At 43.6% G+C, this 144,179-nt stretch overlaps 1 protein-coding gene across 1 annotated transcript; it reads left to right on the top strand.

Moving 5' to 3' along the window:
- Window positions 1–45,355: 45,355 nt before the first annotated feature.
- On the top strand, window positions 45,356–120,624 carry ERCC6L2 (ERCC excision repair 6 like 2; the record flags this gene model as incomplete). The annotated part of the gene is made up of 20 exons (XM_080709021.1): window positions 45,356–45,377; window positions 45,708–46,002; window positions 49,175–49,595; window positions 55,372–55,494; window positions 58,813–59,006; window positions 63,972–64,133; window positions 64,734–64,941; window positions 66,930–67,070; window positions 68,430–68,543; window positions 69,976–70,095; window positions 75,309–75,380; window positions 76,308–76,453; window positions 78,669–78,764; window positions 80,366–80,465; window positions 89,564–89,716; window positions 92,353–92,433; window positions 94,692–95,823; window positions 97,738–97,892; window positions 114,673–114,845; window positions 119,688–120,624. 20 exons carry the CDS (start codon window positions 45,356–45,358, stop codon window positions 120,622–120,624), a joined length of 4,845 nt encoding a protein of 1,614 aa, XP_080565147.1.
- Between the last annotated feature and the right edge of the window lie 23,555 nt (window positions 120,625–144,179).

The raw sequence follows: 144,179 nt of genomic DNA, 5'->3' as shown, positions 1-144,179 counted from the left end.
CACACACACACACACCAGCGGCGGCAGCAGTAGTAATACACAATCCCAGTGCTTGGTCACTCCATTCTGGCTGCTGAGAATTTCTAAATGATATATGGAAGCAGATGGTTCAGCCTTGGGCTCCGATGGGCTGCAGAGCCATTTCTATGTGGAACGGTCTTTGAAATTTGACTTTTGTGTGTGTGACCATCACTGCGTTTCTGACCCACTTCCTTCCCCAGGACCCGCAGCAGGTGCTGGCTGCCTCATACACAAATAACTAGCGACCAAGTGAGGTGAGATCGGAGAAGAGCCAGGAGGAAGGGGTGGGAGGGCAGGGAGGCGACCTTGCCCGGCCCCTAGGCGAGGGAGAGTGTAGGCCAGGGCAAAGAGGAGCCGGGCCTCGCACCAGCCTGGCACCCACAGAGAGGACGAGCGAGCCGGGGGCCGGCCTGGCATTGGGCCGTGTGGGTCAGGCTGAAATGCCAACTTGGAGGAGTTGGCCATCTTGAAGGCTCAGGGAGGCGGGAGAATGTCTCTGCTGTTGTTTGGGGTGTGGGCTTGGTGAGACAGGGAAGGAAATGTGCAAGACGGAGACGATGGGTCTGGATCCTCCACCCGCTTGGGATGTGTGAGGTGAGGGTCCAGAGAGAGGGCGGGGAGCACAGGGAAGGAGGCTAGTCCAAGTCGATCGATTATTAAGCACCCGGGCTGCACGCTCTACGGAGCAGGAAGGACGTTATCCCACACTTTCCCAGGTTGTCTTCACTGCGCCCTGCAAAGTCAGTACCTGGCTTTGTCTTACAAAAGAAAGAAAGAACTTGTGTGGTCCAGAGCAGAAGGTGGAGGTGCACACTTGTAATCCCAGGACTTGGGAGGCCAAGACAGGAGGATCCCGGGTACAGGCCAGCCTCAGCAACTTAGTGAGACCTTGTTTCCAAATAAAAAAATAAAATAGAGGTAGAGTGCCCTGGGGTTCTATTCTCAGCATAAATTAATCAATGAATGCATGAACTGGAGGTGTTGTTCAAAGGTAAAATGTGCCTGGGTCCAATTCCCAGTACCAAAACAAAGCAAGCAAACAAACAAAAAACCCCCAAACACCTCGTGAGGTCCAAAGTCAAGCATTCACTCTTTTCCCCTGGCTTCAAATATCCACCTATTTCAGACCCCTGAGTCTCTTGATTCTACATATGGTTCATAACAGCAGAGGACAGAGAAGCCCCAACCTCGCCGGGGTTTATCCCTGCAGCCTCAGGATCCTCCCGCTGCATCACGGTGGGTGGGGGTGGGGGGCTCCATCTCCCATTATTTCCCACTTGGTTTGGGGGGAGGATCCATTGCCTGCTGCGAGTGTCCCCGGGTGGGTCTGGGGATGGCGGGGAGATGGGAAGCGAGGAGCAAAACCCACTTCAGGTTTGTGGGAAATTGCAAAGGACAAGACAGAAATCATAAAGGCGCAATTGAATTACGCCCTGCCGTGGGCCCTGGGATAACAGCTGTTTTCCAGGTCCACAATCATTAGGAAATTAAAAACCCCAAGCTCCCCCTCCGGTGGCCCCGGCTGCTCAGCCGCGTGGTGACAGGAAGCCCTGTGTTTGTGCAGGTGGGGGGCGAGCAGCTTTGCAAAGTGGGTGGCTGGAAGCTCTGCTCAGAACACAGGTGGGAGCCCAGGAAAAGCAAAGCCAGGAAGAGGCGTGTGCTCTGTGCCGCTGGCGCCCCGTGCAGAGGGCAGCGCAGACGGCAGCCTCCCATGCTGGGTCACTGCGGGGCCAGATTCGCAAATGGTTTGAGGCCCTCCCTGCAAGCAGAGAGGTTTGGTCCTCACAGGAGGTCAGTTCCTCCTCCTGAGCGAATCCGCAAGATCACCTAAAATATGATTTCCATCCTTAAGGCCAGAGACAGCTCCAACTAAGCGGCACTGCAATCTGTGTTTCTTTTCTTTTTTGTAACCCAGGGACATTCTACTTCTGAGCTACATCCCTAGCCCTATTTTACTTTTTATATTTTTTTAAATTTATGTATGTATGTATGTGGTACTGAGGATGGAACCGAGGGGCCTTTTACCTCTTGGCTATACCCCCAGACCTATTCTATTTTTTATTTGGAAACAGAGTCTCACTAAGTTGTTGAGAGCCTCACTAAGTAGCTGAGGCTGGCCTTGAACCTGTGATCCTCCTGTCTCAGCCTCCCAAGTACTGGGATTAAATGCATGTGCCACCATGCCTGGCTATTTATTTATTTATTTATTTACTTATTTATTTATTTATTTATTTAGGTGGCACTGGGGTTCCCAGACCTATTTTATACTTTTTTTTGGTTTGGAAACAGGGTCTCTTAAGCCAGCATGGCTGGCTTTGAACCAGCGCAATCCTCCTGTCTCCGCCTCCCAAGCACGGGTATTACAAGCGTGGGCCACCATGCCCGGCTTACTTTTTATTTTTAAAACAGGGTCTTAGGCCGGGCGTGGTGGTGTATGCTTGCAATCCCAGCATTCAGGAGGTAGGTACTGGAGGATTGCAGATAGCCTTAGCTACTTAGTGAAGCTTTTCGCAACTCAGTGAGACCCTATTTTAAAAAATAAAAAAGACTAAAAAATAGGACTAGGGGTGTAGCTCGGAGGTAGAATTCCCCTGGATTCCATCCCCAGGACCGAAAACAAAAACAAAAACAAAAACAAATAAACTGGGTCTGGCTAAGTTGCTCAGGGTCTCAATAAGTTGCTGAGGCTGTCCTCAAACCCGTGATCCTCCTGTCTCAGGCTCCCAAGTACTGAGATTCCCCAAGTGTGCCACCACACCAGCTAACATTTGTTTATTTTGAGAACACATAAAAGAATGTCATATATTTCACAAGAGGGCTTTTGTTTAAAATCACGAGAAACAGTCAATGTGAGAGTCAGTATGTGGGACCCTAATTTAGGAGGCTGGGGGCCAGGATGCACGACCACATGGTGGGGATATTGTGTGTCAGTGTTCATTTCTGGTTTGGGGAGGTGAGTTCATAAAATTATTAAAAACAAACAAATTTGAGACAGGAGGATCACAGGTTGAGGTCAGCCTCAGCAACTTAGGGAGACCTTGTTTCAAAAATAAATAAAGAGATAGATATAGACAGATGATATAGATAGGTAGATGATAGATAGATAGATAGATAGATAGATAGATGGATAGATAGATAGATAGATGGATGGATAGATGGTCTGGGAGTGTAGTTTGGAGGTATAAATCCCCTGAGTCCATTCCCCAGCACCTAAACAAACAAATCTGGATATAAACCATGGAGGGGCGTGCATGGACCAATGACCAGAGTGTCGAAAAGTAGAGATAACGAATGTGTTTCTGCTCAGCTGAGGGGCAGAAAGAAAGAGGAACCAAGGGGGATGTGAGGGCATCGGGCTGCCAGAGTCGCTGGACCAGGACACGGCCCTGCCTCCCCCGGCTCTTCTGAACAGCCTGGGCATGCAGGTAAGAGGACCTGGCACCTGCCATCTGTGGCCTCCTGGGCGTGTGGGGTCCCTGCAACACCTGAAATGAGTGATGGTAGAAAAGGTCAGTAAAAGTGAAGGCTGAGAGCAGTAGTGGTACCAGACCAGAAAGAAGACGTGGGTACTGATCGCTTCTTTAACTAAACGATGTTTCATACCAAAGAGAAAGTCAGAAAACGTGCTTTGGGGGGTCTGGCTGTTGTAGGAGGCTAGGGCCACGGAGGGCAAGAAACTGAGGCCAGCGGAGGAGAACAGGTCTCTTCATCAGCGGTGAGGCTCAGTGAGCAGGGTTCTGGGTCTGAGCTCTGGATGGCGTCATCATACAGGCTATATACCCCCAGTAGGACAGGTTTGGATTGGATCAATAACAGGCAGGGAACCCAGCATGGCGGCGCACGCTTGTAATCCCAGCATTTGGGAGGCTGAGACAGGAGGATTGCAGCTGACGGACAGCCTCAGCTACTTAGTGAGGCCCTTGGCAACTCATGAGACCCTGTTTCAAAATAAAGAATAAAAAATAGGGCTAAGGGTGTAGCTCGGAGGTAGAATGCCCCTGGGTTTCATCCCCAGTACTGCAAAAACAAAACAAAACAAAAGGCAGGGGCACCAATATGGCGCTCAAGCTAGGTCTCATCTCTGATTCTTGGGCTAGATTTCCCGCATTAGCCTCCATGCGGCCGGGACTGTGGGCGCCATCTTGCTGGGCTTAGCTGCCTGAGAGGCCCCCTCAGAGGGGCCTGGAAAGAAAGCTTTATTCTTCTATCTTGTCCCTAGGCTTTGAGCCAAGAGTCGTCCTCAAGGACACAGCCGGGCTCCTGCCTCATGACCTACCACTGAACAGTTTTGAAATCTTAAGAACTAACTTCCTTCCCAGGAGCCAGAGGGATTCAAGCACGCGCTCTGGCTTTCCTTCCCTCCCTGCTTCTTCCTAATTCATTTCATTTCTTGTCTTTTGCTCAAACCCAAAACCTCCTTTCCACCCCAAAAGAACGTGACGTGACATGTTTTGGTCTGCAGCATGGTCGGGAAGGCCCCTGGCTCCAACATGCCTGCTACTGGACGCCAGCGGCTGCTGCCTCCAGTAGAGACGCCAGCGCAGGGGACGGGGGGAAGTTGATACTTCCTACGCCTTACCTTGCTTTTCCATTTGAATGGTGAAAAATTAATCTCCACTTTTTAATACCTTAAGTGTTCAAAACACAGAACTAGGGCCACTGGAAAATCAGAGAAAGGGTGGGTAGCAAACAATATCAAGGACAGGATGATATATCTGAGTTTATGGGAGTCTGACAAAAGCCAGGTAACCACGATTAAACGTGTCTTCAAACGTATCCTCCAAACGTTTCTCATAGCCAAATCCATGGGGTTTAAACGTGCTCCTAGTGAGATGGGTAATATTCATGGCATTCCTGAGAGGAAAAAATTAACAGAAATGTGTTGAGAAATATCTATGTGCCCAGAAATGTATTAGGCCTCAGAGACATAGAGAGGAACAAGCCAGACAATGTGCTTACTCAGGGGCCTTACGTGGACAAACTTGTCATCCACTGCCTCAGAGACTGAGGAGGAGGACCGCAGGTTCAAGGCCAGCGTCAGTGACTTAACAAAACCCCCAGCAACTTAGTGGAAACTTGTTCCAAAATCAAAAAGGCTGGAGGTATACATTAGAGGTAGAATCTCCCTGGCTTCAATCCGCAGCGCCACAAAAATACTTATTTTTTTAAGAAAGAATAACTGCATATTAATACATATACAACTGGACTTGGACCTACAAGGGTTCCACCTGGATTTTTGTTCTTTTCAATAACGTACCTGTATACTCATTCTGTTTTCACTTTGGGGATAGTATTCAATAAATTCCATGAGGTAGTTAATGCTCTATTATAGACCAGGCTTTGCATTAGATAATGTTGCCCAACTATATGTTAAATGTAAGTGTCCACACACGATTAAGTGGGTGAGGCTAAGCTGGGCTGTTTAGGTTAGGCGCATTACATGCATTTTTGACTTAAGATATTTTTTCCACTTACTTTATTGGACATAACATAGTTTTTTGTTGTTGTTGTTTTTGTACCGGTGTGGAACCTAGGGGTATTCTACCTCTGAGCTATACCCTCAGCCCTTTTATTAATTAATTAATTAATTTTTATTTTGAAATAGAATCTTGTTAAGTTGCTGGGTGTCTAAATTGCTGAGGCTGCCCTCAACCCTATGATCTCTGCCTCCAAGTACTGGGATAACAGCTGTGCACCATGGTACCCTGTGAGATAGAACTTAATCGTAAACCAAGGAGCCGCTGTATAACATAAGCCAGAGACAGGTGCTCTCAGAGGTAGAATGACCCTGGGCTCCATCCCCAGTAACACTAAAACCAAAAAAGAAAGAAAGAAAGAAAGAAAGAAAGAAAGAAAGAAAGAAAGAAAGAAAGAAAGAAAGAAAATAATAATACTCAATGAATGGGGAAAGGAGATCGCAGTGGGGGAAGTGTTGAAACCTACACAATGGACAGAGACTTCTCTGCCACCCCAGCTCCGAGCAAAGGAAAGAACCAGCCAGGCAGACATCTCACCCATGAGCCTTTGCGGCAGAGGAGGGAGCAGGACTGACTCCCAAGGCGGTGCCTGGCCACTCGAGCCTGGCTGGAGGCTCAGGGGCTGGAGTCAGAATCCACAACAGGATTTTCAGAGCACAGTGCAAACTGGAGATGAAGTGGTCATGTAAGGTGCACGTTTAGGGCCCTGTTCAAGCTGTACTCGGACCTTCAAACCACACTGGGAGAGCGCCCTCCACGCCTGGGCCACAGGCTCTGAGAAGACAGGACTGATGGACGGCCTTGACAGGCCTGGTGGGGCCACAGCTACTCCAGGCACAAGAGGAAGCCACTGGCAGGTTCTGAGTACGAAGGGAGGAGCCGGGCAGGCTTCTAGAAGGATCTCTGAGCCCTGTGTGGGGATGATCCTGGCAGAGGGGGAAGAACAGCAAGGAATTCAAGAAAGCAAACTCTGTGGCACCTACCTCCTCGGATGCCTCCCTCCGCTGGCTGGGGGCAGGACACTCACCGCAGAAAATCCACTCCTGCAGATCTGGCCGGGAACTCCCTGCGCTCTGTAAAAGAAAAAAGGAAATTCCTGAGGGTTTAAAGAATGTCCCTGTCTCCTGCAGGTGTCCTGAGAGGGAGGTTTGGAATTCTAGCTGAGCTGGCAGGCGGGCAGCTTTGAGGCCTGGCGTCCAGGTGGCCTGCAAAGTCCTCCAGGGGCCTTGAGCTGCGGGGGACCCAGAGGATGCTGTCCTGGGGCGATGGCTTTGAGAGTGGAGCTCCCTCAGTCCTGGGAGGGGTGAGGGCGCTCCTTTCTGGAGAGGGAGGGTGGTTACATGTCCTGCATGGCAGAGAGCTTTCCTGAGGTGAGTGAAGCACCGCTTCATCCCCTGCACCCTCCCCACAAAAGGAAGGAAGGAAGGGAGGGAACAATAACAGTAAAAATACTCAGTACATCCACCCAATGGAATAATGTTCAGCAATAAAAAAAGAAATTAATTGAGCCAGTTGTGATGGCGCCTGCCCACAATCCCAGTACTTTGGAGGCCAGAGCATAGCAACTTTTGTTTCAAAATAAAAAATAAAAAGGTTTGAGGGTATAGCTCAGTGGCAGAGTACCTCTGGATTCTACCTTCAGTATAGGAAGGAAGGAAGGAAAGAAGGAAGGAAGGAAGGAAGGAAGGAAGGAAGGAAGGAAATAATTATGCTAAATGAAAGAAGTCAGACAAAGAGTACATAATTTACGATTCCATATAACATTTTAGAAGATGCAAACTAGTCTTTAAAAGTCCTTAATAAATAGCGAGCAGATTAGCCAGCCGTCTGGGGGTGGGGGAGGCCAGGGGCCTGCAGGGGGGAGTGTGGAACATTTGGGGGAACTGCTAGATATTCACATCATCTTTGTGCTGACAGCTTCATTTTGGCCTATGTCAAAATCGATCAAATGGTACCATTTAAGTGTGTACATACTTTGTGATGTCAATTTTATTTGGATAAAGCTGTAAATGTGTCTTCAGAAGACGCAAGGGGCAGGTTCGCATTGGCCACCGCCTGTGGAGCCCATGCACTTTACCACGGACCGGAGTCTATCTCCCCGTGGCTGTGATGGCGTCCTGCCTCTGCACAGCGACGGGAGGTCCGGCATGCTGCCCGAGGCCACCCGCTTGGAAATGGAGGAATCATATTCTTTCCGCCTTGCAGAGCACCTTAATAATGGGAGTTTTAAAACATAGCCACATGTCCTGTGACCCTCCTCTCCCAGGCTCCTCCCGCCAACCTGTGTGGCGGTGACAGCCTGAACCAGTGTGTACCTGGGAGCTGCCCTATGGATCTCCCAAGGCTGCGCCAGAAAAGGCCGCACAGCTTCCCTGGGAAGGCTTGCTCTGGGGATGCTTGCTTTTAGCAGGTGTGCTCGCACACTTCCTCTTGGACCCTCGGCCATGCCGTGAAGAACCCAGGTCGCATGGAAAGACCGTACACTTGAGGGGGCCTTGGTCACCAGTTTCTCGTCCAGCTTGGTTGACCAGCCCAGCCCAGGAGCCATGTGCGTGAGGAAAGAGGTTCTTTTCTTTTTTTTTAGGTTGTGTGTGTGTGTGTGTGTGTGTGTGTGTGTGTGTGTGTGGTACTGGGGATGGAACCCAGGGGGCTTTTCTACCTCCGGGTTATCCTCCCAGACCTTTTTTATACTTTATTTGGAAACAGGGTCTCACTAAGTTGCTGAGAGCCTCACTAAGTAGCTGAGGCTGGCTTCGAACCTGTGTGATCCTCCTGCGGGGATTACAAGCGTGCGCCACCGCGCCTGACCTGAAAAAGTTCATTTTAAAGTGGATCCTCCAAGCTGGGTGTGATGGCACACACCCATGATCTCAGCATTTGGGAGTCTGAGCCAGCAAGATTGCAAGTTCAAGGCCAGGCTCTGCAATTTAGAGAGATCCTCTTTCAAACTCAAACATTTTTTTAAAAGGGCTGGATGTGCAGCTCAGTAGAGCACCCCTGAATTCAACCTGGAGTAACATAACAGGGTGGTTTTATGCCTCTGAGCCTGGGATAGTTGATTGGGCTGACTTGATATTAAAAATAGATCTCAGATCACACATCTAAGAGGAATAAGCAATATTTGCTAGAAATATTGTGACTACAAATTGATCTTTCATTTGTTGTCGACTTGGATCTAGTTTTAAAGAACTGTCATGTGGTCTTTTAGATATTATCACTTAAATACGAGACTTTTGGGCCAAACAACCCACACATCCATCCTCTCCTATAAGTGTGAGTCAAGCCCTTCTGGCTTCTGTAAGATCATTCAGGGCTCTTTTTGATACAATTTCATGCTCTCTAGTCTATAAAGTAATTTGGTTTTAGATAGCAAATGACATTTTAAATAAAAAACTGGTAGAAGTCATTTTAAATCAGAGCACTGAATAAGTTCAAGTTTTTTCAAAAATAACGTGTTTGGAGCGATATTTTTTATGCAAGAAACTCCGGTCAAATTGATATTTGTTCCGAAACCTAAACCACGTCTAGATTACACTTGAAAATTTCTTTGAGGGCTGTGTGTACTATTTAGTTGCTCCTGACAAGCATGATACCCTATAAACCTAAATAAAGATATGTCTTTCCTTTGAAAACCCCCCTCGGCCATAAATACAATGTACTGGAAATAAAATGTTTGCACTGTTTGAATTCAGTTCTCTGCAGCAGTCTGTAAACGTTTATGTTCAGAGCGAGTGTGCTCTTGTGTCTGCTTTGAGTGTGTCTGCAACAGCCTCACGCTGGGCTTCAGGCCGCTCCTAAAGGACTCTCTCCAGGCTTCAGGCTTTCTCTCTCCCTTCCTTCCTTCCCTCCCTCCTTCCTTCCTTCCTTCCTTTTTTTTGGGGAGGGCACTGGGAATTGAACTCAGGGGCATTCTACCTTCGACCTACACCCCAGCCCTATTTTAGTTTTATTTTGAAACGGGGTCTCACTAGGTTGATGAGAGTCTTATTACTTACTGAGGACATCCTTGAACCTGCGACCCTCCTCCTGGCTCAGCCTCACATGGGATTACAGGCATGTGCCACCATGGGAATTTTTTTTCTTTTTTTTTTTTTTTGCACTGGGTATTGAACTCAGGGGTGTTCTACCTCTGGGCTTCACCCCAGCCCATTTTCTTCCTTTCTCTTCCTTCTTCCTTTCCTTCCTTCCCTTCTTTTTATTTGTGGTACTGGGGATTAAACCCAGGGGCATACAACCTTCAAGCTCTACCTCCAGGCCTGTTTTTATTTTTTAATTTGAAACAGACACCAAATTACTTTTTAATTTGAAACAGAGTCATCGAACCGCTCACTGAGTTGCAGAGGCTGGCTTCAAACCTGAGATCCTCGGTCCCAGCCTCGCAAGTACTGGGATTACAGGCAAGGGCCACCATACCCAGCCAGGAAATTATTCTTGAGGGACCTTTTTTGAAGGGGAAACCGAGGCTTTTTGGACATAGCATGGGTGAATATCTGGGGCAGAACTGGGAGAAAGGAGAATATGTACTAGCTAAAAAAAGAGACGTTAACAGGAGCTGAGAACGACAATAGAGAAAAAGCGTGAGCACAGAGCGCGTGACTGTGAAGTCTTCCCGGACACCGTGTAATCCTTGTGCCCATCTGTGACCGTCTTCACATTCTCCCCCAACCCCTCTGCCTCGGTGTCCCTCGTGTGGCGCGAAGCCACGTGCGTGTGCTACGTGATGCCGTGAACTCTGAAATCCTCTTGTAAGCATAGACTAAGGCCTGTGGCAGAAGCCCGCACGAAGCTCGGGCTGGCCTAGTGATGACTCTTCTGGAAGATGAAATGGCCCCGATGACTTCCACATTGCATCTGGCCCGTGGCCATTTTGAGCATTAACTCTTCACTGGTTTTAATTGGTGTGGCTAGCATTGTGAAGTTAAAAATAGAACAGAGGAACCCACCCCACGGCCACAAAGCTCGGCCTGCATATGGCTCGAGGTCGGCTCCCGAGCCTGTCGGGATGAATCACCCAGCTGTTCCCAGCCAGAGGCCCAGGGACTCCCGACCTCTGATGGGGCTTGCTTCTGTTTAATCCAGCGGTGCCAAGCCACCGAGCCCCAGTGCCCTTGTGCGCGAGGCGGGCGGCTCTTCATTAAAACGGAAGAACTGCCCTCAAGGTTTTAAGGACCCCTGTGCAATCACACTGCTTCTAGACCCGTTGGAGTTCTGCCTACTAATTAGAGGCATGGATGCAATTAAAGTCAGGGTCCGTGTTATGTTTTGAAAGCAAAATATGCCTCGTACCTCCTGCTCGGAAGGCAGCCATGCTCCGCGGCGGGGCCCTGGGGCACGGTCTCCGCAGGCCACATGGCTGGGGTGGCTCCAGGGGCTGGGCCCGGGCACTGTACATGTCTCTCAGCCCTCCCTGCGCTGCGTCAGCCTCATCACCTGAGGCCCTGGCTCCTGCTTGACAGCTCACATCCACGGACTCTCTATATATGAACACACACACACACACACACACACACACGGATTGGTTGCTTCATGCTCCATGCAGCCTCTGTGTTTGTCACTTTCCATGGCTGTGACATTTTGTCCCAGGGTCTCAAGGCTTTCCGTCCATGGTCTTGGCCCTGTTGCCCTCGGCCTGTGGTAAGACAGAACGTCATGGCAGAGAGCATGCGGCCAAGGAAACTGTGCCCTCATGGTGGCCAGCAAGCCAAGAGAAAGATAGGAGTGGTCAGGCTCCCACTACCCTTTGCAGGACACGCCCCAAACCACCTAACTCCCTCCCGCGAAGCCCCACCTGCTAAAGGTGCCACCATCTCCCAGCAGTGCCACAGACAGGGAGCAAGTCTTTTTATATGAGCCTTTTGGGGGACACTTAAGATCCAAATCATAATGTCCTCCCAAGTTCAAGTTCAGGTAAAAAGAAAGGGTGTAACTGGGCATGGTGATACATGCTTATAATCCCAGTACTTGGGAAGCTGAGACAGGAGGATTATAGGTTTGAGGCTAGCCTCAGCAACTTAGTGAGACCCTGTTTTATAATTTAAAAAGGGCTGGAGGTGAAGGTAGGAAGCAGAATACACCTGGTTTCAATCCCCAGTACCAAGGGTGGTGGGGATAAAAAAAAAAAAAAAAAAAAAAAAAAAAAAGAGAAAGAAAAGTATGTTTGCTGTAGCTCCCAGCTCAAGCTCAAGACAGGTGCTCATGTCTGACCTGATCACATGGCCTGAGCTGGCTCACAGGCCACATCCCTGGAGACGGAGGCCTTCTGCAGCCACACCTAGCAGGCAGAAGAGAAGTTCCTGGACACCGCTGGTGGCATTGCTAGTGGTCAGGACAGTAGCCGGGTCCTCCTCCTGCACCTGCCGGGTTCCTTTCTCTGCTCTCCTCGTAGCACACGACTTCAACAGCTGCTCTGCGTCTTAACCTGGTCAGGTGGCTGTGCCGCCTGTGGCCGCTGGTGCCACCTGCTGACCTGCAGCCTGCCCCCAGCCTCCACCAGGCTCCGCTGGCAGCCGCTCCCCTCGCTCCCCTGTCCCTCCTCTTTCTTCTTCTTTTCCTGATAGTGAGGGTTCACCTCTGGGCTCCACCCTCAGCCCTATTTTGTGTTTTATTTTGAAACTGGGTCTCCCTAAATCTGCGATACCCATCTCAGCTCCTGCACCTGGGATTCCAGGGAGCCCCAAGCACCTGGCCCGCTACATCCCTCTCACATGCGGGCCTTCTCCACCCTGCTGGGCCAGTCACTCTTGTTCTTGCCTCCTTCCCCCCATATGCCAAGCCCGCCGCCATTCCCCAGCTGCACCCACCCGACGCCTCGCCTTAACTCCCACTTCCTTCCGTGCTGACACTCCTAAATGAACACTTCCCCCGCCACGCCTCCTTCCTGTGGATTTTACCTCCAGCTTGTATCCGACCCTGCACAGGCCGCCGGTCCCACGTGAGCGTCTGCCTGGCCCCAGCCACCCTGGCAGCTCCCCTGGACCCCCACGCGCTCTCCCTGGAGCCTCCCGACCCACCTCCTGCCAGAAGGATTTTATTAGGAAATTCAGTTCAGGTTATGTTATTCCCCAGGTTTCTACCCTCTACAGACTTTCCATTGCACTTAAAATTAAAAGAAAATAAAAGCCCACGTTGTTAGCAGAGCTTTCAAAATTGCACCTGTCCTGTCCCCTGCCTGCCCTCTGACCTCATCTCCTGCCCTGCTGACCTGTCCAGGGCAGAGTGAGGAGAGTGGTCAGCCCCGGGGCAGGCAACAAAGGGACACATTGGTCACAGAAAATTAAGGTTTCAAAATAAAGAATAAAAAATAGGCAGGGGGTGTAGCCCGGAGGTCAAATGCCCCTGGGTTCCATCTCCAGACCCTCACCAAAAAAAAAAAAAAAAAAAAAAAGAAGAAGAAGAAGAAGCATTTGCTGGCATGAGCAACTAAGACAATTGCTAGATGTGTGCAAAGGCTTAATAAGGTATAGGTAAGCTTTAAATGCACACATTCTCATTACTTACCTTTAATAAACAGTATACACACATATGGGTATGGATTATATATATTTGGTCCTGGGGATCAGAATATCTATCTACCTATCTGTATATATACACATAAATATACCTATGTATTTGGTATTGGAGGATTATATATATATATATATATATATATTGCACTGGAGATTGAACCCAGGATTGTTCTAACTCTGAACTGTACCCCAGCCTTATCTTATTTTTCATTTTGAAACAGGGTCTCAATAAGATGCTGAGGCTGGCCTCAAACCTGAGACCCTCCTATCTCCGCTTCCCAAGTGCTGGGATTACAAGCATGCGCCACTGATGCACAGTGGCGCATGCTTGTAATGATGGCTTAAACACTGTATTTTATGTGAGCTAATTTGGAGATCTCTCCTTCCCAGGCACTGCGATAAGGGTGGATGCAGTCACAGTCTGGTTTGAAGTGTGAACAGGTAAGAGTCTGGGCCGCTCAACGTCTCTGCGGCACACGATACATCCAACCCCACCGCATGAAGCCTGGGAGCCAAAACACCAGGGTCAACTCACTTCAGCTGTGCTCCACCTGTACGATCAAACTCCTTTGTAATAGTTATTTTATAACTCAAGATGAAGAAAAAGAAGGATGCAATGGATTGCTACGGATGGCTACATGATTACTACAGAAGACAGCTGCGTCACACACGGAGGAGGAGGCGAGTGCTGAGAGACCTGGGCCCCCGAGCTTGACTTCAGTGGTTCTCAGCAATGTGGCCCCCAAGACAGCTGGCAGTGGCTGGAGACGCCGGCTCACAGTGGGCGGTGGGAGGGAGAGCCTGTGCTTGCCAGGGGCAGTACCAAGGAGCTGTTAGGCACCTACAATGCACAGTCACCGGAAGGAAGTCTAAAAGGTCAGCAAGGTAGGGTCAAGAAGCCCTGCTGTCCTCTCTGCCTAGCACACTCCTCCACCAGAGCTGTTCATGGCCCAGGCTCTTCATCCAAGGCTCAGAATAAACATCACCTCCTTCCACAGGTCCCCTGCTCACCTATCTAACATATACCCCACCTTGGTCTCTCACCATCTTAAATCTGATTCTATTTTCTTTTCTTTCTTTCTTTTTTTCTCTCTTGGTATTGGACATTGAACCCAAGAATATTCTACTTCCAAACTATACCCCAGGCCTTTTTAGTTTTATTTTGAAACAGAGTCTCACCAAATCACCATGTGCTAATCTTGAACCTGTGATCCTCCTGTCTCGGCCTCCCAAGCACTGGGATTCCAGGCATGCACCACCACATTCAGATTGGATATTTTCTTTGGATAGTATTCAAGCCCACCATCTTGGTTTGTGGAATCTTGGTTAAAGAAACTAATCGTTCTGCTTGTGATAAGGCCCCCCCAAAACTCAAACAACATTGCCTGTTAATTCCATTTAGGGTAAAACACAGTTCAAACACTGGATTTTATCCCAATTTTTCTCTCTATACAATAGAATTGGGATCATCCAGCATTTTGGTGGTTACCAATCAGAGAGGAGGCACACAGTAAAGTCAGTCTGTAAAACTTTAAAAAACACAACTGCACAGGTAATTTGACACATTCCCGGAAAGATTGTTATTTGCAATGATTGGTAAACCAATCATGGACCGGAATCTCCAAAGCTGTGAGCCACAGTAAACCTTCTCCCTTTACAAGTTGGCTTACGCAGGTGTTTGCTACAATGACGGGAAGCTGACTGACATGAGTGATACGTGGGTGTATGTTGGTATTACTTTGAATCTCACTACGCTGTGTAAAGACAATGCACCAATAAAAGTGTAATCTATATGAGAAAAACACCAAACGCCATTCAGCCTCTCTAGAATTTAAAAGATGAGAAAATAGTTTTGTCAATGGAAAATCATATTACTTATTATCATGTTTTGATAGGGACCTTTTTTTTTATAAGAGTCTGATAAGTGAGATACCCTGAAATACAGGGAGAGGGGATGTAACCAAATGCAACTTTTCTAGGAACAGTTTTGTCAGTATTAAGATCTCAAAAGATAGAATCCATTTTTCTAGTTCTATGAACCTGGGGAAGCAATCAGAAACGTGCAAAATTTTGGATCTGAGGATGTTTGTTGTAGCACTACTAATAATCATGAGACAATGTCTACTGAACATTCAAGAACAGAAAGGAGAATTAAAATGGAGCGTGGTAGCGCATGCTTGTAATCCAGGAAAGGGGAGACCAGAGGATCGCGGTTCACAGACAGCCTCAGCTACTTAGTGAGGCCCTTCATAAATCAGTGAGACCCTGTTTCAAAAATAAAAAGACTAAAAAATAGGACCGGGAGTGCCCCTAGGTCCCATCCCCAGCACAAAAAAAAAAAAAAAAAAAAAGGAGAGCGGGGCGTAGTGGCGCACGCTTGTAATCCCAACGCTTGGGAGGCTGAGACAGGAGGATAACACAGGTTCGAAGCCAGCCTCAGCTACTTAGTGAGGCTCTCAGCAACTTAGTGAGACCCTGTTTCCAAATAAAGTATAAAATAGGGCTGGGGTGTAGTCCAAAGGTAGAAAGCCCCCGAATTCTGCCCCTCAGTACCACACACACACAAAAAGGAGAATTAAAATGGATCATTTTCCCATAGAAAACTACACCATCACTCAAATTACTGCAATTTTAAAACGATTTCTTGACCTTGGAAAATGTTCATTCCAATGTTAGGAGAAAATCAGGAAATGAGAATTGCAAATAACAATCTTTCCAGGAATGTGTCAAATTACCTGTGCAGTTGTGTTTTTTAAAGTTTTACAGACTGACTTTACTGTGTGCCTCCTCTCTAATTGGTAACCACCAAAATGCTGGATGATCCCAATTCTATTGTATAGAGAGAAAAATTGGGATAAAATCCAGTGTTTGAACTGTGTTTTACCCTAAATGGAATTAACAGGCAATGTTGTTTGAGTTTTAAAAAAACATTACTTTTCCTAATTCTCAATAATATTGTTTTTTTCTTTTTTGGTACTGGGGATTGAGCCCAGAGGTATTCTACCTTTGAGCTATACCCCAAGCCCGATTTTATTTCTAATTTGGAAACAGGGTCTCACTAGGTTGCTGAGAGCCTCACTAAGTTGCCAAGGCTGGCTTTGAACCTGCAGTCCTCCTATCTCAGCCTCCTAAGCACTGGGATTACAAGAGTGTGCCACCATGCCCGGATAATAATAAATATGTACTACGTTAAAAATTATTTTTTCCATTGCCAAGAAGTTCCAAGCAGCTCAGCTTCTTTTGATTTTCTTTGCAACATGAGCTCCATTAACAAGCAGGATTGGCCCTCCCGGATGCAAAATGAAAGGATTTCGGTTGTCACGAGCTTTCCATCTTGAACTCCAGCAAAGTCGGTTGTGCCAAATATGAGGTGTCCTATGAAGTAGACAATAAGGTGACACTTGGTTCACTAAGGTGGACTAAGGTTCATGCGCACTGCTTCTCACCCATGGTCCTCCTCCCGCTCCTCTGGTAGACGCAAACATGAGTTTCAGAGGGCCTGAATCACCCTAACCATTTTGTCTTTTTTTTTTTTTAATTCACATTTACAGCTCTCTCAATAGTCTCTTCTGTTTGAACCCCTCTTTAAGAGTTTTTTATTTAGTTCTACGAAACTTGCCTTTCCCCTCTCTGAGAAGCCCAGGTCTGAAACCATTCCCTGATATCAATGTGCTAATCCACATTTGATTGTGTGGCACAGAAGTATTGGTTGGGTGTAATTATGCAAATTAAGAGCGAATCCATGATAGAGTAGATCCCTGGAGGGCTGCTCAGGCCTGGTAACTCAGTTCCTTCATAAACCATTTACCAAACGCCTCCTCGGCACGGGCAACTGGCCAGCTGAGTACTCCAGGCATGTGGAGAAATGAGCACCTTACTCTCTGGTCCTTTTGAACTCGGTTTCAAAGTCAGGGTTTTGCTATATTGTTCCCGTCGCTCTTTCATACCTCCTTCTCTTAACTCTTCCGTCAGATCCCAAGCATTCCTCAAACAAGGATGCAGGCTGATTGGCATACCGTCCGTAGATCTGTGGGCAGTATTGTTAAACGGGACTGGGCTGAGAGACGAATGCTTCTTTTAAGGCCTGTGCTTGAGTTAGCAACAGAACTTATGACTCCTGGTTTATTCCCAGCTGCTTCAGCCTCTATTTATAACTTGCAACATAACTTGTGACAAAAATGTCTTTTGTGCCTGAAGCGCTTATTATTAGTGGGACCGCTTGCCTGCTTAATATGGCAACACGGACACATGCCTCTTTGGATAACATTTCTTCAGAGTGTTGAATTTTATTCTGACTCAGCAGATTGGTTCTTGCACTGAATGCATGGCCCAAAGTCGTGGGTGGCAAAAAACGCAGCCTGTGGGCCACATGTCTCTTGGAGGTTGTCCTCAAAGCCATGAAGGGGCCTCAAATTCCAGATGCACCCAGGCTTCCAGGACAGTTGGCCTAAGCAAAGCCGTGCCAGGAGATTCCGAGGGCAATCCTGCCCCGGCCGCCTCTCCCTTTCACTCCGTCCTCAAGAGCTGGTCTGCTTTTAGTTAAGCACTAAGAAATTCACAGGACACCTTTGCACATACTCCTCCAGCTCTCTCCCTGTGTCTTCCTTTCTTATTACAACCCTCTTCTCCTCCACGCATCCCCTGCCCCCACCAAGAAAGACCACAAAACAAAAACTCAACAACGCCCGGCTCAGCTGCATCTGCTAAACTTAAGCTGAAGCCTTGCAGCAAAGCTTCATCATCCTCTGGGCATCAACGTCAGGTGTAAGAACGGAATTGTACAGTAACGCAGGTGTGGTGACGCGGGACACGGCGCGCGCCTGTGACCCCAGGACTTGGAAGGTTGAGGCAGGAGGACTGCAGGTTCAAGGCCAGTCCGGGCAATCTCAGGTTCCTTGGAGCGCACGCTGAGAAGCAGAAGTGCGGGGACACGTGGCGGTGCCGAGCCCACTCCTGGCGGGCGTGCCGACCTGTTTGCCACGGGCGGAATCATTCACATTTCTACCACCGAGCCACAGGTGTCCCCACGTCTTTTCAGCATTTGATGTTTTGCACATTGTATAGTTGGCCTTCTGTGGTGTGAGGTGATATTCCATCACCATGGCTCCAGCTTGCGTTTCCTAAGTGGCGAGTGATGCTGAGCCTCTGTTCACGTGCCTGTTGACGTTTCACATAGGTTCTTTGGAGTCTTTCGGTCCTCTGACCGTTTTTGAATTGGATTGTCTTCTTATTGCTGAGTCGTTCTTAATTCTGGATACTAATCTTTCATCAAATACATGACTTGCAAATATGTTCTCCCATCTCATGTTTTCTTTTCACTTTTTTAATGGTGACCTTTGATATATAAAAGTTTTTAATTTTGATAATATAATTTACTACTTTCGTTATTTTGGTGGTACTGGGGATCGGACATAGGGAATTGCACCTCTGAGCTACATCCCTAGCCCTATTTTATTCTTTATTCTGAAGCAGGGTCTTGTTAACTTATTGAGGACTTTGCTAAATTGCTGGGGCTCACCTCTAACTGTGATCCTCCTATCTCAACCTTCCAAGTCCTGTGATTTCAGATGTGTACCACAATGCCTAGATACCTACTTTTTCTTTTGCTGCTGTGATTTGGCTGGTGTCTTTAAGAAATCATTGCCAAACCCAATGTCGTTAAGATTTTCCTTAAGTTTTCTTCTAAGAGTTTTAAAATTTTAGTTCTTATCTTTAGTTCCTTGATCCATTTTAAGGTAATTTTGGGAGGCTGGGTAGGAGGATCACAGATCCAAGGACGATATCAGCAATTAGTGAGACTTTCATCAATCTAGCAAGACCCTTTTTCAAAATAGAAATTAAAAAATATGAATGGCCATGTAGCCTGGAGGTAGAATGCCCCTGGATTCAATCCCCAGTAACACACACACACACACACACACACACACACACACACACACAATTTTTGTATAAATAGAAGGTAAATATCCAATTTCCTTCCTTCACATGTGGTTTTCCCACCATTTATTGAGCAGGCTGTTTTTTCCCACGAATCAATCTCTCTCTCTGTCTGTCTGTCTGTCTGTCTGCCTCTCTCTCTCTCTCTCTCTCTCTCTCTCTCTCTCTCTCTTTCTCTCTCTCTCTCTCTCCTCACTCTCTTTCACTCACACACATACACACGAAAAATGACAGAAACATTCCATTCTTTCCATAACTGATAAAGAATTAGCCACAAATAGACCCATGAAATTTGATTAACTGGGCTTTAGAAACAAAGTTTTCTAGTAGACACACTTAGAATGCTTTCTGTACAACACACTGTTTTAAAAACATTTGCCAAACTGGAGTTAAACTTGTTTATAGTAAGCTATGTTCATCTCAAGTTTAGTGAGCTAACAAAAATAAAATAAAATCTCAGCTCAAATTTGTATTAAAGCTGATTTGAACCATTCTCAGTTGGTAGTTAATCTTCATGTATTCATGAAAAAAAAGAGCCTAATACACATGAATAAATCTACTTACACAGTTAAAAGCTGGCCTGTGTGCAGCCAAGCTCAACCAGACACATCTAAGCATGTTAACTATATGCATACCCAAACTTGATAGCAGTTCCCAGAAAGCTATCTTCAACATAACCCTGGAAGAGAAAGAGTCACATTAAATCTGCCAAATATTTCAAAATTCAGTGACAGAGACTGATTTCTACTTATTGTTTAGATATCTGGGTTTATTTAACTCACAAATTTGACTCTATTTTTTAGTTAACTGTATCTTTCAATGGTCGGTCATCATCCAACCCTGAAATAAATGTTAGTTGATTGAAGTTGTAAAGGTTAAAATGTTTTAAACCACATGCTATAGATTTAAAAAATCAAGTCAACATGTCTAAAGGGAAGAATTATTAGAGGATTTATGAAATCTGGCCTGAACAAATTAATTCATCAGTTTAGCCAAAGGTCTGTCAATGAATTCAAGAACCTTTTCAAAAAGGGAAACATCTGTTGCAATTTAAGTTTCTGTTTATAAGTGAATGTTGTGGATTATTCTTTCTGAAAAAGGATACACCGTTTACACAAATGTACTTGAGAGTTAATTTGAAATTGCCCCACGTGTTTGAGGAAGGTGGGGCAATTCTTGAGGGAGTTGGACAATTACTGCACTGTCCACCGCTTTGGGGAAAGAAGGTGTTTTAGCTTTTTCCTTGCTGTGACCAAAAGACTGACAAGAACAACTTAGAGGAAGAAAGGTTTATTTGGGATTATGTTTTCAGAGAATCAGCCCAGGGCTGGCTGGCTCCAAGACAGAAAGATGGTGGCAGTGCATGGCAGACCATAGATGAGCTCAACTCATGTTGGCTGGAAGGAAGGAAAGGGAGGAGAGAGAGAACTCAAGGGCATCCCCCAGTGACCCTCTTCCTCCAGCTGTGCCCACCCCAAACCTAGCTGCACTGCCTAACACATGAGGTTCGGGGGGATATTTCAAATCCAAAATATAACAGAAGGGAACTGGAATCTTTTTGCAACTGAAAGCTGCCAATGAACTGTGATTCCAGTGTCCAGGGAAGGGTCACAGTCTGGATGAGTATGCAGAACCTTCACCTCCCTATGTTGGGTTTCTAAAACCTTGTACTTACTGTGAGATTTAAATGTATTTTAAGCATATATAAGTGCACATACCATATATATACACATACATTTCTGCCTTATACTTTGACTTAGAACCTAACCTTCTAGCTTGTATTCCACTGTATTTCGAGCTAGGTATGAGAGGCAACACACACACACACACACACACACACACACACACACACACACACATATGTACACATATAACAAAGAAGAACAGTGAAGCTTAGACTCACGGCATGAATTTGTTCAAGGCTGCACAGCTCCCAGAAGCCATTTAAAGTTTAACTACCATCAACAGAGGCTGGGAGTCCCTGCTTTTGTAAGCGCTACCTGCCTAGATGTTTCTAGCTGTGTTTTCATGAACAATGAGGCCTCTTCTGGGATCACCGATATTTGCTACGTAAAGTGTGATCTCTGTACCGATAGCACCAGCATCTCTTGAGGGCTTGCTAAGTTGCAGAATCTCAGGCCACACCCTAGACCTCATGAATCAGAACCTGCATTTTAACGAGGTCCCCAGTGCATGTTATTGCTTGAGAACATCTGCTTTAAGACTCATTTTGAAGTCAGGCCTGGCACAAGCCTGTAATCCCAGTACTTGGAGGCTGAGACAAAAGAATTGCAGGTTTGAGGCCAGCCTCAACAACTTTAGTAAAACCCTGTTTCATTTAAAAAATTTTTTAAAGGGCTGGGAATAAAATGCCTCTGGGTTCAATCCCCAGTACCTGAAACAAACAAATTCAGTTTGGGAAACCAATGCTAGAATTTACGTACTGAAAAACATTTACTAAAACTCTTAGGATTTAATTTTAACTTTCAAAAAAGAATTTTTATTTTTTATATTCTTTTTTTTGTGTGTGTGGTACGGGGGTGGAACCCAGAGGCTTTCTACCTCCGGGCTATACTCCCAGACCTATTTTATATTTTATTTTGAAACAGGATCTCACTAAGTTGCTAAAAGCCTCACTAAGTAGCTGAGGCTGGCTTTGAACCTGTGCAATCCTCCTGTCTCAGCCTCCCAAGTGCTGGGATTACAAGTGTGCGCCACCATGCCCAGCTCTTATTCTTAATATAACAGAAAACAGTTTCTTCAAAAAATAGAAGCAATAATATATTCAATTATGTATGTCAACATGCATATATATATGTGTGTGTGTGTGTGTGTGTGTATTATATATATGCATATATATATGTGTGTGTATATATATTTATATATAAATAAAATGATATGGCAATAATACAAGAGACAAGAGGAAAGAATTAGGATTTTTTTTTAATTATTATTATAAGGCACTCACATTACCTGAAAAGTGGTCCAATGTGTTTGAAAGTTGACTTAGATGACTTGTAAATGTATATTGAAAACTGTAGGGTAATCATTGAACAAAGTTTATAAAAAAAGGACCCTAAGAAAGGAGAGCAAGTGGAATCATATAAAATGCCCTTTAAAGGCAGAAAGAAATGAAACTCAAAAGTAGAAACAAAAAGAGAGGACGGTGAGTAGAAAATGATGGCAGATGTGGTAGATATTTAGGCACGTCAATGGTTAAATATATCAATTAAAAGACAAATGGTCAAAATGCATAAAAAAAACCAGACCCAACTCCATGTTGACTACAAAAAACTCACCTTAAATTTAAAGATACATAGAGATTAAATAGATAAAGAGATGCCATGTTACACTAAGCAAAAGAAAGCAGTGATAATGATATTGATCTCAGAGTTTAGAGCCAGAAAAATCACCAGAGATTACGAGGGTCATTCCATAATGACACAGAATCCTGGGAGATCACAGTGCATCCAGGTCGGCCCATGGGTTGCAACAATTGCATCACTCTGGTGAAATTTTGCTAATGAAAGAGGTTGTGTATTCTTGGAGAGCGGAGGATATAGGAACCCTACTTTCAATTTTGCTAAAAACCTGTAACAGCTCTAAAGAAATAAAATCTGCTTTTATAAAGTGTACGTGTGTAACAAATGACATATTTTGTAATAACCAAGCAAGAAGAGAGAAATAAAAATGGTGGCTTTTAGCCATTATGATGATTAATCTGGATTGACAACTTGAGAGGATTGATAGAACTGGGAGATTTGTAGGATTAACAGACTTCAGTGTGCATTGATGAGATCATTGGCATTTGGAACAGCAAATTAAGGGCAAGTCCCGCCCTGGGTGTAGGCTGAAGAGTCAGGGCTTGGACTGAGCAAAGGGCAGGAGGAAGCGGTGTGAAGGCAAGCTCCATCCTTCCTGAGCTGGCATGTCGCTGCTGCTGCTGCTGCTGCTGCTGTCTCTGAGGAGATCCGACTCCAGCCTCACTCTTCCCACATGCGCAATCACAAGGGACTTCCCAGGCCTCTCCGTCTTGGACTGGGACTGCATCATTAGCCCCTCATGTTGTGAAGTTCCAGCCTCACGGACTGGGCAGCTGCTGTTTCCCCACTGGCTTTCCAGTGTGCAGATTGGACTACAATTGACAAAACCCATTTTATACTATGTGTATCCTGTGTATACCTACACTAACCTGTAGGTATAACGGCATACAGTGTACCGACGAACAGAATAAACTGTAGACTGTGGCAGGGGTGAATCCTGTAAACAGAAGATGCAAGCACGCGCGCCCTGCTGTGTTCCACTCAGGGCTGAGGTCAGGCGATGCAGATCCCAGGTGACACAGGTCAGGAGGGAGCACGACTCAATCTTCTGGGGTGCTGAACACGCTCAGTTCTGTGACGCAGGTGGTACTTGCCCCGGTGTGTTTATAGATGCAGTGCACGGAGCCGCCGGCACTCACGACGTGTGCACTTTGTCCTCAGGTTGTCCTTCAGTCCGGTCCCCACTTCTAATATCATATGAAAGTCAACAACCACAGGACAAAATAGAACTCACTTGAAAGATACATTTTATTGTTTTTGAGTTGAAATTCTAATTGTCCATAAGCAACTGTGCCGTGAAATACATATGGAAGGTTTCGAATTGCTTGCTGGGCAGATGATCAGGCCAATCACTTAGTAGCTCCTTGAAAAAGCAAGAATGTTCCAGCAGAGGACACAGAGAGACAGTTGCCTGAACCAGAAGGGACACCAAGGAGGAGGGACAGGGACTGACGAGGGGCCTGGGGGGAGGAAGGACATCGTTAGAAGCTGGACCCATTTCACCATTTTTCAAAGCCCCTGGGTCTAAACTCCTAGTAAAGCAAGATGGAGAATTTGCAAAAAATCTCAAAAGAAATCATTGAGTTTTGTTTTATCCTCCTCTTTTCTCTAGGTAGTTGCAGGAGTGAGGATCTGAGGAAGGGAAATGACATTCTTCATGGAAACAAGAAAAAAATCTATTTTACTTGTAACGGCACTATTTTTTCTGCCTAATTTATTCTCTCATTGACTGTCACACACAGGGGAATGGTTTTTGCCAGTTTCTTGGGAAATGTCTCTGTAGCCTTCTTGCACTACTGATCAAGAGGAGAGAGCTTTGCGACTTCTGGAAAGTCCATTTTAGATGTTTCTTGTATGACTCAGTTGACATGTTCACTGGCAGTAAATAATCTCACTCTGACTAACCAGCTTCTACTTTTGACATCTCCTAGCAGAAGAAATGAGTTGCTGCACAAACATTTCCCTTCAGGTGGCCTTCTGCCCAATCACAGCGTACCAAGTCTATAATGGGAACTGTTCTTTGTAAGAGGTCAGAATGCTAACGTATTAACGTGGAATACTTGTTGCTGCCAGCGCTACCTCTCAAAATAACAGAAGGCTCTGGCTTTATGTTGCTACAGAAATTCTTAAGAGGTCTTTATTTGATGTCCACATTTTCATTGTATTTCAGATAAGAGGAACAAGGAGGAGGAGGAGGAGGAAATTCCTCCTATGAAACCATGAGGTCTTTGAACGGAGATGAATGAAAAGCTGGCTCTGGAGTGCAAGGTGGAAATCTATGTTTAGTTGAGGATGGAAACCCACATTTAGTGTAAGGTAAGTAGACAGCTCATACTTCACATTAGGCCACCATGAGATCCAGGTTGCTCTGGTTTCAGTGTGTTTTTGTCCCCTCCAAGAACCTGTGTTGAAATTTAACCCCCGTTGTGAGGCATGAAGATTGGAAACTTAATCTGACCTTGGTGTTTAGAGGTGGGGACGTGGGGAGGTGATTAGGATTAGATAAAGTCATCAAGGCAGAGCCTCCATGACTGAATAGTGGTGGCTTTCTGAAAAGAGGGAGAGAGAGAGAGAGAGAGTACACACAGGTATGTCCCCAGTTTTTGCCATGATGTCTGCACCATGACTTTGCTACCAGGAGAATAATATCACTAGATGCAGCCCCTCAACCTGAGTCACAGCTGTGAGCCAAGGTAAACTCCCTTCCTTGTAACTTACCCAGTCTGTGGTATTGCACTATTAGCAACAGAAAACAGTATGTGGATTTTCTCTTTCTAAATGTCCTGAAAAACCCCATGCATTACTCATGTTGACTTTCAAAGCTGACCTGGATCATGGACACTGCGGAAGAGCTGACAGTCTTTACGGGGAGCTTTACTATGAGTTGAAGCTGCAGATATTAGACTGAGATTTTTAAAAGGTACTGAGTACTATTTGATGATGAGTACGTCTTGATGCTCTCAAGGCTTGTTGGGAATCACAGGATATCATGACCGATTTTCAGAAGATGTATTTAAAGTCAGGAGCCAAAGTGAAGAGAAACATACGGGGTAGTAGCAGGGAGTGTTAATTGTAGAATAAATGGCAAGGATACTTAAAATTCCTTAACACCTCTTATTTAATTGTAAAATGTTCATGCTAATTTAGTCCATAGCATGTACTATAGTTAATGAAAAAACCTTGTTTTTAAATTAAATAATTAAGCCAGGCGTGGTGGTGCACACTTGTAATCCCTGTACTTGGGAGGCTGAGATAGGAGAATTGCAGGTTTGCAGCCAGTCTCAGAAACGTAGTGAGGCCTTCCAAAATTCAGTGAGACCTCATTAAAAAAATTATAAAAAGCCAGGTGTGGTGGCACACGCTTGTAATCTCAGCATTATGGAGACTAAGACTGGAGGATCGTGGTTCACGGATAGCCTCAGCTACTTAGTGAGGCCCTCCACAACTTAGTGAGACCCTGTTTCAAAATAAAGAATAAAAATAGGGCTGGGGTGTAGGTTGGAGGTCAAATACCCATGGGTTCTGTCCCCAGCCCCCCCCCACAAAACATTAAAATAAAATAGGATTGAAGGTATAACTCAGAGATAGAATGCCCCTGGGTTCCATCCCCAGTACAATAAATATATCAATAAATAAGCCCTACTTTTAAAGCCCTTGAATTAATTTACACTTCGTCCCATTGCTCATCATTTTATCAACGAATTTCCTTGCCAGCTTTTAGGGAGTAACTATTTTACCCCTGTGCAGCACTAACAGACATTTCTTCAGCTCATGTTTCAATCTTATATTTAACAGGTAGACCAGTTGCCAGAATGTCTGTTTCTCCATCTGGGCTATAGAAAAAAAGCAGCATTCTTTGGGAAGCATTTTGCACTTATTGCAAAATCAGAAAGATGCCAAGACACAGTGTTGGTGAGATCTGCACTTACTCAGGTAAATTCAATTACTTTGTGTGCTGTTACCTAAATAGTAAGACAGTCATTCATCTATTTTGCTTACAAAGAATGTTGGATTTTTATACTGTCAGAAGTTCAGCTGGCGTGGTGGCACACGCTTGTAATCCCAGCATTTGGGAGTCTGAGACCGGAGAATTGTGGTTCATGGATAGCCGTAGCTACTTAGTGAGGCCCTCTGCAACTTAGTGAGACCCTGTTTCAAAATAAAGATTAAAAAAAAAAAAAAGGGCAAGTGGTGTGGCTTGGAGGTCGAATGCCGCTGTGGTTCCATCCCTAAACCCACAAAAAACCCAAAAAAGTTCACCTGACTCTTTTTTCATATAAAAGTTGTATGTATATAGCATTGAAAATAATTAAAAACATTTTATACAATGCTCTAGGCCATTAGCATCCTTCTACATCCTCAGGGTAAATATGAGATTTAAAAATGCAGATAACTGGTACCTATGTTGTCAGCATGATCACCACTTTTTTCTTGGCATTTTATTTAGTAACAGTCTAATGATATTATTTGTAAAGAGTGCAGATCATTCCTAAGCTTAGCTCAAGATCTGGGCTTACCTCTGTATTTTTCATAAAGAGAATTTCTTTAAATGTTTAAAAAATAATTCTAAAAAGATCTTTTATCAAAAATACTTAGGTGCAGTGGCACAGGCCTGTAATCTCAGTGTTTGGGAGGTGAGACAAGAGGATTGCAGGTTTGAGACTAGCCTCAGTAATTTAGCAAGATCCTGTTTCAAAATTAAAAATAAAGTAGGGCTGGAAAGTTCAACTCAGCGGTAGAGTGCCAAAGTGTTCAATTCCCAGTACCAAAAAAAATAAATAAAATAAAAAGCTTTAATGGTTGTTTTTTATAGCCTTTGATTATCAGCATTTTCTAACAGAAAATTTGGAAGAGAGAAAAAAATCATATCACTCATTTATGTAAACTGTCATCTAGATTCAATAACATTCAAGGCTAAAATGTTAATAATTTATCCTATAAGATGTATGTGCATGTGTATATGCATGCATGAATATATGTTCGTGTTTACTGGACTTATTTGAAAATAAATTGCAGCACTTATGATATTCTTCCTTAAAATTCATCCTCAAAAACAAGGCAGTTGACTATAGAATCATAGTGTCATTAACTCACCTAAGGAAATTAACAATTCTGTATTATCTAACATCCAGACTATACACAAACTTCTTCATTTGTTCCCCAAATATATTTTATATAATATGTTGTATAACTTTTTTAAAAAAATCAAGTTTTAGATATTTCATTTTAATTTAATGTCTCCTTAGGTTCTTTTAATTTTTATTTATTTATTTTTGTAATACTGGGGATGGAACCCAGGGGCTTTCTACCTTCGGGCTTTACTCCCAGACCTATATTATATTTTATTTGGAAACAGGGTCTCACTAAGTAGCTGAGGCTGGCTTTGAACCTGTGCGATCCTCCTGTACTCAGCCTCCCAAGTGGGGGGCTTACAAGCATGCGCCACCATGCCCGGCAGTTCTTTTAATTTTAAATAGTGCTCTCCCCAGTATTCCCCCACCTGCATCGCATCCCAACACACACACACACACACACACACACACACACACACACGCAGTTTCCTTTCTTTGGCACTGACTGACTTTATAAATTTGTTTTGTATAAGGTTCTACATTCCAAATATACACTTGAGTATTTCTTCATAGTATTGTTTGACTTGTTCAGCTCTCCTGAATTATTTCTTGTGAACTGTAAATTGAGGTCCTTTAGATCCATCTTGAATATTTGATCTCAGTGACAGCCACTTATGTTGGATTTTCTATCGCTGCATGCAAATAAGACTTAGCCGTATTCAATAAAATCTTTCAGAATTTTTAAGTACAACTGTAAGTAACACTGGGCCCTTTATCCTGTACTTTGTGAATTCTTAGCAAAATGTACAGCTCATGTTCACCAGGCGAAGCACAGCTTTTATAGTGAACCTCTTTGCATTCCTGTAAATCATCTAAATTTTTTTCATTATAAATGTGGCATCCTGGCTGAGCGTGGTGGCACACACTTGTAATCCCAGCATTCGAGAGGCGGAGACTGGAGAATCGCAGTTCATGAACAGCCTCAGCTACTTAGTGAGGACCTAAGTTACAACTCAGTGAGACCCTCTTTTCTTTTCTTTCTTTCTTTCTTTCTTTCTTTCTTTCTTTCTTTCTTTCTTTCTTTCTTTCTTTCTTTCTCTTTCTCCTTTCTCTTTTTTCCTTCCTTCCTTCCCTTTCTTTCTTTTTTTTCTCTCTCTCTCTCTTCATTTTTGTGGTGTTTGAGATTAAATCCAAGGGCCTCTACCTCCAGGCTACACTCCCAGACCTATTTTCTATTTTATTTGGAAACAGGGTCTCACTAAGTTGCTGAGAGCCTCGCTAAGTAACTGAGGCTGGCTTCAAACCCACATGATCCTCCTGTCTCAGCTTCCCAAGTACTGGGATTATGAGCGTGCACTACCACGCCCGGCCAAGACCCCGTTTCTAAATTAAAAATAAAAAATAGGGCTAGAGATGTAGCTTGAAGGTAGAATGCCTCTGGGTTCCATCCCCAGAACCACACAAAAAGTGGCTTATTACATTAAAGTATATTATTTTCCCCTCCATAGGCTATCTTTTATTCTCCTTGGGCTAATCTGTTTTGTGTTTTTTAATCAAACACACTCTCCTGTGCTGACAGTTAAAGTCTGAAACTATCTAGACAACTAGTTATCTACTTTAGGGTAATGATACATTTTGGGAAGACCTAAACATGAATGCAATTTATAAAAATAATTAAATTCCTTAGTTATTTTCTTCATAGTAAGTGTGAGGGAAATCTCTGAAGTAAAATACTCTCTAAAGAACTTTTTTGGGAGGCAGTATTGGAAATTGAACCCAGGGGCATTCTACCTCTAAGCTACATACCCAGCCCTATTTTTTATTCTTTATTTTGAAACAGGGTTTCACTAAGTTGCTGAGGCTGGCCGCAAACCTTCAATCCTCTTGTCTCAGCCTCGCAAGTACTGGTATTACAAATGTGTGCTACCACACTAAGCTATACATATCTGGAAAAAGTGTTTGAAGGTTTCAGAGTGATTGCAAACTAAGCTAAATTACAAATACATTACAATTAATATGTTTGTTCTTCAAACTCTTTGTAGAATGAAAGCTAAATATTTATGAATAACTTGGCTACTTCCATACATTTGCTTAATGGCAACATTTTGGTCTTTTCAAATTTCATCTTTTAACCGAATACTAAGGAGAAATTTACCTAGTTACATCTGCTTCAGAATAGAGATTTAATAAATGTTTATTGAAAGAATGATAGTTAAGATAGAGGTTATATGTGAAACAAAATGTCAAGAATTAAATGAAAATTTGGGGGGAGAGCTATAATTTATTGGACTCTGGCATGGGTTTAGGGCTAATATGTTCTCCTGATATACAACCCCATCTGCAAACCTACACAGCCTTTTAACTGCAAAGCCTCAGACTATCTCTGGTCATTTTCCTCCTGCCGCCTTCTTATCTTCAAAGCAGGTCCCAGAGGCGCCACCTTCTTCCTCTCCCTTGAGATTTCATCGATTTCTCATTTTCGTCTGCGTCTGAAGTTAAGCATGTAGGCCCTTTTAGTTTTAAGAACCTTCTCCTTCATTTCTGAAAAGAAATAAAATTATCGAGTCGCCAATATGACAAAAGTGAGAAAGGTTGTAGAGTCTGTATCTAACCAAGAATTCTTGTTCTTTCTTCCTCTAAAGGCAGTAAATGGGTCTATGAGGATACAATTTTTCCATGTGACCTCCCCACTCCCTCATTATATAAATTAGCTCTATCTCTTTAGGATTGCTGAAAAGAAAAAAAAGTAGCTATTACAATGTGCTTAAACACACTGATATTTATTTATTTTTGCAAATATAAAGATAGTTGTTAGCCATGTAAGCAGAGATGAGCACTGGCTTATGGTGACACCAGCAAATGGTTAGGGTCCCGTCTGCCACACAGCTCCTTGACTGGTCACTGGTCTAAGTCTACACCCAGCCCCCACTCCCTGCATGCTCTCGCCTGCCTTCACCGCCTGGCTTCCTGGGGTGGCCACCGAGCCTTCTTTCCAGCCGTCTTCTTCCCCTATTCTGGCACGGTCCCTGTCTGTCTGCCTCCGTGCATGACCTGACCTGCAGCTGCTGGTCTTATCTGGTGTCAGCAGCTTATGCAGGTGTTGATCTTGCACATGGGAAACCAAAAAATAAAGGCTACAATGTTGGAGAGTGGAAACAGGGACAGACCCTACTGAAGTTGCCATAGCAACCTGACCAAGGAACCCCAGGGCTTAGTTTTAGCTTCTGGGGATTTCCCCCGACTCATTTTCACTGTTTGTTGAAGTAACCCCAATCTGCTCTGTCCTTTAGTCAGAGTTAGGTTGAAGTTCCAGGAAACGTGAGAACCCTGGTGGGGTCCTTAAAATCACTAATGGAATGCCTTGGCAGCTCACTGGGGAGCATCACAGCAGCCCACCTTTGGGATGACCTGGGCATGCAGGGTATGGCTGGCAGAGGCGGCTCCCAGGGGCATGGCCTTGGAGATGACACCTGGTTCCTCCTTCTTTGCTTGTTCTCTCTGCTTTCGGGCTCCAGGAGGCAAGGCCAGAGCCCTTGCCCTCTCCTCTCTGCTCCCCATGGCCATGCCTGAGCTCTGCAGACCCAGCCTAACATGGACTGACCCTCAAAATCTCCAAAAACAATGAGCAACTAACCTGCCTCTGAACTGTGCGGTCGCTTGTGTGGGATCGCAGCAGTGAGAATGTTGAGACAGGTATGGTTTGGTTCTGGAATATCCCCAGAAGCTCTTATGTTGGCGGCTTGGTGCCCAATGCAGCAGTGTCCCGAGATGGGCTTTGGGATGTGACTGGATCATGAGGGCTCTGACCTCATCGATAGGTTAACCCATTGATAGCTGCATGGTAGTGGAAACTGTAGGCAGGTGGGCTACGGCTAGAGGAAATGGGTCACTGGGAGCGTGCCGGCAGGGATTGCATTTTATCCCCGGCCTCTTCCTCCCTTTCTATCTCTCTCTTCCTGGTTTCCATGAGCTGAGAAGCGTTCTTCCACCACACCCTTCCACTGATAGGCTTCTTCACATCTGGCCCAAAGAGACGGAGCGAGCAGACCGTGGACTGAACCTCCTGAAACTGTGGAATCAATCGTTCCTGGCCAGGCCCTGTACTCCCAGTATGTGGAGCCGGGGGAAGAGGAGTCTCATGCACACCTGCAATCTCAATACTTTGGAGGCTGACTCAATAGGATCTCAAGGTTAAAGCTAGACTGGTTCATTTAGTGAGATCCGTTTCAAAATAAAAAGGGTATAGGTCAGTAGCAAGACAGCCCTGGGTTTAAACCCAAGGCTCCTCCCCCACATATTTTTTTAAATCACTCCTCCTTTAAGTTGTTCATGCCAGGCGTTTTGGCTACAACAACAAAAAAATGACAAAGATATAATTACTGATGTTGAATATTTTTTCATATGCTTATTGGTCATTTGCATATTACCTTTGGAAAATTTTCAAGTCCCTTGCCCATTTTTATTGTTGAGCAGCAGGAGTCCTTGATACATTCTGAATGCTAACTGCTTACGAAATAGAAGACTTGCAAGTATTTTGTCAATTGCCTTCATTCTATCGGTACAGCTCCTTGATGCACAAAAGGTTTTCATTTTAATGAAGTTCAACTTATCTATTTTTTCTTTTGTTGCCTTTTTTGTATGTTATATCACAGAACTTATTGCAAAATCCAATGTCATGAAATTTTTCTTGTACTATCTTCTAAGAGTTGTATTGCTTCAGATCTTATGTTTAGGTCTTTGATCCATTTTTAGTCTTTTTTTTTTTTGTATATGGTATAGGGTAAGGGTCTAATTTCATTTTGGGCATGTGGATATCCAAGCTTTCCCAAAATCCTTTCTTGCAAAGACCATTTCCTCACTGGGTGGTCTTGGTACCTTTGTCAAAATCATTTGAACACATATGCAGAAGTTTGCTTCTGGGATCTATATTCTATCCCATTGCTCTATGTCTGTCTTTAAGCCAGTATAACACTATTTCAATTATGATAGCTGTGTAATCAGTTTTGAAATAAAGAAATAAGAGAACTCCAACTTTGTTCTTTTATATGATTAATTTGACTATACAGGGTCGCTTGAGATTCTTATGAACGTGAGAATGGACATTTCTAGTTTGGCAAAAATTGTTAGGATTTCAAAGCAATCTCATTAAATCTATAGGTTGCTTTGGGTAGTATTAACAATATTAAGTCTTCTGGATCGTGAACATGGAATTTCCCCCCACTTAGTTTTTAATATCTTTCAACAACATTTTGTGTTATGTCTTTCACCTCCTTGGTTAAATTTGTTTATTTTTGGGGGGACGGATGATATTACAAATAGAATTGTTTTCCTAATGTCCTCTTAGATTCTTTGTTGCTGGTATATAGAAATGAAACTGGTTTTGTTGATGTTGCAGCCTTCTTAGCTCTACTGGCGTGTGTGTGTGTGTGTGTGTGTGTGTGTGTGTGTGATCTTTAGATTTTTCTACATATAAAATTACATCATTTGTAAACAGGTAGTTTTACTTCTTCCTTTCCAGTTTGGAAGCCTCTCCTCTTGCCTAATTGTCTATGGATTCCAGCACTGTGCTGAATTCTGCAGCACGATGCAGCAGCTTCTGTGCCTTGTTCCTGATCCTAGGAGAGCAGCTTTCAGTTTTTATCAATGAATATGATGTTTAGGTGACGGCTATTCATACGTGGTCTTTATTATGCTGAAGTACAGTTTTCTTCCAGCCCTAGTTTGCTGAATGTTTTTAGGATGGAATGGTATTAAAGGTGTCAAATTAGTTCAGACAACCCTGCGGTTTTTCCCTTCACTTTTCATGTAATACATTACATTGATTAATTTTCCTATGTTGAGCCGTCGTTGCAACTCCAGTAATAAATCCCAATTGGTTGTGTTATATAATCCTTTAAAAACGCTGTTGAATTTGGTTACCTAATATTTTGTGGAGAATTTTCCAATGAATATTCATAAAGGATATTAGTTGGTAGTTTTTGTTGTGTCTTTGTCTGGTATGAGGATAATGTTGGCCTTACAGATGAGTTACAAGGTATTCACTCTAATTTCTTTTTTTCTATTCCAATGTTTTAAAAGAGTTTAGGAAGGACTGGTGTTAATTCTTTTAATACTTAGTAGAATTAATCAATAAAGCCATCTGGTCCTGGTATTTTCTTTGTTGAGATGTTTTTGAGTATTTGTTTGATGTTTTTACTAATTAGAGTTCTATTCAGAGTTTTGTTTCTTTATAATTTGGTCTTGGTAAACTCGTCTTTTCATCTGGCTTGTCTCATTTGTTTAGTTCACAGTATTCTAGTTGCCTTTTTATTTCTGTAAAGTCCGTCATCAGTTCCCGCTTTTACTTCTGATTTTATTTGTTTCAGACAGTTTTCTTTTCTCTTAGTTATTCTAATGGAAGGTTTGTTAATTTTGTTGATCTTTTTTTGAGAATTAACTCCTGGTTTTATTGATTTTTTAATGTTTTTCTATTCTCTACCTCTGCTCAACTAATCTGTGTTTTCTTTCATTTAATCATTTGTTTGGGTTTAGCTTGTTCTTTTTCTAGTTCCACAAAGTAAAAAAAATTAAGACTGTTGATCTGTAAATATTTATAGCTATAAATGTCCCTCTGATCACTGCTTCCACAGTATCCCATGAGTTCTGGTATGTTCTATTTTTATTTGTCTCAAGGATCTTCCTTCTTTTCTTTCTCTTCCTTCTTTTTGTTTTGGTGCTGGGGCTTGAACAAGGGGAGTCCTAATTCTAGCTATACTCCCAGCCCTTTTATTTGTTGTTTTTATTTTCAGTGTCCCGCTAGGTTGCTGAGGATCGTAGTTGGTGAGGCTGGCCTCGAACCTGTGACACCTCCTTTCTCAGTCTCCAAATGCTGGAATTACAGGTATGGACCGCCATGCCTGGGTTGTCTCAAAGTATTTTCTAAATTCTCTTGTTACTACTTCTGTGTACCACTGGTTAAGAGTGCGTTGTTTAATTTCCACACATTTGTAAATTTTTGAGTTTTTCTTCTTTCACTTCTAGTTTCATTCCATTGTGAGTGAAAATCATGTTGTATTATTTAAATATTTTCAACTTATTACAAATTGATCTTCATACTAACATATGTTACCCTAGAGAATGTCCCATATGCACTTGAGAAAAACGTACCTTCTACTGTTGTTGATTTTTCTGTATTTGTCTGTTAGACTCAATTTACCCTCTCTTCTGTCTAATTGTTCCATCCATTATTACAGTTGGGTATAAAAATCTCCTACTGTTATCATAACCAAGAGTTTCTTCCAAGATGGTACTGGGTGGCAAACTCTCTGAGGTCGTATCTGATTGATGTTCTTTTTATTGCACTCTCATATCAAAAAGACAGTTTGGACGAGCGTAAAAAAGTAGCTTCAGTTATGTTTGTCCCCTAATAAAAGAAATATAACTCACTTGTCTTCTTACAGAGTTTCTGAGGTGTCTCCAGTGAACATGATACCTTTTTATTTATGAACGATTTGATTTCTCTGGAAACCTTCAGAATGTTTTCTGACATTCTTGAATTTCATTATAACAGGATTAAGTATGAAAGTTATCCCCAAATAACAACCTGTATTATTTAACTGTGCAAGAGTCTATGTAATCTCTGTGATTTAGCTGACACTTTTGGACATATTACTGAATTTCAGTTTTATGAAGACAGGGACCATGACGTTTTGTTCATGGCTATATCTTCGGTGCCTAGCAAAGTTACCAGCATATGACAAGTGTGCTAAATAAATATTCATTGAATGAATTAAAAACTAAAAAAATAATCACTTGGAAGACTGCAACTTTCCTACAATTCTCTAAAATTAATATTTTTTGTAATTTATACCAGTATCTAGAAAAAATTTTATAGCAGAAAAGAAATAGATACTTAATAGAATTTAACACCAAACTGAGTTAATTATAATAAATAACCTGCAGGTTATATGAAATGTAAGAAAAAACATAGGGGAAGAACAGTGCAAACTGTGATTGCCTGTACAGCCACTCCTAGACCTGAGCAATGCCAGTCCCAGTCAGGAACGCAGCACCTTTGTACATGGCGTTGCATAAGGACCACACCGTGTTTGTTCTATACACGTTTCTCCTCCACTAAACTGTGACCAACTTGGTGAGACCTCATGTTTTCGTAGGAGTAATGTAGATGACAAAAATCTATACTGTACTTCTTTAGACTTGTGATTATGTGCCATGTATAATAAGTAAAATACTTAAAATTTGATAGTAATTTTCTCCTTTCCTTCCTCAAGAATACCCCCTTATATCTATGAATGCTAAGTTAAAAACCAAAGGAGAAGAAAAATGGGGACTGACTGTTTCAGCAATCTTGGTCATGATTCTAGGCTTACTTGCTTAGTGGGATGATTCTTTTCTAATGATACTCAGCCATGTGTGAATCCCTACCACCACAGTCTGCTGCTCTTTAATATCCTCTAGAATCACTGCACTGTCCATGCAAATTTTCAGAGTGCTACAGACTTAGGAACTGACAGAATCTTTCTTGAAGAAAAGCAGTAAGGAGGTTGATAAAAAAAAAAGAAAGATAGATCTCATGGTTATAAATATAAAGTCTGAGGACAATTCCCAACCATAAGAGGCATGACTATAAGACATTTGTAACACAGAGACTTGAAGAAAATGCTCTGGACGGGGAACCCTTTGCAGGCTTTCAGATATTGAGAACCTATTTGTATTACTGAGCTAAATAAATAATTAACAGTAAGAAAAATAAAACCCATGTTTTTCTACAGAAATTGAATGAATTATCGAAATTTGAGAAGGTGTTAACAGTTTTGAAAATATGAATTCTTTGGGTTTTGCATTTCCACTGTACAAAAGTGGTATGGGATATTTCAACCATTCTGTTAAATAATCCATGCATAAATTGGAGAGAACAGCTCCCCTGAAAGAGTTGCTTTATACTAAAAAAAATTATCCAGTTTAAAAATAAACTCACTTGCCTTTAACATGCTTTTCATATTTCCCTGTCTTAGTTAATTCCTCACATTAATTTATTCTCAGCTAAACACTGTCAATGTCCAGAGCATACCATCTCATTCACATGTAGTGATGGATTCATGGCAGTGGGATAAAAATGGTCCTTAGGAAGGAAGTACAATATCGTATTTACACTCAGAATAAACTACTGAGGCCTGCACATGGTATAGTGACCACAGAACTCCCTTTGACCCTGGTCTCCTGGTACCAAAGGTATGGCCCATTTGGGGAACATTTTTCAAAGTAAAACTTTAGCGACCATCTTTAACAAAATATATCGACACACTGTAAAATTTAAACTATACTAGCTTCTTTTTAAAATTAGTTTGCCTTGCTTAAAGAATTTAAGCAATAAAACTTTTAAAAAAAGAGTCACCGAAGATGAGGTGATGTGGCCTAAAATAACTCAGGGGAAAGATGCCTTCAACAGAAATCACAGAATTATACACTTAAGTAAACCCGATAGGCCGTGCAATTGAAGACCATTAGTGAGTCCATGGTTAGGATAAGACACCTCTGTGTGTGTGATTTGCACTGGGGATTGAAGCTGGGGCTGCTCTACCTCTCTGTTACATCCCCAGCACTGTTTTATTTTTTATTGTGAAACGGGGTCTTACCAAGTTGCTAAAACTGGTATTGAACCTGTGATCCTCCTTTCTCAGCCTCCCAAGTACTGGGGTTACAGGTGTACGCCACCATGCCTGGCCTCACCCTACACATTCTAATAATGTTGTATGCTGCTTACTGAAAACTGGTCAAATACTGTAAATTTACATCTTTTTGTATTATCTTGGCATTATTCAAATGTAACTCCCCTTTCTTTACCCAGAATATTTTGTGGGAAAAGATTCTGTTATGAACAGATGGTGGATTTGTGGAGCTTACGTATCTCTTAGAGAAACGTGACTTCAGTTGTATTTTTCTAGCTGGGCAAAAGTCTTTCCATGGAACTTATATCAGCTAATTTTCTGTGCTACAATGCTTTTGGATATACCCGAGGTAAGAGAGATAAGAATTAAGTCCAAGTATTATTCATCAATAGTATATCTAAAAGCTGGGTGTGGTGGTACATGCTTGTAATCCTAATACTTTGGAGGCTGAAACTGGAAGATCCCAGGTTCAAGGATAACCTCAGCAATTTAGTGAGAGCCTCATCAACCTACTGAGATCCTGTTTCCAAGTAAGAAATAAAATCAGCAGTCTGGGGATGTAGCGTGGAGGTAGAATGCTTCTAGGTTCAATTCCCAGTAAAGCACAGAGATACACACACACACACACACACACACACACACACACACACACCTGTAATCCCAGTATTTGGGAGGTTGAGATGGGAGGATTGAACATTTGAGGCCAGTTTCAGCAACTTAGTGAGATCCCACTTTAAAATAAATAATAAAATAGGGCTAGTGGTGTAGCTTTGGGGTAGAATGCCCCTAAGCTCAGTCCCTGGTACTGAAAACAAAACAACTGTATGCACAACATTTCACCCTTAAGTATGATGCTTGGTGCAGGTTGGAACCCATATCCTTTATTAAATTAAGAGAGTTTTTTCTTTTATTATTTTCTGATATTTAGTTGAATCTTATAAAATGATTTGTCTACTGAGATGACCTCGTAATTTTCTCCATTACTTATTGCGGCAAACTACACTACTAAAATTTCCAATTTTAAATTTTACTTGTATATTTTTGAAAAAATATCAACTTGGTTATGCTGTATTATTTATTACTCAATGTTAGATTCAACTAGTATTTTATTTAGATTTTTTCATATAATTATAAGTGAACTTGTTTTGTGATTCCATTTGTTATGGTATCCTTATTAGATTTTGTAGTCAAGATTTAATGACTCCTACACATTGGGGAGTGTTTTTTTTTTTGTATTCTCTGAAAGTTTATATAATAGTGGATGTATTATTTATTTATTGTGGTACTGGGAATTGGACCCTGGGACATTCTACCTCTAAGCTACATCCCCAGGCCTATTTTATTTTTATTTTAAAATAGCATCTCACTAGGTTGATGAAGAGTCTCACTACTCACTGAGGCTATCCTTGAACTGGTGATCCTATCTCAGTCTCCCAAGTACTGGGATTACATCCATGGGCCACCATGCCTGGCCTTTATTTTCTTAAATATTTAACATATCTTGCTTGTGTAAACACTTGGATCTGGTCTTTTCCTGGAGGGACACTTTCAACTATAAACTGAACCTTTTAAAATAATCATTATTTACTTTAAACTTCTTTTCCTTTTTGATATATATATATATATATACACACACACACACGAAAAAAAAAAAGCTTTTGGTGCCAATTATCCACTAACTTTGATACATAATATTTCTACCATTATTCAGTCCTAGTGGGTATCGAGAGAGCAGGATTCATGGACTAAAGTATGAATATAAATTCATTATTTATATAATGTTCAAACCCACAATGGGAGCTAATTTTTCTTCATACCTTTAAAAGGAAACTAGGAAAATCACATATTCTTCTGGTCTGTCTCAAGAATAAAAAATCTTGTGGTCACTTCTAGCCAGTAATAACTGAAAAATAAAGTCTCCATTTGGTAATTAATAAATATATTATGATATGAAAATAAAGACTTAGGCGTCCATTTGGATTTGAAGTCTTCCCCTTTTGGAGCTCATACTTGCTACGGGCAAGCTGTCTATTGGGGAAAACGTGGGATTTACTGTTTCTTGATGTGATTTATACTTTGCCTTCCTCGCCTACCTCCTAGGCTGCTCTGAATTCTCTGGGACTGACTTGGGAAAGGAGCTGGAAGGGTACTACTTAACTAGCACTGCCATGAGGCTGCAGAGGCGCCCCTTAGAGCTGCCCTCTCTTGGACGCTGTTCTGCGTTTTTCAGTCACTGCTTTGCCCTGGAGAGGCCAGCTACCCAAGTCGTGGTGACGGTCCTCCTGAAGTCCACTTTCTCTCACCTGTGATGCCCATCGATTTCAGAGGAAATGTGCATCCTTTGTCACAGTGAACTTCCAAATGTGTAAACCTCTCCTGCCAAAGTCCAGAGCAGTTAGCCAGTTACAGCACTTGCTCTTCAAATGTCTAGTTTTGGGTCAATGCATACCATATCTCATAACTTCCAGAAAACCTATCTCACACTTCCCAAGTGATCCTTTGAGTCCCACTGTGCTGGTCTTGAATGAGGGACTTAGCACTGCAACAGCTATGTCAAAAATGTCTTCCCGGCCCAGCGTGGTGGGCACGCTTGTACTCCCAGCCCTCGGGAGGCTGAGACAGGAGGGTCGTGGTTCACCGACAGCCTCAGCTACTTAGTGAGGCCCTCTGCAACTCAGTGAGACCCTGTTTCAAAATAAAGAAAAAATAGGGAGAGGTATAGCTCGGAGGTAGAATGCCTCTGGGTTCCATTCCCAGTACCTCCAAAAAAAAATTCCTTTTTTAAAGATTCCTCTAATCTTCCATTCCCAATCAGTTATAACCTCAGTACAGATGAGGAGTTAGAATAATGAAATCTACACTGGAAGCCATCTTCCAATGGCTTCCTTTGGAATGCTGCCATGGAAGACTATATATTAAAATGTGAGGTTTGTCCTCATAGGGCCTCAGCTGCAAAACTCTAAAACACAAGTTTCTTAATCTGGCTACGTATTTCTTTTTAATTTGTAACATGTTTTTTCTCTTGCCTACAAATATGTCATCTTTATAATAATATTTTAGAATATTAACTTCCAACTTAATTCATGGGATCTGAGAATCTGTATAAATCGGATTTTTAGAAAGCGGTTGAAATTTGCCTGAAGACATAGTTTGTGGGTTTTATAAATGTCCCGATGTGCTCACAAAAATGTTTAATGTCTGAAAATAGGATGGAGTATTCTGTACACATCCATTAGGTCAAGACTATTAATGTTATGGTTCAAATCTATTTTCCTTTCTGTCTAATGCTTACTAGTGACATGCATTAAAACCCCCTATCATAGTTTTGGACTTACCAGGTCCCCTCAAATGCTGGTCACTTCCATATCCTTGTAGACTGTCGTCAGGTGGTAAGAACTTTTTTCAACATTTTGGTTAAAAAGACGGATGCATTTTATCATTTATACTATTCATCTCTATAGTTTCTTGCATTAAAGGTTGATTTGTCTCATCAGACATCAGTATTTTGTACTATCCCAACTTGTCTTTTCCTCACAATTTCTTTACTGTATCTTCTTTATTTTTCGCTTTGTTTTTATTTTTAGGTATATATCTTGAAGGTAACATACAAGTAAATTTAGCTTTTACTAAATGAGATTCTCCTTACCAGGCAAAATCATTCTAACACATTTGTTGCTCTTTCTGAAAAATAAAGATTAATCTCTACTATTTGGTGTTTTAATTAGAATTTTTATTTTTATGTGGATCATACTGAAAATGGCATACATTCAGACAGTGCTTGGTGTTCTTCCCCCCACTTCACTTTCCCTCCCTCCCAACAGTGAGTGTCCAGGCTGACCATGCTACGTTCACACTTGTACACATATTCGGACGTAGCTCCTCCATTAATCAACCTCAACCTTTTTCTTCTCCTACTCTTTTATTTCAGCTTTGCTGAGGTTTCCCCTCCATTATCTGGAGTCCCTCTGGTCTCCCCAATGCTCCCTGGCTTGAGCATATTAGAGAAACACATGTCCCTTCTCTTTCTGTGCTTGGCTGATCTCACTTAACATGATGCTCTCCGGGTCTTTCCATCTTCTTGCGAATGACATGATTTTGTTCTTCTTTATAGCTAAATAGAATTCCATTGTGTGTATTTCCCATAATTTTGCTATCCATCCATCTGTTGATGGAGACCTAGGTTGGTTCCATATTTCGGCTATTACAAATTGTGCTGCTGTGAACATGGGTATGCATATGTTACTGTAGTTCTCTGATTTCAACCCCTTTGGAAAGATACCCAGGAGTGGTATAGCTGGATTAGATGGTGGATCCTTTCCCAGTTTTCTAAGAAATCTCCACACTGATCTCCATAGTGGCTGAACTACTTTGCACTCCCACCAGCAGTGTAAAAAGTTCCTCTTTCCCCACATCCTCGCCAGCATTTGTTATCTGAGTTCTTTATGCTTGCCAGTCTGATTGGGGTTAGTTGGAATCTCAGCATAGTTTTGATTTGCATCTCCCTGATGGCTAGTGATGTTGAATATCTTTTCATGTATCTATTGGCCATTTTTATCTGTTTTGTGAAGTGTCTATTCAGTTCAGTTGCCCATTTCTTGATTGGGTTATTTGTTTTGCTAGTGTAGTCTTTTGAGCTCTTTGTATATTCTGGATATTAGCCTTCTATCTGAGTGGTGGTTTATAAAGATCTTCTTGCATTCTGTAGGCTTCCTCTTTAGGTTACTGATGGTTTCCTTTGATGAGAAGAAACTTTTGTTTCATGCCATCCCACTTATTAATTCTTGCTTTAATTTCCTGTACTCTGGAGGTCTTATTGAAAAAGCTCTGCCTGTGCCTATATGTTGTAGTATGGAGCCTATGCCCTCCTCTAATAACTTCAGAGTCTCTGTTCTAATTTATAAGTCTTTGATCCATCTTGAGTTGATTCCTGTGCACCGTGAGAGGTAAGGATTTAGTTCAATTTTTCTACAAATAGATAGCCAGTTCTCCCAGAACCATTTGTTGAAAAGGCTGTCTTTTCTCCAGTGTATGAGTTTGGCTCCTTTGTCAAAGTTTAATTGACTATAGGCGTATGGATTTATTTCTGTATCTTCTATTCTGTTCCACTGGTCTGTCTGCCTATTGTGCCAATACCATCCTATTTTTACCACTATTGCTCTATAGTATAATTTGAAGTCAGGGACTGTGATGCCTCCTGCATGGTTCGCATGGCTGAGGACTGCTTTCTCTATTCTGGGTCTTTTCTTTCTCCACATAAAATCATGACTGATTTTTCTAGGTCTATGAAGAATGTCGCTGGTATTTTAATGGGAATTGCATTGAATCCGTAGATCACTTTTGGCAGAATGGCCATTTTGATGATATTTATTCTGCCTATCCATGAGCAAGGGAGATCTTTCCAGCTTCCAAGGTCTTCTTCAATTTCTTCCTTTAATATTTAATAGTTTTCATTGTAGAGGTCTTTTACATCTTTGGTTAGGTTTATTCCTAGGTTATTTGGTGCTTTTTAATTAGTCATGATTTTGCTCTCCCCCCTTCCTGCCTCAGATTGGATTGCATAAACTTTAGTATCCATTTTCCTATTAAGAACATGTATGTAGCTAGGCATGGTGGCACACACCCGTAGTACTTGACAGGACTGAAGGTTCGAGCCCAGCCTCAGAAACTTAGCAAGACTCTCTTTCAATTTTTTTTTTTTTTTTTTTTTTTTGGTGGTACTGGGGTTCCTGGAAGCCCTTCTACCTCCGGGCTACACTCCCAGACCTATTTTTTATACTTTTTAAATTTGGAAACAGGGTCTCCTAAGCCAGCGCGCGCGGCTGGCTTCGAAACTGCGTGATCCTCCTGTCTCTGCCTCCCAAGCGCGGGGATTACAAGTGTGCGCCACCACGCCTGGCTCTTTCAAATTTTTTTTTTTAAATAAAAAGGAGTGTGTGTGGGAGTGTGTGTGTGGGGGGTAAGTTCAGTGGTAGAACATCACTGGGTTCAATTCCCAGTACCACACACATATACACAACATACATGTTCCTTCAATAGCCCATTACATTTACCCTGACACTTGAAGTGACAATTTTTCATTTAGTAAAAGTCATATATAATTTCTTTTCCAACATGTAAACATGTTGAAACATGTAAACATCCTAAATTTTTTCATTTTTCGTCAGCTTTCCATTACTATAATAACCATCCGAGGTAAATATACTTAAATGGAGGGAAGGTTTACTTTGGCTCACAGTCTGGGAGGTTTCAGTCTATGCTCAGTTGTCACCACTGCTTTTGGGCCTGAGGTTAGGCAGCATATCAGGGAAGGAGTACGTGGTAGAATAAGCTCATAGTGGCTACAGAGCAAAGAGAGAAAGGAAGAAGAGGGACTGAAGTCTCAATATCCCATTCAAGGGAATGCCCCCAATGCCTAAGACCTCCTACCGGGTCTCACCTCTTAACATTTCCAGCACTTCCCAATCATGAGGAGTTGAGGACTAAGCCTTTAACACACATGCCTTTGGGGGACATTTAATATTCAAGACACAGTGCCGTCTTCACAGTTTATGTTATTTTTGTATGGCATTTTAATTTTGTGTCCAAATTAAGTTGTTGTTACTTATTAGTATTTTTTTTTTTTTTTTTTTGTAGTACTGGGGATGGAACCCAGGGGCATTCTACCTCCAATCTACAAAACCAGCCCTATTTTTTTAGTCTTTATTTTGAAACAGGGTTTCACTAAGTTTCAGAGGGACTCACTAAGTAGCTGAAGCTGGCAGAGAACCTGTGTTCCTCCTGTCTCAATCTCCCAAGTACTAGGATTACAAGCCTGTACCACTACTCCTGGCTTAGACTTTTGTCTTCTATTATATATATTTTTCTTTCTTTCTGCCTTTCTCTTGTGTTTTCTGTCTACTTCACCTTTTTGCACTTCATTGGAGGTCATTTATTTTTTGGTACTGGACTCTACCACTGAACTACACCTCCCAACCCTGTTTCTGTAGCCTGGAAATTTTATTTTTGCTAGATCTTATTCTGCCAATAGTTTTGCACTTGATTCAGGTGTCATTTATTTTTTGGTACTGGACTCTACCACTGAACTACACCTCCCAACCCTGTTTCTGTAGCCTGGAAATTTTATTTTTGCTAGATCTTATTCTGCCAATAGTTTTGCACTTGATTCAGGTGTCCAACATTACTTATACTGACTTCAGGAATTTCTGAATATATTACAATTTCATTTTTCAGTGTTTGGCATCACAGTATTGAATGGTCACACATCAGCAAGTGGCAAAGGACAACAGCCACTGTTAAGTTGGGAATGTTTGAGGAAGCCTAATTTAATGAGGTACCTCTCTCTTGTTAGTCACAAAAATATTTCTTCAATCAGATAGATGATCCCTTTAAATCAAAATTTATTTTTGGATTTTTCTTATAATTTCTGGTCACAAGTCAGCTCTTTAAGACTCTACATCTTCTATCAGTGGCACTTTGGAAAAATAAAAATGCCACACAAGTAATTATTTCAGTGGAGGGAAAAATAAGACTTCTTTGGTAGTTGTAGGAGAAAAAAATTGATCCATTTGCACTTTTGATTTTAGAGAAACTGTGAAGAGTTTTAGTAAAACAGATATATTTCAGCAATTTCAAGAAGCATATTTTTCTAGATTTTAAGGTTTCCAGTATCAGAATGCATGTTAGAATCAAGTTACAATTATCATCAACTGGTTTTTTTTATTAACAGTACATGAACTATGTCCTGTACTATGAAATATGTCCTATACTACCAAGTGTCTGAAGTTAGAATCTAGTGTAAAATTGTAATCCAGTAATTAATGTCCTAGAGCAAGAAATATAATCTAGTAATATGCAATGAATAATATTAAGCTGAAGTCATGAGTGGATGCTTCAACCAAGGGCACACATATATTCCTCATGGTAACAAGGGACTGTCTTAGGACTTTTACTTATTTCTTACAATTGGCCCTTTTAAGTAGGTGCTTATTATTAGTTTGACTGTTAGGATCCAGGGTGAGGATACTGAAGCACAGAGTGTTGAATTGGCCAACATCTCATATATAGTTACTGGAGAACAAATATTTCTCTTAAGTTTTTATATGCTGGTAAGCAAAATGAGATATTGTAGATGAACATTTTATAAAGCCACGCTAGTAACTTCTAGTATCTGCCAGAAAACTGAAACCCTATTTGCAGAACAAGCAGCCAGAAGGGTTTTCCTAATTCAAGCCCTACAACAGTCAGAATAATGATCCCCTACAAAAAGGTGTCCGAATTCCCGGAACCCATGATATATACTACCTCCCAGGGCAAAAGGACTTTGCTCATGTGACGCAGGGTGCACGCCTGGAGATGGGAATCGAGGACTACTCGGGTGAGCTCCTAAGAGCTCAAAGGGCCTCCCAGATAAAATAAAAAGGAAGACGTGGCCTATGGGGACATCACTGGCCTTGGGTGTAGGCAGAAGCCGGGAGGGGCAAAGCAATGCGATCCCTGCATCCTCTAGAGAGGAAGGCAGTCCTCCTGCCGCTTGATTCCAACCTACGGAGATGTGACTTGCAGAACCTCAAGATGGTGACCTGGTGGAAGTCTGCGTGAGTAAGCCAAGTACCGTGGTGCCGTCGAGGCTTCCTCGGCCCGGGGGCAGCGCGCGGCGCAGGCCACGGTAAGCGGCGCGGGGCCCTTTCTGGCTTTCCCTCGCCAGCCTCCTTCCGCCCCGCGAGCCGCCCAAGTCTCGCGATATCTGCAGCTCTCGCGGCCCCGCGTCACGTGCTCCGCGAAGCCCCGGCCGTGCTCTCGCGAGGCCCCGATGACAGCTCGAGAGCTCGTTCTCGCGAGACTTCCTCCGTCGGCTCGGGAAGCGGCGCCGGGCGGCGGCGCGAGGCTGGGCCTGGGTGGGGGTCTCCGTCCTGCCCGCCGCGGAGCCGCCCGCCCCGGCCCGGCCCCGGCCCGGCCCCGCGGAGGCCCGATGGAGCCCGGCGCGGGAGCCCCCGGCAAAGGTAGGGCCTCCGGGCCGCGCCTGGGTGCAGGGCGCCCTCCGCTTCCTCGGACAGCTGCACTCCAGCTCCGCGTGCTGGGCCGTCCTTTGGGGTTGCGTGTTCGCGCTGGGCAGGACCCTGCAGGTGGGTTCCCGTGGCGCCGGTGCTGTTTCTGGCAAAGGGCGTATCCAGGATTCAGGAGCAGTTTCCACATCTGCGCAAGGGGGGTCACTGCTGGGTGCTTGTGATTATTAAATGAGGTGGGATGCAGGCGAGGCATGTGTGGCTCCGCCCGCCCCGGTGCATGGTGCAGGTTCAGCGAATGTTAGTTAATCTTGTTCTTCACCTTGTGTGCCCCAGTTGCTAGAGAATGATAGAAGCTCGTTCAATACCTGGGCGAAGTTGAGATGTTTATTTCGGTTTGCTTTTTATTGCCTACGCGGCTTAATGTGTGGTGTATTGAGGCCGGGACATATGCCGCCTCTAATAGGTCACCCAAAGCGGGTGTGGGGAACGTGTACTTAGTTACCTGCCACCAGTCATCTGCTGGTTCCCTGGTCCCTAGGTGAATAGCTTCCATTAGTGATGGTCACATAAGCCTGGTGAGATGGCGCACACCTGTGATCCCAGGACTTGGGAGGCTGAAATAGGATCACGGGTTCGAGATCAGCTTCAGCTATTTAGCAAGGGCCTCAGCCATTTAGGGAGACCCTGTTTCAAAGTACAAAAGGCTGTGGGGGTAACTCGGAGGTAGAAGGCCCCCGGGCCCATCCCCCAATCTAGACCGATGCTTCATTTTGTAAGTAGTTTTACTGGAACACAGCTATGGCTATTTGTTTATGTATTTTCTGCGAACTAATATCCGTACGTAAACCAATCTAGTCCGATGCTTCCTTTTGTAAATAAAGTTTTATTGAACACAGCGATAGCCATTTATTCATGTATTGTCTGTGGTTCCTTTCGCTCTACCAGGGCCTGTAAAACCCAAGTTAGCAAATAGTTAATATCTAATTCATTTCAGAAACGTTAGCCGGCCTTTGCTTTTAGAGAGATGGTGGCATGGAGATATCTATTTTAAGTAAAATCAGAAAGATTTTGATGGGTTGAATGTAGGAGTAATATAGCAAGAAAATTAAGGGCTGGTAACTGGTTTTCTAACTTGAAAAGGTGGCTATAAAGATCCCAGTTAATGAGATGCAGAAAGACTACTTAGTCGCCAACATTTCTGACATTGGTTTTCTTTGTTTTTATACTCATTGTGTGGCATGTTGTCTAGTAAATAATTAGTGCTTTAAAATTATATGTTGAATAATAAGAATTAAGTGTTAAAAACGAGAAGGCATTTGCTGGGTAAGCACATACATCATGCAAAACAGAAATGATGTGTTAAAAATTGCTGTAAGGGTAACTTTAGGTTTTATTTATTTTTTGTGGTACTGTGGATTGAACCCAGGAGCATTCTACCTACGCAATACACCCCCGGCTCCGTTTTTTTTTATTATTTATTTATTTTTTAATTTTTATTTTTTTTATTTTTGGTGGTACTCTGGGGTTCCTGGAAGCCCTTCTACCTCCGGGCTACACTCCCAGACCTATTTTTATATTTTTGAAACAGGGTCTCTTACGCCAGCGCGGCTGGCTTGCGCGATCCTCCTGTCTCCGCCTCCCAAGCGCGGAGATTACAAGGGTGCGCCACCACGCCCGGCTTTTTATTTTTTATTTTTGAAACAAGGTCTCACTAAGTTGCAGAGGGCCTTCACTAAGTAGCTGAGGCTGGCTGTGAACCTCCAGTCCTCCTGTCTCAGCTTCCCAAGTACTGGAATCACAAGGGTGTGCCACCACGCCCAGCTAAGTTTAGGTTTTAAAGCTCAAACGGTACTGTTCTGAAAATAGGGTCTATATGTTGTTTTACCCTAAGAGAATAGTAGATCAGGGTATTAATTTCATGTTAAAACTCTTTTAGAATAGTGTAATAGTTCTGAAAAAGTTTTGATCAAATGATTAGAGTAGGCAGAGTAGGAGAACACCTGCTTCCCTGTGTACTTATGATTGTTATTGGCAAAACAACCTCACCAAAATTAGTGGGAATAATGGCTTTATTTTTGCGGAACAACTACTGAGAAATACCATCATACATTATTCTTAAGACAGTATAAATGTGCCATATAATAATCACGAATGTTATGAAAACCTAATTTGAGGTCATCAGGAAGACCATGGGAAACACTAATATCATTTGGTCTTAATGAAAATGTAAGAAAAATTAATGATATTATAGTCATAGCCATATGATTCATAGGTTCCTGCCATAGAAACTCTACTTAGAAAATTACTTTTACTTAGCTTCCTCTATTTAGTGCCTTTTTTGCCTTTTAATTATACTAACAGTGTACTCTATAGAGATTTCCTCCTCATTCACAGTGTTGGATCTTGGAAATAGAAAATAAAATAAACACAGGTCAGATTCTTCAAAGAATAATAGAACCTTATAGAGAGATCTTAGATTTTTATCTCTTCAAACCTCAGTTATTCAAAATCTAGAAGGAAAAAGCAGTGATACCACCCTCTAGTCCACTTGGAGGTTCCCTTGGCTACGTGTACACCGTTAAAAGCAGTGGTTTGGAGGTAACAATAGTGACAGTGAAAATAAGCACCTGTCTCCAGAGAAAGGAGATGGAGGAACCAAAGAAGCAGACAGATGAACCACGAAGTATTGGTGTCTAGAGGATCTTAGCTTCTTAGCGAGTCCTTCTCACTCTCGCTGTGCCATAGCCTGACTAATGCATGCAATGTTCAGGAGTCGCGAGAATACTTAAACCAGAGGGTCTCAGTGTTATATTTGAATTCAACAATAACATATCAGAAGTTTATCATATATCAAATGGAATCATAAAACAGATGCCCGTGGCCCATATTGACTGCTGCAGAATCGCCAGCGTTAGTATCCAAGTAGTATGCTTTCTAAAACTCCATGGGGAGAGTATGAACCAGATCCAGGAGATAAATTATATTCCCTTTGTTCTGTTTATTATAGAACATTTGATAATAATACATTTTAGGAGAGTATTTTCATACGTTATAAATATGTTTTACCTATTTGGAAAAGATATTTATGTGGTACATGTTTTTTTCTCATAGCAGTGGGTAAATGAAGTGTTACTTATAAATTTTTCTTCTTTATTATTGTAGACAGATGGAATCTCGGAGAAAGATGTCTTGCTCCTTCCCCAGATGATGGAAAGCTTTGTGAAGCCAGCATAAAATCTATCACGGTAGATGAAAATGGGAAGTCATTTGCAGTGGTCTTATATTCAGATTTTCAAGAAAGGAAAATACCTCTTAAAAGACTTCAAGAAGTAAAATCTATTAAAGATTGCCCCAGGAATTTTATATTTGATGATGAAGATTTGGAAAAACCTTTCTTCCCAGATAGAAAATTTCCATCCTCTGCTAATGCATTTAAATTGTCTGAAGATGGAGACTCGATTCCTTATACTATCAATAGGTATTTGAGAGACTACCAAAGGGAAGGAGCCCAGTTCCTCTATGGACATTACATCCATGGAAGAGGATGTATTCTTGGTGATGACATGGGACTTGGAAAAACAGTACAGGTATTTATTTTAATGACTTTATAATTAGATTCAGTAAGGCCATTGTATAATGTAGAAAAGTGACTAACATATGCAAATCTCTATTTGTACTACCAACTGTCGAGGATAGGGGTGTGTGTGTGTGTGTGTGTGTGTGTGTGTGTGTGTGTGTTTATTTTTGTCTCACAAACTGGACAGTTAAAAACTCAAAGTTGAAGACAATATCTCAGTTACGATTTTATCCTCAATACTTATTTAATTCCTATGAAATATACTATACAAAAACAATGCTTTGTTGTAACTTGGCTTGATTTTACCTTTGGTAGTAGTTATAACCACATACCAACTGTATATTTGAAGTAAACTTTCTTAATAGTACCTCTGGAAAGAAAGTATTCTGATATTTGGTATACTGCATAAGCATAATTAAATTGATCTCCTTCAGCCCTGTTGTTTTGAGTTTATCATATCAGAAATTTCCTAATCTGGAGCCGGGCATGATAGTGCATGCTTGAATTTCTAGCACTTGGGTGGCTGAGACAGGAGAATTGTAGATTCGCAGCCAGCCTCAGCTACTTGGTGAGGCCCTTAGTAACTTAGTGAGACCCTGTTTCAAAATAAAGAATAAAAAATAGGGCTGAGGGTATATATCAGAGGTAGAATGTTCCTGGGTTCAATCCCCAAGAGCGCGCGCACACACACACACATACACACACACACACAACACATGCGCTTGCATACACACACACACACACACACACACACACACACACACACACACACACGGTTGGGGGTCACCCTGCATGGTGGCACCTAATGGTAATTCCAGTACTTGGGAGGCTGAGATAGTAGGGTTGGAGGTTCAAGGTCAGCATCAGCAATTCAGGGAGACCTTGTTTCAAAACAAAAAGTAAAAAAGATAAAGGACTATAGTTCAAAGGTAGAATGCCCCTAGGTTCATTTCCTAGTCCCAGCCAGCATGGGGAGAGGGAAAGAAAAATGTGCATTTGATACAGTGGCATAGAAGTCATTGGCAGCTTGGGCAAGAGCCATCTGCTTGAGTTTGGGGGCACAAGCCACACTGGGTCGATGGGAACATAGGCAGGAGACGTATATGCACCTCTTAGAGAAATGTGGCTTTTAAAGGGGTCAGAAGTGACTTAATAGAAGCTGAAGAGTTTGGGGGTTTTATTTATTTATTTATTTATTTATTTATTTATTTGTGGTATTGGGAATTAAACTCAGGGGCATTCTACCTCTGAGCTTCTTCCTAGCCCTATTTTTTATTCTTTATTTTGAAGCAGGGTCTCACTAAGTTGCAAAGGGCCCCCCTAAGTAGCTGAGGCTGGCCACAAACCTGCGCTCCTTCTTTCTCAGTCGCCCAAGTACTTCTCCTCAGCAACAAACTCTGCCTCAACACAGCTGCCTTGTCTATCTGAGGCCTAGGGGAGCATTTTGAATCCAAACCAGAGGAGTACTGAAGAGAAGAAAAATTTATTTTTATTCATAGAGAAAATGCCGTAATATCTGATATGAAAGGCTAATTAACCCTCAGAGAACCAATCCCTTTAAAGAAGAAACACAAATGTCCTAGCATTTTAGAGAAATTTTTTTCATGTTTTGTCTTGTAATTCAGATTTTAGGACAACAGCTTTGTAAAGAAAGATGGGCTAGACTGCCTTTCAAAACAACACTTTGTTGTGTGGGGTTTTGAGGTTGTTTTGTTTTTGTAAGATAGCAAAAATCATCTTTTGTGTGTGTGAGGGTACTAGGGATGGAACCCAGAGGTATTCTGCTTTCCAGCTACACCCTCATCCCTATTTTATCTTTATTTTGAAACAGTGTCTCTCAAAGGTTGATGAGATTCTCTTTTCATGCTGAGCCAAGGTCAACCCTTCTTCTGTTTAATTGGTTTGTATCAGGCATTTTATCACAGTCAAGAAAGCTAACCAACACAATTGCTTTGCCTTTTCTTAAGAATAAAATACATATACACAACTTTTCATAGTGTATTTAGTGTACTACTTCACAGAAAATATGTTGTGATGTTATAGATTGTCCTTTTCTCATCTTAAGACACAAGTTAAGGAATGCTAAGTGTAATGCCTAAAATAGGTAGCTTATACCTACCTAATACCTAAAATTTAAAGATTAACCCAAACTTAGGCTTGCAGAATAAACCGTACTTGATTTTGGTATATATTTCTTTCTTGTTGTTATATCTGGATTCTTTTTGCTAATATTTTGTTTAAGAGATTTGCTTCTAAATGAGTAAGAGAACTTAAAATGTTTTAGTCAGGGTTTTTAATTTTTTTTTTTTTTTTTTTTTTTGTGGTGCTGGGGATCCTGGAAGCCCTTCTACCTCTGGGCTACACTCCCAGACCTATTTTATATTTTTAAATTTGGAAACAAGGTCTCTTAAGCCAGCACGGCTGGCTTCGAACCTGTGCGATCCTCCTGTCTCAGCCTCCCAAGCGTGGGGATTACAAGCGTGCGCCACCACGCCTGGCTTAATCAGGGTTTATTTTTTAATCAAGGTTTTACTGAACTTATAAAACAAATTTTAGATCATGTTCCCCTTTCTCTTAGTCCTCAGTTTGTTTAAGATGAGCATTTTCTGAAGCATTAGAATTTTTTGGCAAAACCATCTATTCCTTAATTTTTGTGAAAGATTTATTATTATATATTTAAGTTTCCTCAGTGGTTATATGAATATGCAAACTTTCTTTTTGTATCAGTTTTTATAAGTTTTCTCAATTTCCTCTAAATTTTTGCACTTTTTGGTATAACATTGCCCTATACATATTTTTCACTTTTTTTTTTTTTTTTTAATCTTGGCTTGTCTCTTTTAATCAATTTTGCCAGGGGTTTTATCACTTTTAAAAATTTTTCAAAAAATGGTCATTTGACTTGTTTATCATTTGACTTGTCTTTATTTCTGCTTTTTATTTGAAGTTTTCTGTTTTTAACTGTTCTTGAGATTGATCCTGAGATCCCTAATTAACACACTGTCTTCTTTCCTAACATGTAGCGTTAGCTGTAGTGTGTAAGTTTACCATATTATTCAACCCAAAATATCTTCTAATTTTCATAGTGAGTTCTTTGAAGTATACGTTACCTTCCAGACATTTGGGGAATTTGGTTCACAGTTTTGCTATTTCTAGTTTCTTTCATTTTGATCAGAGAATATATTCTCTATGATTTCTATCTGAGTGTTTTAAGACGCTCTGTGCGCTGCTGTATGTGACTTTGGTAAATCGTCCTTCTACACTTGAAACAAAACTGTTTTGTAGTAGTGTGCGTGGGTACTTATCGGGTCGTTCAATACCTATGGTATTTAAATCTATATCTTTATTGATTAGTTTTCTTGCTGAGTTATTTCAAAGTCTACCATTGGGCTTGTGGATCTTTCTACTCTTATTTCAGTGAACCTAAAAACTTACCTACCAGTTTCCTTTTTGCAATTTCCAAATGAATTAATTTTTATCAATGTTCAATTGTATCTCTTTAGTATCTCTTCAGTGATGTATCCCTTTAGTGAGTTATCTCATTAGTGATGTACCTCTTTAGTGTATCTCTTCAGTTACTATCCCTTTAGTGAGGTATCCTTTCAGTGACTTATCCCTTCAGTGACGTATCCCTTCCGTTGTGTATCTCTTAAGTGACATATCCCTTTAGTGACATACCTCTTTAGTGACGTACCTCTTTCGTGACGTACCTCTTTAGTGACTTATCCCTTTAGTGACATACCTCTTTCGTGACGTACCTCTTTAGTGACTTATCCCTTTAGTGACATACCTCTTTAGTGACGTACCTCTTTCGTGACGTACCTCTTTAGTGACTTATCCCTTTAGTGACATACCTCTTTAGTGACGTACCTCTTTCGTGACGTACCTCTTTCGTGACGTACCTCTTTCGTGATGTATCCTCTTTAGTGGTGCTTTTTGCCTCATAGCTTCTTTTTCTGATTTCAGTTTTTTCTTTTCATTTTTGTTTGTATAATCTTTTTCATTTTTAAGGGATAATTTTTCTACCCCCTGTTCTGGATGTTTCTTTTCGAAATGGCATATGCATTTTATATGTTTGATCATCTTTGTGTTTTAAATAGAGCATTTGTCATTTCCGTGTAGTATGCTTTCTAATACATTTGGATGTAAATCTCTTCTATTATGATTTGCAGTTTACTTATTTGTGTCATTCATGTTTAATTTCTCTCTTTGGCCTCCTTTTAGGTGGATTGCTTTGTATTATTCTATATTCTCCCCTTAATAGGAAGGTAGTTACATATTCTTTTATTTTTACCCCAGAGTTTATAGCACACATTTTTTACTTAGAAAAATCAAATGTAAATTGGAACCTTTATTTTCTGTTGAGCGGCACAGGCCCTCAGAGGATTGCAGCTGTGCGGTGTTCCCTCTCACTCGGATACAGCTGTTGTCACAGCTTTTGCTGTTGCACATTTCTGTCTGCATCACTCTTCTGTCTGGGGCCATTTTCCTTATGCCTGGAAACATCTTTATTTTATTTAGTGTGGCTCTTGGTAATGAATTTACTTTTTTGATGTTGTGGATTGGCTCAGTTTTTGGCCGTCTGAAAATACCTTCACTTTTCATTCTTGAATATCGTCATTGGGTATACAAATCTAGGTTGTTTTTATTTTCCTCAACACTCTGAAAATATTTTGTTGTGTAGTATCGTTCATCGTTTTGTTTACTGTTGTTGCTGTTGTTGTTGTTGTTGTTGTTGTTGGCACAGGCGCATTCTACCTCTGAGCTACACCTTTGGTCCTGCTATTTTTTGTTTTGAAACAGGGCCTCATTAGGTTGCCGAGGGTCTCACCAAGTTGCCAAGGCTGGCTTCAAGCCTGTGATCTTCCTTTCTCATCCTCCCAAGTACTGGATTATAGGCCCCTACCTCCGCCCTTGGCATTGTTGTTTTTTGTAGGTAATCTGTTGCTTTCTTCTCCGATTGTTTTTAGGACCGACCCTCTCCCTCCCTCCTTTACTTTCTGCCTTCCCTTCCCTGTGTCTGTCTGTCTGTCCTTCTGTCTGCCTGTCTGTCTGTCTCTCTCTCCTTCCGATGAAGCACCTACTTGTGCATTTTTGTAAGTTCATTTTTTATTTCTGTTTTGAGTCTTTCTTTTGGTGGTCTTTGTAGATATTGATTCTATGGCTTGAATTTTTAAAAAGTCAGTTTTTGGCAATTTTCAGCGATTCAGTATGTCTTTGTGTTCGTTAGATGAGGTTATGTGTCCTCTTTTCCTCCTGGCTTTTTCACTTGCTTTTTGGAGGGGAAAAGCTCTTATTCACAATGGTGGGTAGATCGATGAATTATACTAGCCTATCTTCAAACAGCAGTTTGTCATTCCACCTATATTTATTAAACAGAAGTTCATAAACTTATGAGCCCAATATTACCTCTTTTAAGGAGCTTTTTTTTTCCATGAGAAAGAATGTATACAGTTTATTCTAATAAAGTATAGGGAGAGTTTCCATGGATAGAAAAAAGAAGTTAATATTCTGACAAAATTAAGAAAGAATTTATTGCATAGGTGCATTTTATCATGGAAGAGATGGAAATATGAGCATTTCCCCTCCTGCGTTCAGGGATAACTTACTTTATGCATTTTTTTGCTAATATAAATAAGGAAAATCAATACTAGTGTTTTGTGTTATATTTTCCCTCCCAACAAATATATTTTTATGTATTTTGTCACTAACTGGATATACTGAAGCAGTGAAATTTTGTATGTCATAATATACTAGACATGGTGATTGAAGAAATATTTTTTCCATAGGTTATTTCATTTCTGGCTGCAGTTTTACATAAAAAGGGAACTCGTGAGGACATTGAAAATAACATGCCAGAATTTTTACTAAGAAGTATGAAAAAGGAAAACCCTTCTTCTCTAGCAAAAAAGGTAAAGTATCTAGAAATAGTCAGCTTATGAGACTGGTGTTACAAAGGCATACAGAAGCATTTACATATCATACAATACAGTATCAATTTTAAAACAAGAATTTAAAGACATTAAAATATATATTTTGTAGACCTCGTTTTTGAAGGATTACCAATTTCATATTCTATAAACTTGATTGTCTCTTAGAGTGACAAATTTTACTTGGGGTTTCAGTCTGTTGTCTGCCTATATTTACATGCTTTAATTAATTTGTTAAACTTCCATAGATGTGTATGTGAAGTTAAAGTCTTCGTCCTGTTGTTTTTGTTTGTGTTTGAATGAAATGGAGCGGTTTAGAGATAATGGTAACAAAGGTGTGTCATTGGTATTTAAAGCTGCTTGGCAGACTGATTACATCCTGGGAATGTGAAATAAATCCTACATATTCGAGGAAGTTGGAATTAAAAAGACTCGGTCTAGCTCGTCCTGGCCTCTGCCCTCGTGACTAGCACTGCTGTTCATAACCACGCTTCAGCTTTCTCCTCCAGAAACACGTGTTTATAAACATACACGCTTCTTATAAAAACAAGGGAGTTTGAATAGTATCATACCATGCATCGCTATGTCTCTGTCAGTGTCCAGGAAGCTGGGTGGAAGTAAAATGAAGTGATTTGAGGAAGATCGCCATTTTATTATGGCAATGAACTACTTGCCCCAAGTTCAAGTCTCTTTCTCTGTCTTGTCCATGAGATTGCTGAGAAGTCCAAGTTTATCTGTTATGATGGCTGTTTCTGTGCAAATTTTTACATGTCGACTTAAGGTATAATAATGATCACTTTGGCTCTAGATACTGGGTTTGGGGAGTAAACCCTGAGGCGTTCTACTCCTGAGCCACGTTTGTTTTTTATTTAGAAACAGGTTCTCACTGAGTTGCCGAGGGTCTGGCTGAATTGCTATGGCTGGCCTTACCCTGTGGTCCTCCTTTCTCAGCCTCCCAAGCACTGGAATTAGAGGTGTGTGCCACTTCACCCAGCTCTATTAGTTCCGTTCCCAGCCCTCTATATCTTTTGTTTTGAAACAAAGTCTCACTAGGTTGCCTAGAACCTGCTAAGTTCCTAAGGCTGGTCTCAGACCTGTGACCCTCCTGTCTCAGCCTCCCAAGTCCAGGGCTCCCAGGCAGGGGCCACGGTGTCGGCTCTTGGGTTTTAGAGCACCAGCACCCTGACTGCAAGACTCATTTGGGCCCTAGGGCGCATGACAGTTCTTAGTGCAAGACTCATTTGGGCCCTAGGGCGCATGACAGTTCTTAGTGCAAGACTCATTTGGGCCCTAGGGCGCATGACAGTTCTTAGTGCATTTTAATCCTGGCGAGCTCAAGTATGGTTTTTAGCCTGAGGTTCGGCTGTTCTTTGGTTCTGAAGGTCAGTGCAGAACTTAACATGCTGAACTTACAGAGCAGAGCTTCCTAAACCTGTGACCCTCCTGTGTCAGCCTCCCAGGTCCTGGGGTAACAGATGTGCCACCACATCTGCCCATATTTGACTTATGAGTCATAAGTGACCTAGGCGAAGTGTTACACAGAAGAGGGGCAGGGTTTAGAACAACATATCATCATCTTACTTTTTACTTAACTGGTATTTTTCAGTATGTTTGAGGCAAGTAGGACAAATATAAAACTTTACAAAAGCATATCTATAATCCTGTTTAGTATGTTAAGATAGGAACATTGGTGAGAGTGAGAAATAAAAACATTAAAAATTGAAGTGGGTGGTGAGAGAAGTATTTGGCTTAGTACAGGAAAGGTAGCGGGCCCAGGAGCATCCATGTGCAAACTAGACGGAAATATGTTGGCAGCCCTGACGGGGACCGTCCTGCTGAGGCTGCGTGGTCAACTTCCTGAGATAAGCAGCTAATTGAGAGGAAGGTTTAAGTGGCCTCCCAGCCTTAGGGTTTAGTCCACACTGCGTTGTCCCATTGCTTTGGGGTGTGTGGTGAGGGAACACATCATGGTAGGTGTGCTTAACATAGGCAGCTGCTGGGCGGATGGAGAGAGAGGGAGGGCGGGCGGGCGGGCGGGCCAGGGGGCTGGCGTCCCAGTAACCCTCTCACACAGTGCCAGGGACCTCACTCCGTTCTCTAGGCTCCACCTCCCATAGCTCCCTGGGCTGCGTCCCAGCCTTATGGGCACTTAGAGTTTGAACATTTCATGTCTGAATATAGCAGAGGCATAAAATTTATGTGAGGTCAAGAGAGAATAGAAGGGAAGTTGAGGTGATGGGCGTCGATAGTGTTTGAAGGGCGTCGATGCAGAGCAGAGTAGTGCAGTGGGAGCGAGAGTGCGGTGCAGGGTCGAGGAAGAGGATTTTATTTTGTTTTCTGTGTGTGTGTGTGTGTGTGTGTGTGTGTGTGTGTGTGTGTGTTACTCAGGTGGAACCCAGGGGCTTTTCTACTTCTGCTATACTCCCAGACCTATTTTATACTTTATTTGGAAACAGGGTCTCGCTGAGTTGCTGAGAGCCTCACTAAGTAGCTGAGGCTGGCTTCGAACCTGCGCTTTTCTCCTGTCTCAGCCTCCCAAGCGCGGGGATTACAAGCGTGCACCACCATGCCCGACTGTTTTCTGTATTTTTTAACCCTGGGAAATAATGTAATATGTTTGCCTATGAATGTGAAATAGAAAATTATATTAAAAACAGAAAATTTAGCTGGGTGTGGTGACGCATGCTTATAATCCTAGTACTTGGAGGCTATGACAGGAGGGTCACAGGTTTGCAGCCAGCCTCAGCTACTTAGGCCCTCTGCAACTTAGTGAGACCCTGTTTCCAAATAAAGAATAAAAATTAGGACTGGGGGTGTAGTTCAGAGACAGAATGCCCCTAGGTTCAATCCCCAGTACCAAAAAAAAAAAAAAAAGTGTCATGCAGGGAGGATTGGGGGCAGTTTCTGCAATGCTGACTCCAGGTTGGCAAGACGGGGCGCATGGGAAGGGTTGTTAGAGAAGAATGCAGACGTTCCCATGGTCTGAGGCAGGAGGGCAGAACATACGGGGTGAACACAGGCAGGCATGATACACTGGAGACAGGTGGAGGCTTCCTAATTGCTTCAGGTTTCCAGCAGATTTCCTGTGTCTTCCACTGCGAGTGTCAGAGAGGGAAAGATTAAATGGACTTGGAAAATGAAGAAAGAATGGACGGATGGCCAAATACAATCAGTCACGCAGGTGTATTTACTGTGAACTGTAGTGTCAAAATTTGAGGAAAGGACTCTTGCTATTTTAGACTTCAATTTAGTGCTCTTTTATTTTTTAAAAAACTCAAAATTGCTTTCTTTTTCATTTAGATGTTTCTGATAGTTGCTCCTCTTTCTGTCCTCTACAACTGGAAGGATGAATTGGATACCTGGGGATATTTTAGAGTCACGGTTTTACATGGTAACAAAAAAGACAATGAACTGATTCGTGTAAAGCAGCGGAAGTGTGAAATTGCTCTAACAACTTATGAAACGCTGCGCTCATGTCTTGATGAACTGAACAGGTAATAGAAATAATGAGGACAATTGCATTAATACTCAGTTTCCATCAATTACATTTATCCGGTTATATATTACTTCAGAAGCTCTAAATTTTCTTTAGTTTGGTTTCACTTCAGATTTACTGAAATACGTAGTTTTTGCCGGGCACGGTGGCGCACGCTTGTAATCCCAGCACTTGGGAGGCTGAGACAGGAGGATTGCGCAGGTTCGAAATCAGCCTCAGCTACTTAGTGAGGCTCTCAGCAACTTTGTGAGACCCTGTTTCCAAATAAAATATAAAATAGGTCTGGAAGTATATCCTGGAGTTAGAAGGTCCCTGGGTTCCATCCCCAGCACCACAAAAATAAAAGAAAAAATAAGAAATATGTAGGTTTTAAATAACTTCGCCGAGGAGAAAAACTCCACTCGATTGTCTAGTTTCTTAAGACTCAGTGCGGAATCTCTCTCCAAACAATGCCTGTTAAAGAATGTTAAGACTTGTTCCTAGTCTCCTATGCAGCCTTTGTGTATATGGTGCCTCTGGGCTAGACAGAGTCTAGAGTCCACGAATGGTTCTACTGACGGGAGTGCGTTGTGAGTGGAGAATGGCCAGATGCATGTAGCCTGGAGTGAGGGGGTGGTCGAGAGACCCCAGAGGGGCAAGTAAGTGGGGCGTGTCATCAGGAGCCTTGAAAGACACTTAGAGGATTTGGGTCTGTATCCTTAGAGCAGCAGGATGCCTCTGATGTGTGTTAGGAAATTAGAGATTATAAAAATGATCAGGTATGGGGTGTGTGTGTGATTGTGTGTGTGTGTGTGGTGCTGGCGGTAGACCCAGAGGCTTTCTACCTCCGTGTTATACTCTCGGCCCTATTTTATACTTTATTTGGAAACAGGGTCTCACTAGTTGCTGAGAGCCTCACTAAGTAGCTGAGGCTGGCTTCGAACCTGTGCGATCCTCCAGTCTCAGCCTCCCAAGTGCTGGGATTACAAGGGTGCGCCACCACGCCCAGCTCTGATGTGTATTTTGTAAGTTAGCTGCTATGTGTGCAGACAGAACCAGATTGCTGGGGACAGAGCCGCTAGCTGGCTAATTATGGCTGAATCGTGGCACTCCACCTTGCGTTCCTCAGTACAGTACCAACTGAAGTACCTCCGGATGTAATTGTATCTAAAGATGCGATTAACTAAAAACTAGGCTGCGTGGGTGGGCTGGGCTGCTCTCCAACACACCTGCTGTCCTATAAGACGAGAAACTCACCAGGCTTGGTGCTGCATCCCAGTAATCCATCCTGTAATCCCAGTGCTTGAGAAAGCAATTGACAGGTCTAATATATAAGACATCCTAAAAAAAACCCAAACAGCTATATCCCCTTAAAAAGTCATCTCATAGCCAGGCACAGTGGCACACAACAGTGCTTGAGGAGCTGAGACAAGAGGATCGCAGGTGGGAGGCCAGCCTCAGCAAATTAGTAAGATCCTGTTTCGAAATAAAATAAAAAGGGCCTACGGTACAGCTTGAAGGTAGACCGCCCAAGTTCAATCTTCAGTACCAAAAACTTTTTTAAAAAGTCATATGAAAAAAATTAAAGTTGGGTGATCGGCCTAGATTAGGAGAGACTTACTAAGCAAATTCATCATCTGGACCGTTATTGAATCCGGCTTTACAAATATTAGATATTAAAGCTATTTTGAGGGTAATTAAAAGACTTTTCATTGCTATTAGTTTTCATATGTGTGATAATGATATAGTGGTATAATAATGTGGAATTATCTCTAGGAGACCAACACTAAAATACTGAGTGATAACATCATGTTATATGCAGCTTACTGAAATAATTCAACACCACTAGTATATAAAGTCTATACATATACAAAGTATAGACATGTATAAAGTATATACATATATATACTCAACAGTTGTGTATATATGCGAGTATACAGATGTTCTTACGTGTACGTGTATATACCCAACAGTTGTGTATATATGCGAGTATACAGATGTTCTTACGTGTACGTGTATATACCCAACAGTTGTGTATATATGCGAGTATACAGATGTTCTTACGTGTACGTGTATATACCCAACAGTTGTGTATATATGCGAGTATACAGATGTTCTTACGTGTACGTGTATATACCCAACAGTTGTGTATATATGCGAGTATACAGATGTTCTTACGTACGTGTATATACCCAACAGTTGTGTATATATGCGAGTATACAGATGTTCTTACGTGTACGTGTATATACCCAACAGTTGTGTATATATGCGAGTATACAGATGTTCTTACGTGTACGTGTATATACCCAACAGTTGTGTATATATGCGAGTATACAGATGTTCTTACGTGTACGTGTATATACCCAACAGTTGTGTATATATGCGAGTATACAGATGTTCTTACGTACGTGTATATACCCAACAGTTGTGTATATATGCGAGTATACAGATGTTCTTACGTGTACGTGTATATACCCAACAGTTGTGTATATATGCGAGTATACAGATGTTCTTACGTGTACGTGTATATACCCAACAGTTGTGTATATATGCGAGTATACAGATGTTCTTACGTGTACGTGTATATACCCAACAGTTGTGTATATATGCGAGTATACAGATGTTCTTACATGTACATGTATATACCCAACAGTTGTGTATATAAGCGGTGAATATACAAATGTTCATATATAAGGATTTCAACTTTCCTATAGTTGAAAAAATAGAAACCCTCAAGAACAAAGAGAAAAATAGGAGAAAACAGTCACAGAATTCTGGAAGTTGGAAAGAAGATGGACAAGCAATCCGTTATGATTAAAGTATTAATTTATCAGGGGAAAAACCAACTGTTGTAAATGCACATGTACCTAACAAAAGAACAAAATTGAAACCTACAGAACTGAAAAGACAAATAAAACTATGATTTCAACTCTCCTCTCTCAGAAGTTGGAAACTAGCCCAGAAGAAAATCAGTCAAGATGGGGAAAACTTGAGCATAGCTCAACCAACCTGGTCTCATTAAGAATTATAGAACATTATACCCAAAACTGTAAGCATTTTTTCAAGTGCAGTGAATCCGAAAAATGCAATTTCTATTACAAGGTACCTCTATAAATTCACCAAAATGGCTAAAAACAAGAAAGACTGACAATGTATAACTTTGAAAGATAACCGGGTTTTCTGCCATTTACTCCTTCATTGACAATAATTCAAATTTTACCTTTTAAAGATTTGTTAGGTAATTTTTTCTAGTACCACACCAGGTATAAATTGTTTCCCTAGAGAAATCTTAGCTAGCAGCACACTTAATGACTTTCGCAAGGTCCAAGCTGCTGCCGGCACAGCTATGAAGAATTGAAACCTGACTGCCATATCCCTTGACCAGACTACTATGAAGGCCTTGCATTTGTTCACTAGGACTGCCGAAATAAAAAGCCTCAGAATGAGGCTTGAATATATACACTCAAGAGAATGTACTTCCTCCCCCGCCTGGAAGCCAGAGGTCCCGGTCAAAGCGTCACAGCTCGGGTGTCTCGAGCCCTCTCTCCTGGCCCGTGGTGACGCCTTCCTGCCGCGTCCACACGCACTTTCCCTGAACCTGTGTGGGTTTTGGTCCTAATCTAGGCCGATCACCCAACTTTAATTTTTTTCATATGACTTTTTAAAAAAGTTTTTGGTACTGAAGATTGAACTTGGGCGGTCTACCTTCAAGCTGTACCGTAGGCCCTTTTTATTTTATTTTGAAACAGGATCTTACTAATTTGCTGAGGCTGGCCTCCCACCTGCGATCCTCTTGTCTCAGCTCCTCAAGTACTGTTTTTTTTTTTTGTTTGTCTTTTGTGGTACTGGGGACTGAAACCAAGGGTATTAAATCCCTGAGCTACAATCCCAGCTCAGTTTTTTAATGACGTCCAGCCTATCAAAACCTGTTTTAGTACTGACCATGCTTTTGCTATATCTAAGAAATGGGTGCCTAACCCAGAATCATGACATTTTTTTCTTATTTTTTAAAATTTTCCCTCATATTTAAGTTCGTAATATATTTTGAGTTGACTTTGTGTGTGTGTAATTTAAGGTCAAGGTCTAATTTTTTTTCATAGAACTCCTTTTTTTGTTTGTTTGTTCAAGTGTTTTATACTCAATTTTCGTCATTTTTCTTAATGCTGAAGTGTTCGGTTGGGCTGGCTCCTAGGTCCTCTGGGCGTGGCCCATTGTCTCTGGATGTACCCCTGCTTTCTAGCTCTTCCTGCTTCCTGCCCCAAATCAACCATTTCAGTTTCCCGTAGGATTCTGGGTCCTGTTAGTAGATGGACTTCTTTGTTTGCTTATTGCTACTGAGGCAACGGTTGATTCTAACCCCTCCCTGTGAGCACAGTGATGCATTACAACTTGAAAAAGAGTCATGAGTCTATCAGGCACGGTGACACACAACTGCAATCCCAGTACTTGGGAGGCTGAGATAGGAGGATGCAGGTTCAAGGCCAGCCTAGTAACTTAGTGAGGACTTCAGCTATTTAGTGAGGCCTTGTTTCAAAATAAAAAACGAAAAGGGCCGGGGAGTAGCTCAAAGGTAGAATGCCCTGTTTCTAATCCTTAGTACGAAAATAAGTAAATAATGAATCTATACTAATGTCTTTTCATTCAGATTTAATATTGACAATTTAGCTTTTCTATATTTTTGTCTCCAGTTGGCTACTTTAAAAATTTTTTCGTTATCATTTAGTGTTACTTAAAGAAAAATTTTCATTCTACTATTATTAAACATAATCTCTCTACCCGCTTATATTCTCCACATACATTTTATTGTTGTGGTCCGCCCCAACCTGAGACCATTTAGCTACCTGGGTAGGAATTCAGTGATATCATCACAGAGTAAAGGGGACGGGCACTGCAAAACTTTAGTAGAGAAAATTGCTCTCCAAATTCTTTAGACTAAAGACAGGGCGTGTTCTCAGCCTCTCCCCCTTCATTCCCTGCTTCCTAGTTTGGAATGGTCAGCTGTCATTGTCGACGAAGCTCACAGGATCAAGAACCCGAAGGCGAGGGTGACGGAGGTTATGAAAGCCGTCAAGTGCCGCGTCCGCATTGGCCTCACCGGAACCATTCTTCAGAACAACATGAAGGAACTGTGGTGTGTTATGGACTGGTACGAGAAAGCACTATTTGTACAAAGAAGTTATTGATTACTTCTTTGGCTTAATGCTACCTTGTTTCCTAATTGTTAGTTGCAGAAAAACAAAAACAAGCTTGGCATGGTAGAGCACGCTTGTAATCCTAGTACTTGGGAGGCTGAGACAGGAGGATCCCAGGCTCAAGGTTGGCCTGCTACAGCTTAGTGAGACCTTGTTTCAAAATAAAGAATAAAATAGGGCTGAGCATGTAGCTCAGAGGTAGAATGCCCGTGGGTGTTCAACCCCCCCCCAAAAAAAAAGAGAAGTTGAAGGAGAGGAAGAGGAAGAAGAAAGGAAAAACACAGGCATTTGTTTGCAGAAATATTTGATCCCGAGAATGATAAACAGAGTAGAGCATCCCTGTGAAAACCTATCTTGGTCCCAAAGTAGAGGTACTTGCCAGTTTACCAGTTCCAACATCATCTTTACTGATAAAATGAAAGACTGCTCTGGTTTTTTGGCTGTTGTTTTGTTATCAGAAATAAGTGACTGAGTAAAATGCTTAGGTGCAAAAAGTTCATGTTTTTCTCTTAGATAACTTATGGCCTCATATTTTCCTTCCTGCCTTTACGAAGGGCTGTGCCAGGACTTTTAGGTAGCAGGATCCAGTTCAAGAAGCAGTTTTCTGACCCGGTGGAGCATGGTCAGAGGCACACAGCAACAAGAAGAGAGCTGGCCACTGGCCGGAAGGCCATGCAGAGGCTCGCAAAGAAGATGGCGGGCTGGCTCCTGCGGCGCACCAAGGCTCTCATCCGGGATCAGCTGCCTAGGAAGGAAGACCGGGTGAGCACTGCGTTTGTGTATCTGATCAGTTTCTTGTGTATGTTTTTCCCTGAAAATGTTTCTTTCTAAGAGAAAGTCTTTATCACCTGTAGTATTTTATGGATCTTATTTTTTGTCTTTTTTCTTTTTTTTCTCATTTTTTGGTCAATTTTTTCTTTTATTTGTATGTGGAACATACTGACAGTCGTATACGTTTAGACTGTGCTTGGTGCCCTCTCCCCCCTTCCCCACTCCCCTTCTCCCCTCAACAATGAGTGTCCAGGTTAACCATGCCATATTCATACTTTTACACATATGCAGGTGTAGCTCCTCCATTAATCAACCTCAGCCTTCTTCCTCTCCTAGCCTTCCATTCTAGCTTTGCTGAGATTTCCCCCTCCATTATCTGGAGTCCCTCTGGTGTCCCCAATATTCCCTAGTTTGGGCATATTAGAGAAAACATATGTCCCTTCTCTTTCTGTGCTTGGCTGATCTCACTTAGCATGATGTTCTCCAGATCCCAATCTGTGATTCTTCCCATTCAGGCAATGGAAAAAAGATTCCACTAAATTACTATGAATTGAATCTAACTAGTACTGTCCCAAATAAGGGTAACCCTATGAAATGGCTTCTTGTCATAAAATATTCTATTGCTTTAAGAGAGAAATTTGAAAAGAAAATAACTGATAGGCAAGTTGGGAAAATTGCTAGAATATATGACTTTAGATATTTATCTAAAGCACAGATTATTATATTGAGATACTTTATGAACCTTCACAGTTTAAATTGCTTTATGAAACCATGTATTCCTTACTTATCTAGTAGAAGCAACAAAAACAAATTAGAGAAGAGAGAATGGTGCATGAAGGCTTAGAACTTGAGCTCTGAGATCAAATACCGTGGCTGGAGTCCGGGCTTCCAGTTAAACGGCTCACGACTGGTAGCGATTTGCTGAGGCTCTGGAACCTGGATTTGTAGAGCCGGCGAAGGGAGGCGGGTGCGCCTGCCCCACAGGGGCTGCTCTGAAGTGCAGACGTAGGAGTGTATGTATTCAGAACCCCTGAGACTTTAATGATTGACCACGTCTCCTGTGTCCTCTAGTTCTTATGTATACTTTCATATTCGAGGGTGGGAATGTGTTATCTGTACACTTTTTCAGCTCTCGCCTCATCGTAGATAGACATCCCTCTGTCTGCTCAGTACGCATTTGTCTTTTTGGCACAACATTGTCATGGTGCATACGTACAGAACCTCATGGATAGATCGCTTTGCCTTCTTGTTCAAATCCTCCAAGTCCTGTTATGGGTACATTTAGTTTTATGACAACAGCTACAGACAGCTGCATCCAGAAGAATTTTTCCAACTTCCAGTACTACGGAAACGTAATTAAGTTGTGTCCCTCGTAACTCACTAACCTTGTTTTATTATGTTTTCTTGAGTTTGGACATAAAGAATTGTATTTACATTCATGCACCCTTAAGTCTTATCTATTCTGGTCTTAGAAATGTATATCAAGATGTCAAATATAAATAACTATGTGTTCAGTAATAAGAAGCTTTAATTTTCCCTAAGTTTTCCAAGCACTTCAGTTAGCATTTATTATTCATAGTTTTTCTGAAATCCCCTGTTTTTGCCTATCAAAGTTGTGTTTAGGCCGAACGTTGGTAGTTTATTTGCGTGGTGGACTAATACAGAACCCTGAGAAGGCCTGCTCTATCTTGAGAAATATATAAGAAAATTACATAATTTGTTATTTTACATAGTTCTTTTTAATTAGAAACAAAAAAATTCAATAAATCTTACTCGGAAGTTAAATTATAATTTTGGAGTAAAGAATATAAGTGAATCACAAGAAACTGTGATAATGATATAACTGGAGGGAGTATTTTATGAGCAATTTTCACTAAAATCTTATTTTAATTAATTTTCACTCGTATTTCATAGATTATTATTCTTTTGGCAACAAAAAAGATAGATACTAATAATCACCTTGTATCTTATCTTGGCAGATGGTTTATTGTTCTCTAACAGATTTTCAGAAAGCTGTCTATCAAACAGTATTAGAAACAGAAGATGTGACTTTGATTCTCCAGTCCTCAAAGCCCTGCACCTGCAACAGTGGCCGCAAACGGAGGAGTTGTTGTCACAAGGTGAGCGTTCCAGCATAGATTTACTATCTTGCTTCTCATTAGAATGTATTCTGTTCTGGTACCAAAGTAAGCAGCAGATAATCACATAACTTTTCCTCAGCTTTTACCTCGAGAAGCGATAAGCTTTAAAAAGAAAACAGCTATGTATTTGTTTAATTATTTATCATGTTTATTGTCTGTCTTCTGATATTTTTTTCTTACTGATATATTCATTTTTTACTTACAAGCCATACTAAGTACATAGTTTTTAAGAATGATTTATAATATCAAATAATAACCACAAATAAAATAGAGTATTCTAATACATTTCAAAAATTAATTTTAGAAATTCAGTTTGTTTGATATTCTCTCTTCTAGCTTTTATTGGGAAGTAACCTATTTTCATCTTGAAATTTTATTTCATTTTGAGGAAATTTCTCATCACCCACTAGTAATAAAATGATTTACTCTTTGATTGCAGGTTTAAATATTATTCTGACGTTAGACATAGTGTCAGTGTAAAAACTTTGTATCAGTAGACTAATAAAATGTAGGTTTTTTGGGGTTTTTTTTTTTGTTTTTTTTTTTTTTTTTTTTGCAGGATTAGGGATTGAACTCGGGCCTTCTTCCTCTAACCTATACCTCCAGCCTTATGTTTATTCTTTATTTTGAAACAGGGTCTCACTAAGTTGCAGAGGGTCTCACCAAGTAGCTGAGGCTGGCTACAAAACCCGCAATCCTCCTATCTCAGCCTCCCAAGTACTGGAATTACAAGCGTGGACCACCACACCTGGCTTAGTATTTCTTTTTAGGAACAGAACAAATTGATACTTCTCTGCCTGCTCTCTGTATTTCCTGCCCTTTTTATCAGCTTCTCAACTTTATGTGCATACCAGGACCCTAAGTAAATATGATCTAGATTGATATTTATTCCATCTCACCTATTTTGCTATTTTTAACCACTTCATATTTTTGTAATAGCCCAGTTTCCTAGAAAAGCTTAGAACTTAAATTAGAAAATAAAATGTATTGAAGCATAAAGTAGCAGCTCAGTTGGAGGGGAAAGGTTGGACCTGAACCATACACTGTCATGGTATCATAGTCTGTGACCAGGAGCCTCAGCCTTCCTGTCCCTGTGTTACAAGGATGAGTATATCCCAGGATGAGGACTTTCCTCTCTTAATAAGAAATCATTGTTTCACAAAATATGATTCGTGGATATTTTATATCCATAGTTGCCCATCATTTCTTAGAATTTATTATGCCCCAATGTAACTAGGTAATACATATTATTATAAATGATCTAGTTTTTGACATGAGCAGTTCCTTAGCCGTGTTCATATGTTTCTTGTCTTTATTTTCCATGTTTTTCTGGTACAGACCAATTCACGTGGTGAAAGCGTGCAAACCTTGTATCTCAGTTACCTCACCGTCCTCCAGAAGGTCGCTAACCACGTCGCCCTGCTGCAGGCTGCGAGCCCCTCCAGACACCAGGTGAGGCGGCCTTTACGTTTCTTTGTGAAACTTTTGGTATAAAATTGGTATTGTTCTTGGAATATAATTGATATTGGGTATGAAATTTCTCAGCTAAATATTTCTGACTTTTTCTCTGTGTAAAATTTAAGAGGAAACTGAATTTTTCATTTTAAAATTTAGCAGGTTAAAGATATAGCTCAATGGTAGAAAATGTGCTTAGAAGGCCGGGCGTGGTGGCGCACGCTTGAAATTTCAGCCTTCGGGAGGATCTCGGTTCACGGATAGCCTCAGCTAAGAGCAAGGCCGTTCGCAACTTAGTGAGAACCTGTTTCAAAAAAATAAAAAGACTAAAAAGTAGGGGTGGGGGTGTAGCTCGGAGGTACAATACCCCGAGTTCCATCCTCAATACCACAAAAAAAAAAAAAAGGAAAAAAATTTGCTTAGCATACACGAAGCCCTGGGTTCAATCCCTAGAAGCAGAATAATAGTAATAATTATAACTGCTTGTCCATTTGTAGGAAAAATAGAATAATTTCCCACCTCTCACTCTGAACAAGAGATAAGATGAATCAAAGACCTGGAAATGAGACCAGAAACTTTGAAATGACTAGAAAAGGGCATAGATCCAACACTCCAACATACAGGCACAGGTAGAAACGTCCTCAGTAAGGTCCCCAAAGCTCAGGAAGTTGAACAAGAATTAGTAAATGGGACGGCATTAAACGAAAAGGTTTCTGCCCATCAGAGGAAACCATCAGGAGTCTAAAGGGAAACCTACAGAACGGTAGATCTTAACAGCTATTTCTTTGATAGAGGACTAATATCTAGGATATACAAATTATTTAAAAGTCTTAATACTAAAAAAAAGAGTAACTCAAACAAGAAATAGGCAATTAAGCTGAATAGCAAAAGAAGAAATACTAATGGCCAGTAAATACATAAAAAAAGTTTTCAACGTTATTAGCGATCTGGAAGATGCAAATCAGAGCTACAGTGAGATTTTATCCGCCCAGTTAGAACGGCAACCATCAGGGATTTTTAGTAAGTCTCTTTATGCAATGATTCTGATATTTTCTTCTCATGTTATAGTTGATGCTATTTAAATGTAACCCTGAAATCTAATAAGAATGTAATATTCTTTGATCGTTTACTTCATTTTTTTAGAGTATTTACCTCTTTGTTTTGGAAATCTTGAAAAAGTAGTAATTACATTATTAGCCATTTCATTAGGAAGTTATTAAAGCCATATATATATACATATATATATGTATATATTTAACATATCACGTTAAGATTTTCTTATTAATTTGATTTAGAGAGGGCAAAATTTTCAAAGTAATGCATTCCTTGAAAATAGAAATATTTTTAATAATTTTAATTCATGCAGTTCTAAAAGTGCTAAGTTGAATTTACGTTTTTTTTTTTTTTTTTTTACTATTTTTTTCACAAGGAAACACTTATCAAAAGGATATGTGATCAGGTGTTTTCTAGATTCCCAGACTTTATGCAGAAAAGCAAAGATGCAGCCTTTGAGACACTTTCTGATCCTAAATACAGTGGGAAAATGAAGGTAGGTGCTTTTCTTTCGGGTTGCATACAGTGTTACTATAAAAGAACTAAGCGGGTATGTTAGGGATGTCACCCTCCTTCGGAAGACGTGGTGGCTCTAGACAGCTGCTGCCGTGCTGTTAGTCAGCCTTTTCTAGCTCCTTAGCAACCCTGTGTACAGATGTGGACACACAGCGGGGTCTTGGTAACAGCCTTACAAATATACTTCAAACTTTCCTTATTGGCCAGGTGGACTTACAGCCCCTTACAATTATGCTGTTATGTCAAATAGGAGCTAGCCTACTAGACATGTAAGTGCTGACGCTAAACATGAGGGTGAGTTGGGCATTAGTCTAGAATAGAGAAAGCAACTTCTGAACGGCTCAGGGAGAGCGAGGCCCTGTGTCTAGGCTGAACTCTGCTCTGTTATTACTTGCCGGCCTAGATTGTAAGTTTGCAAGGGAACACTCGTTATACTCAGGGAAACTGACCCGAGGCCATCCTGCTCTTGGGTGTGTCACTGAAGAGGGTGGTGGCAGGTCAGGCTGGGTTGCCCCTCTGAGACCTAAGCCCCGGGCACTGCCTTGATGGCAGCTGGAGATGCCAACAGCGTCCAGCCCCTTTGCAGCAAGACAGGTTCCATGACCCTTAATGACTATCAAGAATCTTTACTTACGGGTAAAGATTATTGCTGGAAAATTCCCAACTTCATAATTTAGAAAAAAGTTTATTCCTTTTGGAAGAAAGAGTAAAAAGAAAGTAATTCAAAGTAGACACTTTTTTGCCCCGAAAATACTTTGAGCAGTTAATCTAAATAGTTCATCACCGTTTAGTTGCTTGGGACCTCCAAATTCAATGAAATAAGGTAGAAGGTAGGGATATGAATAGTTGAGAGGATTACATCAAAATTTTGTATTTTTAAAAAATGAGTTTGGGTTAGTGAGCATATATAACTTATAATTTATTATGAGTAATTTAAATCTAATATATTTTATAACAGTAGTAAATCTATTTTTGTTGTCCATTTTGTTGACTTTTAATTACTTAAAAATTTTTTAAGTATAAAAGGTTCAATTAGTTTAGGACTAGGCACTTACTATCCCATAGTTTAAACTAGTGTAATATTTCCAGAAATCATGGCCTCTGTATTAGTAAGTTTCTTATTGCTCTGACCGAAAGACTGCTAAGAATGACTTAACACAGGAAAGTTTATTTGGCTCACGGATTCAGAGGATTCCGTCCCCGCTCAGCTGACTCCAAAGCAGAAGCTTCATGATAGGAGGGCAGAGGAGAGCTGCTCAGCTCTTGACAGCCAGGAGCCAGACAGAAAAGAGAGAGGGAGCACGCACACTTCAGGGGAAATATAGAGCCTTCCTGGGCCGTGCTTCCAGGGACCTCCTTGCCCCAGCCACACCCCAGCTGCCAGTAGTTACCATCAGAAGTTCATTCAAATTATTATGATTGTTTGGTGCTGAGGATTCAACTCAGAGGCAGTCTACCTCCAAGCTACACCCCCAGCCTTATTTATTTATTTATTTATTTATTTATTTATTTATTTATTTATTTAGAAACAAAGTCCTGCTAAGTTACTGAAGGTCTTGCTAAATTTCTGAAGCTGCCGGGCGTGGTGGCGCACGCTTGTCATCCCCGCGCTTGGGAGGCGGAGACAGGAGGATCGCGCAGGTTCGAAGCCAGCCGCGCGCGCTGGCTTAGGAGACCCTGTTTCCAAAAATGAAAATGTAAAAATAGGTCTGGGAGTGTAGCCCGGAGGTAGAAGGGCTTCCAGGAACCCCAGTTCCACCAAAAAAAAAAAAAAAAAAAATTTCTGAAGCTGGCTTCCAACCTGTGATCCTCCTCTTTCAGCCTCCCAAGTACCAGGGTTACGGGCATGCACCACCATGCCGGCCATTCACAGTATTAGTCCATCAAATGGATTAGTCCACTGGCTGACTAATTGTGTACTTGATACTTTGATTCAGTGAGTATCTGTGATTCATACTTTGAGCACACAGCTCTGGAGGACCTTAGCAACCTCCCCTGAGAACAACATTAGCCATTGTTAGACTCACACAAGGGCGCCATGTTCGTCTTTCTAGGCCTGTCTGGCTAAGCTGCTGAATGTTAGAACCAAGATTCTTTGCTGTGAGCATCTCCAAAATTGGGATTCCTTAATAAGTGGATTAATAGGTCCTGTTCTGTGAAGGACAACTAAATGATAAAACACTGGTGTCTATACTCTTAAGGATTCAACATGTACCAAAGATATAGTCATTTTCAAAATTTTTGGTAAGGGATCTTAATTTATAATATTTTATTTAGTGGTTTTGTTTTCTTTAAGCTAGCCTAGTAAAGATTTCTAGTCTAAAAAACATTTACTTATTACCTGCTTTTGCTTTTATTACAGAGTATTTGAAAATATCTAAAATTACCTCTTTAAACAATGAAAGTAGATTTTTTGTGCAATAAATCCTTGGTTTTAGCCAGGCATGGTGGCGCACACTTGTAATCCCCGCACTTGGGAGGCGGAGACAGGAGGATTGCGCAGGTTCGAAGCCAGCCACACTGGCGTAAAAGACCCTGTTTCAAAAATATAAAATAGGTCTGGGAGTGTAGCCCGGAGGTAGAAGGGCTTCCAGGAACCCCAGTACCACCAAAAAAAAAAATCCTTGGTTTTATGTCAGTGTCTTTGAGGAGTGAAAAGACAAACCATAGACCATGAGAAAGTATTTACAAAACAATAAAGGATTGGTATTCAAAATATCAAAGAACTCTTAAAACCTAACAGTAAAAAAAATAGACAACCCAATTTAAAAATGGGCCAATGAAGCCGGGCGTGGTGGCGCACGCTTGTAATCCCCGAGCTTGGGAGGCAGAGACAGGAGGATCGCGCAGGTTCGAAGCCAGCCTTGGCTGGTTTAAGAGACCTTGTTTCCAAATAAAATATAAAATAGGTGTGGGAGTGTAGCCCGGAGGTAGAAGGCCCTTGGGTTCCATCCCCAGTACCACAAAAAAAAAAAAAAAAAAAGGTCCAGTGAGCTAAATTGATGCCTTATCAAAAAAGTACAAGTAAGTACTATGCCATTAAGGAACTACAAAATAAAATATGGAAATACAAAAGGAAATAAGGAAATACAAAATATGTAGTGAGATACCACTGCATATCTAGTAAAATGGCCATCCCAAGTATGGCAAAGTAATAAATATATATCACTAATAAGTGGTAGCTTTTAGTAATTATTATGTAGGTGCTAATAGAAAGTATGAGGGGGGAGCGTAAGTGAGGGGAAGAGAGGGAGCGTATGGGAATGTTCTGTACTTTGTACTCACTTCAATAAACTACAAAAAGTATCAATTTAAAAATTAGGTATCTTAATGTCCCTGAGTTCCATCCCCAGTACTGCAAAAAAATAAAAACTAGTATCTTATGTTAAATTCAAATGCACATACTTTATAAAATCATTTATTGGCCAAGCACAGTGGCGCACACTTGTAATCCCAGCCTTTGGGAGGCTGAGACAGGAGGATCGTGGTTCAAGACCAGCTTCAGCTACTTAGTGAGGCCCCTTGCAATTCAGTGAGACCCTGTTTCAAAATAAAGAATAAAAAATAGGGCTGGGGTGTAGCTCGGAAGTAGAATGCCCCTGGGTTCCATCCCTGTTACCGCAAATAAATTAATTAAATAAATAAATAAATAAATAAATATTTTATTAAATAAAGCTGAATGCCAATAAAACTTTATATATTCTTTAGATATTAAAATGTTTCCCTAAGCTGTAACATTTACCATTTGATTGTTTATCTAAATAGATTTCCTTTTTTTTTTTTTCTACTAAAAGAGATTTCTTAAAAAAAAAAAAAAAAAACCACAACTCCATACTTGCTGGGATGGTGGCTCAGACTTGTAATCCCAGCACTTGGGAGGCTGAGACAGGAAGATCACAGGCTCCCTGGCTGTCTCAGCAACTTAGTGAGGCCCTCTGCAACTCAGTGAGATCTTGTTTCAAAATGAAGAATAAAACATAGGGCTGGGGGTGTAGCTTGGAGGTAGAATGCCCCTGGGTTCCATCCCCAGTACTGCCAAGAAAAAGAAAAAAAATTACACACACACACAAACTTCATACTTTTTTTTGAGAAGTTAGGGTAGAAGTCAAACTTAGCACAAGGTCTGCACTTTCTGAACAGTTAAAGGGGTATTATATTGGGTATAAATTTATTCATTTGACAGTTTAAACATTTCTTATAGAATGAGTAAAACTGCTTTAAGCGTTTGTTTCATAATTCCAAAAACCTTCAGACTTCGTACAGAAAGTTCCTGCCCCTTTGCGGGCTGCTTTTCAGCCTGTTTTGGAGCCTGTCTGCCTTGGCAGACCTGGAAATCCTGCTTAAGGCAATATTGCTGCCTCCCTAAAAACATCATGGATAGGGGCAGATGATTGGCATTTTGAGGTCAAAATCCAATCTGGAAGTCAGGGCTTACTATAAATAGAGAAACAAAAGGGAGAAAATGAGAAGAGATGTCTACCTCACAAGTTGTTGTTGTTGTTGTTGTTGTTGTTGTTGTTATTATTATTATTATTATTATTATTTTGATGGGGGGGGTTGAACCCAGGGGTTTTCCTACCTCCAGGCAATACTCCAGACCTATTTTATACTTTATTTGGAAACAGGGTCTCACTAAGTAGCTAAGGCTGGCTTTGAACCTGTGCGGTCCTCCTGTCTCAGCCTCCCAAGTGCGGGGATTACAGGCGTGCGCCACCACGCCCGGCCTTACCTCACAAATTATTCTAAAAATAGATATATCAAAACTTTTAGAACCTCAGTGTTGTTGTATATTTCTCACTACATCCATCTAGTGACAATTTAAATTCTTCCTAAAAGGTAAGCGCTCTATGATTTAGTTTCTTAATGTACTGTAGGTATAAAGAAGTGTATTTTGAAAATGAAATTAATTTATTTAAAAGCATCTTATAATTTAAATTTTTTATTAAAACCATATGAAATGAAATAAGTCTTTGGGAATTTTGCGTCCTTTTTGACAGTGTGATAAATGAGCAGCGTTTGATGTAATATCCAACACATTATCCCTCTAACTTGGGGAAAATAAAGGGGATTGGCAAAGATGACTAAGGTTAGCCTTGTATAGAATACCTTTAGGAAATTCTCTAGTGATGTTTTTATGTGTAAAGTGTGCTTTCAGTTGGTACTGATTACTGGTGGTCTGTGGTTTGTTCCCAGGTCCTTCAGCAGCTTTTAAGTCATTTCAGGAAAAGTAGAGATAAGGTCCTTCTCTTTTCTTTTTCCACCAAGGTGAGTCTCATCTGAAGTGTACTCCTGATTTGCCCAGGCCTGGCTTCTCAGGCAAAAGCAGATGGACATAACAGCTTCCAGCCATGTTCTGTCTTATCCACAGGGTAGTAGGTAGTGAGGTAAGCAACCTGAAGTTTTGAAATAGACACTTAAATCTCAATTGTATCAGCAGGGTTACTGTCAAATGGCAAATTCAAGGTAGATTTTTGTTTTCTTTTGATTTCTTGTTAATAATTAAGGTGTTCTTTAAGATAATAAGATGCTTTAGAATTTAGAAAATAGCATAAATAAGGAAATATTTTTACATTAGTGATTCAACCAGTGTGTGGGGGGGGTACTGAGGATAGAACCCAGGGCACTCTACCACTGAACTACACCCCCAGTCCTATTTTTCATTCTTTATTTTGAAACAGGGTCTCACTAAGTTGCAGAGGGCCTAAGTAGCTGAGGCTGGCCACGAACCTGGATCCTTCCTTCTCAGCCTTCCAAGTACTGATTACAGCATGTGCCACCATGCCCGGCTCAATCGTTTTTTTTATTTGGTTTTAGTTTTTTAAAATGAGGTTTTTGAACTATTAAAGCTAGTTTCAGGATAACAGGGAAAAATATTTGGCTGGCTGTGGTGGCGCACGCTTGTAATCTCCATGCTTGGGAGGCGGAGACAGAAGGGTTCCATCCCCCCCAAAAATAAATCAATAAAATAAAATAAAAATATTTGTTTGTTTAGTTTGAGGTGCTAAGAACCCAGGGCCCTTGCACATCTAGACAGGGCTCTGCCACTGAGCTATACCCAGCCCCCAAAGTACTTATGGCTCAGAAAAGTATAAGAAAGAAGTCATAGGAACCAAGAACGCTTAGGAGGCCTTATCTCCGTGGGGGAGTGATTGTAACCAGAATCTGTGCTTGCGCCTCCTTCCTCTGCCCCAGCTGCTGGACGTGCTGCAGCAGTACTGCATGGCTTCTGGGCTCGATTACCGGCGGCTCGACGGAAGCACGAGGTCAGAGGAGAGGCTCAGAATTGTGAAAGAATTCAACAGCACTCCGGATGTCAACATCTGCCTGGTCTCCACCATGTGAGAAACTAGAGCTTTGTCCCTTGACTGTTATCCAGTTGTTTCTAAGATTCAGGGTAATTTTAAAAACTATTACTGGGTTGCCGGGCGTGGTGGCGCACGCTTGTAATCCCCGCGCTTGGGAGGCAGAGACAGGAGGATCGCGCAGGTTCGAAGCCAGCCGCCCGCGCTGGCTTAGGAGACCCTGTTTCCAAATAAAAAAATGTAAAAAAATAGGTCTGGGAGTGTAGCCCAGAGGTAGAAGGGCTTCCAGGAACCCCAGTACCACCAAAAAAAAAAAAAAAAAAACCTATTACTGGGTTAATTTTCAATGTGTATATTCTTACATTGCTTTGTTTTATTTGCCTTTAAGGGGAGGCAGCGAAGATGCTGTTGATTGCAACTGCATAACAGTGTCTTGAGTTTTATCTAGTCTTTTCTCTCATTTCCTTGATTTTTGCTGAATTCCTTTTATAAACATTAGGTTTATAAACTTAAAAAATGGGTGTTGCCTCCAAGGAATTTTCTGGGGTAATGTTTAACCCAAGTGAGACCACACACCGGTTGACTAAAACCTTTCTAAGCACCATGTAGCGTGACCCCAAAGCTTTCCTGAGTATTCACTTGTAACAGTTAATTGGGTTAAGGATCTAGGGAACTGTGCTGTCCAATGTCTCGATGGCCTGTGTGCCATCAGTATGAATTGTAAGCTTTAGAAGTCTCTGGAGGAAAGTCATTTCCCATCTCTCTTAGTTTTATTCCAAGAAGCTGTATCTTAACTTCCCCCAGAAAGATAAGGATTATTTTTTGTTAGACACCCCAAGAGAAAGAGATTGTAAGCCACTGTTTCCAGATGACCTATCATGATTATTCTGTTAAGATCTGCCTCTGCTGCGTCATCTCCATCGCATACCCCATGATTCAGTCCACCTATCTGCGTGTGTGTGTGTGTGTGTGTGTGTGTGTGTGTGAGAGAGAGAGAGAGAGAGAGATACTGCAGATAAAACCCAGGGGCATTCTACCTCCAGGATGCACTCCCAGACCTATTTTATATTTCATTGGGAAACAGGCTCTCGCTAAGTTACCGAGAGCCTCACTAAGTAGCTGCGGCTGGCTTTGAACCTGCGCGATCCTCCCGTCTCAGCCTCCCAAGCACTGGGATGACAAGCGTGCCCACCACGCCCGGCTCAGTTCACCTATCTTCGCTGGCCCTTCTGACACCCTGCCAACCAACTAGGAATGGAAATTCAGGTCTCTGCTGACACCCTGAGGGAATTTCTCCATTGCTGTTTGTAGGTGGGCTCCCTGACAGCGTGGAGGGAGCCCAGGTAGTCTTGGGCAGAACATGAAAGTCCCAGCTCCTCCTCTGCCTTCCGTGATGCCACCCAGCAGAGTGTGCGATGCCTCGCCGTAGCCAGGCCAGGGTGGAGTCCGCACCTTCCCCGGCCCTTGCTGGCCAGGCGGGAGGCCCGCAGATCGCCCCTTGGTGTGGAGCAGAGTGCAGTGCTCATTGGCTAGCAGTTTTCTGTCTTGCACACTGTACTTTTGCTGATTCCTTGGCCAAAGGGCAGAAGCCTTTTCTTTTTCTTTTTAGGAGCATTCCCCCCATGACTGTTGGCATTTCTAGTTCACTACCTTCTCCAGAACCTGTCTTGGGATATATTAATTGTATATCAAAAGATGTATTATCTTTTTGATATATTAATACAAAACCCCCGGAGCCGCCGCTCTGCCATTTCCTAGACCTCATGGTCCCCAGCTTCTCTTCTCTCCACCTTTCAGAGTCTTATTGTTATTTTTTATGTAATATCTGTAATTTCAAGCTGCATTTGGTGGGAGGAATAGGGAGATGTGCATCTATTCCTAGATTGAACTTTTAAATGTACGTATTACTTAGGGAGAATATACTAGCAGGTTTTAAAAATTGTTAGGAAAATCTTACAGAAATAGCATGCGAGTATCCAAAACTTGTAAAAATCAGCACAAACTATTCCCATGCGCTTGAATCATTAATTCTTTTAGGAATTCTCTAGAGAGGTAGAAAAAGGATGTTATAGATATTTTATTTGTGGTACATTTATCATTTAATCCCCCAACTTTTATGGTGTCAGGGCAACATTGTATTGCTTTGGCTACAGATGTGGCTCAGTCAAGTTACAGCACAGCTGGCTCCTGCAAGTGTGCGCTCTGTCTACAGCTGGCTCATGCGCTCTGTGTGTGCTCTCTGTCTCTCCAGGGCTGGTGGCCTGGGCCTCAATTTTGTTGGCGCCAATGTTGTTATATTATTTGACCCAACTTGGAATCCAGCCAATGATCTTCAAGCCATTGACAGGTATAATACTGACACAATTTAAAGTGATTTACAAACTCCTTGAATCTAAACATCCTGTGGAGCCTTTTAGGTTGCTTCTGATATGACTGATTAGAAGAGAAGGGAAACCTTGTGAAAACGTCGATTTAAGGTCACCCTGAGCTTCTGTATTCAAATATCAGGCCAGTAGTAGCCATTTCTTTTCCATCTACCTTGAAATCCCACTAAAATTACAGAATTGACCAAGAAGAAGAAATAAATCTGTAATACTAAAGGAAGATAAGAGAGCTCACTACCAGTAAGTCAGAACTAATGATAAACTCCTAGATAGAAAATGAATAGAACCAGAACCAGTGCAATCAAGAAGTCTGCAGAGGAAAACCAGTGTGACGTCTGCAGGAAAGACTGGAGGAGTTTAAAGCGTGCAATTAGAGGTACAATGTAACACGTAGAAACAAGTTTTGCCTGTAAGATTAACAGCTATACATTCTAAAGAACCTATCCCATTCACCAAACTGTAGGCTAAGCCCCCGTCCAAAAGACGTTTTCATAGGAGCACTTGTGGTTTTCTTAGAGCCCAGATGCAGTGTGAGGAGAAGGGAGTATGAGGTCCTCTCTTCTCCCTGGCTGCAGGTAGCAGTGAGACGGCGGCCGATGTGCAGGACGGGATGCTTTCTCGTGTAAGCCCTTCTGTGCGGAGGCAGAGGGACACCAAAGAACAATGTACTCAGGGACCGTGCATGGTCAGAAATTAATTTCTCCCCAAGAGTAGCATTTGCAAGCATGTCGACAGCAGGACCTTGCTGGCTGCCCTCAGCAAACGTAGCAGGGGTTTAGGAAGAGGTGGCCAGATCCAGCAAGACCTCCACATGAAAGGCTGCCGGGCAGACCCAGTTAGCCCCCGTGGTGAGTCAGGTTAGAACTGCAGTGAGTACCACGGCCCAAATCAGAACGCTGGGTGCCAGTCAACGGAGTGATGCAGTCTCACCCACAGAGTAGAGGTTTCTGTGCTGTGTTCTCCAAACCCGTACTTCTACAGGCTTTCCAGCTGATTAACTGCTTTCCTCAGGTCATGTTTTTACTTTTAATCAGTTTTATTAAGATAAAATTGACGTACAGTTAGCTAGACATAACACTCAAACTTGTTAAGTTAGACATGTACACCTGTGAAACTACCACAATCAAAATAATAAATATATCCAGCACCCCCCAGCTTTTCTTTGTATCATTTTATAAGTCATTCTTCTGCCCTTCCCTTTCCCTTGACCCCAAGCAAACATGAATCTGCTGTCACTATTAAATCATTTGGAGTTTACGGAAACAAACCATTTGAGAACACCCAGTTCATAGGGAGTGCCACAAAAGAAAAGCCCGCATTTAGGAAAAGTTTTCGGATGCTGGAAGGTAGTGTTTTTTAACATTAATGGAAGTGCTGTGTATATTTTTCTATACTTTTCTCCTCAATAACTAGGCTTTTTATGAGATATATTTTTGCATTATTACTAAATAATATAGCATAGCTAAACATAAAATGTTTATTTTAAAATTAAAATCTTAATAATGGTCATTTTTATGTCCAAAGCTCCTTACTGAGCCCAGTGTTGTTTTTCTCCTTTCCTCAGAGCGTATAGGATTGGACAGTGTCGAGATGTTAAAGTTCTCAGGCTGATATCCCTGGGGACCGTGGAGGAGATCATGTACTTACGACAGGTGTATAAGCAGGTAAGTACATTTCCCAGTTTCTAAAAGGAAATAAAGACTTTTCTATTTTCAAAAATTGGGAACAGCCAGGCGTGGTGGCGCACACTTGTAATCCCCACACTTGGGAGGCTGAAACAGGGGATCGCACAGGTTCAGAGTCAGTCTCAGCTACTTAGTGAGGCTCTCAGCAACTCAGTGAGACCCTGTTTCCAAATAAAGTATTAAAAATAGGTCTGGGAGTATAGCCCAGAGGTAGAAAGCCCCCGGCTTGCACCCCCAGTACCACCAAAAAAAAAAAAAAAAAATGGGAACAAATTTGTGTAAAAAGTTTTTATTTCTGCTCTGTAATATGGAATTTGGTAAGTTTAGGAAATATACCCTTGAACACACTTCTGTGAAACAATTCTCAGGTTCATTGGATTTTAGTACTGAAACTTTCTCAGAGCAGTCCTTAAACTTTAATGTGCACATGAATGACCTGGGGATCTTGTTAAAATACAGATTCTGGATTAGTAGATCTGGGTGGAGTCCGAGGTTCTGCAGTTCTGAGGAGCGCTCAGGAACGCCAGTGCAGCTAGTCCTTGGGTCACGATGTGTGCAGGAAGGTCACACCGCCCCAGACTCGGGCCAGGACGTAGCAGCGTGCCACCAGTGGACGAGAGGCACGCTGAGATGCTGGCCCCACATCTCCCTGGGTAGCTCTGGCCTCGAGCAGCCACTGCTGTCTGCAGCAGGTGATGTTCACGGGTTACCATTTTCTGTGCGTGCCGTGACATGACGACAACGGGAAAGCAGTGCCTTAGAGACACCACGTGTAATGCGGCGGCCGCAGAGGCGCTCGTGAAGGAAACGGTGGCTCTGGAACTGACGCACGCTCACTGCCGTGCTGCTGCTTTTAGCGTTCACCTGCAATCGCTTTAACTTCTGAATACACTTAGACTCTCACTTGCTGTTCCATTTTTTTACTTCTGAATAGACAATATTTATTTCATTTATAACTGCTGACTCGAGAAGATCTGGAACGAGGTTTAAGTTAATTATAAATGTTACATTTGGGTGGCTCCCTATATACTCACTTGGCATCTATTTAAGAGCAAACATCTGCCACATGTGGTGGTAGTTAACCTAAGTATGATCCAATCTTATATTTATGCTGCTTTCTTTATCCTATAAATAGAATTGTGTATAGCAGCTCTTTCTCGAATGGCTTCGCTGTATAAGAAGCAGTTCATCTCTTTGTTCTTTGATATAACACAGCTACTTGAAAGCTTTTCTCTAGCCTATCTGACTAATCTGCAGTCTCTCCATTGCCAGGAGCTGTGGTTTAGAACACGACCCTGCTCGCCACAGTGAGGTTTCCTCAGTCCTGTGACTTTCCTCAACCCATCATTGTAGACATTTCCTTCTTGCCTATTCATTTGGACTCATTTAATGAAATAAAATAGTCTGTTATATAATGCATACTATATAATAATGTAAAATGAAATGTTTCCAGGAAACCAGGTAATTTAAGTTTTGGAACTTTGTATGAAACAAAGATAAATACAGTTTAAAGATACTTTCAAATTTGAACCAAGGTGCATGTGGAGCATATACTCCAGCCTCCCAAAGATTCCTCAGATTTTAGGGGAAAATAATGAAATAAACAAATAAACAACCTCTAAGTATATTGGAAAGCAGGAAGAGTTCTCTTAGTGGCCCAGAAGCTGTGAGGAATCTTAAAGGTCAGAAGACACTTGGGGGCAGAGGAGGAGGAAGCTTGCCTGCCCTCCCTACTTGCTTTAACCTGACCGTGGACTGAGACAGGCATGTAAGGGGTTTAAAGGCAAAGGAAGAGCCAGCCAAAAGCAGTGACTGAACAGCTTAAGAAAATAAACACTATGAAAAGAGACCATCACGTGCTGAATAAAGGTCCTCAAAAATACAAATCCTAACCCCTGGCCCCTGCAAATGGCACTTACGTGGAGAAAGCATCTCTGCAGAAAGGATTAAATCACAGATTAATCCCCGCGCTTGGGAGGCGGAGACAGGAGGATCGCGCTGGTTCGGAGCCAGCCTCGCTGGTTTAGGAGACTCTGTTTCCAAATAAAAATATAAAAATAGAGCCGGGCGTGGTGGCGCACGCTTGTAATCCCAGCATTTGGGAGGCTGAGACCTGGAGGATCGCGGTTCGCGGACAGCCTCAGCTACTTAGTGAGGCCCTCTGCAACTCAGTGAGACCCGGTTTCAAAATAAAGAATAAAAAGTAGGGCAGGGGGTGTAGCTCGGAGGTCAAATGCCCCTGGGTTCCATCCCCAAACCCGCAAAAAAAAAAATAAAAATAAAAAAATAAAAAATAAATAAAAATAGGTCTGGGAGTGTAGCCCGGAGGTAGAAGGGCTTCCAGGAACCCCAGTACCACCAAAAAAAAAAAAAAGATTAAAAATAAATAAGTAAATAAATAAATAAATCACAGATTCTGAGATGGGGAGATCATCCTGGATTATCCTTGTAAAAGAGGCAGAGAAAACTTAACACAGACAGGAGGGAAGCAGACAGCCTAACTACGGAGGCAGACGTGGGGACCTGGGAGCCAAGAAATGCCGGCAGCCACCGAGCTGGGGAGGCCAGGCACACCTCCCCGGAGCCTCTGCAGGAGCATGGCTCTGGCATCACCTTGGTTTGTAGCTCAGTGACCCTGATTTCAGACTCCTGGCCTCTAGGGCTGTGAGAAGATGAATTCCCAGTGTGATAATGTGTTACAGGAGCAATAGGAAACGAACACAGGCAATGAGAGAAAGGACAGACCCAATGGGAGAGAGAACAGTGAGACCGTTAAGGAGAGTAAGTGACATCCTCGAAGGAAAGCGAGGCTGTGGGATCCCAGCAACAGCAATAGGCTACTAGAAAAATAGTCCAGTAAGAGATTCGGAAAATGGAAGCTCCAGACCAGGGCTGGGTAGCAAAGGGCGGCTTCTCATCTAGAGGGCAGCTGAGTCTTCCAGACTGCAGGGAAAGAGCCGAGCAGGACATGTATAGAGGAGTTAGCAGTGGTGTCCAGCGGGGAGTTGCAATACCACTCTTAGGAGCTGAAGAGAAGAACAGAAGGAAGAGATGGGAAGAAACCCTAAATATGGGAAGAAACGTGTGGAGAGCACAAAGCAAGAGTGTATGGATTATACGGGCCCACCTCGTTCTAAGTGGGGTGAATGGAAATAGATTTACACTCATACCATCTTTATGTAAGTATAAAATACCAAGGATAAGCCGGGCGTGGTGGGCACGCTTGGAATCCCAGCATTCGTGAGGCTGAGACAGGAGGATCCCGGTTTGCAGCCAGCCTCAGCTACTACTTAGTGAGGCCCTTTGCAATTCAGTGAGACCCTGTTTCAAAATAAAGAAAAAAATATATAGCTGGAGGTGTGGTTTAGAGGTAGAATGCTCCTGGGTTCCATCTCCAGTACTACAAAAAGATAAAAAATAAAATACCAAGGATAAAGAAATAAATCTTGAACATTTACAGACATAAACTTTAGGGAAATAAAAATCATTAACTTCAGTATTAGAATTTAATAGATTTACTGGCTTCTTAGGGGCAATCAATCAAAGAAGGGAAAATGGTAGCCTTATATTACTGGCTCGGGGAGGGAGGGAAGGAATGCAGAGGGCTTGATAGCAGTGTGTTTGGTGAAGCAGGAGTGCCCACTGCTGTCCCTACGTCTGTCTGTAGAGTCTATTCAGAGGACAGATGAGTCCTAAGTTATGACATCTAGTCTTTCTCGATGGTAAAGAGGTTGCCAGTGTATGATACAGGTAGTAAACTAATACACTGGGTACACTGTGTGAAACCCACAGCAAAGGCTAAGCTTAACGCCCCTTAGCAAGTGCAGTTACTAAAGGCCTAAGCTTCGCAGATGCGGATATCTGACCCTTGGGTGTAAGATGGGAAGGCGAAGGGTTCTCGGCCCAGATGTTTCTATTTGAACAACATTTTCAAACATGGGCCTCTGTTGGTATGTGTGTGTGCTTTATTCATTGCTATGGCATGGATAGTGGGAAACAAGTACTCGTTGGAAACACCTCGGCTTTCTGCATGTCCCAAAAGACCATGCGCGGCACACGGGAAAGTAGACGGCTAAAGTTATGCTCCTCGGGTATTTTTGTTGTTACTTCAACAAAATGGTTGCATCTGGGGAATGGAATCATTAAACTTGATGTCTTGGGGGGAAAAAGAACATTGCCGTGAAAAAAGAGATTCTAGTCCAGATGACGCTAGCAGTGAATTCCATCAAATATGTAGTATTCTTTTTGAAAACAAAGGAGGCGGGAATACTTTCAAAATATTTTACAAAAACAGAAGGATCCTGATACCAAAACTTGACAAAGCCATTACAGGAACAGAAAATTACAGACCACAATCTCATGAACATAGAGTGAAAATGTTCAACGAAGCCTCTAAGGTACGAATTTGGATGTAGACACACCGGAAGTGGAGGCAGAAATCGGAGTGGTCCAGCCGCAAGCCAGAGTGCTAAGGATTTCCAAACACTGCTGGAATCCGGCAAGAAGGGCCACCTAGGACCTTCAGAGAGAGCTAGGCTCTGGGACACCTCGACTTCGGACTCAAGCCTCCGGAGCCCAGGGAGGATAAGTTTCTGTGGTTTTAAGCTACTCAGTTGGTAGTCCTTTTTTTTTTTTTTTTTTTTTTTTTTTAATTTGGAAACAGGGTCTCTTAAGCCAGGAGGCTGGCTTTGAACCTGGTGATCCTCCTATCTCCGCCTCCCAAGCACAGGGATTACAAGCATGCGCCACCACGCCCAGCTGTAGTACTTTTTAAGAATAGAGATAAGAGCTGGACATGTGATACCAGGCTGAGACAGGAGGACCACTGGTTCAAGGCCAGCCTCAGCAACTTAGAGCCTGTTTCAAAATAAAAATAAAAGGGCCGAGTGTGTAGCTTGGGGGTAGAATGTCCCTATTCAATCCCCAGTACCAAAACAAATTTTAAAAAACAAACAAAAAAGATGCTATTTCAGCCGGGCGTGGTAGTGCACGCTTGCAATCCGAGCATTTGGGAGATTGGGACAGGAGGATCTGGGTTCACAGCCAGTCTCAGCTACTTAGTGAGGCTCTTTGCAACCCAGTGAGACCCTGTTTCAAAATAAAGAATAAAAAGGGCTAGGGGTGTAGCTCGGAGGTAGAATGCCCCTGGGTTCTATCCCAAACTGCAAAAAAAAAGATGCTATCTCTTTATTTTATATATAATAAAATATACATCGTACATGCTATTATTTTATTTTATATATATAAATACAGATGAAAATTATATATAAAATAGAATACACAAAATATTAAAAATTCTCACAAACCAATAAAAAGACTATGATAGAGATTTCTCTGAAGAAAAATTACAACTAATTAATACACATGTGAAAAAAATCTTTAACCAAAGTCATAATCTAGAGATATAAAATAAAATATGATTGTACTCTGCTCATTCTGCAAAAAAACTACTTTTTAATTATGGTTTTGTACAACAGTAACAGAATGATAACATAAATTCTAACATACCCATCTACTCTGCAACAGAAGAAAAAAGACTGTATAAAATTAGAGTCAGATAATCTGTAATGATGTGACAAGATCCCCGATACCTTTTAAGTGGGTCAGAAAGTAGCTTTCAGGACAACATATGTATAACATATCAACAATGTTTAGGCATAAAACTATTACAATATGTATATAGAGATAGCTGTAACTGCACTGAAAGAAATGTAGGAGGGTGACCTAAACAATAGGACACCAGTAAGGAGAGTGCCGTGTTGTTCAAGGGAGACTTTCACTTTGATGTGTTTTGTTTACATCTGTGATGACGATGCGTTCAGATGTTTTGTTCTTTTGAAAAATAAAAGCATCATTTAAACAGCAAGTGTAATACTTCAGCTTTGGAGCACTTATCTGCAATCTGAAGTTTGACGTTCAGAAATTCATCTCATGTACTTGGGGGTATTTAGGAATATTTTCAGGAGAATTGTAAAATCAGCACAAAGAATCTCAAAATGTCGCCCATTTCCCCAGTTGTGAGCATTTAACATGTCTGCTCTCTCTCTCTGTCAGCCATTATCTTTTTTTTTTCTGGTACTGGTAATTGAACCCAGGGTCGCTCCACCTCTGAGCTATACCTCAGCTCTTTATATTTTATTTTGAAATAGGATCTCACCAAGTTGCTGAGTCTGGTCTTGAACCTGCAGTCTTCCTGTCTCTGGGAGGTATTGCAGGGGTGCACTAAGATGCTCGGCTTCTTAGCCATTATCTTTATTCTTTTTCTGAGCCATTTGAGAGGAGGTCATAGACCTATCACCCGCATTCTTCTCAAAGACAGGGATACTCTTCTTTTCACAAGTATGTACAAAATGCGCATTATTAAACAGTTGTACGTTATTGTGCAACTTTCGTTTCCCCTACTCTTCTTTCCAAAGTGCAGTTATCCAAACACGAATGCTGGTGCATCATTGCTCTGTAATCCCAGGACCCATTGAGCTTGCCCAGCTCTTCCCACAGTGTCTGTTTTCCTTTCTGGTCCAGGAGCCAGTCCAGGATCGTGACTTCATTTGCTTGTGCCGCTTCTGTCTTCTTCAGCCTGGAATCCTCACCTAGATGTCACTGTCTTTCATGACTGTGACGGTTTTAGAGAGCGCGTCCTGCCTCTCTGTCAGATGTCCCTCCACCTTGGCCCGTGGATGCTTCCTCATTCAGACTCAAGCCAGGAATCTTGGCAGGAGTGCCACAGGCATGATGCTGGGCCATCTCAGCGCCTCAGTCAGAAGGCACATGATGGTGGCCTGCCAGATTTCTCTGCTGCAAAGCTGCCATGAGTAGTTGATGAAGAGATCCTCCAAAAAGAAACCAGTATCTCCTTTCTCACTGAGTCTATCCATCGGCCTCCACATGCCCTGACGGCTCCCGCCTGAATCAGCCACCGCTATGCTGGTTGTCAGGTGTGATTCTTCTATTTCCATTGTTCTGTCGTGTCTGTTCATGGGCATCCTCCCATTTTAACATAGTCCCTTCCATTTATTCATTTAACCCATGGAGACTCGTGGGTTTCTGTTTGGGTAACAGGCTTCTAGCCTCATGGATGTTGCTGACAACTTTGTTGTTCACACTGTCTTGTTTGTCTTTGGCCATTTGGAACTCCTGTACGGCAGCTTCTGTATCATCTTGGCATCCCCCATGAGAGGCCAACGGGCGGCCCCCAAAGATGTGCACATCCCAGTCCCCTGGTTCGTGCTGGTTGCTGAGTGGGCCCACTCTAGTCAGGAGGAGTCAGTAGGGTCAGAGCTCGCAGAGATGAAGATGTGAAAGCAGAAGGATGAGAGAGAACAGTAAAAAGATGCCGCACAATTTAGAGTTGGAAGAAAGGCTGGAACCTAACATGCTGAACATCCTCTTCTTTTTATTTCTTCTTGCTTATCTTGTGCATTACCATGATGAAAGCCAAGCGTTTCCTGGCTGTGTATGGGTGTTTTTCAAACTAGAAACTATGCTACATTTTCCGGTTAATGTACTTTTCAAAAATGTTGTGATACAACTTTGCTAAGGAACTCTACTATAAATATTCAAGGCTTGCAAATTACTTTAGTGATTATAGTTAGTAGATCTGTAGTCCAACAATATCAGTGTTTAAGGTGGAGTCAGCAGCTGGGGACAGATAGATCACTGGGCACCAGTGACTTCAACTGCTGTTGGGGTTTTTGTATTCGCAGCATTATAGCGCTGTTTCTGGGGCGTTGATACCGAACAGGTCAAGTTAGTATGTTGATTCATAACTTTTTTAAACTAAGATCCCAACGGTCTTGTTTTGAGAGAGCCATCCTCTAGGTGAGAAATTGTTAAGAATATTAATTTCTTATTAAGTCAAACCCAAGTGCATAATCCAGGAATGATACTTCTTAGCTGATTCCTATTTGCACCTCATTTAATTCCACCAGATGTTTTTTCTCTAGTGGAGAAATTACAGTTTTGTTATTTCTAAAATGGAGATATATCTTATAAAGTTATAGGAATTAAATGAGAGATGTAAATAAAATGTTGCACATGTAGTAAGTGATCAATGAATGGTAGTTATTGCTAATAACAATTTTAGTTACCTAGAGTAACTTATTACAATGCAAATCAACTCTCGTGATTATCAGAGTCAGTGTAACGTCTTACTAATCCCTCCACCAAAAACAGACGATCTTATATTCAGGCATTTTTGTTTCTTCCAAGAAAATGCACATGGGGCTAATCAGATTATATTGTAATTTTCTATATATCACATTTGGTAAAATATTTGACAAATAGCGTGCACATTAAAATGTTATATATCCTTAAGGTTCCATGTCAGTATTCTTTGTAAATTCCCACTTGCTTCAGAGTTACAGTATTGCCACACCAGCAATAGGACTTCTGCAGCCAGTTGACAGTGTAATCATGCTACAATTAATTTGACACCAGTTTTTATTATATAAATACCTTGGATAGCAATTTAACTTTAGTGATGTAGTATAATTTCTGCCAGTTTTAATGGTATCTGTTGTAATGAATTTTAAAAGGAGAAAAGTATATTCAAGAACATGTTTTTATTATTAAAACTTATGTCAGCCGGGCGTGGCGGCGCACGCTTGTAATCCCAGCATTCGGGAGGTTGAGACCAGAGGATCGTGGTTTGTGGACAGCCTCAGCTACTTAGTGAGGCCCTCTGCAACTTAGTGAGACCCTGTTTCAAAATAAAGAATAAAAAATAGGGCAGGCGGTGTAGCTGAGAGATCAAATGCCCCTGGGTTTCATCCCCAAACCCGCAAAAAAAAAAAAAAAAAAAAAACTTATGTCAGATGTATAGTCCTTGAAGAGGTAATCTTGACTCAGTTATTAGGAAACAGATAAAGTAGGAAATGTAAGACTTCATTAAGACTGGCTAGATCATTATTATTATTTCACCATAATGGCAACATCTGCCAGGGAAATTAAAACAAAATTTTCTCAGGAGATTCAGCCTGCTCCAGCCAAAGCTGTGTATATATAGGAGATGCCAGGAAATTGTGACATATTGTTGGAGCAAACACTTCAAAAATATCTTGTATTTTTTTCTGTTTTAGCAACTTCACTGTGTGGTGGTTGGAAGTGAAAATGCCAAGCGCTATTTTGAAGCCGTTCAAGGATCCAAAGAGCACCGAGGAGAGCTTTTTGGGATTCATAACCTCTTCAAACTCAGACCCCAAGGGTCTTGTCTTACAAGGGACATCCTGGAGGTGTGAAAGTGTCCTTTGACCTTTTCCGTGATATTTTAAATACCATTTTATCCCTCGGGAGATTTGAATTACAATTGTTGGTACCTTTTCAGAGAAACTTTCGATTTTCCTTATCAAAAATGTCTACGTTTAGAATTTATACTTTTAGAGAAATAGGAAATCAGTTTTTGTACACGTAAGCTAAGGTTTTCTCGTGTATAGTTATAAGTAATATACACACACATACAAATACATATGTAAGATACTGTAACCCCCAAGGCTATTTTCAGACTGATAGAGACATTTATTATTTTGAAAGCAGCTATTAAAGTCAAGAATTAAAAAAAAGATTTTCCTAAATAAACAGAACTATAAAATGTGTTTTGATTAGAGTTACCAAATACTCCCTGAGATGTATTCTCATGTCTCATTGAGCTTTTGTTTTCTGTTCCCAATAAAAATTCCACACCAATATTTCAGACTTCCACAGTTGTGTTCATCCTTGGCATGCAGATTTTTTTACTCTTCAAATGAGAGATCAATATCTTTTTTAAAAAATCTTTTTAATTGTTTAATATTCCAGAATAGTAACAAGAGTAACCTATTTTCTAATTGATATTAATATAGATAGTATAAAACCCTGGAATATCATTTTTCATCTCATTATATAGGCGAGGAAACTGTATCTTAGAGAATTTCAGGCTATTTCCTTGACTTCCAGGACTTTATATAAAAACCTTAATTTTCTTCATTTAGTTAGTACCATAAAGTTAACTCAAGGAAAAATCGGTTCTTGCCCTTGAAGAACTAAGACCATCTTGATGGGAAGTGGAAGAGAATATTTACGTAAGGAATAGGTAATCTCAGTATAATGTAAGGTCATTAAACGCTGTCATCATCTGTTCTCTCTGTTCCAAGCACACGGCTCCTCCCTCCCCTCCCTCTTTGGAGAGAACTCCCTCGGCCACCCGAGGGAGGGGATGCTATCTTCATCCCCCTTCATTTTCTTTAGATGAAATAAAAACATCTGGAGGGCTCAGGACAGGGAATGCCATAGCCTGACTGATGTAGATTGACTACTGGGAACTGGTCTGTGGATGTCTACTAGAATTAGGCTAAGGGAGGGCCGAGGCAGAGCCCCGTTAGGAGGCAGGGCGAGACTGCACCGAGAGCTGAGCAGCGTCCGCACGAGAGCGACTGGACCGAGCGTGCAGGTGGCTGACGGGATCGGCCGATGGGTCATACCTAGGGGGGAAAGAGGAGTCACGGATGACTCAAGACACTTGCCCTGACAGCCGCAAACCAGAGCACTGCGGTCTGCCTGGCATAAAAGAGTTTCAAAAGCTTGAGGATAAGCAGCGTGGTGGTGCACACACGTAATCCCAGTACTTGGGAGGCGGAGACAGGAGGACTGCAGGTTCAAGGCCAGCCTCAGCAACCTCGTGAGAACCGCAACTTAGTGAGACTTGTTTCAAAATAAATAAATAAAATAGGGTCGGGTGTGTATCTCAGAGGTAAAATGCCCCTGGGTTCAATCCCCAGCACCACAAGAAAAAGAAAAAAAGAGAGAGCTTGAGATTGTCTGGAGTTGCCAGTTACGTCCATAAGGCCATTTATCTTCTACGAAGAAATAAATGTCAGAGCTGGGATTGAGGCACCCGTCACTTGCAGTGACAGCCTCCAGGAAGGACCCACTATAATTCAGGCACTGTCTACCATTCTCCAGATCTCTGTAAAGGAGATTCTCCCCACCACCCCTGAATGCCAGGTGGCCATTAATATGTCTGTGTTCGTCATTTGGGCATTTGTAACTCTGATGATGGTAATATTACTTTCCCTTGTTCTGTCAACAAATACTTTTAAATTCCTTTTAAAAGAGAATTTAATATTCTAGAATCTAGGCCATTAGTTACCTTTGCTAACTAATATATACCAATGGGCTGGGGCAAGAGCTAGTGTTAAGCACTTGCCTAGCCTGAGCAGGTGCAGGTCCAGTCCTAGCACTGAAGGAGAAAAAAGACACAGGAAAGATAGACCAGAAGATCTACAGTGGAAACGCTTGCCAAAGGATTACCAGAGCTGGTTATATAATTAAGGTAGTGGCTTCCATTTCATATTAGGATGGACGTTTTAATTTTGATGTCTACTGTACCTAAGGGCTCAACAAATATTTTAAATGAATATAGCCAGTGAATATACTAGGGTGGAATATAATATCGAGATCCCAGTGCTCACATTGTCTGTGGTGTTTGCGATGTTACTAATATGTCCTTACTGTATCATTATGTAGAAAAATAGGTTCTACCTCGATTTAGAAAGGACGTCTATTACGGATATAGTTCTTTGGTAAATACAGTAATTTTTCAATCCTTCTCCCCCAGTAGTGCGTTTAATAGAGTCGGCTGAAAGGTATTGTTAGTTTTTTACATCTGAAAAAGTAAACTGAAGAAAAAGCATTAAGAACATTTTAGAATATAGGGAACTGTACATGAGGGCATCGGTCAGCAGATTCGAAAATAACATTAAGAATGCTAGAGCAAGCTGCACTCAGCTCTCCTCTCAGCCTCAGGTTTTAGTACGGCATCGCCGCTGTTCGTCTGGTTATTTTTGCCCCCTATTTAACATGGGAATTTGCATTCTTTCTTGTGGTATTGCAGAGAGAAGGCCAAGTAGAAGCAGGAGTCATGACAGCCACGGCGTGGTTGGAAGAAGGCCCGCCAGCAAGCAGCCTGGAGGCAGTAAGCAGTGTTCACAACAGGAGCCCGCACCGCAAGGAAACGGGCACTGTGCAGTTTTAGATCCCTTTTCCTCTTTCCTTTGTATTTTAACATGTAAAAGAAAAAGGAGTTTTTAAAGTTAAGGATATATAAAGAGACTCAGCAAAATTAATAATTTAGAAAGATTCAGGAGATATCAGGTATTTACGTCTAAATGGGAATTTATTGATTGATTGATTGATCTTTTGCTGGTCTGGGGATGGAACCCAGGGGCATTCGACCTCCGAGCTACACCCCCTGCCCAATTTTTTATTCTTTATTTTGAAACAGGGTCTCACTCAGTTGCAGAGGGCCTCACTAAGTAGCTGAGGCTGTCCGCGAACTGCGATCCTCTGGTCTCAGCCTCCCAAATACTGGGATTACAAGCGTGCGCCACCATGCCCAGCTAAATGGGAATTTTATACCAAACTAAAATCAAAATTAAATGTATTTTGTAGGTAACCAACCCAACTCAAATAAGTAACTTTTAACTAAACAGAAAAATAAGTGGAAAAATAGCTATCAGTGTGTGTTTATTTTTACATCAAAGTCATTCTTTAAGCAGATGTTTACTTGAGTTGAGTCCTTGAGCTTGTTAATAGGTTCTCATTTCATACAACATAAAAATCTATATTGTTGTTTTAGGCCTTTTTAGATGTCAGAAATATGGAAAGCTTTGTTTTTTTGTTTTGTTTTCTTTTGTTTGGCAGTACTAGGAATTGAACCTAAGGGCATCTCCCTCCAAGCTACACCCCCAGCTCTATTTCTTATTCTTTTTTTTTTTTTTAACAGTGCCACAAGCCCAGTTTGTGGAAGCTTTAAATATTACCATTGTCGCTAGTTGTTTCTTGCTTGATTTTAGAAATTTAATTATAAATTTATACCAGTCCATTGATATATTTGTACCTAAACTATCTACCCAAAGTTAATTTTCTTCTCGTGAATTTGAATATTTTTGAAAGTTAGGGAAATATATTAATATCAAATGTTAGCACAAGTATCACTGAATAATACTTTCCCCAAATCTTTTACTAATAAAGTCTCAGTTTTAGGAAACCTAAGGACATATTTAACTCATTAATGTGAAAAAAATTAAATTTTGATTTTAAATTTATAACAAATTATACTCTAATTTTTTTTTTTTTTTTTTTTTTTTTTTTTTTTTTTGTGGTACTGGGGTTCCTGGAAGCCCTTCTACCTCCAGGCTACACTCCCAGACCTATTTTTATATTTTATTTGGAAACAGGGTCTCTTAAGCCAGCAAGGCTGGCTCCGAACTAGCGCGATCCTCCTGTTTCCCCCTCCCAAGCGCGGGGATTACAAGCGTGTGCCACCCCGCCCGGCGCTATACTCTAAAATTTTAATCTTATTTTTAACCAACTTGAACCATTTTGCAGTTGTTAATACTTGGCTAACTCCCATAAAAAAATTTTTTTCTAAAAGCATGATTGGAAGTATTTGTTGGACCTCAAAATACCCCAGTAATTTTTAAGCCGTGAGTTGTGTGCTTTTTACTTTTGAGGCCAGAATTGTGAGTTCCTACATCTTAGATGCTGACCACTCCACTCTGTTTTTCTTAAAAATGTACCACACGGATCCGGGCGTGTTGGCTTACGCTTGTAATCTCCGCGCTTGGGAGGCTGAGACAGGAGGATCGCACAGGTTCAAAGCCAGCCTCAACTACTGAGTGAGGCTCTCAGCAACTTAGTGAGACCCTGTTTCCAAATAAAGTATAAAATAGGACTGGGAGTATAGCCCGGAGGTAGAAAAGAAACTGAGTTCCACCCTCAGTACCCCCCCCCAAAAAAAAATACCACATAGGGCCGGGCTTGGTGGCGCACGCCTGTAATCCCAGGACATGGGAGGCTGAGCTAGGAAGATCACAGGTTTGAAGCCAGTCTTGGCAACTTAGACCCCTTTTTAAAATAAAAAATAAAATAGGACTGGAGGCACGACTCAGAGGTAAAAATGCTCCTGGATTCAAAACCTAGTACAGTAAAAAGAGAAAAAAGTCATGTGCTATTCTATTTTAAACCTTGATTAATTTTGAAAAATGACTACTTGAAAAGAGAAAAGTCTGTGCCAGACCATAATATTAAATACTTTATACGTATTTCTTAAATATTCTACCTTTAGAAAACAGGCGAAACCCTTGTACCTATTATCTGCCCATGGTTACCTCCCTTCTCGAGTGTGTATTGGACGTCATCTTGACGTTTTTGTCGTTGCTGCTTATCCAGCCCAGAGAGCCCCGAGGACAAGAGAGGCCGGCAGAGCCGCTGGCGCCCGGCGCGGCGGAGCTCCACGGGGACCTGAGTGATGAGGAATCCTTCGGCACCTCGGGGAGACAGACAGCTGCGAACAAAGCGTCTGATCCAGGACAGCTCACCTTGCTCCAGTGTGGTTTCTCCAAGTTGTTGGAGGCAAAATGTAAACCCAGCAAGGGCCTAGAAGGAAGCGGCGCCTCTGACAGTGAGCGCTCTGATGAGCAGCCCGCACGCCCGCCGGCAGCAGCCGGAGACGGCAGACGGCAGAAAGCTCAGGACTCTGCTGGGGCCTCAAAGCATCGGAAGTTAGATAACAGCCCAAACCCAGGTGAAAAATGTGTTTCGGATAAAAGTGAGAAAGTCTTAGGACAGAACGTTTCTTCTGAGTCAGCTGAGGAAAAAGGCTTCCGGCGCTCAGATGGGCGCTGCTGCCCTTTTCAGCACGACACGGAGTCAGAAGACAGCGATGTCATCTTCCCCACGCAGCACACAACTCAGGGATTCCCCAACAGCCGTGTCAGGTGGAAGCCACCACCAGATGAGTCTGAAAATTCCAAAACAGAAAGTTCTGTAAGAACAAGAACCAGCGGTGGCGGTGGGAAGGCCGGTGGCCAGGGAAATGGACCGATGGCAAAGGATTTACACCCGGGGAGCGCGAGCCTGCGCTCTGCCACGGGGAGAAAAGGCTCTGCTGATATTAGCGACGAATCCGATGACATTGACGTGCCCCCCGCGTCGAGAATAAGAAAGCAACGGGCTTCTAGTTCCTTGAGTTCCAAGAGGAGAAAGGACAACAAAACTCGATGTCACGATTATCCTAAAACAAGGAGGAAAACGAACCAGCGGTGTGCGACAGATGAAGATGGTAACTCTCAGGTTATTGATGACTTTTCCTCTTCAGATGACAACTTACCTGTCACCCACTTAAGTGTCTCCAAACAGAGCCATACAGCAAAACCTATAAAAGACAGAATCACTTTGTCTTCAAAACTGCTTAGCCAGGAAAAGAAAAATAGCTTTTGCAGACCAAGGAAACCAATGAAATCTTCAAACAAGAGGGCTGTCAGTCAAGAACAGGCATCTGAGTCAATGGACAAAATTTTAGGTAACTAGATACATTCTGAAACTTGTTCTTTAAAGTTGGTTAATGCAATCAAACATTCTCTAAGAGATTACTTATAAAGTAGCATTGAAATCAAGATACTGTGTTGAGGCACAACTGAGGAAGAGTTGAGGTTTTTAAATACGCAAAGGTGTCAGTAGTATGGGTAAATTGTATTATCAAAATTTTAAAAAATTTGAGTAAATTTTCTACCAGAGCTGGGCATGGTAGCTCATACCTGTAATCCCAGGATGCAAGAGGCCAAGACAGGAGGAGTAGAGTCTAGGCCAGCCTGGGCAATTTAGTGAGGCTCTTTTAAAATTAAAAAAAAAACAAAATGGAGCTAGGGGTATGGCTCAGAGGTGAATGCTGGGTTCAGTCCCCAATACAAAAAAAAAAAATTATTTTCTACGAGAAGTATGCTTTTAAAGAGTTTTGAAACTAGCCAGGGTGGTGGCACACGCTTGTAATCCCAGCATTCAGGAGGCGGAGACTAGAGGTTCGCAGTTTGCAGACAGCCTCAGCTACTTAGCGAGGCCCTTCACAACTCAGTGAGACCCTGTTTCAAAAAATAAAGCAGACTATGAACATGTGTAAAATTATGAATATGACATGGTTAACCTGGACAACCATTGGTGGGAGGGGGGGAAGGGAAAACGGGGGCGGGGGAGAGGGCACCAAATATAGTTTAAATGTATACTATTTATGTTCAATTAAAAAATTGTTAAAAGAAAAAAAAAAGAAAAAAAGAAAGCAGACTAAAAATAGGACTGGGGGTGTAGCTTGGAGCCCCTGTGGGTTCCATCCCCAATACCGCCAAAAAAAAAAAGAGCTTTGAAACTGCCATACATACAACCTGGTATTTTGAAACTTAAGGAAAATGTTTTCCAAGTTCTTTTAATCATATGTACAACAGTGTCTTGTGTTTGCATGACTGGCAGTTTCTGGCTGGGAGAGGTTCGGGCCTGAAACAGTACACGTGTTGGAGGACGTCATTGAGGTTCATTTCCAGAGCTGTTTGAGGGGGCTTTTACAGGCCTCAGTTCTAGCCTTCTCTTTTATGACCACGATTTAAAAATAAATTATAGGTGCCTAGAAGCAAAGCAATAAAAATTGGAGCTGATTTTTAAACTCCTTTCAGATAAAAGGCATGAGTTAATTTTTTCTTCATTTCCTCAAAGGCTCCCATCTTGTCGTTCTCTGGGAATTTGTACAAAAAAGGCAAAATACAATTAATAAAACTAAACCAAGCCAACCAAACAGTACTCCCTGCTCATAAACCCCATGCTCCCATTCCATCACGGGAGTCAAATGCATGTTTAAGGAAAAGATAAGGCTAGTGCCACTTCATAAGTTAGTAAACAATTTTTTTTAAATTAACACAGAAGACAAATTAGGACTCTTGAGTGAGATTTTCTGGTGACCAAAACCCCCATTAAAAAATTGTTAACTAATCTCAGCAGTTCTCATGTTAAAGAGAGGGAAAAGTAATTTATAAGTCAGTTTAGACCAACATATTTGAACTTCTTCTCTTTTCAGGTTAATGTAAAAATTATATGTTTGGTGGACATGGTGGTGTATGCCTGTAATTCCAGTACATGGGAGGCTGAGGCAGGAAGATCACAGGTTCTTGGCCAACTTCAGTGCCTTTGTAAAGCCCTCCACAATTTAGTGAGACCTTGTTTCAAAATAAAAAAATAAAATAGGGATGGAGGTATATCTCAGAGAAAGTGCCCACCCCCGTTCAGTCTTCATTACAGCACACTTACACAAGCATACAAAAATATGTTTTTTTAATGATTAAAAGTACAGCAGGCATGCCCTATTATTACAGTACTGCTGGTAAGTTTTAGGTGTGTATGGATCCATATTACTTCACAGCGATAAGTCACCTAATAAATACCAATTACCTTCTAGACGGCGTTCAGGAAGTGGCTTACATTCACTCAAACCAGACTGTGATCGGATCTAGCAAAGCAGAAAATCACATGAGCCGATGGGCAGCGCGTGATGTGTTTGAGTTGAGACAGTTTTCCCAGCTTCCTGCTAACATAGCTATTTGCAGTTCCAAGGTAAGAAAAATATAGGCTTTCATTACCTATCCATTTTTCACAGAAATCACTCAATTGATTCTTCTCTGCGCACTCCCTCAAAAGTGTCTGCTAAACTCTAAGTGCCATATAAATAAGTGTAAAAAACAAAACATCACTCTGGGGAGCTGTATTTCCTGAAAATGTTTTGGATTAGATGAAAACTCTCAATAGAAAAATGTCTAATAATATTGAGTTGCTTAATAGTTTTCTTAAAAAAAAAAAAAAGTCTCTATGCCCCAAAATGCAGAAGAATCTGAATCATGCAGTAACATCAGGACCAAAATTATTTCTGCTCATATGGAAAAAGGAAAGTATGTGATTAGATTTCCTCAAAATGTTTTTCACCTAAAATGAAGGCATACGTAAAAAAGTAGTTTCACATGGAATCTATATTTTTAGCAAAAGGCTTTTATAATGTTAAAATAGTCATTGTTTTCTGTGGGCTCTTCTCACTTAATATCACTCTTGAGTGGAAATAAGGCATTCTGTTAATGCAGCGCTTTTTGTTTATACATAATCACTTTTGTCAAATTTTTATAAATATCTCTGGTGTATTCTTTATTAACTTTTAATAGACTTTTATTGGTACATTGTAATTACACATTATAATGAGGTGAGGAGTGATAGAAACACGCGTGCACACAGTATTTGGTGTGTTTTTCTCTGGATACCCACGCCCTCCCCTCCCCATGTGTGTTACCGAGTTGGTGTCGATAATTCTGTGATGCGCTTAGCATTATCTGAGCTGTTTCCTTTATGAGAGGCCCTGGCCCTCCGCCTCCTCCCTTAGCCCCTCCACTGCTTCACTGGCCTCTCAGTTATCTCAAGTCTCTTTTGTTGACCAGTTTCTCTCTAGCTTCCATAAGTGAAAGAAAACATCTCTCTCATTTTCTGGGACTGGCCAATCTCATCTAGCGTCATATTCTCTAGTTCCCTCCATTTTCATGCAAATGACATTATTTTGTTCTTTGTGGCCGAGTAAAACGCCCTGTGCTGATACACCACAGTGTCATTATCTGTTGTAGTCAGTTGCCAGATCCCCGGGCTAGTTTCATAACTGGGCTGTTGTGATTGTGCTGGGTGTGCACGTGCCACTAATATTCTGACTTAAATTCCTTTGGAAAGACACCAGGAGTAATATATCTGGCTCAGTGGTGGTTCCATTCCCAATCTTCTAAGGAACTTCCACATTGACCTCCATAGTGACTGTACTAATTTGCAACCCTCTTTATTAATTTCTGACAGCTAAATGGCTGAGGAGAAATTTTTTTAGCACTTTATGGATAATAGTTAAAAATTATTACTATATATAACAGTGGTGTTTTGTTTTAATTTCGTATTATTTTTAAGAATGAAGTAAAGGAAAGTCCTTTAAACTTTCAAACTTTATTTTTACCACATCTGGTTCAATAAAGAAGTTGAATTGTCTTAACAATAAAACCAGAATATAAGATGAAAATTGTGATCACAGAAGATAAAAACTGAAAGTTCAAGATTGGGACAATGTTAAGTAAGATACAGAAGACAGGATATTCTACCCAGATATCTTATTAACATGACTAATTTGAGTTTTTAGAAAGACAAAACAAAAGCAGTAAACTGCCTATTTAGTGATTTCTCAAATGGAAATGTGTGAGGGCGGTTTGGGTGGTCACAGTGACTGAGTGCCCAGTTGGCATTAATGTCTGGAGGCCAGGGTTGCTGGGCAGGGGGTGGGCTGGGGGATGGGAGCAACACGCAGGCAGAGGCCGGTCTGCCCAGATGCCATAACACCCTGCTGAGAGCACTGAGTTAATCCATTGTCCTTAGGGGGGGGGACCAAACCATAGCCGTTGTTCTAGGAAGAGCAGAGCTTTTCCTAGAGCTTGGCTTGAAGGAAACTTGTCACCTGGGATTTTAAATGGGGACCACTAAACAGCCTGTGGAAGAATCTGTCACAGGAAAAGAAAGGCTCTCTGGAGAGTCTGGAAGAGTTCCCAGTGTGGGGGAGAGGTGAACTCTGGTCAGGACCAGCGGGCTCTTGGCTTACATGATGAACAAGAATTTCAGCAGGAGCCAGTGAGAGACAGAAGGTTTATTTAGGAAATGGGAAATGCACATTCAAGGGAGAAAACGGGCGTTTCCAGAGGGAGAGACGCGCCTTGGCTCTTCTTTACGGGAGGCCTTGCCAGGTGAGAAGATGGGAAGGTGGGAGCGAGCGTGAGGAAGCCCAGCCAGTGATCACATCACAAGACTACTGAGGGTGTTTGGTCACCTTCTAGCTGATCGGTAGATTTTAAAAATCTATTGAGCCAAAAGATTTTTGTTTTACTGTAAGCTATTCAAAGGTGTGATCGCTAACAGTGCTCGGTAATTATTAGTGAATGGTCTCCTGCTCTGTGGGCTGGTTGTCTTTCTGGATCTTTGTGATCTCTTGTCAGATCCACAGATATCTCTAGTACAGATATGCAAATTCCCCAGAAGCTTGGGAGTGCCCACCTGGCTTGGAGAGAAGTTTTAGCACAGGTCTTTCCTATTGAAGTCCTATTTTCTTCATTCTTCCTTCATAGCGATCCCATATCAATATTGTTAGAGTAGCTTTTTCTTAGGACATGGTTTCTTAATGAGAAGGTGTGTGAGTATGTCAGCTGTGTGAAAGATGGGTAAATTTAGCGAACCCGGGAGTGAATGTTAATGAAATAATTTAGCTGGATATCGGTCATTTGCTTATCTAAGAATTTCTCAGAGAAGAAGTTTGCAGACATACAGCTCTTCAGGACCCTAACCTGAGAAACAACGCCTAGGTGTAGAAGCAATAAGCAGTCTCTTTGGAACTTTTTTATGGAAAATTACAAAAACAGAAGTATACCACCTTTTTTCAGCCCAGCATTTTTTTAGATGGACTAAACAATCTTGTCAGGAGTCTTGCCTCTTTACAGTGATTTTCAGGGTGCAGGACATCTTTTACAAGGAAACAACTTGAGTGTACTCTTTGAGACCATGCCTCTCCCTGAGCACACATACACCAATTTAATAAGTGATTTCCAGGCTTATGAGGAAATTTGTTGTTTATTTGCTTAATCATAGGTATACAATATTCAGAGACATTTTAAAACCTCTAGGGAGGTTCAGTCTCCTGCCACCAATGTTAGCGGTCTGTATAAAAACACACATTTCAGTGGCTGACTTCTTTACACCATGTAAGGTTTCATCTCACAGAATTTGTGAGAAAAAAAATATTCACAATCACTGACCTCCCCATATCCAGAGAATATTACTAGAATGCCTTTAATGAGGAAGCCACCATCTGCAGTTATTGACATTTTGCTACTTGTAGTGTGGAGATGGGTGGCAGCAGTGAATTTCAAGTTAAAAAAAAAATTAAAAATAGTTATGCAAAGAAAAGGGAATAAACAAAGGAGAGGTGAAATGCGGCAAGAACAGAAGAGATGCAGCCGTAGCGTCAGCAAATGCCTTCAGGCCTTCTGAGGTCTCCAGGAGACCCAGACCTCCCACCTAAGTGAGTACCTTTCACCTAGGGCTCAAATCCAGAATCCTCTGGTTACCCAGAACTCTTCTGAGGACCTCATGTCTGTCATCAGAGTTTCATTAAAGACTACTTGTTTGAAAAGATTGCGTGTGCGCACACAGCGCCGAGTGTTTATATCCACAGCCAGATGCAGTGTGCTGCCTCACTATCTAAGAAAGAAAACAAGCCCGTGTATTATATGAGTCCAGAGATGAATAGCAGTGCCACCGTGGACCGTTATTTCACTTCCAAGTCTAAGAGCCTTTCACTAAATTGCAAACGAATATGGATACTAAATGGAAAACTTGGAAAAAAGAAATAATGGTCCACACACAATACGAGATCAGGATACTTTCAGAGTTTCTCAATCTTTTTGGTGTAACAACCAAAATAATAAAAATTATGAACCTGCTTTTCAGATTCACCCATGTATTTAGGAAAGACGAAAAATATACTACCTTTTCATGTTTCCTGTGGTTTCTTATAACGTATACTTTTATAAATTAATTTCTACTTAAAATACGTTTTGTAGGGGACCTAACCTAAAACCTGTCTCTCTTAAATTTCTACTTATGCCTCTTTCATTTGATAATGCAAACGATGTAAAATAATGCGCAAAATAAGAGCATGCTTTGCCCTTAAACTGTACTTGGATATTTTTAAACTATTTTTGAAAGCATCTCATTTTAAAAGATTTATGTCTGCAGGGAAAACCTATGTGTCTTACAAGTGTTTTAAGCATCTGAAGGAATGGACAATACCTGTATTAGAGTTAATTTGTTCTTTTAATATGTGGAAATACGTCCCAAAACCTAACTCTACCTGTTTGTGGTGTGGTACCTCCTCTTTTCAATCCACTGCATGTTTTCAACTTAAGTTTACTTAAAGTTTTCTGAAAAGAAATGTACAAAGACAGCATTCAATGAGGGATTAATCACCACGGCAACCGAGCTGTGGTGACTGAAGGGGAGGATGTACTCTGCCCTCAGTTTCCTGCCAGCTGTCATAGTCAACCTCTGCTGCCTGAATCCAAGCCAAAATATAGACTGTGACCAACCCTACGAAACTATATCTGTATTTTTATAAATTGGTACAAGTATCAGACTATAAAAGAAGACTTAATCCCCTGAATTGGATGACAGACACTTGGCACTCTTGCCGGTGTTTGACAGAGAAATAACGGGTCGCTTTGTAGTAAAACCTGGATTAATAGTAAACCCTTCTTTGCGTTATTGCGAGTGGCGTAAGCGAGAGAGCTGATGAAGCCGTCAGCCGGGCTGGGGGCTGTAGGAACCGGCACAGGTCTCAGCACTGTTCAGACACGGTCAGTACGAAGGTTGTGCCGTGAGAACTTCCCTTTCATGCATTTGTTAAGTCTGCATTCTGTCGGTTATTTAAAGCAAGGATTTCTGAGCTGCCGTGGATCTGAGTGCGCTCTGCTTACACCGCTCTGGAGCCGGCAGGGCGGGATGGACGTCTACCGTGAGCAGACTGGGAGACGGGACATGCCATTCTCCTGTTGTTCAGGCTAATGAATGGCGTGAAGGTTTAATTGTTCACAAATGGTTGGTGTGTGAAGTGGTCCAGTAAGTAAGGCTTCTGGTCTTAGCATGTAAGAGAATTAACTCTTGGGTGGGATTTTTCATGGTTTTATTTTTTTGTCTCCGGCTAAATATTAATTTATGCCACTTATGCCATAAAGTCATTTTTCAGGTCATTCTAATAAAGATTAAGATTTTTAAGACTGCTATATGTATGTGCATGAAATATGTGACTAATACTGGCATGAAAAAGGCTTTTGTGTTTCTGTTCCAAGAATAGGGATTGATTATAGATGGTGTTCTGTTTCAAAAGATAGGTCATTTAAGTGAAGAATACCTGTTAAATAGCCAGAGGAAGGAGAATCAATGCTACCTGTACACACACATGCCTGCTCCCTCCTAGCTGGAGACCATGAGAAGTTCAGACAGCCTGCTTCACAGGAGTCAGAACAAGGGTAACTGATGAGCTGGTGTGTGCAGAAGATAGCCAACTCCTTGCCCCCCCCCCAAAAAAATGGCATTGTAATTAATCAAAATATAATATTAGATTTTGTTATTGCAATCAGGATTATTGTTTATAAATTGGGATGCTGAATAAAACTCTCTGAGAGTTTCCCTACAATGACCTGTTATTATTTTTGTTGTGATTAGTACCAGTAGTAGATTGTTTTAGAATATCTCAAAAGATCCCTAGTCCAGTTCTCTGATTTTATAGATGAAGGACCTGCCTTGAACCACAACTGGTTTTCTATCAAGAATACTACAGATAGGAGGGCAGGCACGATGGCGCGCCCCTGTGAGCCCTGCCCTTGGGAGACCGAGGCAGGAGGATCACAGGTTTAAGAGGAGCCTCCACAGCGAAGGGAGACTATGAGCAACCTACCAAGAACCTATTTCCAAATAAAAAATAAAATAGGGCTGGGGCGTAGCTCGGCAGTAGAATTGCCCCTGGATTCTAGTAACTAACATTAGGACCGACACAGACACACCCCCCGCTACGATAAGGTGGGCATGTCGGTGCAGCCCGGTTATCTTACTTGGTGCTTGGGAGGCCAGCCTCAGCAATTTAGAGAGATACGTCAACAACTAGCAAGACCCTGTTTCAAAATGAAAAGTAAAAAGGGCTAAGAATGTAGCTCAGAGATAGAACCCCCCGGTTCAATCCCACAGAGAGAGAGAGAGAGACAGAGACAGAGAGAGGGAAAGGGAGGGAGGGAGGAAGGAACACTATAGGTATATTTGAAAGAAATCACAAACTAACAATGAACTGGGTGGAAAAAGTAATCTTTGTTTATTAGGAAGGTGTATGCTTCTAATTCTTCTAATGGATTATTATTCTCATTGCATAGAAGACAGATTGACCTCTTTGAAAAAATTCTCTGCTTAGAATAGAAGATTCTAAATAGTTTGCAAACTATGATTTCTTCAGATAATGCCTCGTGGGTAACAGTGTAAAAGTTTAGAGACACCAAGCCTCTTTGAACTTGGGTTGACTCCACCTAGTGACTCACGCGTGCTAAGCTCTTCACAGCCCTTCTCAAATTGTATTTTATCCCTCTGTGAAAGCCATGGTATCAATTGGACATGGCCACTTAACAGACACCTTCCTCCTCGTCACCAAGAATCTTGCCTCTGCACTTAGGACTTCTGGATTTCTATAAAACAAATCAAAATTGTGAGGTTAGGGAATCATAGTGTTTCCGAATTTGAAGGATTCTTGGAGAATCCTTAAGCCAAACATCTCGTTTGACTTATTCTTAAAAATGAAAGGCCCGGTACCTCCCGGCCTGGGCAGCGGCACTAGCGTCCACTGCTGCCGTCTCTCTGGTCTTCTGTCCTGTTTTTGCTTCCCCTCCATTGTATTTTATCTTGGGTCTCTGGAGATTTCATATTGGCTTTCCCAATTTTTTTTTATTTTTGCGACTTTGACATGTTTATTGGCTTGGGCTTTTATGAACTGCTTGCTTCTTTGCCCATTTTTTTTTTTTAATCGGAGAACCCATTTAAAAGCTTAATGCTTACTTAATTTAAAGATCATATAACAATTGATAGGCATGTTGAGAATAGATACAAGCACTCATAATTCAAAACTATTTGTATTTTTAAATATCACCTCACAGTGATGTTTTTATTATGAAAGCTCATTGTCGCAAAGTGGCAGCCATAATACATAATTTTGTATAATGTTATTTATTTATTTTTATGGACTTCTGTTGACACATAGTCTCACATCATACCGACAGTGTCACATCATACCGACAGTGGCAGACAAGGACAGGCACCTGATGGGCCCTACCCCCTCCACATTTCCCCTCCCCACACGCAGTGCTGAGGCTGACGTTGGTTGACACGTCGATCTTAAAATTTTCCTATGGAGAAGTTTCTTCACTTTAACAGGCAGGGAAAAAATCTGTAGATCAAAAGCATCCTTTCCTTTAAAAAGTAATATTAAGTAGTTAAACTCAATCTGAACTCAAGAAATATAATGAAACTGTTGGCAATATCTGCTTTACCAAAGATATTTGGGCAGTCTGGTCTTTCACACTTTTCCTTTACTTTTTGTTGTCGTGGTGGTGGTGGTAGTGGTGGTGGTGGTGCTGCTGCTGCTGCTGCTGCTGCTGGGATTGACTCAGGGGCATTCTACCTCTGAGCTACACCCCAACCCTATTTTATTTTATTTTTTGAAACAGGGTCTCATACTAAGTTGCTAAGGCTGGCTTTGAACCTGTGGCCCCCCTGTCTCAGCCTCCCAATGCACCACCGTACCCAATTCATCTTTACTTAGAGTGATGGTTAATCTTGGTTGTCAACCTGACTGGATTGTGAGTTGCCTAGGAAATGGGTAACCACACTTCTGGGTATGTTTATGAAGGTGTTTCCAGAGAGATTGACATGTGAGTCAGCCAAGCAAGTGAGGAAGACCCAGACTGAATGTTGGTGGCGCAAGCCAAAAGGCCGGGGAGGGCGGGCACGATGGAATAACAAAGCCAAAGGGGGGACTCACAGTGGACGCGTTGTCCTCTACTGAGTGGGTGTGCTTTTTTGTTTGTTTTTTGGTGTTTGCTCTTTTGCTGTGTTATCACCAGCAAGTGGTCTTTCTCCGTTGAGCGTGGGTGCACACTGGCAGCCCCTGGGGCTTCTAGGCCCACTGGGGCCGCGCGGTAGCTCTTGCGCCTCTTGTTCCGGCCGCGGACCCGCACTGGACCGTGCAGCCTCTGACGGTGCCGGCCCGCCTGGTAACTGCTCTCTCACAATTAAACACACTCTGTTCCTCTGAAACTGACTCGCACGCTGTGCATTTTCTTCCTGGAACAAACCTTCATTTTTACATTTACAGCCTCCCAAGTCTCCAGACCTCTCTGCTCTTCAAGGTCCACCTCAAACGTGTCACCGCAGAAGTCATACATGGGTGGGAAAATATGTGCAAAGGCAAGATATTTTAATGATTTTTTTTTTTTTTTTTTTTTTTTTGGTGGTACTGGGGTTCCTGGAAGCCCTTCTACCTCTGAGCTACACTCCCAGACCTATTTTTTTTTATATTTTTATTTGGAAACAGGGTCTCCTAAGCCAGCAAGGCTGGCTTCCAACCTGCGCGATCCTCCTGTCTCTGCCTCCCAAGCGCAGGGATTGCAAGTGTGCACCACCACGCCCAGCATTCTAATGAATTTTATTTTATTTTTTATTTTATTTTATTTTATTTTATTTTTGGTGGTACTGGGGTTCCTGGGAGCCCTTCTACCTCCGGGATACACTCCCAGACCTATTTTTACATTTTTATTTGGAAACAGGGTCTCCTAAGCCAGCGCGCATGGCTGGCTTCGAATCTGCATGATCCTCCCGTCTCTGCCCCCCAAGCGTGGGGATTACAAGCGTGCGCCACCATGCCCGGCCATGAATTTTAATTTTAACTAAAAATTTTACCGATAGGTTTTCAGTTTTTCATGAAATTAACTTCAATTGAGTTTTAGTGTAGTATTAAAAAGAATACTCAAATTAACGAAAACGTACTTAAAATATTCTTCCTATTTTGGGGTACCGAGGTTTAAACCCATGGGCATTCTGCCTCCAAATTAAACCTTCAGCATTTATTTTTCTGTTTGCTTGTTTGTTTATTTATTTTGAAGCAGGGTCTTGCTAGCTTGCCCAGGCTGGCCTCAAACCTGGTCCTCCCACCTGAGCTCCCAGGTACTGGGACGGCGAGCGTGTGCTTCTGCGCCCGGATGCTCTCCCTGCTCTAACTTCAGATCTACCCGAGGCCTGTTGCTTCATATACTGCAACCAGAACAACATGTTGTAACACTGAACGCAGAAACAGATATGAGACTATAGCTGTTTTTCACTGAGTCAGATATTAAAAACATTTGCAAAAATGTCCAGTATATCTACTCTTCTCACTATGCTGTGTGTTTGTTTTGGAAAATGCAGTTACTTTTTGTTTTTAAAAATTTAGTTTAAAAAATAAAGTTTTTGAAAGTCAGGTGTAATGGTATATGCCTATAATCCTAGTGCCTGGGAGGCTGAGACAAGAGGACTGACGATTCAAGACGAGCCTCAGCAGCTTAGGTAGACCCTGTTTAAAAAAAAAAAGAAAAAGAAAATGAAAAGGGCTGGGTCTCTCGGAGGTAGAACACCTCTGGGTTCAATCACCAGTACCAAAAGAGAAGAAATTTGTTTGGGTCAGCATGTAATGGGGTATATTGTTACTTTTGATGAATTAATAAATACTGGTTATAGCTATTGATTTTTTAGTCACAAGCTCTTTGGGTCCCTCAATAATGTTTGAAGGGTAAAGGAGAATTAAGACCAAAAAGCTTCAGAACTGCTGTCGTAGACCTACAAAGAAGCACCTGATCATTGAACTCAGTTCTGGCAGGAGATGCTCCTGCTACCCCTCCTCCACCTGAAAATATCATTCCTCTCCTGTGTAGCTCAAGAAAGCATTGACATCAAGGGAGAGTAAAAATGATGTAGAGAACCCACTATAACTTACCAGAAAAGGCAAGTCCCTCACAGACCTCAGTATTTGATGGTTAATAATAAGTAATCGCCAGGCGTGGTGGTACACACTTACAATCCCAGCATTTGGGGGGTTGAGACAGGAGGATTGTGGTTTGAGGACAGCCTCAGCTACTTAGTGAGGTCCTTTGCAACTCAGTGAGACCCTGTTTCAAAGTAAAGATAAAAAAAATAGGGCTGAAGGTGTAGCTCGAGGTAGAAGGTGGAATTCCCCTGTGGTCTAGCCCCAGTACCAGGGAAAAAAGAGTCTCACTAGACTGCAGCAGTTACACCTTGCAGGAGGAAAGCAGAGCCTTAGTTACCGGCTCGCTCTCTTCCCCAGGCAGGCTTTGGATTTGAATTCAGCACACTCTTTGCAGATTTGAATGTCATTTTTAAGCATATGCAGAAAGTTTGACTCTAATGCCTATTTGTGGTAGGTCCTCTAACAAGCTGGCGCTTTGGCTGCCCTAAGTTTTGTGGAATATAGAAAATGGTTGCAGAAACCTTGACTGATTACTTTGAAGATTTCACATTTGTGTAAAGATTCTTAAAAGCGTTTGTCATCTCAGCTGCTGTTGGAGGACATGTACTTAGAGTATACTATATATACATATACATATATATATATATATTTTTTTTTTTTTTTTTTTTTTTTTGGTGGTACTGGGGTTCCTGGAAGCCCTTCTACCTCCAGGCCTCCAGGCTACACTCCCAGACCTATTTTTACGTTTTTATTTGGAAACAGGGTCTCCTAAGCCAGCGCGCTTGGCTGGCTTCGAACCTGCACGATCCTCCTGTCTCCGCCTCCCAAGCACGGGGATGACAAGCGTGCGCCACCACGCCCGGCTCTTTTATCTTTTTGTAGAGCTCCTGCTTCCCTGTTTTGCCATCAGGAGCCAATTTTTGACTTTTTATGTATTTACAGAGTTTGGCCCTTAACCAAAGAGAGACTTCGTTTCTAATCTTCTGTTTGCACAAATGGGTAAACAGGAGGATTGCTGCCCAGACTTCACTGTGTAAGGCTTCGGGAAGAAGGAAAATGCAGGCGCCCTCACTGTCAGGCTTTACGGCATGGTTGGTGTGACCGCTGTGCGTGTGGCTGAAGCTCTGTGCTGGGCCCAGGAAGAGCTGTAGGCTAGAGAACTTCCCTGAGATGGGCGTTCCTGTGACCCTGCAGTGATCTGAGCGCCAGAACGTTTATTTAAATCTGTTCAGACTTCTCAGTGGGTCAGAGCTATCAGGAATGAACAATTCTGGTGAAAATCTCCATTTCCATTTTTCTCATTGACTGAAGCTTAATCATCTGGCTAAGGGAAAAATAGTGTGTCTGTTACATATGCGCTGCTCTCTGTTCTGGTGTGCTCCGGTGGTTACAGGGAGCCCAGTACAGCAAGCAGGTCCACCCAGACTTGCTTAGTAGAAGATCCAGGAGCTCCTGGAGGCCAGCTTTGCACAGGCTGTCTGCCCCCTTAGGGCTCTCCTGGGCTTCCCTCCTCCCAGCTCCTCAGTCGTGCAAGACGCAGCTGAGCAGAGCAGGTGGAAGAAGCCGTCCACGCCAGCTGTGTCTCCAGGAGGGCCAGGAGGTTAGAAGGATGGCCGAGGTCATGGACGGTGTTGCTGCTGCAGCTGGGCGCTGTGGGCTGATCCTGACTGCCTCAAGAACTCGTTCTCCTGGACGGTGATGTCTGACCCTGTTGGCGACGCATTGGTGGCCGGGAGAAGGCTCCCTGGTCTCCTTTCACTGCCATTCCACCCTGGTGCCCGCCACAGATCTTTTAATAATTGACCTCCAAAGTTATTTTTACATCAATGGATATTAATTGGAAAGGGTTTTTTATTTTCCTTAAACATTCTCCCAACTATGTCAGCGTGGTTTCCTAGAGTATAAAGGTTGATTTCACATGTAGTAAACAGAAAAATACTAATGGGCCAGGCATGGTAGTGCATGTAATCCAGTAATTGGGAGGCTGAAACAGACGAATTGCAGGTTCGAGGCCAGCCTCACCAATTTAGCAAAATCCTCAGGAACTTAGTGAAACTGTTTTGAAATAAAATGGGCTTGGGCTATAGCACTGAGATAGGTGGTCCCTGGGTTCAGCCCTCAGTACCAAAGGAAAAAGAAAAGAAAAAGAAAACATTGCTAATGCATGAGATGATTGTGAAGTAGGAAGAAGCCCCTTCTTAAGTACATGGATGTCAAGGATTGCTAGCTGTAATATTTTTAAAAGTCCGTTTTGGTTTTTCTTACCTTTTTATATTAAAAATGTATAAGTTCTTTTTAGGTGGACCTTTCAATAGTTACTGTTCTAATGAAAGTCAGGCAGTCTGGTTGTATCTAGTGTCTTGGGTCACAGAGCATAGTCTCAGTTCCGAGGAGCAAGGGAGTTTGTGATGTTAAGCCCACTTCAGCGGCTCGTGCTGTCGGTCTTCATGGAGAAAGCGCTTTCCTGCCGTGGCCGACGCAAGCCTAAAACTTGACAGTAAGAAGTAAGTCACGGAGAACCGTAGGCAGCTGTTGGATGTCGCGTGGATTCTTTTTTGTTCAAGTTTTGTTTGGGGGATTTTGTTTGTGTACTTTTGTTTTCTTATTTCTTTTTTCTTCTTAACTGAGGGAGAACGGAATTGAGTCACGTAGAGTGTCAAGGTTGCAGACTGTACTCAGTGCATAAGAATTAACTAGGAATGTAATATATAAAGTAGATTTAAAAGCTTTTTGTGGCAGGGCTGGTGTAATCCCAGGCCTTGGAAGGCTGAGACAGGAGGGTCACAGGTTCATGGCCAGCCTTAGCAATTTAATGAATCCCTCTGCAACTTGGCGAGGCCCTGTTTCAAATAAAGAATGAAAAATAGAGCTGGGGGTGTAGCTCGGAGGTAGAATGCCCCTGACTTCAATCCCCAGTACCGCAAAAAAAAAAAAAAGTTTGTGGTACTGGGATTTACTATTATATATAATATTATATATAATTTACTGCTAATGTATAATAGTAAAGTAATTAAGTATTCATGTATTATATATTTAATAGTAAACTTTATAACATATTTTCAAATACATTTTATAGTTTCATCAGAAAAACCCACAATGATTTGATAAATATCAAAATTAACACAGCTTGGCATGGTGGTGTCTCAGCCTGTCAAGAACTTTAATTACAGTACTTGAGAGGCTGAGACAAGAGGACCATAGGCTCAAGGCCAGTCTCAGCAACTCAGACCCTCAGCAACTTACTGAGCTCCTATTCAAAATAAAAATAAAATAGGGATGGAGTTGTAGCTCAGAAGTAGAATGTCCCTGGGTTCAATCCCTTCCTTCCAAAAATTAAGTCAAAGCAGATACTTGTGAAGTCTTTGAAAGGAGCCGGCCCCTCAGAAAACTGGGGCTGGGTCTGCCGTGTGACCCGGCCGTACCAGTCGTGGTTATCTTTCAGAGGAACTGAAATCGGCTTAATCAGCGTCGCATGCATATCCATGTTCGTAGCAGCACAGTAGCCGAGTTATGGAACCAGCCCAGGTCCGATTAATATCCATGGATGTAAAAGTAACTTTGGAGGTCAATTATTAAAGAACCAGCCCTTGAGCGCTCTTGCAGAATCTGGGAGTTCTGGTTTGTTCTTCATGTTATGAGTGCAGGATTCCCCACCAGTACAAACGCAGTGATCCACCGTCAGCCTCCCCTGTGGGGAGAGAGAAGAGACGCGTTGGCTTCCCGAGCAGCGCAGCAGCCCGTCCTCTGCGTGCCCTTGGGTCATCTCCAGTTCCTGATGCGCCTCATTCCACGGACCTCCCGCTGCCGATTCTTCCCCACGCTGCTCCTGCGCGGCGCTGCCTCACGGGCATGAGTTCTCGGTCCTGAGTGTAAGGAACGAGTTCGCATCCGTCTCGCACTGCCTGGCAGCTTTTCATCTTGGCCTTAGGCACTGTGTGTGACAACAGGGAGCGTAATGGTCACTACAGTTGCAACTGCAGCGGGGGCGTTAATCTCCTGATCCGCTGTTGCAAATGATTGACAATATATTTTACTATAAAGTAGTGAAACTACTTTTCTAATAAGAGCACCAAAATGTTTATAAATGATGACAGGTGCTGTTTTTCAAAGAACAACAAGGAGTTTTGAAAGCTACATAAGTTTATGTATTCACTTAAAATAGTGGTCTCACTGAGTTGCAGAGGGCCTCGCTAAGCAGCTGAGGATGTCGGCGAACCACGATCCTCCAGTCTCCGCCTCCCAAATGCTGGGATTACAGGTGTGCACCACCATGCCCGGCTCCGTTTATTTTTTTAAGTAGGCTTATCGATTGAGCCAGGTGAGGCAGGACCCTCTGTACATGTGAATGTGTCTGTCTCTGTCTCTCAAACGCCTCACGTGGTGACAGGAACGTAATATGTATTTAGTAAATATTTATAGAATGAAAAACCATTACGTACCTCCATTCTTTGGTTGTGCGCCACTTCAAAGTCCTACCAGAAGGGAAATAATGATGTCATTACCAAGAACTGTGTCCGATACTCTAATCGCCTCTTCCTTCCTTCCTTCCTTCCTTTTGCTATTTTTTGAGGAGTGTAGGGTGAATGTGGGGGTAGCAGGGATTGAACCTAGGGGCAGTCTATTTCTGAGCAGCACTTCATCCTAATTTATTTATTTATTTTTATTTTGAAACAGGATCTCACTAAATTCCCACATGTTGGCCCGCCTTGAACCTTCGATTCTCTTGTCTCAGCCTCCCAACTACTGGGATTATAGACGTGTACCACCACGCCTGGCTCTAGTAGTCTGTATGCCTAAGAGGAAGAGTGAGTGTGTGTGTGTGTGTGTGTGTGTGTGTGTGTGTGCGCGCGCGCACGCATGCCCGGCTCTCTCATAATTTTTAAGATTTTCCATTTATTTGTAACAAACAAAACCTAGATTTATTTTCCTGTTGCCGGTAGGGGTTCTCTCTCCTTCAGTCTGACGATTCGTGTGTCCTTTAGTTCTCTATTATACTATCACGGTAGCACTGTTTCTATATCCGCACGTCACATTTCTCACTTCTGTCTTTATTTCAGAACTGCCTCCTCTTTGAAGCCTGTCTGTAGTTCTTTCTTAAATCTGCCTCTACAACACCCAGTTCTTGCTAGCAGACTCTATTCCTTCCTTCAGCTTTCCAGATACGATAAAGATTTAAGGTTCCTTTCAGATCGCTTTATTATTTTTAATTCTTCAGCTATGAATTCTCATATTTGTTGCTTCTACCCACTTTCAGGGTGGGTGGTTCTGATTATTTTTGATAATTTTTGTCATTTTTGCACAAACTCTTTCTTCCTTATCACAGTCTCGGGCGTTCCCTGGCTTACGGAGGACTCCTGTGAGCTGTTTTTATGTTCAGTCTTCACTGCGCTCTACGGTTTGCATGGGTTGTCAGCAATTCCTTATGTTAGTTGTCACCTCGGTTTCCCTTATGACGCAGGTGGTGCAAAGTCAGATGCCACAGATGCCACCCGTTGGGCATTTGCGGTTCTGTCTGGAGCAAGGAGGCTCGCTGCCCTCGTGCTGCCCTCGTCCCGCCCCGGCAGGCTGTCCGGATTCAGCTGCGCATCAGGCGCCCTTTTCATACCCCCTGCTCCTTGGTTTGCTTCCCAGTGCGGGCATTGAGCCGCTTCCATCTCCCCTCGCACGTTCTGCAGACGCTGGCCTCGCGCCCCCATCCGCGGGCTGCTGGGTCTCCACGCCCAGTCGTCACGTGTACGTCTTTGTTTTCAGCACCTAGAAGCTTTGATTTCTTCTTTTGAGGTCAAATGTAATTTTTTAAATTTTATTGGTGCTTGTATTTATACATCATGATGAAGCAAAAATATTTGTGTAGAGTTAAATGCACACACCCCGGCCGGCCCTGCCAGCCCCACCCACCCTCACACCCTCCCGCGGGCTTGGCTTAGCGGTCACCATGGCATGAACAAGAACATCTGCACATGAAGGCGCCCCCGGCCCGCAGTCAGGCTGCCTGGCTTCCTCCTACGGCCCCTTTCACCTTAGCTTTCACTTAGGAGGGAGCATTTTTGTTGTTGCTGTTAAATTGTATCCATCGTCTCTCTTTGGAATGGAACTTCCCACCCATCCAAACTCATCAAACTCATGGAGAGAACTGGAAGTGTACCCTTGAAAAAGGTTGTTTTCTTGACCCACCATCAGGAAGCTGCTCCTGATCTGTACAATAAGATGGATTCTACTTATAAGTTATCAACTGTAGTTACATCTAAGATCACAACCCAGGCAGTGGTTGACAAGTGGGATTAATGGAAATGGTTTCTTTTTTATTTGTCACATAAAGATCATTCTTTTAAATTAAACTAAAAGAATAAATGAATTAAATAAAAGTAAAATTAAATAACTGGAAGACTGCTTAATAATTTAGAGAGAAATTATTTACTCCAATTATACTTAATTAAAAATCACAAAGAGGCTATTATTTATTTAATCACTTTAGGCTCTTTTAGGCTATCATTTATATAATTATTAGTTTTATCCTTACTTGAGATAATATCTACCAGCATGCCAGATACAGTAGAAATATGTTTCCCCGTTTCATCCTTTCAAAGGCCTAAGCCCACGTCTTCTGACAGTTAGTTAGAGGGTGTGATCTACTTCAGTCTAAAGAGTGCTGGGAAGTACGCCATTCTCATCTGACCAAGGCGGATTCTTTCCTTCAGACTGAGTTTGGGCATCCTTCCCTTTTTTCAGACAAAAGAACTGAATGCAGATACGGGGGCGCGTACAGAGAAAGACCAGCCGCCCGGCGGAGGGGCCGCTTCTGCTCTCTGGATCCGTCACCCCGTGCGCCAGAAGAAGAAGAGAGTCCACCGCACAGCGCAGACTACCTTCATCGTTGGGGAGACGCCAAAAGGAATATGCAGGTACGTTATCTGTGACGACGCTGGCTTCAGACGGCGTTATCAGAGGACGTGGACTCCTTTAGTAAGATGTGCAGATTGCTTGAATTAAAACCATACATGACACTTGAGTATTTTAGGGAAATCTGAATTTGCACACTTTAAAAAATAAACTCTAAATATTTTAATGTTTAAAAGGCAAATCCCTGAATTGATTTTTAAAAATAAAGTCATTTTATATTGATTATATTATTTTTTAAATGAAATCATTTTAATTGATTTGAGTGTGTGTGTGTGTGTGTGTGTGTGTGTGGTACTGGGGTTCCTGGAAGCCCTTCTACCTCTGGGCTACACTCCCAGACCTATTTTTTATATTTTCTAATTTGGAAACAGGGTCTCTTAAGCCAGTGAGGCTGGCTCCGAACCTGTGCGATCCTCCTGTCTCCGCCTCCCAAGAGCAGGGATTACAAGCGTGCGCCACCACGCCCAGCTTTTAATTGATTTTTTTTAATAAAATTATTCTCATTTCATAGAGAAATGAAATCTGAAGTGGATTCATTCACTGGGTGTTTGTTGTTGCCTAATACAAACCCAGGTATTATGCTGAGTGCTGAATGCAGAGTGTAGAAAAGGCAGACGTAGGGCCCACAGTGCTGTCAGGTAGGGGTGACGTTGACCTGTCAATTCACAAACAAGAAAGTGTACTACTAAGTATGAAACGGTGTTATAAGCAAGAACTGCACAGACTGTCTTGATGGAGAAACTTGAGGTGGCGGGGCAGAAGCTCTGTAGTGAGTAGTCAGGAAGAGCTCTCGACACGGGTGGGTGTAGGTGGAAACTCGAAGGATGACCGGGCACAGGGAGAGCGAGGGCATCCCCGAGCCGGAGGAGGCATGGCGTGTTCAGGGATCCGGAGAAGGCAGCAGACTGCATGCTGAAAAGGCGCAGATGAGCCGGGCGTGGTGGCGCACCCTTGTAATGCCAACTCTTGGGAGGCTGAGACAGGAGGACCGCAGGGCCGAGGCCGGCCTCGGCAACTTAGTGAGGCCTTCAGAATGTAACAAGATCCTGTTCCAAAATAAGAAATAAGATAGGGCTAGGGGGTGTAGCTCGGAGGTAGAGTGCCCCTGGGTCTAACACACATACACGCGCGCACACACACGCAGACTGAGGTGGTGCAGGTTAAACCTCAGAAACTGTAGGAAGAATTTGGCTTTTGTGCCAGGTCCAGTGGAAAGCCGCTGAAGGGTGGCGTGACTGCTGCGTGTTTCTGAGGGGTACTCCCACCTGCGGGCGGAAGAGGGCAGCGCGGAGGGTGGCCCACGGGACAGCCAGGCGCGTGAAACCGGCTCGGTGACTGCACTGGAAGAGGAGCATAGAATCACCCTAACTTTCTGTCTTAAGCAACAGAGCAGGTTTACTAAATAAGGAAAGATAGGAGAGAACAGTTATGGAGTGAAAAACAATGAAAACGCAGGAGTTCTACGAACCTGAGATTCTATGGAAATGTCAGGCAGTGAGTAGCCGCTTTAGGGTCGGAGTCATCAGCATAGAGATCGTAAGTGGTCTCGGAGCCGGGGCACCGTGTGGACAGCTGGGAACTCTTGGGGCAGGGGGGCAGCCCTCCCACACAGTGGTCCTGGGCGGGGTGGGAGGCGCCCAGTAGTCCTGAGGCCAAGAGCAGTGAGCCTCCGAGGAAGGAGCACCACCCTCATCAGAGGGAGCACCACCCGCATCAGCGAGTCAGCCGAGCAGGTGGCGCCCCGGGGCTGCGTGGGAGCCGGCCACGGCACACGCCGCCCAGGAGCTCGCGGGCGCTGCCGGGGCCGGGCCTGGGACAGCTCCTGCAGTGCGGGCGTGAAGGGAGCCGCAGCTGGCGGGAGGGTTGGGAAGGTAATAGGCCTGCGAGTGTGTGAGGAAGACGACGGGGCGGTGCTGACCGCGGAGGGACCTGGGAGAGGGCAGGGTCCACACCACTGGCCATGCGCTGAGGGGCGCTTTCTCGGCGAGCCAAGGAGTAAAGCCACCTGTTCAGAGGGCAGAAGCCACAGTGAAGTCTTTATGGGTAGGAAAGCCGGCAGACTGCAGTTCCTGGGTGGTGTGAAGGCCTCGTCCAACAGCGAGTGCCGTCAAACCGCCAGCCCCGCTGTGGATGGACTCCAGCGAGCTCTGGCAGGGCCAGAATGGGGTCGGCTGAGTGTCAGCGGGGCTGAGGATGGAGAGCGAGGAAGCAGAGGGTCTGGAAGCAGCGATTGCACAGTGCGTCTAAGCTGCGCGGGAGGCTGACGGGTGGCGAGCGAACAGGAGGCCCAGTCGGAGGACCAGGGGCCTCGCGGTGCCGCAGCCCTGCTCTCTGGGCCGGCCGAGCAGCCAGCGGAGTACAAGCGGTGGAGTCCGGGGCCCAGCCATGCAGGGGACGGTCACGACCAAGGTGGCTCCAACCTCGGGAGCAGGGGAACGTGGCGTCAGGGTGCACCTGTGGAGGTCGGGCAGAGAGACCGCTGCGCCAGGTGCTGGGTGGCAGGTGACAGGAGGAGGCCCGATTAGGCCAGCACCTGCGGCTCGCCACCAGCAGGAGGCTGAGGCCAAGGAGGCAGGCGAGGGGCCCGGGGGCTGCCCTGGCCCTGGCTGTGAGTCCACGCCGCCTCCCTCAGGGCTGGCAGCCCCAGCCCCTGGTCCCTCAGCCGCCCAGGAAAGAGCTGGCCCCTCGGCTCCTCGGGGCGCCGGCGTGGCCAGTTGGTTGGCTTGCGCGGAAGCGTGGCACCTCCCTGCACTGCCAGCGCAGCCCAGGACCTGTGCAGACACATTTACAACCGTGGTTTGGCGTGGTGGGCGGCGGTTTTGCTAGGAGGCCGGCCATCCGCCGTGGTGGAGATGCTTGAGGAACACAGGTATCTCCAGCCTCGTTAGCAGTGCGTATTTTTTAAATTAAGTGTGACGATAATTCGTTTTTGCTCCCTTCCCTTTTCCCCTAGTCAGCCTGGGGAATAAATGCCTCATGCTAAGTACGAAGGTGAAGCGTGACCAAGCACCGTGGCACCCACCTGTAACCCAGTACTTAGGAGGCTAAAAGGGGAGGAGTGCAGGTTCAAGGCCAGCCTCAACAACTTGGCAAGACCCTGTTTCAAAATAGAAAGGGCTGGAGGTATAGCTCGAGCTAGGCTCAATCTCCAGTAACAAAAAAAAAAGGAGGTCAAGTGTGTAACATCAGAACACGGAGCTGACGGGGGCCGTGTCCAGATGCTGGCCCCTTCCTGCCCTCCGCCACCAGTCTGACCCAAGGCACTGCCTTCTTGCGGCACTGGCCATCCAGGGAGGCGTCCAGCCCTGCCGTCCCTTCAGGGAGCTGAGGAGGGAGAAGTGAGTTCAGCTGTGTCCCGCTCCAGTTCCTCAGAAAAGGGGAGAGGGTTTGGAGCGTTACCCAGATGCAGATCTGCTTTGCTTCGCTTGCTAAATGGTACCCGGCTCCCTTTCCCTCCTAGGATTCATTCTCTCCCTAAGCAGCTTTTGGGCATCTACTCAAGTTGACTAACTTCTCCTCACAAAAAGGCTAACTTTTGCCCCTGACTGTACCTGGCATTTTCTTAAATTCTTAGGGGAAAAAAAAAAAATTGCTTTTGAAGACCCAGAATTAGGAGAGTGAGTTAGAAGACAAAACTAAAACGAGCACTCGTAGCGGCTCCTGCAAGGGCAGCTGCGTGGCACAGTTCCTTGCAGGCAACTCGGGTGCCATAGGGTGCGAGCAGCCCTCCTCCAGAAGTGACAGGCCCGGGTCGCCGTGGGTCAGGACGGAGAGGTGAAGTTACTCTGGCAGCTGCTGAGACACCCCCAAGCCTTGGATAAATAAAAGACATCAGCTTGTAACCCTGCCAGTCACTCAGTCTTGACAAGCACAAATGTTTATTAGAAAGGTCACGAAAATGGATTTTGAGATGATTAATAAACAAAATAATATTATCATATTACCTCACTTGAAGTAAAAACTGGAACCTTTTAAGAACACGCTTGCTTTCCAACAAGAACATTGGCAATTTCCAGCAGAGAGATGCGGGGCTGGTATCTGTTAGGAAGTGTTCTTTTGGGGGAGAGGAGCTGTCGGTCAGCGTGTGTAGTGTCTGCATTCGGAACATTTAACGAGATGCTGAGGTGAGTACTGAAAGCCACGGGCTCCTCTGAAGTCATAGAAGAAGCAGAGAGCCTGGGTTGCCTTGCTGCCCCCCAGGGTTGCAGGAGGTCCGCTTCCTAATGCAGGCATATAATGACGTTGTCGGTAGCTCCTACTGAGAGTGCAACTTCAAGTAGGATCACTTCAGCCTAACTACTAAGGTTGAATCGACTGGAGAAAAAAAAGAATCTAAGTTTATCAGTTTAGAACTGTTTTTTAGCTTCATCAAAAAGTCTTGGGAAATGTATGTGTTAGGTTTGTAGAAAAGAAAAAAAAAGAAGGAGAAGGAAAACTCTGTTGTCAATTTTTCTTTTCATTAAAACGTTTGATAATATTATTTCATGAGACTTGATTGCAGTATTGATTTTCAGATACAGAGTATATAATATTATGGTTCTCATGTCAGTCATAAATTGGCTCTGTGGAGGAGTAGCATGCTGGGGCCCCATAATTTCCAGGAAATACTTACTAGGATAAATCAGAATAACTTAAAAGGCTGGTGATTTCATGAGCTAAAATATTTTTTCCAGTAGCATAAGGAAAGAGGCTAGGATAAAATGCATTTTCATCGTGAATTATACAGACGTGAGCTAACGGGACAGACGGCACAGCTTTGCCTTTGCACTGCTGTCAATGATGATGCATTCTTTAAAGTAAAATCTAATTAAAGTAACTACTGGTTTTATTTATTCAATCTATAGAAAACAATTTGAAGATATGGCCTGTTACTTTAACTCGTCTTCTGTAAAGGAATTCGCTAAACAGATAACTAATGCCACTTCAGAAGAACGACAGGAGATGCTAAGAGACTTTTATGCTTCTCAGTACCCAGAGGTAAAAGAATTCTTCGTGGATTCTGCTTCAGAATCTAGCCACAAGGAAGAAGAGAAAGTCAGGAGTAAATTTAAAGAAAGAGAATCTTGTATAAAAGAAAAGTCGTCTGATTCTAAATCTTTGTCAGTTAAAGATTCTACCAACCAACCGTCTCATATTTGTAGCCCAAAAATACCTAAAAGAAAATCAGTGAAATTTCAGAGTCATGGTTTCTGTAGAGAAGAGGCTCTTTCTATGGATGCACAATCCAAGACGTCATCTGTCCACTCCTCTCAGGAGACTGACCCGGGGGAAAACAGCCAGGCACCTAGAGACAGCGTGGCCTCCAGCTCTGAGGCACACAGGAGAAATCTAGAAAGTGCCACACACCAACAGGACCTCACAAGAACCAGTGTCTCGAGAAACAGCCCCCTCTTGAGATTGGAAAACAGAAAGAGAGGCGGTGCGGTGTTGGAAGCCCCTTCTGTGGAAGGCTTACTTGGTGACACCTCCATTCTCGATGGCCTCTTTGGAAGTCACCGGGACAGTCCCACACCGCTGCCCAGCAGAGCTTCCAGGCCAATGGAAAAAGCAAAACAGAGGCCCAGAGACTTCTGGGACATCCTGAAGGAGCAGAATGACGACAGTCTCAGTAAATTCACCGACTTGGCAGTAATAGAGACTCTGTGCGGAAAAGCACCCCTCGCTGCCTCCTCCAGAAGGAAAGAAGAACTGGACACTTCTCTCTGGAAATCTAATGAGAAGTTCTTGTGGAGGACCTTGAGCTCAAGTGATACAGACGAAAACACGACCAGCACACACTAGCACGTAAATGGAGAGTGAATCGCACACCAGTGGACGGCGGCCATGGGCCTGTGGCCGCAGCCCGCACTGGCTGTATCATCTCGAACTCAGCTGTCCACATATATTTTTATTAAATTCTTGCTCTAAGGTGTTTTGGTCTCAGATATTACCGTGGGTTTCCTTTGCTTAATATCTGATTTAATCTTTTAAAAACAGGATTATACTATCGTAGTAACTTGTTATGAAATGAGAAAGGTTCTAGATTTGTTAGCAGGGATGTGGGGCATCTCCCCCACGCAGGTGTAATTACGTGACCTCAGATAAATCGCTTGCTGGTATACATCCATTCCCCATATGAAAGCTGCAGGGCTGGATCAGAGCAACGTGAATATCCTTCTGGTGTAAAACACCTTTGTTCACCCTCCCAAGCTCCGTTTATTCCCAGGCCCAATCCTGCCCCAAATCAGGGTATATTGATGCGTTGCTTCGTACTAGCATGTGGAAAATTACTATTCCCCTCTTCCCGTAGTATCATGTCCTATTATTATTAAATTATTTTAGAGGAAAGCCACAATTAGTATTAAATATATGGAATTGTGTTCAAATTGTAATTTTGTAACAGCTCAAAATCAAAGGCAAATGTTGTATAAACTGTAAGATGTAATGGGAAAATAATAGGATGACTGCCGTTGCCTACAGATGCCGGCACCTCCACTTTTATACAAATGTTATGATTGAATCAATGTAAATAAAGCTTTGTGTGGTGTTTTTATATTTTTAAGTAGGAAGAAATCAGTAAATGTTTGATCTTACTTGAAACTATTATATTTTGTTTAAGTTACATATATATGGTTTACACAGAAACTGCAAAGTGCTCATTATTAAAGGCATTCCCTTAGACACATTCAGCCCATGTTGTGTGCTAGGAGCTCCGGCTGTTCAGGTCAGACACAGCTGCAGGTAGAAGCAGGGAGCTCATATCTCAAGAGTCGAGCCCTCAGGGCCCCGGCTTGGCGCCTGGCACGGTGAAGGCAGGGGCTGAGGCTGGGACAGACCTGCCATCACATGCACGGTGGTGCCTTTCCTCGGTTCAGCTCGCAGGCTGAAATAGGAGGCACTGTCCATCCAGAAAGGACAAGTGAACCAGGCTGTCCTCAGATCACTGTTGGAAAAGGGGCCTACGGCCCCCAGATGTGGAGCCATTGCTCAGAAGTGAAAAATCCAAAACAAATTCTCAAGCCGGGCGCGGTGGCGCACCGCTGTAATCCCAGCGTTTGGGAGGCTGAAACGGAGGATCACTGTTCAAGGACAGCCTCATCTACTTACTGAGGCCCTTTGCAACTCAGTGAGACTCTTTCAAAATAAAGAATAAAAAATAGTGCTGGGGGTATAGCTCAAACATAGAATGCCCTGAGTTCCATCCCCAGGACTGCAAAAAAACAAAAACAAAAAATAAACCACTTCTTCTCTCCAGGAACTGAAGGCCAAGTAGCACAGTTTTACTCCAGAGAACCATGAAATAGTCATCGTGTGACCCAGCACACACGTGCTCATACAGGTGTATGATTTAAGTAAAGCATTATGAAGTGCCGGGCACGGCGGTACACCTGGCATCCTAGTACTCGGGAGGCTGAGGCGAGGATCGCAGGTTCCAGGCCAGTCTCTGCAACTTAGCAAGATGCTGTTTCAGCATTAAAAATAAAAAGGGCCAGGGCTGTAGGTCAGAGATAGCATGTCCCTGGGGTCGAGTCCCCCCAGGAAAGTGTTTATGAACTAACATTTAACTTTAAGGATGCAACATGCCTGGAGATTTTTCTCTTTGGGTGTGTGAGTGAGTGAGTTCATGGCCACCACCTTGAGTCCAAGGCCCGCTGACACCTGGGAGCCGCAGCTGGGAGCTCACATCTTCAGGTGATGTAATTACTCATCTGTGTGCCACAGCGGCTGAGTTACGTCCAGCCGATCACTTGGCCACATCTCCCCACCAAGGGCTTTCTGTGAAACGATGGAACAGTACCAGATATGGCAGACACGATGGAGGAGGACTTCTGAGAGGTAAGTAGAGGCCCCTGGCCTCAGTGGATATGCCTGACAGTGCAATTCAGACATTTTAATAAAGTATGTCTTTTATAAAATAAGATACCTTTTGATTTTTTACATGGACATGAAACTATTTTTTATTTATTATTTTTGAAACAGGATCTCATTAAGTTGCTGGGGGCCTCATTAAGTGGCTGAGGGCCTTACTAAGTTGCTGAGGCTGGCCTCAAACTTGCAATCCTCCTGTCTCAGTCTCCCAAGTACTGGGATTACAGGCATGTGCCACCGTGCCTTGCTGGGCCTGACATTATTAAGGACACCTTTACCAGTATTATCAGAGTGGGGACACCAGTGCAGACCTGAGGTATAAATTAGTTTCCAACAGTCGTCAGCCAAATACTTCCTCTGCTTACCGTGAAGGAGCAGCGTCAGGCAGAGGCGAGGCCAGCGTGTGAGGCCGTCAGTGCTTCAGAAGGGGAGCTGCAGGGCTGGCCTCGGCGGAGGCAGGCGTGGGAAGGTTTGGCTCAGCCCCTGGGGATCTGGGCACAGACACTGGGTTAGCCTTCCAGTTTCTATAACGAGTACTTAAGGTAATCAACTTAGAGAAAGTTTATTTTAGCTCACAGTGTCAGAGGCTCTGGTGCATAATCGGTTGTCTCCACTGCTGTAAGGCCCGTGGCAGATAGCTGCAGTGCCGGGCGGAGCACAGCTCACCTGGTGGTCAGGAGGGAAAGAGAAGAGGCTGGGGTCCACAGCCCCCAGAGGGCCACCCCCCACCCAGCCTCCCTTCCTGAGAGTTCCACCCCCACCATAGCACCAATTTGGGGGGCACGTTTTACCATAGGGACTTTTAGGGGACACTTAAGATGCCACAAAGTTTTAACTTTCAACTAAAAATCCTTTCTATCGCCACCCTGCTCGGAATGTGTCACCAGCTAAATGGGCAACTCAGGAAAACTTAGCTGCTTTCAAGCTCAGTTTTTTCCTTCAAGTTAGAGATGGATCCCCCCCCCTCTCATCAAATGAACTCTGTCTTAATCAGACAGTTATTAAAACCAGGGTCCACTGGTTCATGCAGCCTTGCTGTGGCTCTGTGGATAACTCATTAAAAACCACAGGGATGAGATCATTGCTAAGAAACCTTCCAAGTGCAAGATCCATGATTCTATTTGCCACAATCTGTCCTTTTCACTTCTTTTTAAAATGATAATGCAGTTTCTGGCTGCTGGCACTCACCACACAGCCATGAAGAGTGGAAACTGAGGCAAGATGCGGAAAGATGTTAGCACCTGAATCCCTCAGGGGCTTCCTTGAAGCCTGAAACCACTTCCAGGAAATTAGCAACCTCACACTGGAGATGTAGCTAGTGGTAGAACACTTGCCTGGCGATCACAAGGCCCCCCAAAAGAAAGAAGGAGGAGAAGAGGAGGAGGAGGAACAGGAAGAAGAAGGAGAAGAAATAATAGCAACCTCTGTGAGTGGCACGATTGGAAGCAGAGGAGCCACAGGTCGCTGGTGGTAATCAGTCCCCAGAACTATGCACCATGTAAATTCACAGGTGAGCCTTCCCGCATGGTGTTAAAATAGCCCTCTTTTAAAGAAACGCTGGCAGTAGGTCATAGTTTTCTGTATCTTTTTATTGTTCTTACTTGATGTAAAAGGCGGTAACCCTATGTCAGTCCCAAAAGTTTGACATTTACTGGTCTGTAAAGGCCAAGCAAAGGGGATCGCAGCTTGCCTTCTTTACACAGGGCTGGAGCTCCACAGGTGGTTAGCCGTGGCCCCGGGCACTCGCCCACCCACCCAGCCACAGCGTCCCTGAACCCGAGGTCTGCTGCGAGCGGCCGCGTGCACCCTGTTGGTCTGTGAACTATGGCAGTTGGTAGTCCCCAGCAGCTCATGGAAGCCTGAATGGGTAAGCTGCTCCAAGACCTCAAGAAAAATTCCTCCTCAAAAGTTTTAGCCAGATAACTGCCAGGCAGGTCTGCTCTGTGAACGGCCACACCCAGGAGGCATTGTCTGGCATTCAACCGGCAGTTACTGCTCCATTTGCATAAGGAAGCCCTCAGGGGAGGAAGCTGGGAGGAGGCCACGCCTGACCACTGGTGGCTTGGGATTCTTAGGCCCCGCAGAAATTGGAATCGTTACAGGGAAGCAAATTAATAAGGTTTTGTTGAAAATGGCAATATTTTCAGCTAGAAAACCTCATTGAGAAATGGGTCAGGTGAAAGTTCAGTTGCAAGACAAGGAAGGTGGCTACAACTTCAAGCTTGCACTGGCTTTCTGGTGGACAGTGAGGCCACTTCACTGCTCCATGCGGTCCCAGCTGGACGCCCCCGGCCGGGCTACTAGCTTTAGGGGTGCTGGGACCGTCATCCAGACAGAGAAAGGCCACGCAGACCTCTCTCTGTCCAGCAATATCCTAAATGCTAGGGTAATTAATTGGTTTTAGTTTGGGAAGCTCTGGGAAGAGAGGGCGACCTTGCCCAGACAGGCCACTAAAACCCCACCCTTTCTCTCTCAGATGGGATCCCAGCAATGCAAAGTGAGTGCGGGACCTGCACTCACATGTGTTCTCCAAAACTGGAAAAAGTTGGACACACCAAAACGCTAAAAAAGAAAGATCTCATATTTCTCTGCACCTGAGTATGGCCACAGTATGTGCTGGGAAATGGAGAAATCTGGCCCCTTCAGGGAAGTTTAAATTATAACACTGTTCGGCATCTAGATCGATTTTGTAAGAAGGAGGAAAGTGATAAGTTGGGTCCTGCACTCATGTGACTTTGTGTCACATGACCTCTGCAGGACAAGGGAGGGGCTGAAACCCCCGCGAGAATTGGGCGTTCCCGCGAGTAAAATAAAAAATAATGTGAGTACGGCGGAGTGTGAAAAACACGGGAGAGGTCCGGTACACGTGGCATGTAAAGTTTTAATGGCACGGCTCTCCCGGGGATCAGGGCGAGGTATCGTGGGGCCCGCGCGCCTGTCTGAAGCTTGAGGACGCGGGCTTTCCTTTTCAAGGTATGCATCTCGCGAGATGAGGGTTTACTCGCGGGAACGCCCAATTCTCGCTGGGAGTGGGAGGTTTCAGCCCCTCCCTTGCCCTGCAGAGGTCATGTGACACAAAGTCACATGAGTGCAGGACCCAACTTATCAGAAAGATGGATAGAAGTAGCTTATCTTCAGCCGTTCTTTGACCTTCAAGAACACACAGATTTCTTTAACGATGGCAGGGTTGAAACAATTGTGGCAGCCTTGGCTGAAACAAGATCTAAAGACCAATTAGAGCCAAAACAAGATGCCAAACTGGTCCATCAGCCACTGTCACTACAACCCAGGCTGGAACACTTAGTGCAGGCTGCTAACTCTGTCCACTATAATGGAGATTTAAAAAGAAAAAAACAGGAGGAAAAACGCCATGAGGAAATCCTGGTGACCATGTGTCTACATGCCAGTTCCACTGGAGCCCAGGTACAGATGTATGCTGACCCCATAAAAACCAAAGCACAGGTTTGCTTCAGGTGTGGAAAGCCAGGACATTTCAAAAGCCATTGCTCTCGCTCAAAAGGCTACGAGCGCCCACCAGCGCCCTGCCCGAGGTGCCGGAGGGACCACTGGAAGGCTGATTGCCCCCAGATCCTAAAGGATTGGAGGGCCTTGGCACCAGACCCCCAATAATGGGCCCCAGGGCTGCCTTTCCAGGCTTCCACCACCTGGATAAAGAGAAAGAAACCTTGGTAACTTTAATGGGGGCTCACAGATTGTCTGGTTCCTAGTGGAGACAGGCGCCAGGTTCTCTGCCTCATGATATTCTCCTGGTCCAAGAGCCTCTTTTTTTGTGTGTGTGTGGTACTGGGGTTCCTGGAAGCCCTTCTACCTCCAGGATACACTCCCAGACCTATTTTTATGCATTTTTATTTTTGGAAACAGGGTCTCTTAAGCCAGCGCGGCTGGCTTCGAACCTGCACGATCCTCCTGTGTCCCCCTCCCAAGCGCGGGGATTACAAGCGTGCGCCACCACGCCCGGCCAAGATCCTCTCTTAAAGTAACAGTGCAGGGCATCTCCAGCAAGCCCTAGAACATTTTCCCCCTTAATATTTCAGCCTGCATCTAGATTCCAGCTCCTATGTTAAAAGGGGAGAATTTAGAGTTCGATCTGTCCATATGCAGCTCTTTCTTAAGGGCTGAGTATAAGGCTACATCACCAACTCAAACAGCAGGTGTTGGCATTCTTAAATCTTTACCCGGTAGAACGGGAGGCCATCCTCAGACAAAGTCTACTACTGCAGGCTGCCAGTTCAGTTTAACAGGGACTTGAAGAGGGAAAGACAGACGGACAAAAGCCATGAAAGGACTCTGGCCAAGCACAGAAGCCTAGGCTCAAGTCTTTAAGGGTGGAAAGCAAAGGCATCTCTGGAGTAAATGCTCTCAACCAGGAGGCCAAAAAGGCCCTCCAAGGCCTGGCTCACGGTGCAAAGGGGGACCATTAAATGGCTGAGCGCCCCCGGTTGCAGAGGGAACTGGGATCCCCAGACCTAGGTTCCCAGTGAGTCCTTCCAACTACCACCACCTGAGTTAAGACTGAAAGAGCCCTGGGGGATCACAGTGAGATCTCAGAGGCCAGATCTCAGGCGTTGCCCTTCTTTCCCGCCCAAGGTCCAAAAGCTTTGGGGGGGGGGGTGCTTATCAGGCCAGCCCTAAACCATCTTCTTACTCAAGATTCAGCCTGCTGCGTCCAGGGTGACCTTCCATTCTCCCATTCCTAGCCATACCAGAGATGTCAGCTCCTCTGTTAACAAGGAGACATAATGTCAGGACACCAAAAGTTTTTTTCCTTTTGCTGGCTGCACTAAAGTTATTGCTCAAAGATATATTTTTTATCTCAATCAGTCTTAGCTAAACTGGTAACTTCAGAAAAATTGTCTAATTAGACTCCTGCGAGATGTGATTAAATAAAGTTATTTTCTTCTTTGACAAAATTAATGTTTTAAGAGACTCGTGATGCTTATGATGTCGTGGATTTCTGTGACAGTCTATCATATCTACTAAGTTATATGATCAAATGTGTTATGCATTGTCTTTTGAATTTTATTCCTTTTGCAGAACTAAGGTTTTAAGGTGCTAGTGATATTTATCTAATGTCTTATAATTCACTTATTAAATTGGGGAAAGACAGAATGCAATGCTTTAAAAATGCTCTTAACTTCATAAGGTTTAAAATAACACTTAAGTCTTTTAAATGGGTTTTTTTTTTTAATTGCTGGTATATGAACAACATTATTAAATGGTATGTTTTTGTTTTTGTTTTTGTTTGGTTTGCTTGTATGTAACAACAAAAGACAGATGTAGAGAGACTATAGATGTATTTCTTTATATTTTGGTAAATACAGAGAAAGGAAATTTTGTGAGATTAAGAAAGCATATTGTAAGTTTTATCCTAAGATTGTCCCAAATGGGAAAGGAAGGGCCAGGATAGAAAAATCAGAGGGTTAAAGCAAGTTGTAAAGCGTTGGTGGAATGTTTGCTTGTTTATAAGTTTTATCCTAAGATCGTCCCAAATGGGAAAGGAAGGACCAGGTTAGAAAATCAGAGGGTTAAAACAATTTATAAAGCATCTAAAGCAAGTTGCAGAGTGTTTGTGGTACGTTTCTTTGCATATGAGAAGATGGTGTTAATAGTTAAGAGGAAATACGTTTCTAGTGAGTCTACCTCTCTTCAGACCTCTGGAGACCATTTTATTTAAACTTAGGTTTGGCCCGTCGTTTCCACATTATGTGGTTAGGTTTGTCTTCAACGGAGTTAAAACCATTAAGTTCCAGGATTATACAGGCACTCAAATTTGCGTCTTTACGCTTTTCCTACTTCTACTCATTTTTCTGGATTAATTGAACAGTGAGGCAGTTCATTTTTGGTCTTTTTCCAATTGTTACATGTTCAGTTGCTAACGGATCTTACAGCCTCTAGCTACAGCAACAACACAGTGGCAACAGAAAATTCCTCAATATTACAGTGCTGGGAAAATCATAGTTCTCCCGTAGGACTGGAGAAAGAACTAAATCATAGTTCTTCCCGTAGGGAAAAGATACAAAACAATATTTTCTCATATAGCTCAACAGGCGAGATTTAAAAATTTAACGAATCCGTCAAAGCCTTTTAATACCAATTTTTCTGTTATTCAGCCTCAAGCCACTCTATTAGATACTGGCATCTATATCAAAATTCAAAATCAGTACCCTAATGATATAACATATAAGATATAATCTAAAATCTTTATTCAAATTACCTCAAAGCCACCGGGCGTGGTGGCGCACGCTTGTAATCCCCACGCTTGGGAGGCGGAGACAGGAGGATCACACAGGTTCGAAGCCAGCCGTGCTAGCTTAAGAAACCCTGTTTCCAAATAAAAATATAAAAGTAGGTCCGGGAGTGTAGCCCGGAGGTAGTAGGGTTTCCAAGAACCCCAGTACCACCACCAAAAAAAAATAATAATAATACCTCAAAGCCTATTCCAGGTCTCCACAGTACTAATTTCTGGATTCACATGGTGCAAAATAAACTAAATACATCCCACCTTTGTGTGTTTCAGCTTAATTCAGCAAAACAGGTTTTAATTTCTCATTTAAGTGCTATTTTTTGGTTTTCGTGGTTAACCTGTATTGTGAGTGCCGTCTCATAGGGTTAAAGCTTTCCAACAGACAGAACCTGACAGACATCCATCAAAGCCCTTCGGATGGTCAAAGAGACACACCACATGGTCCCATCTGATCCCCCATGCCAATTACGTGCACCTGTACCCAAAGCCAGGGCCCCCTTACATCACCCCTGTTCAGCCTGAAGAAGCTCATGAGTCATCGCCCTTGTTCCTTTGCTATGGGTACAAGTATGTAATGATAATAATGGGAGGAAATTGATGGAAATTGAGCTCATGTTAAATGTTTGTAAAATTGTAAAAGTCAAAATGTATTTTCTGTTTCTACCTTTGGCCTGACAGGTGTCAGGAAGTTACTAGACAGAGGGGGGAATGTACCAATATTGGGAATGGCCCAGCAAGATTTGAGAAAGCTCTGATTATTAATATATTCCAAAACTTGGGTGAGGGGCAAATCTGTGCAAGGACTTGGTTTCTGCCTAGAAGCAGGCAATTATTCCAATGTAAATTAACCTAGCTAAAAGTAATTAACAAGTCAATAGGAAAGGGGAGCTAGGGCTTCCTCTTTCTAAAGCCATATCTACATAATCTTGCTAGGATAGGAGAAGGGAGTCGAGACCTTCGACCTTCGTGAAAGGAGACACCTTGCCATGCCTTGCTGGGGGAGGAACCTCACAGGGAGGTTCACTACCTCAGAATTACATAAACAAGATGGAGGTCATGGGTATAAAAGGTCTGGTCCCCGTGCTGTATCTTGGGTGGGGCATTCATTTGAACCACCCCCCTGTACCAGTCTGGCATGGGGCTGTAACTATCTTCTGTATTTCTATCTTTTTAATAAACTTCTTAAAATCTTCAGCAAGAGTCTGTACCAGTCTGGCATGGGGCTGTAACTATCTTCTGTATTTCTATCTTTTTAATAAACTTCTTAAAATCTTCAGCAAGAGTCCAAGCTATGGTATACTTATCCTTAGCTCAGGACAAGAACCCACGGTTTTTCTGGTTTGGTTTTTTTTTTTTTTTTTTTTTCCAGTTTTGTTGTGGTTTGAGGGAAATTGCTTCTGGAACTCTAACCGGGTCCTCGGGGACAGTTTCCCCAAAACCATAAGATTCCCGCATCATAACAATTTGGGGAAGAGCTCCACACATAGTGTCTTTCTGATTATACTTTGCCAATATGCACTTTGCCTTGCTTCGGGCTAATTATCACGATTATATTTAGTCCCTGCATTTCCAAATTTAAGGCCATTCTTAATTACAGGCCATCCCCAACCTAGGAGCGTTCGACCTAGGATTTTCTGACTTAATGATAGTGCAAAAAGCGATACACGTTCAACAGCAACCGGGCCTTGGATTCTGACGTAGTCATCCTGCGGTGTAGGTCTCTCAGGATGCCCGCTGTAGGTTAGAGCATTGTGAGCACTTTAGGATGGGCGCGGCTAGCATGATGGTCCATAGGTCACGTGGATGCAATGCTGTTTTGGTTTAGGATATTTTTCAGGGTAAGACGGGTTTATGCATTTATAGGCATGAAGCCCCGTCATGCTCAACAAACACCTCTGGGAGTATGAATCCTCTGTGCCAGTGACACATCATGCCACTGCAGTGCCAACTCATGTTCTCACTTTTTTATTTATTTTTTTTTTTTTTTGCAGTACTGGGGATGAAACCCAGGGGCATTCTACCTCCGAGCTCCACCCCCAGCCCTATTTTTTAGTCTTTATTTTGAAACAGGGTCTCACTGAGTAGCTGAGGGCCTCGCTAAGTAGCTGAGGCTGTCTGTGAACCGCGATCCTCCTGTCTCAGCCTCCGAATGCTGGGATGACAAGCGTGCGCCACCACGCCCGGCTACAACATAGCATATTGATTACTATTACCCTGTCCATCAGTACCAACAATTTGCCCACGAAAAAGCTTATCCGTGACTGTATCTTTTGTTTTTACACATTTGACAGAGCTATCTGTAAATGAAGCATCTTGTGTTTTCTTGGTCCTGGACTTGCAAGACCTCGAGAGGGACAAGTTTAGTTTTATAAAGACTCAGGAGTTTTGGACATCATTGCAACGGGGTGTGTGTGTGTGTGTGTGTGTGTGTGTGTGTATGTGTGTGTGTATGTGTGTATGTGTGTATGTGTGTTTGTGTGTGTATGTGTGTATGTATGTGTGTATGTGTGTTTGTGTGTGTATGTGTGTATGTGTGCATGTGTATGTGCGTATGTGTGTGTATGTGTGTATGTGTGTATGTGTGTTTGTGTGTGTATGTGTGTATGTGTGTGTATGTGTGTATATGTGTGTGTATGTGTGTGTATATGTGTGTATGTGTGTATGTGTATGTGTGTATGTATGTGTATGTGTATATGTGTGTATATATGTGTATGTGTATGTGTGTATGTGTGTGTGTATGTGTATGTGTATATGTGTGTGTATATGTGTGTGTATGTGTATGTGTGTATGTGTGTGTGTGTGTGTGCCTAAAAGCAGAAGCACCGTCATGTATTTAGAAGATAACTAGTTAATTTAAGTAGGTGGTCCATTGAATGGCTCTGTGAATATGACCCTTCTTTTACTCCAGAATAGAACACTTTTTTAAAAAATTCTTTCTGTTTGCTTGTGGTGCTAGGGATTGATCCCAGGGCCATTCTACCTCTTGTCGACATCCCCAGCCTATTAAAAAAAAAAAAAAAGGAACAGGGCCTTGCTAAATTGCTGAGGCCGGCCTTGAACTGTGATCTTCCTGTCTCAGCCTCCCAAATACTAGGATCACAGGTGTTTTGCTTTGTTGGTTCACTTGGGGCTTTTTGTTGTTGCTGTTATTTTTGTTTTAGAGATCGGCCAGGGACGGTCACTCTAAGGAGCTGACATTTGAGCCAAAACCTGAATCGTTCTCATACACCAAGGGCACCCAGAGGTCTGAGCTGGGCGCCCGGAGGCACCCCAAAGTAACCACAAAGTTGTATCTGCCACTGACGCCCAGCCAGAACAGACTGTCTCTTTCCCAACAAGCAAAGGAAGGCTCAAATCCAGGGGAAACCATGCCAGCACCAGCATCGGCCTGCTCCAATCGAGGCCATTCCAGATGCTGTAGAGCAGAGGGGCCCAGACCAGGGTCCAGGGGTGGCTTGGCCCCGGCCAGACCTGGAGGGCAGCGGCCCGCTGCCTGTGTGTTGTTTATGTACTGCTTGCAAGTAAACAGTGCATGCCGGCACCATCTCTGGGCCGGCCACCTTCCCGCCGTCCCTGGAGACCCACTACCTGGTCCAGCTCCGCAGTAACTCCAGGCTGACCCTGCCTGCTCACTGCGGTCCCGACCCAGCACCCAAGACGGCCAGGAGCCCCAGGGGCCCCACCCCAGGCCACCTAACCGAACCACACACACACCTCTCCCTCCCTCTCCCTCTCTCCCTCTCTTCCTCCCTCTCCCTCTCTCTCTCTCTCTCCCTCTTCCTCTTCCTCTTCCTCTCCTTCTTCCTCTTCCTCTCCTTCTCTTTCTCCCTCCCTCTCCCTGAAGATTGAACCCAGGGCCATTCTGCCTCTGAGCTAAACCCCTAGCCCCTTTCACTTTTTATTTTTGAAACAGAGTCTTACTAAATTGCCAAGGCTGGCCTCAAACCGACAATCCTCCTGTGTTAGCCTCCCAAATACTAGGATTACAGGTATGTGCCACCTCACTCATTTTTTAACCGATCTAACCAACTTTGAAAATATCGGGATAAAATTAATTTAGAATAATTTAAACCTCAGGCTCTCGGTCTGCCTGCAATTCCCTCCACACCGGACACTCAGACACGCTGCTCGTGAGACCCGGCACCCTTCATCGAGGAAAGGTGCGCAACATCAGGCCTGGATGAGGTTTCTGTCTTAAGCAAAGCACAACTAAAGGGGGCGGGCACCCCAAGAGGAATGGACGAGCGTCTGGCCCAGGGCATCTCTTCTGGAAGCATCTGTTGTGCAGCGGAGAACAATTTTTATTTTGTTCCCAATCCTTCTTGGACTAATATTTTTGTAAAACGGATTACCAGAAAAATGAAATTTGAAAAGAAATACAAGACGCACGTCCCAATTTGGGTCTCAAAAACTTTTAAAAATCGGGATAAAATACGTAACATAAAATAAAATTTATCATGTCCGCATGATTTATTCATGCTGAAGCGTATATTGGAAACCTCTTCCTTTTGAAGGCTGAGTAATATTCCATCCACTGGTGGACATTTAGTTTGCTTCTACTTCTTGGGTCTTATGGAAATCGATTGCTCACATATGGGAGAAAGATGAAAGGCCCCAGGTTCTGGCTTCAGTGGCCTCTGGGTGGAAAGGGATGCTGCTGGAGCAGGACTTTTAACTCTGTGGTCAGATTGGTGTTGGATATGTGCGGTCAGAGTTCACATGCCTCTGTGCAGGAGCACTGCTGACGGGCTGAACTGAGCTGGGAGCTCGGAGGAGGAACATCAGGGTCAGGATGAACCACAGGGTTGGTGAGGTCCCTCAGGGAGACCGAGACGGAGTGCAAAGCCAGAGACGGGGCGTCCGGGCACGGAGGCCAGTGGGCAGGACCTCGTGCTGTAGCTCTGGCCACGCCGCGGCCCCGAAGCCTTAGTGAGGCCAAGTGGGCAGGCTCGCAGAGGCGGTGGCTGTGGTGGAGGGCGGCGGCGGAGGAGGGCAGGAGCATCGCTCACATTTCGTAGAAGCTCGGAGACGTAGGACGTCCCCGAAGGGTAAGGCACGAGTCGGCTCTCCATCACTGACAAAACACCTGGGCAAGTCGACTTAGAAGGAAGGACGGCTTATTTGGGCTCATGGTTTAGGAGGTTTCAGTTCCGTTGTCCTAGGACTGTGGTGAAACAGAACCCCATGGTAGGAAGCGTGCGGCAGAGAAGGCAGCCAGGAAGCAGAGGACGGGGGAAGGGGGGGGCTGGGCTTCCAATATCCACTCCACGGGCACCCCCCAATGGCCTAGCTACCTCCCCCAGGCCCCAGCCCCTCCCAGCAGCACCCCAGGCTGGGACCAAGCTGTGAGCAGTGGGCTGCTGTGGTTTGAATTTCTAATGCCCCCACTTCACAGATAAGGCAGCTGTGCTGGAGGCGGAGTTTGCTTGCTGAGGAGGGCTGCGGAGAGCGGCCTTGGGGCCTACACACATCCTTTCCCGGAAGCTCTCTCTTGCTTCAGGCCACCATGATGTGAGACCAGAGACACACATACCTCACCTCTCCTCTCCTCTCCTCCTCCTCCTCCTCCTCCTCCTCCTCCTCCTCCTCTTCTTCTCTCTCTTTCTCTCTCTCTTTCTCTCTCCCTCTCTCTTTCTCTCTCTTTCTCTCTCCCTCTCTTTCTCTCTCTTTCTCTCTCCCTCTCTCTCTCTCTCTTTCTCTCTCCCTCTCTCTCTTTCTCCCTCTCTCTTTCTCTTTCTCTCTCTCCTCTCCTCTCTCTCTCTCTTTCTCTTTCCCTCTCTCTCTCTCTTTCTCTCTCTTTCTCTCTCCCTCTCTTTCTCTCTTTCTCTCTCTCCTCTCCTCTCTCTTTCTCTCTTTCTCTCCTCTCTTCTCTCTTCTCTCTTCTCTCTTCTCTCTCTCCCTCCCCCCCCCCTCTCTCTCTCTCTCTCTCTCTCCCTCTCTCTCTCTCTCTCTGCCATCACGCTCTAAGCTCCACAGACCTCACCCAGCCTAACATGGACTGAGCCTCTGAAATCTCCAGCACTGTGAGCAAATCATTTTTCCTTCCTCTAAGTTTTGATCATCAGGTATTTTGGGTCACAGTGATGAGACTGCTGCCTAAAACAGGGGCCTCGGGGGCACAGTTTAGATCTAAACTGTAACAATAAGTAAGGATGTCTTGTGGGGGGTGAGGGGTATCAGGCCAATGGACTATTGTTTTGTTTGCATTTAAAAACATAACAACCCAACTTAGAACGAAACAGGAGAATCACGGGTTTGAGGTCAGCCTCAGCAACTTAGGGAGGCCCTCGGCAACTTAGTGAGACCCTGTTTCAAAATTTAAAAAATATTAAAAGGACTGGGGATGTAACGGAGATAGAATGTTCCTGGTTCAATTTCCAGTACCAAAAAAAATAAATAAAGTTAAAACCTAGTTTAAAAAAAGTTTACCTAGGTAGAAACACCCTGAGCGCCCCTAGTGCAGAGGGAGCTGGGGGTTCTGAAAGGTCCAAGGGGGTTGGAAAAGGGAGACTTCTCTATGGCAGTACAGGCCTTACTGGGATAAAACCCACCGAGGAGGTTTCCAGTGAAAGCTTGGAGCCTGTGTCCACTTACAGACCAGAAGCTTCTATAAGGAGAGAGTCTATGGGCTTGGGGAGCGGTGGCCAGCCATTGCTAGGGGCTAAAGGGAGGAGTTGGTTGGGTTAAGCAGGACAATGGGAATTTTCTGTAAACGAGTGTGATAAGCATGGCACTTGTTGGGCACGTCTTAGGCCAGACCGTGGGGACGGCTGGGTAAGCAGGAGGAAGGGTGTATTTGGGCAAGTCCTGGGAATTTCCGATCAGCCAAGAGACCTGCAAGTTGGAGTCACTTTTGTTCGAGATCCTAACAGTTCTGAACCAACAGAAAAGGGAAATACGGAAAAGAGCTGTACTAACTGCAGCAGGCTGGGAGGGGACCCAGGACACACCTGTGCTAGAATACAGAGGGCGGAGGAAGACAGTCAGGATACAGAGTCCTGCGGAGGGCCGGGAAGGCAGAGCGCCTGCTGGGAGGAGGGCGAGGGCGCTGAGGAGAGGGTGGGCTTACGATGGGCCACCCAGAGGTGGAGTCGCAGAGACGCCCTGAGACAGAAAGAGCCCAGGCAGGCTGGAGGAAGCAGTCAGGGTTCCCTCCCTCCCTCAGCCGGCTCAGAGATGGTGGCGCCGAGAGGGCCAGGGCGCAGGCTTGGCTCTGGCTGCAGTCAGTGTGCAGACGGTGAGTGCCATCACAAGGGCAGTCCAAGCCCTCGCTCTGGCAGGGACTGTGGTAGAAATAACAGGGCAGCTCCCGGTTCTAGGTGCAATGTCTCAGCCTCTTCTCGCCCCTCTCTCACTCGCAAAAGGATGCTCACACCGCCCCGTGTGCAAAGAAAGCGGAGCCTCCTGCTAGGCTGTGGGTGAGCCCCGCTGCAGGTGCTGCAGCCCCAGCACCCCGCTGAGCATGCCCTGGCTGGCACCTTCAGGCCAGCCCCGGGCCCCAAGCACTGGCTGGGCCGCACACCGGGAATGGGCAGGGTAGGGTTGTCTTGTTTTGTTTGGCACTGGGGAGTGAAGCCAGGAGCATTCTATTTCCGAGCTACACCCCCAGCCCTATTTTTTATTCTTTATTTTGAAACAGGGTCTCACAAGTTGCTGAGGGCCTTGATAAGTTGCTGAGGCTGGCCTCGAACCTGCCTCAGCCTGCCAAGCACTGGGCTTTCAGGTGTGCCCGGCCCGGCAGAGGCTTCAGGAAGGCAGCTGCGACTCAGGTGGGCCCTCTGGCCTCGCCTGTGCACACACAGGGTCCACAGCTTCCCCTCCTGGGAAGAGACAAATGACGGCCTTTGAGAGACACGGTCCTTGAGACGGGACAAAGCCAAAAGGAGCCCCCTCTGAGGACCCCCAGGAGACCAGGGCGCGTGCGTGCCTCGGACCCAGGCTCATCCCCTGATTTTGCAGTTCAGTGTTGAAAAGAGTCAGCACAAGCTGGAGAATAAATGAATTCCAGCTTGAGCCTTGGCAGGGTTTGTTTTGCTTGGGGGAGGTTGTTTATGCTAACGGGTCCCCCTCTCTGCATAGTTCGATTTATATTAAACAGCGTCTTGTCCGTCATCTGGATTCTGCTGTAAACAAGATAATCTTTGTCTACCAGGAATGAGCCCGATGCCAATAGCTTTAAATAAACACAAGCACCAGTTTTGTATTTATATTGTCTGAGGTAACCGCTGGCCGGCCTTGTTAATGGCGCCGTGGACCCTCCCGAGAAGGCAGCATTGGCTTCCGGGCTAAGGGTGTTCGTGGAGGACTTCTGAGCTTGGGAGAGTTCTTGCTTAGCAGATGGGTATAGCACCCAGGGCTGCTTTCTTTTGTGTGGGCTTGGCACTGTGTGTGTGTGTGGGGTGGGGGTTGGGGGTTCTGGGCATGGAACCCAGGGGCACTATACCTCCCAGCTACACCCCGGCCCTATTTTTTAGTCTTTATTTTGTAACAGGGTCTCACTGAGTTGCGGAGGGCCTCACTAAGTAGCGGAGGCTGGCCGTGAACCTCGAGCCTCCTGTCTCAGCCTCCCAACTGCTGGGATTACGAGCATGCGCCACCGCGCCCGGCTGGCTGGCCTGGCACTTTTCAATTCCGTCTAGGTACCGTGACCTCTTCTGTACTGGGCGAAGCGGGCATGGGTCAGGGAGACCACGGGTATACAAAGTACCGTGCTTGTGCCACTGACGCTTCGAGCATCCGGCACAAGTGGGCTCTGAGGACCAGCTCATCAACAGACATCGGTACATTCTTTTTCGTCCAGAAGAAAAAGAAATGGAATTTTCCAGAAGCCTGAGAGTCTGTTGCTGCTGCAAACCACGTAACCGCAGAAACCTACTACTCTCCACCCTCTGATAAAAGGTCTCTGTGGAAGGGTGAAAGGAAGACCCGATTTTCCCGGCTCCTCTTCCCTGCAGAGAAAGGAGGCACTAGGGAGCGTTTGAGTCCCACACTGCCTGTTCAAAACAGACTGAAAGTGTCTTTGGTTTGGTTAATACTCCAGGCTTTATTATTTATTTATTTATTTATTTTGGTACTGGGGTTCCTAGAAGCCCTTCTATCTCCAAGCTATACTCCCAGACCTATTTTATTTTTTGGAAACAGGGTCTCCTAAGCCAGCGCGCGCGGCTGGCTTCGAACCTGCGCGATCCTCCTGTCTCTGCCTCCCAGGCGCGGGGATGACAAGCGTGCGCCACCACGCCCGGCAATAGTCCAGGTTTTAAATGCAAGGCTTAAGAAAGAAGTTTCTGAGAGCTGAACAGGCTGCTCACGGGATAGCACTTGGGTCCAAGCACCCCACGAGGACACTTGCAGTGGCAGCAAGGACTGGGCAGTCCTGGGTTGGAGACCCCATGTTAGGGGTCTGAACATTTCTCAGGTCTGATTTATAAACCCTAAAAGTCCAGTCTCAGGAACTTAGGCCCTTCAAAATAAAAAAAAAAAAAAAAATGAGAAATGGCTGCGGATGTAGCTCAGAGGTAGAATGTCCCTGGGTTCAAGCCCCAGAACCAAAAAATAAAATAATAAAAAATATGAACCCTCAAACTGAAGTCAACATTAAGTAGTTTTCCAACCAAAGAGGCAGAAAACCCACTCCCACCCGCACATGTGCGCGCTGGTGCTCCGGGTCCACTTCCTGCCGAAGAAACCACTGGACCCACTGTCGGCATCGCCTGGGCTGAGGGCGGCCGGCCGGGCAGGCGGTGACCATGACAGTCTGGGGGACGGGATGGCTTTGCCTTTTCTGCTGGAGTGACTCGGGCAACTTACTGGATCCTCTTTCACTCCGTTTTCTGAAAATCTAATCACACAATCAGCGGGCGATGGGGTAGAGCTGTGTAGGTGACCCCATCGTGGCACAGACATCCCGACTGCACGCCCACAAGCCCCATGGCCATTCCTGATGCCACCGAGGACTCAGAAACACAAGCTCCGTGAGGAACTGCCGGCGTCGCCACGGGCCACTGCACAGTAGACTTTTTCTTTTTTTGTGGTGCTGGGGATTGAACTTGGAAGCACTCTACCTCTGAGCTACACCCCCAATAAAAAATCCCAAGTCCTCTTTACTTTTCATTTTGAAACAGGGTCTCATTAAGTTGCTGAGGCTGGCCTCGACCCTGCGATCCTCCTGTTTCGGCCTCCCAAGTACTGGGATGACAGGTACGTACCACCCACCCAGCTAAAGTTCTTTTTATGAATAGAAAGGGTGCAGTCTAAAATACATCTAAGAAGCATAGTACACATAAGCCGGCAACACAGTCATTTACCATCATCAACCATTAAAACAGTACAAAATGGCAGGCATGGCATGTGCGGTCTGCCAGTTGATAGAAGTGTCTCTCTGCCCTGGGTGAGTGAGAGATTAAATCAACTTTACTGTGGGCCAGTGCAAGCCGTTGCCGTCCTTCTTTTTGAGGGGATGGGTACTGAGATTGATCCCAGGGGTGCTCTATCTTCAAGCTACACCCCAACCCTTTTTATTATGTTAAAATACGGTTTCTCTAGGTTGTTGAGGCTGGCCTCAAACCTGTACCTCCTGTCTCGGCCTCCCAAGTACTAGGATTCCAGGCATGTACCGCTGCACTCACTGTAGTGCTTATTTATTTATTTATTTATTTATTTTATTTATTTATTTATTTTTGCAGTACTGGGGATGGAACCCAGGGGCACTGAACCTCCAAGCTACTCCCAGCCTCAGTTTTTAGTCTTTTTTTAATTTTTAATTTTATTTTTATTTATTTTTATTTTGGGGGGTGGCACTGGGGATGGAACCTAGGGGCCTTCTACCTCCAGGCTACACTCCCAGACCTATTTTATATTTTATTTGGAAACAGGGTCTCTTAAGCCAGCTGAGGCTGGCTTCGAACCTGCGCGATCCTCCTGTCTCAACCTTCCAAGCACAGGGATTATAAGCGTGCACCACCACGCCTGGCTAGTCTTTTTTTTACTTTTAAACCAGGGTCTCACTGAGTTGTGAAGGGCATAAGTAGCTGAGGCTGTCCGCAAACCGTGATCCTCCGGTCTCCACCTCCCGAATGCTGGGATTACAAGCGTGCACCACCGCGCTAGCCCTTCCTATGTATTTATTTTGAAGCAAGGTCCCACTGTAAGACCCCCGCTGAGGGGAGACCCTCAATCAACCTCGGGATAAGCGACGTCAAGTACCACGAGAGACGACGTCCTTGATGCAATGAGCAAAAAGGTTTATTAAGGAGCCAGTGCTCTGGGGCCGACTCGTATAGGAGTTCGGCCCCGAGCAACTGAAAGTGTGGATATTTATAGGGAAAAGACCACCAGTTGGGGGGGGGGGTAGGGTTTTGGGCCAGATTGCATGCGTTTACAGAAAATTACAGAATCATTTGAAAAGTACATTCTGTAGTCAGGTGTTAGATAAGATACCAGGTGTAGTCAGTAAGCTCCCGGGGGTCAAGGCGCTCTGACCCGGTCAGTATAGATAAGATGGGGTGGGCTTATCGCATATTTTACATTCCTAAGCTGCAAGCTGCAGTAAAATATACTTTTCTTTTTAACTATTAGCTGGCTGCTAGGGGCTTATGATTTTTCTTCTAAATGGAGCTTTTCACCACTAAGTTGTTGAGGGCCTCAAATCTGTGATCCTCCTGTCTTAGCCTTCTTCTTGTACTCTGGGACATCTTCACATCTCACTGAGTAGCTGTAACAGCGCAGCCTCGGTTGCAAAGAGCAGAATCCATTCCAACAAATCGGCTGAGTTGGGCTTCAGCAAAATGACCTCGAGAACTGGTGAGTCACGGAGAAAACTAAGGCTGAGCCGTCGTGGACAACTCCACAGCAAGCTGGAAAAGCCTCCTCTTCTTCTTCTTCTTCTTCTTCTTCTTCTTCTTCTTCTTCTTCTTCTTCTTCTTCTTCTTCTTCCTCTTCTTCTTCTTCTTCTTCTTCTTCTTCTTCTTTTTTGGCAGGTCTGAGGATGGAACCCAGGGGCATTTGACCTCCGAGCTACACCCCCTGCCCTATTTTTTATTCTTTATTTTGAAACCGGGTCTCTCTGAGTTGCAGAGGGCCTCACTAAGTAGCTGAGGCTGTCCGCGAACCGCGATCCTCCAGTCTCAGCCTCCCGAATGCTGGGATGACAAGCGTGCGCCACCACGCCCGGCTGCTTCTTCTATATCCAAGAAACAGCTCCAGAAATCACATAAGCTCATGCTGCTCCTCAGCCGAAGGGTGGCCTGGCGCCTCCTGCTGTCTGCGGGCTGCTTCAGAAGCCGCAGACCCCAGCCCGGCCTCCTCACCTGCCAAGGCGTCTGGGCGCTGCCACAGACCCTGGCGCAGGGGCACAAGCCTCGCTGGGTTACCTCGCGCCAGTCTCAGCCTCCCGGAGACCACGGGCAGGTATCAGCACACCTGGTTCTAAATTCTTATTAATCTCAACGAAAGCTACTTGAGTGTAAGAAGAGAGAAGCCAGCTAGCTCAAGAAGCCACACAGTGACTCCAGTGCCAGCCCCAAGCGGCGACGGAGCGTGGCCAGGAAGAGCAAGGCAGCTTTGCAAGCGGCACGCGACCTAGCTGTGTGCCGCTGGGACGAATGCCCGAGCTAAGCACCTGAGAAGCAGGAAAGGGGGCATGGCTCCTGGGTCTCAGAGGACTCAGTCCGTGGTTGTTGACCCCGGGGCTTGGGCCTGTAATGGCACAGTACATCATGGCTAGAGTAGGAGGCAAGGGGCCAGGGAAACAGAAAGAGAGAGAGAAAGACGGCCTCCCGCTGTCCCCTCCAAGGGCACCCCTGACCAGCTTCCTTCCACCGGGTCCCAGCGCTCAATAGAGCCCCAAGCCGGACACAGGACTTAGCACGGGAGCCTCCAGGAGCAGGCAGGTCCGAGTGAGTAATAGCGGCGGTGCTGAAGTCTCCTGGAGCTGTTGGGAAGTGTTGGAAGTCTGGTCTTTTTGTTTGTTTTGTTTTACATGAGGGAGGGTACTGAATCCAGGGGCATTCGACCTCTGAGCTACACCCCAGCCCTTTTTATTTTTTGTTTCAAAGCAGGTCCTTCTAGATGACTGAGGTCTCAGTAAGTTGTTGAGGCTGACCTTGAACCTGCGCCTCCCCGGCTCAGCTCCGTGTCCTGAGATCTCAGGTGTGCGCCACCTCTCCTGGCTTGGTGGTACCTTTAAGAGCGGGGCCTCGCTGGTGAGCCCTAGGCCCTGGCGGGGCTCACCACTGGAGCCACTGGGGACCCAGCCCCTTCTTCCTCCTTTTGGTCCCTGAGTTGTTTTTTTCCCCATCACAGACTCCCGCCTGTTCTGCTGGCTGGCCACAGACCCGCAGCAACCCGGCTCAAACCATGAGCCGAAATAAATCTTTTTCCTTTATAAGCTGATTATCTCAAGTATCTGATAAGTGTCCTTCATAGAAAGCTGTCCTGCAGTCACGGAACAGCCCCAGGTCAGCTGTGGGACCTCGCCTGCCACCCGCCACCCGCCACCCGCCACCCGCCACCCGCCACCCGCCACCCGCCACCCGCCACCCACCGGCTCACGGTAGCTCAGAGGCACCATAAATATCCCTGAGAGTAACTGCCCCAGCCCCTGCGCAGATTGGGGCCTGAACTGAAATAAAAGTTCAAAAGGAAAAAGAAACCCCAGCCTCTTCCCAGCTTCCCGGGGGCCTGGCAGCAGCTGCGTTTGAAGTCTGTGTTCAAGGACAGGTGAGGACAAGGAGCGTACAGAATTGGCCCTGTGTCTCCTGAAAGAAGCGGCTCTGGCACCTCGCCTGTGGGCCGCCTTCCCTGTGCCCAACAGGACGTATTTAATACAGGCCAATGCTAGGCTCTGGGGAAATGGGGCTGGGGCGAACCAGCTTTCTTCGTGTATGTGTGTGTGTGTGTGTGTGTGTGTGTGTGTGTGTGTGTGTGTGCGTGCGTGTGCACGTGCGTGTGTGTGCGTGTGTTTTCTTACCTCCCACATCAAGGTGATTTCAACCATTCCATTTGGCTCCAGCGTCTTCTCCGACACGCTGTGTAGCGGTAGCTCTGGCTGTGTGAGCTCACTGGTGGTGTGGTGGGGGGCACATGCTGTTAGTAATCCATTTTTTCATGGGTTTTTGGCTAACAAAGGGCGCCCTAAGTCCTGGAAGCCCCCTCAACCCAGTTATGAGTTTCCTGGTGTCAGTCACTGCAGGTCTGCAGAGTGAGGGCTGGGGGGGGGGGATGAGAGGGGGAGGGGAGGCCGCCTGAGCAGGCGCTGTGTGTGGTCCCAGGCTGGGCCTGTTTTGTGAAATCCATGCTTCGTTCCCGGCTGGGGTTAAACTTGAGCATTGCTGAATGAGTCCCTTATCCACTTTCCAAAACACTGGAGGGTTTTCAAAGGGCTCAGCGGGCAGACTGTTACTAGCAGCAAAAGCAAACAAGCCAGGGGACTTAGCTAAAGCATGTTTTTAATATTTAAACATCATAACCTTCAGCTACTCAGGGAAGCGGGCAGAGGGACCCAGGGCTGCCAACGCTGCCCCGGGCTCGCCGCCTGCAGGGCGGGAAGCAGGACCCCTGTGGCCTCCCGGCGGGAGCCCCGGGGGCCCAGGTGGCAGCGCTGTGGGAGTCACGCGCGGCCTCCACAATCAGATGTGGTTTCAGCCCGGCTCACTGCTTCCTGCTCCTCAGAAATCACAGCCAGGCCTGTCCTCCCTGTGGAAGAGTAAGCTCTCGGTGGCAACATAAATGCCAGGCTAAGCGAGAGGCGGTGGGTGTCCCCAGCCGGGCGCAGTACAGCAAATATTAGCCCTGTGCACCCAGCCTGGGCTCCCCTCTCTGGGGACTGAGGCCTGTAAAGCAGCCCGGCCCAGCCCGCGACAGAGGACAGACCGCAGCGCCTCCCTGGCGCGGGACCCCGCCCTGCCCGGACAGGATGGCACCAGACACCCGCCCACCAGCCCTCGCCCCACCAGCTGGAAGTAGCTTTCTGGTTTATGGAGCAAGGCAGACCTGTAAAGTCAGTAATTCTCATCGGCCAGAAGAAAGTCTGCCCGCCCCCAGCGGGGCCTGGGGAGCCTCCAGAGCCCCTCCTCCCAGCCAGGGAGCTCGCCAGGCCTGCAAGGCCACACCCGTGCCACCCAGAGCAACAGGCCCGGCGGCCCCGCTCAGGCACAGCCTGGTGCTACCAGAGGGAGGCGGGAGAGACCCCAGAGCCGGGCGCCTTCCAGCAGGGCACAGAGGGCTT

The sequence above is a fragment of the Muscardinus avellanarius genome (assembly GCF_963383645.1).
Source record: "Muscardinus avellanarius genome assembly, chromosome: 13".
Lineage (NCBI taxonomy): Eukaryota > Metazoa > Chordata > Mammalia > Rodentia > Gliridae > Muscardinus > Muscardinus avellanarius.
The sequence above is the reverse complement of the archived record's forward strand: the minus strand, read 5'-3'. Positions and strand labels throughout refer to the sequence as shown.